Source organism: Abramis brama (genome assembly GCF_963993115.1).
Source record: "Abramis brama genome assembly, chromosome: 2".
Classification (NCBI taxonomy): domain Eukaryota; kingdom Metazoa; phylum Chordata; class Actinopteri; order Cypriniformes; family Leuciscidae; genus Abramis; species Abramis brama.
Genome location: NC_139964.1, coordinates 43,431,771 through 43,557,560, shown reverse-complemented (window position 1 = coordinate 43,557,560; position 125,790 = coordinate 43,431,771). Strand labels below are relative to the sequence as shown.

The following is a 125,790-nucleotide window of genomic DNA, read 5'->3' as shown; positions in this document are numbered from 1 at the left end:
TGCAATAATGCAAATAATAATAATAATAATTCATGTTGTGGTGGATTTAATAGTAACATAAATAGTTGTTTCGTTTTAAGTCACCAGTTTTGTGATTGCTGATATAATGGTGTATGCTATTCATAAATTATAGGCTAATAACTTACAGTCTACGCTTGCATTCAATACTATACGAGTAATACTATTGATTAAAACAAAACAACAATAAAACAATTATGCTGCAAATTATTCAAAAATTGAACTGCAAAATTGGAGCAATGGGAGCATTAATCATTTACCTGTAAATATACAAGTGATTATAGTATTAATTAATTAACCACTGTAAATAATCACTGTGCTTGTTAACTACAAAACTGGAATTTTACAGTCATATTCTAATCTAAACAGTATACATATATAGGCTAATGTAATTGTAATAATAACATCTACTTTACAAATCACTGTAAATGTATAGAAACTAGAAGACAGTAATACTGAAAATTCACATGAACATTTTTTTGTCCAAAAAACATTTGTGGTCAGGGAAATTAACAAAAGCAGAGGCAAACTTCAACACATTTGGCAGCTTTCTCTCACCAACACTTCAGGTAGCCTATGCTATTGGGACACATGGCCTATACAGTTTCTGTAACAAAATTTAAGAGAAATATAAAAATAAAAAATGGTCTTTAAATAATAAACTGCAAATTGTCTAAGTAAATGTTGAAGTGGAGGGTGACCTTTGGAAAATAACAATAATACCCCAATATCAAATCTGCTTAAAGGGTTTAAGGAATGTGGCTACAAAAGTCATTCCTGTGGTCACCAGCTACACCTCAGAAATAAACTCAAATCACATTACACCATGTCTCTTTAATTCAAGTCAATATCTTAATGTCAAATGATGGAGAACACACACGCACACAAAATGGTTACCCCGTTGTCAAGTAATTTATTTTCAATAGTCTATCAAAGAAAGAAAGAAAGAAAGAAAGAAAGAAAGAAAGAAAGAAAGAAAGAAAGAAAGAAAGAAAGAAAGAAAGAAAGAAAGAAAGAAAGAAAGAAAGAAAGAAAAGAAAGAAAGAGAAAGAAAGAAAGAAAGATCATTGTCATTATAAACCACATTAAGTGATTAACAACAACAAACTTAATGTAGGCCTACTACCATTTAAAAGTTTGGAATCACTAAAACATTGTTACAAATGGGAAAGAAGTTAATTCTTCCATATACCAATGTATAATTTATTAATCAAAAATACAATCAAATACAGTAGCATTGTGAACTATGTTGCACATATTTTCACTGTGGGGGAAACATTGAGATGGATCATAAACCATTGTACAGCAGAGCTCTAATCTTCTCCTTAAAAGGATAAAAATGACATTAAAACCTCGGTCCACAATATACATGCATTTATTCATCATTATATCTATAGTAATGCCTAACAAATGTATCGTAATGTGTGTGCAACTATGAGTTTAACAACGCTGCAGCAGTATCCAAAAAGTTTTTAGAATCCTCCCATAAACATGTTGAGTTTGAAGTAAAATTGCATAAATTGTACCCCCTAGTGGTGTTTCTTTTATTTACTTCAAAATCAAAACAACATTGCAAAATTCCGTATAACAAGTTAAGTGAACAGTTAAACTTTAAAATAAATAAATAAATAAATAAATAAATAAATAAATAAATAAATAAATAAATAACATGATTAAAAAAATTTATTGTAGGCCTGTATAATTCAGAAATACTTGGCTATTTATCACTTTTGCTTTAATGACAGAATGTTCTCTGATAAGGACTCCTCAAGTTTGTGTAAACTATAAGGAGACAAAAATAAAAAGGTATGAAACCTGCACCTGTACATATAATGGGTAGACTTAAGCCTGTAAATAAAAGACATGATCATACTTTATGTAGTATTTACAGTAGTAAATAACACTCTAAAGAGGAATACTCAAAACCACATTTATATTTAGAAAATTGTGTTATCAATATAATCTCTATACATACAGTACTTAAAAACATTGTCTATGTAAAATGTGTTTCATATGTTTGCACGTTAACTATAATAGATTAAGCGATCAGCAAGTAGGGCAAGGAACTAAAAATAAAAATGCTCATTCTCTAACAAATTAATTTTCTATAAAAAAGAAAAAAATATTTTATTTGAAATTTTTCAACAATTTTTTTAAAATATACATTTGTACTTAAATTAAGGTGTGATTATATCAATATAATATTGCAATTTATAAACAAGAGAAACTAAAGTCAAGTTCCCCTTCGAGTGGAACTCAATGCTGCGTCATGGCTTGACACTATGGGGATGCTTTGTTTGACCCGGTGTCTGAAGCATGCGTTTACTAATACTCATGCCAACCTAGGATTGGCTGAACATGATGGCGTAGTGACATAGCGTAGTGCATCAATAAAAAATCAGTGTGTCGTCAGCTTCTTTGTTTTCAGAAGTCGTATGCGTGAGCATGTGTTTGCTTTACCTGTATGTGGGGGTTGAACAAAGAGTTTGTTTCCAACATGTCAGGAAAAACATTTAGGAGGTGTGTAACGCCTTGCCTGTGATATTATGGCCGACGACACTCATGCCATGTGTGTGATTTGTATGGGTAAGGAAGGTCAGTCCTTGAGGGGGCTGACTGTGCTCATTGTGAGAAATTAACTCTCAGCAAGCTCCGATCTCTTCGAGAGTCAAGTCCCTGCACCCTGTTGTTCGGGTACCACAGTCCCTGAGGTGGCTCTGCGAACTTCAATCATGGAGTGTGCAGGTAGATTTGGCAGATAAGAAACAGGAGACAGGCGATACAGTAAGGGGGCCGGGAAGAGCGGTCAGGCACAGCCATCCCGGGGGAGAGAGGATCTCAGATCTCCTCTGAAATGGCAAAGGAAAAAAAATTGGCAATCCTGGCCCCCTGCCCCCGAGGGTCATCCCTAGGTTCTCAATGGCCATCCAGCCAGTGAGCTTTTTGGGACCTTCAACTTCATTATAGGACATAAATTGTCTGAAATGATTGAAGAGTTTCTAGCTTTGAAACACTTCCTCCCACTCCTAAAAGAAGCGATCATGTGTTAGTCCACACAGACAACACATTGGTAGTCTCTTACATAAATCACCAGGGCGGTCTGCGTTCGCATCCCCTTTTCAGGATATCCTGTTGAGGCAGGGGCTGAGGCCCGGGGAATGGCGACTCCATCCACAGGCAGTGGAGTGCATATGGCCGAGCGGAAGTGGAGGTGTTCACCTCAGAGGAGGCATGGTCCATGCTTTAAGGATCTATGTCCATCACTCAGGCCAGTGCCGTAAATCCTCTCAGCTTCTTATCTGTTTTGGTGGCCACAATAGAGGTAATGCAGTCACTAAGCAGCTTGTCCTACTCCTATGAGGCATGCAGAATGGCTTCGCCTCTAGGGGTTAGGGTCCACTCCACTAGGAGAGTCGCGTCTTCCAGAGCTCTTGGGTGCATCATGGCAAGATGTTTATGGTCCTCTCTGCACACATTCATCAGGTTCTACAGTCTCAGGTCCTTCAGGGTTAATCCAGTCATAGCCAGCACTCACAATTGTCTGTGCAGAAACATAGCCTTGTGGGCAGGCACTGTCCAGTGGTGTGTTATTCCCATAGCATCAAGCCATGACCCTGTGCTGAGTTACACTCAAAAGGGAACATCTCAGGCTACAGGCTTGTTTCACATAACCTGTCTCTGCAGCTCATAGCTTTTCCCTGCTCAAGCCCTTTTGCTTATACGTATGTACTCATGGTAACTGTACTGGTGCTAGCTGAGATAACAGACAAGGTGGGTCATATAAGTCAGTGTACGAACCAGATTGAAGAATACCAACTACCATCCGAACTATGAAATGGCTATACTGTGAAGTGCATGGCTCTTTACCCACAGAATTTTGCCAGAGTCATCAGAGACTTCTGCACTCTTCAGGCAAATCCACCTTAATAAGCCATAGAATCCATACTTACCTGGGAAAGTGTTTAGACTACCAGGTGAACATCCTTCTTTAAGTCCTTCTGAGGCTTGTAGGCCTTCTGAGTCCTCCTCAGTAAGTGCAATGGCTAGTCTAGTAAGTGCAATGTCATAAACCGCCCCGTGGTCACTGAACAAAGATTATATTAAAGTTAATTAATAAAATACGTTATTTAATGTCTTTTAAATCTTTATATTAACTGACTTTCTATTAATACAATACAGTAAATGGCATTCGTCTGTGATCTCCCAGTGCTTTACATCATGGATAGTTTAGCATTATGTGATTAATTTACAAGAAAACATAATGTCGCCTTCTCTGAAAATATTTTTTTTGTTGTCTTTGTCTGGCATTAGGCTACATAATGAAATTGGACAAGTTCAGTGCAGATTCATTTTCCGCTGCTTCTTTTTTGTGTGCAAAGGATTGTGGGCAATTGGAGGACGTGAAAGATACACTGGGGGTGCTTCTCAAGATCTTGCTTTATTTTTATTATGAATTTCTTAAATAACCAAACTACAACAACATATGGGCAGATCCTTTGAGCGCTGCTGATGATGCTGTGAAGTGACGCTCGAGTGATCAAGATAGAATATTCCAATATATCGTATTATTATACAAATAATAAATAATTGGCTCTATACAAATAAGCTTTCCTTCGATTCCTCCATCCTCACGTCTTTTCCTAGCAGCCTTCCCTCGCATCCTACAAGGGTGGAGCTGAGACACGAGGAAAGGAAGTGAGGAAAAGAAACGAGAATGCACAAATAAGAATTGAGAAGCAACCTGAGGCTGTGTTTAACTCCACTTTTAGATATAAACTCACAAACTTCCCTTAGATTCCCTAACATGCCAGCTAGTTACTGACCTCATGCAGACTAATACACACATAGCTGAAGCGGATTGATACCACCTTGGTCTGTAGCGAGGTTTACGTTAGGTAACATAAAAATCAGAGGAGCAGTCTGAAATCTGCCCCATTGGCTCTAAATTAGAGCGCGCAACCTTAATAGGACGCAGGATATTTGAGAAGTATCCTGGCTTTGGGACGGTTTCAACACTAAACACTGATCTCCAGAATCCAAGGAAAACACAGACTTCTCTGATCCTTGTGGACACTGGACTCCCAATAGGACTGTATGGATGACCTTCAACCTTCCAGAGATTGATGGACAATGTACAGTATGCTTGTGAATTCCAAATGCTGGCAAAAAGCATTAAATATTTTTTTCCTCAGTAGAAAAAAGCTGCCCAACATTACTGAACCACACTGTGGTAACTTGGTATGAAAAGAGAGAGGAATGCAGGAGGGTAGGTTTACTAATAACTGCTCTTATTTTACAGGATTACACCAGCACGACCTGGCTATCCCACAGAACCGAACATACTACAGCAACAGGTAATTCCTACACAACACAAGCATATACACCCCCTAGTGGTAAAACTGGAATTGCTCGAATGAACTCTATCTACTACATCTCTTCCCCCTTAAAGCTAACACATTCACACACGACAACTATCAATTTGTCTTTTTTTTACAGGAACTAAACTAAACTAACTAAAATCTAAATTAAATCTTCTTGAATTATTTAACAAAGTCTTTCAGATATCTTGGTTCATGTTTTTCTCTGGATGACCTCCTTATGGTCAACGACTCTGGTGGAAGAGCGTAAAACTGGTAAAACTTTGCCTGAGCTTTTCTATTGTGATTTGAGAGGTGGCTGTAATTGTTGAGTAGGCCTCCATCCACTTCGAATGTGAGTCCACGACAATCAGAAACATCTTACCTTGGAACGGACCAGCATAGTAAACATGAATTCTGGACCAGGGAGTCGCTGGCCACTCCCACGGGTGTAAAGGAGCTGCCACTGGCGCCTTTTTATATTGTTGACACACTTCACACACTTGAGCCTCTTTTTCCACATCTCTGTCCATATTTGGCCACCAGAAATAAGATCTCTCGCTAATCCTTACATTTTTGACACACCTGTGTAAGTCTGATAAAGTAAGTTTAACAATATCTCTCGCCCCTGTGTAGGAATGACAACTCTAGCTCCCCACAATACACAGCCATCCCTGACAGTTAGCTCCGTTCTCCTCTGATGATAAGGTTGAAACTCAGGTTCTAGCACTTGAGGCCAGCCACTCTGGATGTATTCACGAACTCTGGACATCATTACATCACGAGAGGTCCAACGTCTAATTAGAGGAGTGTCCACCGGTGCATCACCTAATATATCCAGCATTAACACCTTTTCAGCTTTTCTCTCCTCTGTTGCCTCTTCCTTGATGGATAGCCTGCTTAAAGCATCGGCACAGACATTAGCTTTACCAGGCCTGAAAACCATGGTATAGTCGTAGGCACTCAGGATCACGGCCCACCTCTGAACTCACGGTGAGCCCATCTGGGGAATGGGTTTTTGAAATCAATGGTTTGTGGTCCGTGCAGATAGTAAAGGACCTTATGTACAGGTATTTGTGGAACTTCTGTATTCCAAAAACTACTGCAAGCCCCTCTTTATCCAGTTGTGAGTATTTTTTTCCAGCCGCTGACAGTGTACGAGACATGAAACATATTGGTCGTTCGCTGCCATCTATCTATCCAGATCACTACCCGCCAAATAATGTATCAAAACATTTGCAGATTGCAGCAGCATCTTTGAATGCTGGAAGGCCTCTTCCTGTTCTGCCATCCACTTCCAGTGCTTTCCCTTTCTTAAAAGCTCATACAGCGGTGCCAAGCAGGTCGCTAGATTTGGGAGCAATTTTCCATAGTAGTTTAATAACCCCAGGTACACCTTTAGTTCTGACACATTGGATGAAGCTGGGGCCTCTACTATTGCCCTCACTTTCCTATCCACGGGTTGGAGACCTTGAGCGTTCACTTTATGGCCGAGGTACTCAACGTCATCCTGCAAGAAAACACACTTCTCTCTTTTGAGTCGTAGCCCAGCGTCTTCCAGCTTTTACATTACTCCATCATACAACTCTCACGCGTTCACCAGCGGTATCCCATCCTCGTTGCCAAAATATGTGGTTACTTGGTATGAAAAGACCACACAAGAGAGAGGAATGCAGGAGGGTAGGTTTACTAATAACTGCATGCTCTTATTTTACAGGATTACATCAGCACGACCTGGCTATCCCACAGAACCGAACATACTACAGCAACAGGTAATTCCCACACAACACAAGCATATACACCCCCTAGTGGTAAAACTGGAATTGCTAGAATGAACTCAATCTACTACACACACACAAAATTAATATCTGGCATTTAAATTGGGCACTGGAAAAATTACTGGTTAAAGTTTCTTGACGGGTGAGAAACTATGCAATTTAACTGGGTGGTTTGTATCCAAAGTGATCAATGCAAGGGTGACCATGGTTCTTTAACTTCAGCAATTGAACTCTGAAATCCACATGCCTGGTCTCTGACAATAATGCTGAAGTTGTCTCTTGACAAGAGTCCCGGTGGTTGAGCGACATCACCACCTCAGTGATGAGGTCAGGTGATATGTGACATCTGGAAGGTTCTGGCAGTAAATGGATACTATAAGGCCACCAGATGGGGCAAATGGGGCCTCTTTAACAGCTCACACCTGTAGAAAACTTAAAAATGCTGCCTTCGGAGGACGCAGTAAGAAGGCATCAAGGCACGTCCAAACCCAAAGTTAGCTTCACTTCCTGTCTCCTGAGATACCTTCATCTGACTGAGTTTTGAAGGCAAGCATAGATGTAGGCTATCCTTCGCTGCCTTTGATATCCCACAATCCTGTGCTTTCCATTCTGTGACAGTTGAACTAGAAAAAGATGGCATCTGAAAGTTGCGGTTGCTGGTCAGTTTGTGTGTAAATGAGTTTTTGACCAACGTTTTCCACTTCTGATGTAATTTCTAGCGAGAAATTACTAATTTAATAATTATTTTTGTCCTCACCATGGCTTGCTCTATTTTGCTGTAGATTATTAAACGCTGCCTCAGAAGTCTGTCTGAAATTCGTGAGGTATTCGAAGACTTCTTGCGCAAACGCTGCCTGCAGTCATTGCCTATAAGGCAGTGAGGCAACAATTCAGCTGCCTAAGTTTTCGGATGCAGCCAGTGTTAGATTATCTTGATTTTGCTGATTGGTTAGTTCTACAACATATGAGACTTCTGAAAAGATTGTAAGCTGCATCAAAGTGCTTGTGGGGAAAATAATGTATTTAAGATGAACTTCGAACTACTACCTCGGTGTAGCAGTCTAGGACTGGTAAAATTCCTCCAAATCTGAATTTATGTAACCTGCGTGCTGAAGTAGGTTACAAAACCTGAAACAATACACTGCCACTGAGTGATTTATGACAATAAATGCAAATGAAACTGCACCACTACAAATGTATGAGGATGAAATGCAATAATTTTAAAAGCAACGGATCCATAAGATGCAGATATTATACAGTACAATTTACTTTAAATTGACCCCATCTTTTAAGCTGCTTTTCTAGAGTTCATTCTCCAACAATTCCTGGCTACTTCACGGTGTCATTTCATAAATCCTTTGACATTTACTGAACCATGATATTGACTAAACCACATTTCAGCCGAAACATTAACCTTTGAATTCTGACCACTGAATCCAAGAATGTCCTTAAAGGTCAGGACTGACAGACCCATAATCAGAAGCTTTAATGTCTGTTATGATTACTGCACCAGACTAAGAAAACAACTATATTTAAATCTACATATAAAAATTTGCCCAAAGTGCAATGCTAAACTTTAGTAGATAATACAGATTTAGTTGAAAAGAATAAAAGCTATTGTATGAAAATAAAATGTTCAATTCAAATGTTTTCTTTAGTCTTGAGATATGTCAGATTAAACATCTCAGAGTTTTTCCTGTCACATTTGGATTGGGTTTTTGTAAGGCACATATCTTTGTAAAACTATTTTGGAAAGAATTGTCAAAAGCAATATAGAGATAAAATTGAATTAAATTAAAACAGATTATTATTATTTTTTGTATAAACATTCATACGCTGTCTGTTACAGTGCTATTCATCCACCTGGACACTTCATTATATTCTTTTCCAAAATATCTTCAGTTTCTTATTCCTGATTTCTTTAACTCAAATTATACTAAGTATCTCCATTTTCCAAGCTAATGCAGTTTATGTGTATGCCAGTACTTGAAAAAAACATGCTATGTCTTTAAATTTGGCTCTTGGCTCTTTTGATCAAACAGTGGGAAGTCCAATCATTGTTCTACTAATAGTCTGTCTCATTCTACCTCTAGCTCAGTGAAACACTGCCATCTATGGCTTGACAAGTGTGTATGGTTCAGAGTGGCCAATTTTACTTGAATTGTACACAAATAGAGTTTTACACATCATGATCATTATTTATTTGCTTTTACTGTTGGACATATTAATCCATTATTTAAGAGTAGCTACAACATCATATTGGTTAAATTAATTTTTTTTTTGATGGATTTAAGTGATGAGTGTTTAACACAGCAAATATAAAAGAGGTAGCTTTTGGGTACAGATTTTGTGTCCAGGCATTGTACATTGTATTCTATTCTCTAAAATCTGTTGCCACACATTCAAGACAATTGGATTGACTGCCTGTTAAAATTCTAGTCTGGTGGTTTACCGAACGAGTTTAGTCTTCATATTTAAAGACCATCTTAAAGTGTTAAGTTATCAAAAGTAATACATCTTACTATTTGACCACAATAGGTATTCACAGAACATTGCATGATTTGCTTTCGGGTGGACCAGTGTTTTTCTGGCAGAGTAAAAACAATTTATCTTAAGAGAAGCTAAAGTTTTTTTTTTGTTTTTTTTAAAAGTTTGAACACCACTTGATTAGACAAAATCAAACACTGTGTAGCATAATAATAAAAAAATAACATTCACATAAACAGTCTTATTAGCATAAAACATCAAAATCTCAAAAATGTATATTGTTTAAAAGGCTATGTTCTTTAAAGACATGATTTTAATGCTGGTTATGGGTATCAATACTCACTTCAATGAGTTGTTTTAAACAATATTTTACGTTGTCTTTTTATACGACCGAGAAATCATGCTGTTAAAACAAACTTTGTCCCACTCTCAGATCAACACAGACAGATATCCTCTTAATATTATTGACTTTTCAGACACCAAAGTCACAATTACAATGACACAATTTGTGTTTCGGTAAAAAAAAAACACAAAAAAAAAAACGTATTCCGATGCTTTGAGAGATTATTAGATCTCATGCTTTCACACATTTTGTAGTAGTTTTCCAAACTTTGATTAGTCAGTTCTGGACTAAATTCCAGATTGATTCTGGCCTGTCAGTGGCAGAGGTCTCTTCAAGAAGCCAATACGTCCAGGTGTACTTTAAATACACTGCCATACAACTAGCCCTTTATTGACTTGACCTAAAAAAAGGAACAGTTTACCTAAAAAAAAAAAAAATAATAATTACAATTCTGTCATCACTTACTCACCCTCATGTCATTCCAGCTTTGGAACATCAGGCCAAGTCCATTTCTGGATGAACTATACCATTAAGACTTCAGTTTATTTATAGCAAAACAGCATGTGGTTTGATAATTCATCAATATATTATAGGATTTTTGAATTATTAGAAGATATAGGTTTAAGGACAACGCCAAATGACACAAGCCCTGAGACACAATGTTTGATGATCCACCATGTTGGCCATGTCCTGTTGATCGGGCTGCAATTGCAAGTCAATTCCTAGTAGCAATACACAACAGCAGGCGCGCCACACTGCTCATTCAATAAGCAGCCAGAAAGAAAGTGCCATCATCAGCTCCTGTGAGTTGAGTACCAAAGTCGACTGTTAACTTCTTCCAACAGGTGTAGTTATGACACCAGAGTTGTGTTCTTGAGTACTTTTCAACTTGTTTCCCTTGTCCTCTTAGTCATCTTCAATTTATTTTGTTTTAGTGCTGAAGCAAAAAGTTTGTTGCGATGTTAATGTCATTATTAGATGCTCTAAGAGCTTCTTGGGCATCCATCCTTGAGAAACCCATCTCCATTAATCTTGCAACCTATAAATAAAATAGTATAAAATAAAAATTTAGTATCTGGGAAAAATTGTTGAATCTGGCAACCCATGAGGCTAAACAAATCTTCCTGATAGATGGTGTAATTAATAAGGAGTGAAACAAATAAAAAGAAAACAGTACTTGAGATCTCACCTGTTCTTCAACCACATCTGTGTTATCCGGCGGGTGCGTATAGGGGGGCTGTTGTGGCTGAGGACCCTCTTGGTGTCGGTTCTGTCCTCTGTGCCGTAAGGTGGGGAAGAATCTGTTCCAATTCAGGAGACCTGTCTGCTGTGGACAGCCATTAATGCCAGGAATTAAACATCACATTTTAAAGTCACCATGAAATCAAAATGTACTATTTTTTATGGAAAATTGCAGTGTTTATTACAAATGAATCAATAATAACTCAAATGACAGTAGGCTGCTGTCACTTTAAGACAACTTAAGACAAAATCTACTGTGTTTACAAGGATATTTTGACATAATTTTGTGTATATGTGTCCGTTCAAGACAAGACGACGCGAATGAACACTAAATTCAGTATTCACTCATTATATTAGAGGCAGCTATCTGTGTGCGCTTTAGGGGCAATTCAAGGCACGTCTTTTGTGTGCTCAAGTTCATTACTTTAAATGTAGACGCGTAGCAAGCATAATTCACATGTCATCAAATCCCCGGTTCTTGGAAATTTGGATCCAGTTCTAAAATGGAACCGGATTTCGATTCCCAACCCTAGCCATCATAGGGATGAAAATACAATTGCAATTTTTTGTTTCATGCTGACTTTAAAGAAAGTATAGTTCAGTATAGAACCTTACAAGAGGTTCAGTAATAGAGGCCGTTTTTTTTTTTTTTTTGTAACAGTAGTGATATTTTTCACTCCACATTCAAAACCTCCCATAAAAAAAGACTGAGCAACCTGTCAGCATGATCCTAACAACATTTTTATATCTACCAGTTACAGCGTAAGCAGACTCTAGGCCTAAATTCATAAGTACATATACAGTAGGACTCAAAGTGACATTAGGAAATGTCAAGAAAATGTCAGAAAATAAGAATGTTCTATGCTAATTAATTTTCTGAAAAAAACTTCTCATTTTCATAAACGACAAAATGTTCTTCTTGTATCGGGCATCTGTGATGAAAACATGTGGGTATCTGAGTTTGTTCACAGGAAACTACCAACTTCCTCTTGTTCAAAAACAAAGAGAATGAATGGAAAAAAGATAAACAAGAATTACTGCCTAATATCTTGTCTGATCTGAGTGACAGAAATATGGAAATAGAGCTTGTTCAAGAGTTTTGGTTTCTACTCCTCTGATTAGGAAAACATTACTGAGTTATGGAAAACATTAAACCCTACTAACAGCATGGTTTCTAGTCTAATAATATGTGAATATACCCTGAAGGAAATATTTTTTAAATAGAAAATTCTTCCAACTCATAAAGGCAAAATAAAATAAAATTCCATTTATACCAGTGATTTCACATTGATTGCACATGCTGCTGTTTTGAAAAAGCAGATCTTGATTAGGTTGACTGTATCAATCAGGTAAAATTATACCAAAAACACCTAAAACACTAATTATGACACAAATTCACATATCCAATCCAAAAACATAGGACATAGTACAGGGACCTGAATCAGTGAATCACTTTTGTGATTAATTCAAATCAATTTTTAGCAATTACCATTTTGTCAACCTAGCTTTTTTGTTTAGTTGTCCATTCATAATCGTGACCTCTATTTTAAAAAAAAAAAAAGTGTGTGATTCTCAACTTGTCCAGAATCATGAAGCACTACTCTAAGGTAAGGGTGTGGTTCACACTTGGCATGTTTGGTTTGATTAAAAGGAACCCTGGTGCGATTGCTCTGTCAATGCGGTTCATTTGATTAAGTGAGAACGCTGCCATCCGAACCCTGGTGCGCACCAAACAAGCGGACCGAGACCCATAACGAACTCTGGAGTAGTTCGAATGAAATATGAAAGCAACACGGACCAAAGACATGTAAACGAACCAAAAACAGGACATGATATCACAAGATGCGACCCTAAAAATGACCATGCTTTTTTCAAAAAAGTTTCGAAAAAATGAAAATTGTTTTTTTTCTTGTCATAGTTGTTGCCCATCACAAGTTCTGTACAGGCATCAGAACCAGTCTCCTTGCAGCAGATCAAAATACCATCATAGGTACAGTAGGCTATGTACATACAACGAATGCATTTAGACCAGCACACAGGATCATTTTGTAGTTTGGTAAGTTCTGTCACAAAATACACGTCATAAAAGCCGATCAGGTTGTGAAAATATCCCTATGACTTTAGATTCGATATCTTTAGATTCGGTGTTAAAAATGCCAATGTGAATGCTAAGCAGACCAGGATTAAATGTTTTTTTTTTTTTTGGTCTGGACCAAAAGAACCAAGCAAACCGAACTACAAGTGTGAACACACCCTGACCTTCATTAAAATGCTAAAAAAAAATACATAAAACTCAAGAAATCATAATTATTTTCTCCCCTCAATAATTGTTTCTGATTAAAAAAAAAGAAAGATTAAAAACAAACTACTGTTCTAAACCATGGCTGTAAGTGAGATACAAGATGCTCTTATCTCTTGTAAAAGTGAAAGAAAAAGAAGAAGAGTTATTCAGCTGACCTTAAGCTATCTCCTAGTTCCTAAGGCTAGTTCTTCTTCGTCATCTGAGGGGGTGGTGGAATAGCCGTGTGGTTAAAGCTCTGTACTGAGTCACTTAACCCCAGGAATTTCCAGAGGGACTGTCCCTGTAATAAAAGTAATGTAGAAGTACCTGAGCCTGCTGTTGCTGTGCATTTCTCCTGAGGTTTGCCAGCTGAGTCAGGAGCAGTTGCTGGTCCAGCATATCCATCCTCTGCTGTCTCTGGATGTCCAAAGTAGCACCCATCCCCAGCGGCGCCTCTGCAGTGGGCTCAGAATCTGAGAACACCGGCTCTAGGAGCACAGAACCACATCGGGCCACCCATTCTGGCACACGCAAGAACTTCTGGACAGCCAACTTATTACTGTAATAAAACATGCCTGCGATCTGGAACAGAGTGATTGTAAACGCTTAGCATACAAACTTGACAGTAACGCAACAACAACAAAAGACAATAGAACCTATTTTTATCAATGATCCCAGAGAGTAAACCGATGCCCCATTCTATTTATGACATACTCCAAGTGTTTGTGCTACTTCCGACAACAGGACTAATGGATTAGGAACAGTGTAGACAGCCTCAAGCTGTGCCACAGACATGTTGTAAGTATAATAGAGCGCAGGTGGCTAATAAACGAGGCTTCAGAAGTTAAATATAATTTTTTTTTTTAAAAGCATTACAAGTTTTTCTAGAACCTTTCAAAAAAAATCTTTCAAGCCAGAATAATTAAACCATCAAGTCAAAAGAGTTTAGTTGCTTTTAACCTATTTCTATTAGTTTTTAAGAGATCTACTGTATGGTAATGTACTTCTAAAAGTTGACACACATATTTTCCTCATCTACGCACTGCCAGCTCATTTTGCAAGCAGAGATAATGCTCAAGACAGTTCGACTTGTATTGCTATATGGCACTAGTAATAGAAGTCTCACCTGGACATGTCATTGCAAACCAGTTTGAATTTCTTTATTCAGTGGAACAGAAAAGAAGAAATTTTGAATTGTGTGTGCTTTTTTCTTGTCTATACAATTAAAGTGAATGGAGTCTAAAGTTTTTTCGGACCCCATTGACTTTCATTGTACTGGCAAAAACAAAAACATTCTTCAAAATATGAAAAATGGTACAGGGAGTTTTTCATCTTTTTAATGTATTTTTTTTGACAAGAAAACACCATCACTGTAAGCTCTAATGGTAAATCATCCTATAGTAGCTATAGGAAGGTACCTATTTATTTAATGTTACCTAGCTAATTTCCACTACCCTCCAAAAATCTCCACAACAATTTTATTTCTATGGTAACAATGACTTCTCAGACCAGTGGATCTCGCTTTATGATTGTGTGTCGTATTTAACTTCACTATGCACTTGTAATCAAACTTACTAAAGACCATTTCAGATCAAGACAAGCAAACACAGAAGTGTAATGTGATGCAAATCTACATGAGCTGTTATTCTTACCAGTCCACTACAAGCAACAATCCACATGTAGGCACTTGACGTCAGGAGCTGATGAAAAGATAAAAGAGCAGACCACAGAAGAAATTCAGAACTTTTACATCTACAAAATATCTCTGATGCCTCTCAAACCAGCAACACTAATTTACAACCAGCCCTAACTGCATCCATAAACAATTGCATGATATAAAGAAACATTTTATTTGATGCAAGAGTGGAACAAAAAAACATTAACTTAATGAAACCAAATCATCTAATATTACAAGGTTAAAATACGTTGGTTAGTTGGAAGTGGGTATGTTAAAGCCATGCTTGTGTATGCAGGACTGAAAATGGTGATGAATCTTTAAATGTTCAAATGCCATCTACTCTTGTCTGTTTTTCTACTGAGTAAATGTGCAACTTCATCTGTTATCTTTAATATCAAAAAACAGCCCCGAAACACAACCACAAATAATATGCTCTCAGGTACTGCAGGATTTCTCATGTGTCTTGCCTCTGTTATCTTACAGACATTTTATTTGTGGTTTCTGCTCTTGCAAAATGGTGTTTTAACCATTTAAACTGCATTTGAACTTCACTTGCTTGTGAAGAAAGCGTGCGACTGCCAGTAAATGCAGCTTATTATCTTGAGATCTCATGCAGCAGTGACTTTTACTTTTTCTATGTAGCTTTTGAGATAAACTAGCAAAATGGGAAATCCTAAAAAAATTAAAAAAAGGATTTGTTAATTGCAGTCTGAGCTCACCTGTGCACCCACAATGTATGTCAGAGACTTGTTTGTGATTGAGACATGGCCAAGCAGCTGAGTGACCTGAACACGTGGGATGGAGTTGTAGAAAGGCACAAAGAGAGCAAAGACTGGGCCCAGCCTGAGAAAAAAAAACAAGTTAGAAACAGGGAAAAATCACTGAAAGTCACTCCTCAACCTTGCTGATAGTAACATATGACAGTGTCTAAAGAGAAAATCTTAAAATCTAGTTTAAAACACATGTGAAGTTCTTAGAAATATAATCCTTATCTTAGTTTCATATGGTTTTGAAAAAAAGTATAAAATATATTCATATGCAAAATGTATTTTCAAGAAATGTTTAAATTTAGTGACTTGTTTTTGGGGTCAACTAGAATAGGTTTTGATGCTTGAATTAAAATAAAAAATAAAAAATAAAAAATAAAATTCACATATTTTACACTGTCGCAGAACCTCTCTTCTCAGTCTGTCAGTAATGCTCTATTTAGTTCTGGTCTCCATGAAGCCCCTCCTTCCAAAAAGCACAATGTGCTCTGATTGGCTGGCTGAACTAGTGTGTTGTGATTGGTCAACTGCTTTGAGCATGTTTAGGAAATGTCATACCCCTTACAACTCAATGAGAGACCACGTCCCCCTTTTTTTGGGAATGCCTTGGGCGGTAATTATTTAAATGGGAAATATTTTGATGTGTACGTTCCCAGAAGAAAACTCAAGACTACATTTGAGGCGTTTCAGGGAGTTTGGAATCAGTGCTTACTGATATTTTGGAGAGACTGTGCTTTGTAACTTTTTCACGTTTAAACAGCACATTACGCACTAAAGGAAGTTGAAAATGTAAAATAGCATATGTCCTCTTTTAGTTGAAATAACAGTTTCCTTCACCTTAATAATTATTTTTAAAGTAATAAAGCTTAAAAGCTTTAAAATATTGTTACTCACAATACTTCATATAATATACAAATAAAAGAGGAAACAGAGAAGTGCCGTACGTCAAATGCATACATATTTCACAGACATAAGTATAATATTTGTTAGAATTTATGTGTCCAATAGATAAGCTCTGTGGTAAGTAGTTTCCAAGTAGTTTTAAGATGGAGGAAAGCAGATGAGCCAATAAAATGAACGTCCAATTGTCAGTACAATGAAGCAACAATGATTGCAAAATTCAGAATATGGTTGCATCAACCATTTAAGAGGTGCAGAAAAGACAATGGGGTAACTGATAATGCCAACTATTAATTAAGACAGGAATATATATATATATATATATATATATATTACTTATTTTCTCATTTTAATTGTTACTTCCTTTGTATTGTTTCCTTGATAAAAAAAAAAGAAAAAAAAAAGATGATAGGACTTAACTAGCTCACTTAGTTTTAAAATGTAATTTGTATTGATGTAGGAAACTAAATGCGTTTCTCAATGGGGATTCAATACAAATCAACAGTAATGGTTGTCTGACGTACTAAAAAGTCTCAGTGAAAGCCACACGATTTTTCACTTCCCCATATAAACTCAAGCAGCCTCCCCACACTGCTAGTAAGAGAGAGAGGTAAAAGGAAAGAGATGAACAGAGTAACAGACAGTTAGAAAGTGGCAGGAAGAGATCCTAAACTCACTTTTACTTTTATACTGCTACATTTTAAAAGTGAGATTAGATATAGAGAAAGAGTAGCACAAATGTCTGACTAAAGATCTTCTCTATGCCATCTGGTGAGTATATCATTCCATTAAATTATAGATAAAAGTGTATACGTCTTGGAAAGAAAATATGTTTCAGAAAAGATCTTATATAGTTTTATGGTGACCATGTTTGCAATTATTGGTTTACACAAAAATATTAAGCAGATATTAACATTAAGCAACATATTAACTGTATTCAACATTGATAATTATAAGAAATGTTATTTGAGCAACAAATCAGCATATTAGAATGATTTATGAAGGATCATGTGACATGAAGAATAGAGTTATGGCTGCTTTGCCAGAATAGGAGTAAATTACTTTTTAAATGACATTAAAATAGAAAACAGTTATTTTAAATTGTAATAATAATTCACAATATTACTGTTTAAACTGTATTTCTGATCAAATAAAAGCAGCCTTGGGGAGTATAAGAGACTTTTTTCAAAAACATTTAAAAAAATTGTACCGACCCCAAACTTTTGAGTGCTAGTATATATGAAGTTCAGATGCAAAAGCCTCTAAGTGCCATCTGACATTTTCTTCTTGAATGATCATTTTTATCAAGCTCGTATATTTAAGTTCAGTAATTTCACTTAAATAGCAATGAAAATGACCTATTAATTGTCATTTAAGTGAAATTACTGAACTTAAATATACAAGCTTGATAAAAATGATCATTCAAGAAGAAAATTTCAGATGGCACTTAGAGGCTTTTGCATCTGAACTATTCATATATATATATATATATATATATATATATATATATATATATATATATATATATATATATATATATATAATATAATATAATATAATATAATATATATATATATATATATATAAATAAATAATACCAGTTGCCTCTCTCTTTTCAGTGAACTCTCCTGTGTATAACTATGACGAATCAAAATTTCAGCCCAAACTGCACCAACTTGTATGATCATCGTCCAGTGGCGCAAGTTCTCATACCTCTGATCTACTCCATCATATGTCCAGTGGGACTTTTTGGAAATGCCCTGGCTCTTCATGTGGTGATCTACAAAATCACCAAACTTAATTCAACCACTCTTTATTCTGCCAACCTGGCTGTGTCTGATATACTATTCTGCCTGTCGCTTCCCTTACGAGCTGTTTACTACGGCCGTGGCTTCAACTGGCCCATGGGGGAAGGACTCTGTAAAGCCACAGCACTGCTCTTCTATTTGAACTGCTATGCCGGAGTTAACTTCATGACCTGTCTGGCAGTCGATCGTTTTGTGGCACTGGTGTTTCCTCTGAGGCTGGTGAAATTGAGAAAGGCAAAAAACGCAAAGTTTGTGTGTTTTGCCATATGGCTGCTGGTGTTTGCCCAGACATTGCCTCTCCTGACCATTAAATTGACCAGAGAGGAGTCTGATGGCCGTATCACCTGTATGGAATACCCCAATTTTGAGGGAGTTTTCAAAGGGCTGCCCTACATGCTGATCACAGGAGTAGTTCTAGGCTTTGTCGCCCCGGTTGCGATAATTATCGCTTGCTATTCCATACTGACCCATAAACTATGTCAAGCAGCAAAGTCGAATCAGCTAACGGAACGTTCTGGAAGGACCAAAAAAGCAAGAGGAGTTATCGCAGGGGTGGTATTTGTATTTGTGGTGTGTTTCAGCCCATACCATCTAGACCTCCTGCAATACATGATTCGGAAACTTATCTATGAACCAGACTGCATGGAGCTTCAGTCCTTTCAGATATCCCTGCATATTACAGTGTGTCTTATGAACCTGAATTCATGCCTGGATCCCTTTGTTTACTTCTTCGCGTGTAAAGGCTATAAGCAGAAAGTGATGAGGATGATGAAGTGGCAGGTTGGCACCCACTTCTCCAGTGTTGGAAGAGCCTCGCATGAAAGTTCAGGCACAGGTGATGTGCACGGCACACGCCGCAAAAACAACAAAATACCTATGAACTCGATTAGAGAAGGTCAGTAAAACTGTTACCGACAAAAGCCGACATAAGGTGATGAAACGTCACAACAAACTTGCATGTGGGAAAAAAGAATTGAGGGTTAAAAGCCACTAACGAGGCTAACTGATACCGCAAATGGCCTAAATGGTCACTAATGGTCATAGACACCAAATGTGTCACTCCACATTTTAAACAGCACACACTTCATGAAACAGGTGGACACTAGGCAAGCACTGCCATCCAAGTTGAGAGAGGAAAAAAAATGTTCATTCAAAATGTAATTGATAATTGAAAATTCTGTCAATATTTATTAACCAGTTTCAAAATGGCATGACTTACTTTCTTCTATGGAACATAAAAGAAGACATTTTAACAAATGTCTAGCTGGTGTGGCTTGTTTTTGTCTTTTTTTGGACCATACAATGGCCACCAAAACGGTTTGGTTATTATCATTCTTCAAAATATCTTTTTTTTTTGTCCACAGAAGACAGAAAGTCAAAAGGGTTTGGGCATTTTTGGGAGAACTATCCCTTTACTGAAGAACAGATAATGGTTTTTCCATAAATACGTTTGAAAATTGCAAAATACGGCAGTTAAACTATATCATAAAGCTGTTTTTATTGTGAAAAAGTGAGTGTGGATGAATCAACCAAGATGTCACAAGTCAAGCTGAGAGATGATGCTTTGTTTTCTGAAACATGTACTTTGTGGATTTCATAAGACTAAAAAAAAAAAAAAAAAGTGTTGTTATTACAGATCACCAAGACCACTCTATGAAAGTATCTTATAAAGAATTGTCTGAGAGCTAGTAGTACAAAGGAAATGACTTAAGAGTGTATTTCACTTTCACAAGATACTGTTCCTGTTGTAGTCATAAGACCTTGTCATTTCACCATTTATTTCATATACTGGTGAAGTAAAGAATACTTTTACAACAATACAATGAGACAAGAAAGTTCATCCAAATGACAATGTCAAAAAGGGAAGTTGATGTTTGTTCCACAGCACTTTTACATAACAGACTGAATTTGAATTTGATGCCATTCTTTGATAATACATTCTGTGCTTGCAGCATACAGTAAACGCACATTGCAAAACTGTTGAAAACGCCTAATAGTTTGTAAAGAGCTAAACATGGTACAGAAAGTCATGTTACTCACAGTCCAGCTGGAAGAACATCCACCTGAAGTTCAAACATGAAGCGAAGAGCCTCTGTCAGCAGCAAGTCCACAAAAGCAGAGAGAATCCAGGCTCCAAAAAGGAAGGACTAAACATCATGGTCCAAAAATATGACAATGTTTTAGGTGTACAGTTTTCTCCAAAAGCATAATGACATTTTAACAACAACATAAAACATATAAGTTTTAAGTCATTAGCATGTGAATGGGTGAGCACATTAAAGGAAATGTTTGGTAACATGTGAAAAGTCTTTTGATTCCATTAAAAAATAAAAAATAAAAACCTGCTTAAGTTTTGTATATTTTAAATGCTTCCAAAAAATAGTCAAATGATCAAATGCTCCAAGTTTCCGTTTGACCTTTATGCACTTTATCTTGAACTAGTAGCGTGGTCAGTGCTATACTGATACTTTTGACTGCTTTAATGAAGCCTATTAGAATGCAGTTAAAATGGCACTAAAATGTATAAAATGGGGGCAAAAAAAAATCCCCGTTTGGGTTTTTGTCTAATATTTATGTACTTTCATATAGTTTAAGAAAATCACACAAGTAAGAGTGCTGTTTTCCTAAAGATCTGTATGATTGCAAATGTGATATTGATTTTATACAACAGTTAAAGACGTTAATGTTGTGTTACATTTTAGACAATATTGACACAAGAACTGTTGAGCTTCTCTAAGCCACACACTGTGGTGTTTCATTACTGAATGAATCCGCGGTTTTAACGAATCGAGTGAGCCATTAATTCAGTGACCTATTCATTAAAATGGCCATTTGCTTCATTGCTAAACGAATCAGCCGTTTGAAATGAATCGGCTGAATAAATGACTGAATGATTCACTCATTAAGACAGTGACTTGCCGCAACCTACTGGTGGTTTAGAGTATTTCATTTTGCAATCATATTAATGGCACCTCTGTATGGAAGCCCATTCCCGCATTTATGACATACTTAAATCATAATTATGACATAAAAAGTTGAAATTATGATTTACTAAATCGAAATTATGACTTTAAAATGAATAATTACGAGATAAAAAGTCAAAATTATGACATAACTAAATCGAAATTATGACTTGCTGCTCACTGATCTGACGCGACCCGACACAGGATGAATTGTGAACACATGAATGAGTAATTTTAATAATATGAGTATTTTTAAATCATAAATAATTATGATTTAAGTATGTCATAATTTTTTTTTTCTTATGTGGCAGGAATGGGCTTCCATACCTCTGAGCTGAATTCTTGTAAAAGCTGATTCTTGTAAATGTACCTAAATGCCACTTCAGATACAGCTTCTGAAAAAATATTTTGGCAACATTGTAGTTTTAAAAGTTTATGTGTAATAAATTCTATGTTGGATCTAATTATTACTTTCTAAAGTTACTTTTCGTAATGTCTATTCAATGATTTTCTCATCTAACACAATAATGACTTTAAATGATCGGTAACACTTTAGTTTATGGTCCAATTCTCACTATTAACTAGTTGCTTAGCATTAGCATACAGTATTACTAGGATATTGGCTGTTTATTAGTACCGTATATACCCGAATATAAGACGAGGTTTTTGTCCTAAAAATAGGCTGAAAAAATGGGGGGTCATCTTATATTCGCGATATAGACAAAATCACGGGGGGAAAGGGAGAAAGAACAACGGAATTAATATGAAATGAATGAAACGCGACCCATTAAGACAAATGATTTCGGCTATACTTGCATGTAAAATTAGAGAAGCAACATAATATCTGTGTTTAACTTAATTAATTTAAAACTCTGCTCCTCTCTGCCATGCGAGACGCAGAGCGAGCGAGCGAGAGAGGTGCGCGCGCGAGACGCAGAGCAAGAGAGAGAGAGAGAGAAAGGTGCGCGCACGCGCTGGAAGAGAGAGAATGAATTATCACTGCAATTTTAAAATAAAATTATTTTCTGTTAAAACCAGATTTTTTTCCACAAAAATCTCTTTTTGTCCCAAAAATAAGTCTGGAAAATGGGGGGGTCGTCTTATATTCAGGGTCGTCTTATAGTCGGGTATATACGGTACTTATAAAGCACATATTAATGCCTTATTCTGCATGATCTTATTCTACATCCCTTAATTCTACTCAACACCTAAACTTAACAACTACATTACTAAATATTAATAAGCAAGCAGTAAGAGGCAAAAGTCGCAGTTAATAGTAAGAATTGGACCTTAAACTGAAGTGTGACTTTTGGCGTGTAATTTATAAGCCAAAATTGACGTGCGATTAATTTGTAATTAATTTAAATTAATCAATCAGCACATTATGTAATTAATTAGATTAAGAAATGTAATCGCCTGACAGCTCTAATGATTATGAATTTATATATTTATATACCGTACAATTTTACGCAGGGAATATTTTAAGAAAATGGGTTCTTCGGTACAGCAAAGCAGAGGCATTTGGTGTAAATACTCCATTAACATTTATATTAACTAATACTTCACAAACAGTGTAAGGAAAAGGTCACTCCCCTAAAAGTTAAAGTAAAAAAACTAAAAAATATTTTGAGACTTTCTGAAAACCACTTTGCGCTTTCCAAAAACTTTTCTTTTTTTTTTTAGAAATAAATCTCATATTTGTACTGCATAGATTTTGCAATGTAATATAAAAAACAGAAGTAAAAAAAAAAAGTAAAAAAAAAGGTGCTAGCCACTTGTTAAGTTGCAATGTAATGAATGCTGTTTTCAGGTCCAAGCCTCAACTCGTTTCACTTGACAATACTATCTCAACAGCCGTGCTCACTGCGTCCCGGAGACCAGTATTTGAATGATTTATAAAAGATTTTAAGTAGTATTACATCACACCGTGAGTGTATATTAGCACCGTTCCTTGTTTTCTTCTGGCATCTGATAGAGTGTTTGGACCAGAAAGCAGTGACACGTGACGTCAGACTTAACGAGCGGATTATTGACACCTGAGACTTACAGCAAATTTGTGGCTGCCAAACCTCCTCTCAAATATGCGGAAATTGTAGATAAGCAAACTGCTGCAGAAAGTGTCTTTCAGGTCCAGGCAGATGAGCCGTCCACTCACCAGCCTCCAGAACTACAAGAGAGACAGGGAAAACACACACAACATTAGAAATATTTCAAAAATATTATAGACAATCACAATCCAATAAAATGTATCGATTATATGTGAAAATTGATAGCAACAAAAGGCGAAAGGAACTATGGCAAGAGAATGACTAATAACGCATCTTTTATGACCAGTATGAAACTGGATTTCGACTGAAGAAAGAAAGACATCAACATCTTGGATTGACAAGGGGGTGAGCAAATTATCAGGAAATTTAAATTCTCAAATGAACTACTCCTTTAAATATCTAATAACCAATATGCAAAACCATTTTTTTTTTTATTTCTTGCTTTTGACACAATAGCCAAATTATTTTACTACAAAAACATTTTAGAGCAATTTACAGTGTTAAATTTACCACGAAATCAAAATGGACAATTTTTATATTTTTTAATGGAATACTGGAGTATGTATTATAAATGATTTAATATGTGCACAATTTCACACACTATTTTTTTTTTTTTTTGTGTGCCCTCGTAATCTGCCATCAAAATAACTTATTGCAACAACATCTCTTCTCTGGTCAGGTGATGTGTTTTCGGCACAAGGGCGGCACAATTTGTCACTCACATAAGATCACACAGCTATTGCAAACCAAAACAATCCAATCAATTCCTGATGGACAAAATCATGTCCCGCCTAACATTTACATTGCAATAGCGAAGAAAACACTACCACACCTTCAGTTTCATGGTGACTTTAAAAGTGTACATTTTATACAGTGCACTGAATTATTCAAGTAAATTCAAGAAGATTGGTGTATTATCTCACCTGTTTGCCCTGCCTGACAGCCTGGAGGTTGTATATGAACATATCCTGGTACTGAGGCAGAAGCACAGTCAGCAGTACAGAGAGGACTGTAGGAAGCAGCAGTAAGCTCTTGGACAGGGGTGCTTTATCTGTAGGACAGCAGAGAAGTTGTATTGTTAAATCCTTGGTCATGTCAAAGGATGAAAGTTTATTTTCCAAATATAGGTCCTTTTGGTAAATATGTGAGTTCACCAAGTGCAGTCAGCATAGACGGCAGTCAGACACACTGGTTTATGTCAGTGTTATTTTAGTATCATTGAAATAGCCTACTATTAAAGTTTTTTTTAAAGTTTTTTATATGGGTCAATGACATGACATAGATATTTTATTTCCGTTGAAAAAAAATATTTTAATTTAAATAAACTCATGACATGTATCACTTTATTCTATAAAACTTACTCTTTCAGTACATTCAAATAATCAATATTCTTCTATGTTTTGGTATCTTAAACCCTCAAACTGTCTATGGCATTTTTAAAAAATGTAAACCAAATTTAAAATCGAAAGATATAATTCTTTTGTATTTCACAGAAGAAATAAAGTCACAGGCTTAAAACAGCTTAAGAAAAGGTAAGTGAATTTTCATGATTACATCAGTAATAATGTGAGGCTCTTTGGCTTTCGTTTTTCAAGAAGGTGGTGTTGGTTATGGTGATTTTAAGAAGAGTTCATTCAGTCTCTATATGTCTAGCTAGCTCTCATAGTAAAGACTTAACACAATAATATAATAACACACAAATGATAATTCTGTGTCATGTCGCATTTCCGAGAGCAGCGCCTGGTTTCACCCCCAAATTTTAAAACGACAGCAACACTTCCTGCCTTAAATCATGAGTCAAAGCAAAATCATTTGAAAGTAAGGATGATGTGTGAAGTGCGATAGTAATCGATTAAAGGTCATGACGACTGAGCTTTAATCTGAATGAATGACAGCAGGATATGATCTTCATGACATGATGATTTTGAGCTATACTTACACAATCCCCACGAACCGGTGGACGTAAACATCATGCCACTTACGCGGAATATAACTAAGAAGACTAACAAGATTACGCTTTAAAGGCACTGAATTTACAACGTAAAAACATTAGAAGCTAAATGGAAATCTAGCTATGAGAGAGGGAAAGGGGAAAGGGTATCAAGGATGGTGCCTCGCAGGAGACAAACTTCATCCGCGTCACTCCCACGAAATAAGCGTTTTCTGTTATGAGCCACTAGAGGCCGTGAGTTAGGGACTTTACCACACGGGTGAGGGTTGTTTCGACTTTTATGTCAATAATTTTGACTTATAAATATGGCTATTTATATATGTCATAATTTTAACTTTTCACATAAATAAGTCAGTACGTCGAACATTTAACAACTCTAAAAACAAATTAGACTAACGTAACAAATTTCCAAAGCATGTTTTTTTTTTTTTTTTTCTCATTTAATGTGCCAGAAATGGGCTTCCTTCCATAGTCAACTGTTTTTCATAACAAATGTATTTGTCTTACAGAAACTGATCTAAACATGAAAATGAGTGGATGTCCATGTTTTTAATCATCCATGGTTTTGTCGGATTACAATGGTTATAAATAGCACAGTTGCTTACTTAATAGCCTAACTGTTTTCAAGAGTGAAAATCCAGATTACCATTAGCCTACCTTTGTAACAACTCACTAGCATTTTAATAATCATATTTCTTTTAACAATTTTTTAAACGATCAATTGTAATAAGGTAATTTCATTCAAAAACGCACTTTAACGAGCTAAAATAAACAGAGAAACACCTCTTTTAGTGGAAAATTTAGCAATGTTTTTTAGAGTTGTTAGCCTGCCCTGTGTTTATGCATTTGTAATTTATTCTATTTTTTATTTTTGAATTACATTTTTTCTTTAGGCCTACATTTTGTTTACCTTTTTTTGGTGATGGGGGATGGCACAATTTATTTTGAACAAGTAAATTTAATTACCACAATAAATTAATTCACAAAATTAAAATTATATGTCCTTGTCCAAGCATAGGTTAACAATGAATTTAGAATTCCTGCCGGATACCTGCATTTAGCCTTTGCACTTGACATCAATGTACAATGTACACAGTTTATGGATATGAGCTTTCTTTAATTTGAAGCAGATAAATATGGGAATAATGTACCAAATAGAAACATAGCGCAAACCAACAAAAATGCAAACATTTTTTTCTTTAATTTCTGCCCAATAATTTTATTTAGGCACATCATAATAAGACAAAAAATATATTTATTTATTTGTTTGTTTGTTTATTTATCCTTAGTAGTATAGTATCATGTCATCTGTATTTATTTCCACTATATGCATATTATTTAATGAGATGTGAAATAAGCGTGATGAAACACTGGATCACTGTCCCTCTCTCGAAGAAAATAGTATGAAGTCCAACATTTTTACAGTCTATGCATTTACCTTTAAAATTCTTCATTTGGAAATTGTGTTGGGCCTACAGATTCTATTCTACTCTACTGTGGCTTGATGACCACACGGTGGCAGCGCAGACTGCCGGTTTGATTGACTAGTCATATAGTGACAATTACCAAAAACAAGATTGATTAAACCAAGGTTAAACCAAAGTTGTTGTCTATCACTTACAAAGCATTCATTTTCTGTCCGTATGCAAACTATGCAACTCTGCATATCACTCAAAAAAAATTAATTCTATTTAAATTAGCTATATTTGTCAAAGGATGAAATTAGTTTATTTAATGCCTATATACTTGCTTTGTCATTTAAAAGACTGCATTGCTTTAAAGTTATGAATCATGTTTACTAAGTTTTTAAAGTTAATTTTCCTCATGAAATGTATAGTTAAATACTTCACATTTTTAATGACATGTCTTAATGATCTTTGGAGCAATATTGACCAGATCTTTAAAATAATAATAATTATAATAATAATTTTATTACTTGATGAAATGACCCACTGTGGAAATACAGTTTCACTGTGTTCTTGATGTCTTTCCTTTTACTTTTAGGGAGAAGCCTTTCAACAGAGCCACATCAATGAATGGTAAAGACTTTTAAAATATTTAACATTGATTATCGCTGAAAGTAATCCACTTTGTTTTTGCTATTATGATATTCAGACTTTTTGATATTTCGTTTTTGGTATTTTACTATTCTGATTGTATTAAAGATGTGAACACCACATTATTTGTGTATATATTTTAATTGAAATGTTCAAAATCATGCTTGTTCAGGTAGCTTCACAATCAACGGTATACACTTTTTTATAGGAATTACACAGCACTGTTCTTCTTGGCCTTCCTGTGTGTCCTCAGTTTTTCAGAACCTGCATGGTGAGTCTCCTTGAATAATTGACAGGCTACCATTATGTAAACATTTCATCAAAATACAAACTTATTTTCACCCCTAGCATTGTTCAGTCAGTTCATCCATGTAGTATGTGGTTTGAAGATGTTTGATTGGTTTTCCTTAACCTTCATTACAACTGTGTTGTTTTGTTCAGTGATATGGGAGTTTACTTAAAGGGATAGTTCACCCAAAAATGAAAATTCAGAAAATAATAAAAAAAAAATTAAAATTATTTACTCACACTGTAAGTGCAGTAATGATCAATGATTATTAATCAAAATGCGGCACACAGATACTAGAAAATTATGCACATACTTTCTTCTCTGAGCTGAATATCTCTGTTGTGTTCTAGCAGCAACAACAAAGCGAGTTCTTGCATTCACATTTGTCAGATGTAATTTTGACTGTCATCTGACAACCAGAGACCTTAACCTCAGATCCTCGTATCTCCCAATAATAAGACCATCTGGTTTAACCAACAATGTGGCGCTGCTGCTTTGTTCATTCTAAACATTGCAGAAATAGAGAAGCTAAATGTTCACACAGAACGTCTCGGTTACGTATGTAACCCTCGTTCCCTGAGTAGGGAACGGAGACGTTACGTCGGATGACGACGAATGGGGTTTCGCTCAGAAAGCCTCTCACCTTCGAGTATACAAAACGAGCCAATGGCAAGAAAATGCCATGGGTCTGCAAAATTTGCATAGCGTAAGTCCGCCCCACATCGTAGGTATATAAGGAAGTATGCTGGCAACATGCAGATATGTTTCTTCGCTGAGGAGCCGAGACTGAACTCCGGCGTTCCAGCGTTCCAGCCGAAGTGGCAGGGAGACGTAACGTCTCCGTTCCCTACTCAGGGAACGAGGGTTACATATGTAACCGAGACGTTCCCTTTCATGGTCACTCCGAGTTACGTCGGATGACGACGAATGGGGTCCCCAGTCTAATCACGCCACCTCGGCTGTCTTCCAGTGCCCTGCGTAAGTCTGAGCTCCCTGTCGTGAGACTAGCACGGACGAAGGAGTCCTACTTAACACAGGAATACCAAGGTACACTGGGAAGCATATCTCAGTGGAAATATGCAATTATGCCCAGCCCAAAAGGGGGGGGGGGGGACTTGGAATACACATATGACCCCGAGGGGCTGCATATGGAGTATCACTGGGGTGTCCAGCCGCAGGTGGAATATTTCAACCCCAGGGGTGGCAAGGTGGCTTGCCGAGGGAAAGACACATGCTCAGAGAGGCTTACAGTGGAAATACACATGTGGGGGTTGCCCAGAGGGGGAACCATGCACATGGAGGCACCTAGCCAAGCGTGAAAGCTGCCGGTGGCATAACTCTGGCGTTGACGTCGACAGTGCTGGAGGAGACTCAGGGCTTATTAGGCTCACCTGAGGAAATATCGCACGTATCCCGTCCGTGGAGAGGAATGGCGAGCAAGCGAAGACACCTGAGCAGAATCTAGTACCGGCTAGTTGAAGCGAGTACATGAGAAGAAACTGGCTCCACTCGGAGATTATAGAATCTCGCGAATGTGTTAGGTGTCGCCCAGTCTGCAGCTCTACAAATGTCTGTTAGCGAGGCGCCATGCGCTAGAGCCCAAGAGGATGCCACACTCCGAGTGGAGTGGGCCGTCACACCAAGGGGGCACGGTCGACCTTGCTGCTGGTATGCCAAAGCAATGGCGTCCAATATCCAGTGAGACAACCTTTGCTTGGAGAGAGCCTTTCCCTTCAGCTTCCCACCATAACAGAAAAAGAGCTGGTCTGAGGTCCTGAAACACTGCGTTCTGTCTACGTAAGCATGGAGGGCGCGTACTGGACAGATACAACAACATGCCGGGAAACTCGTTCTAAGGGCACTCCGGCCCATAGAAAACTGAGGTTCGTCCACGGGGTGAAGGTCTGACGGCAGGCCGGAGTCACTGGGACTTGGAGCGTGCCGTGTTGCCATGCCTACCTTGGGACTCGATCGCGAAGCCAAAGCTGAAGCGGTCTCATATGAAGCAATCCAAGCGGCGTTACTGTTCGAGGGCTGCGGATGCCATGTGCCCCAGGAGCCTCTGAAATAGTTTCAGTGGAACCGCACTCTTGCCCTCGAATAGACGAAGGCAAGTCAGCTCAGACTGCGCGATCGAGTCGATTTCCATACCGAGAAAAGAGATCCTCTGCACGGGGCAGAGTTTGCTCTTCTCCCAGTTGACCTAGGTGAGCTAGGTGCCGGAGCACTAGGTCCCTGTGTTCGCAAACCTGGTCTCGAGAGTGAGCTAGGATCAGGCAGTCGTCGAGATAGTTCAGGATGCGAACCCCGTGTTCCCGGAGGGGAACAAGGGCTGCCTCGACGACTTTTGTGAAAACGCGAGGAGACAGGGCTAGCCCGAATGGGAGAACCGCGTACTGGTATGCCCGCCCCTCGAAAGCAAACCGAAGAAACGGTCTGTGTCGAGGTAAAATGGAGACATGGAAGTAGGTGTCCTTCAGGTCAATCGCTGCAAACCAATCCTGCATCCTGAGCATCTTGAACGGCAGCCTGTGAAGGGAGCGGTTCAAGACACGCAGGTCGAGGATTGGCCGTAACCCACCGGATTCTTTCGGTACAATGAAGTAGGGGCTGTAGAAGCCGGACTTCATTTCGGCTGGAGGGACAGTCTCGATCGCACCCTTTGCCAGTAGGGTGGCGACCTCCGCTCTCATGACAGGGGCATTGCCACCGACCATAGTGAAGCGGACTCCCCTGAAGCGGGGAGGAGACCGCGCGAACTGAATCGCGTAGCCGAGCCTGATGGTTCTCGCGACCCAGCAGGACAGCCTGGGAAGCTCTAGCCAGGCTCCCAGAACTGTACCAGCAGGGTCACACGAACCACAGATGCGGGGGCACGGTCGTTAGCCGCGTCCTGCCAGAGGAGGCCAGAGGAGGACCAGCGTCCCACGGGGACGTGCTCTTGCAGGGGTCTGGCGACAGAGGGGGATGAGAGTGGCGAGGCTCGTGAGCGGCGCGCACTGTCATCCACAGCCTCTTGGGGCTCGGAGGAAGGGGCATCAGTTCTTGAAACAAGAGATTCTCCCCCGGCCCTCCACCAGGGGAAGGAGTGGCCCTGCTACCAGCTCCTGAGACGAACTGAGCCCTAACTCCAAGCTGCCCGTCTCGTGCTGCTTAGACCGGCGTTTGGCCAGCTAAGGGGCAGAGATGGGCAGTGCCGCCCTCCTGCATCCTCCTCCTGCTCGGGGCGGTGAAGGCTCGAGGGGAGGGGCCGCAGGGAGGCGGCCTCGGCGGGAAGCAAACTAAGGAGACCGCACGGACGGATGACCGTTGGTGCAGAAGGCCTCAGTCTGCTTCTGGGGGGTCGAAGACTGTAGGGTACAGTCCTCAACCACACCGCCGAGGAGCCCAGCCTGGGACATGGGGGAGCTGAGAAAATGAATTCTCAGACCCCCTCACATCAACCTGGCTGAGCCCATTGCTGGACCACACCTGTGGACATCACCTGGCCCGGGAACACGCAGGTACCGATGTCGCCCGCAGAGCGAGGTCAGTAGCGTGCGTGGCGGATTGACCAGCCCGGACATGGGAGGCATAGCGTCCCTGCGTGGGGGCGTGGTCGAGTTTCCACGTTCTGTCAGTGTTGGCCAGGGAAGGACCAGCATTCCACGGTGGCCTGGTCTGACAGAACTCCCGAGTCAGCACTGCCTCGAAGGCGAAGGCGACACACAGCACTGCATGCCTGTGCCACGATAGTGACAGAGAACATACAGCCCATGATCGCCACGCGATCGAGTGCAGCGAAGGCGGAGGACGCCCGCAGGCCCCGATAAGTCACGGGGACCCTCGCGAGCCGGAGGCGTCTTGATGCACGTCCAGGAGAAAGGCACTGGGAGCGAGTGCTGTAGAGCAACACGCGCCCAGGAACCAATCGTAAGCCTACAGCGCTCGGGGGGAGGGCGGCGCCACTCCAACCGATGCTTTCAGCTGCCCGGGAAAGCATGGCCATCAGCTCTGGATCTGACTCGACTAACGCTGACACTCCCGAGGGAGGCAACGCAGTCGAATCCTCATTTCCAGAGGAATCAAGCCCGCCTTGTGATGCTGTGAGTGACATGACACCATCTGCTGGAGCCCCGAATGAAAACACTGGGTCCCCGAGAGGAACCAGGCACACACGGAAGCTCCACGGTTTGCGATGTGGAGGGGGGCGTGGCCCGAGGAAAGCTCGTTGGAATTATGCCACACCAACACTCAGATCACCCTGGCCACCAGCCAAAGTATCCCCTCTCGAGGAAGAGATAGATTGGGGTGTGGCAGAGGGGACTCTCACACAAGGATCATTGAGTCTCGATCTATAAACATCGCGATGGTCATGTTCCCGCAATGAAAACATGACTCATCCACGAGCGCTGCCGAGCATGATTAAGCCCAACACGCGAAACAGCGCTCGTGACCGTTAGGCAGATGAATCACGCGCCCACATCCAGTAAATACACGGGCGAGCCGTCTTGAAAAAGACGTGCTGCGTGCAGCTCTTTTAGAGAGAGGAAAAAGCTCAGCAGAGGGCTGAGGCGCCCAGGGAGAAACACACACACTGTCGGCAGATCACTGCACAGATCACACCAACACACATTTCGGTACAGATCATGTACCGCTCCCGTCACACCAACACACTGAAGAGCCGCTCGTCTCGTAGAGTGAAGATGATTCAGAATGGCTTGTAGTGAATGCTTGGCTTGTGGCTTGTAGTGGCTCCGAAGCGAAAACATATCTGCATGTTGCCAGCGTACTTCCTTATATACCCACAACGTGGGGCGGACTTACACTATGCAAATTCCGCAGACCCATGGCATTTTCTTGCCATTGGCTCGTTTTGTATACTCGAAGGTAAGAGGCTTTCTAAGCGAAACCCCATTCGTCGTCATCCGACGTAACTCGGAGTGACCACGAAAGGGAACGCATTTTCTGCACTGCTTTTCCATCGTTTTCTAGGTAAACATGAAAGTCCAACTGAAATCACAATTGACCCTATTTACTTTGTTAGGGCATATTACTAGTCTTGTGGTGAAAAATTAATCCGTGCAAGTTAAAACATAGAAAAAAATTGTTTGCCGTTGTAATCTTTAATCAAAGTTACTTCCGGTCTGGAATGGCGTTCCTTCTCTGATGATTTAGGTTTGACGGCTTGGGTTGGGAAACGCTTAACCACTCCCCTCAAACCAGTCTGCTATGAGCGAGAGATGGAGAGGAGGAATGCTAGAGTAAAACCCTGCCCTCTGTTCAATATTCCTTTTCACTGGGAAATACGTCACAACCCTGGAGAAAAATCGTTTGCAACTTCCGGTTCACGCGGACTTGAACTAGACTAGTGGTTCTCAACGGGGGCGTTGGAAGCAAGATTTTTGAAAGGGGGGCGTTGAGGTGTTAATGGGGGGCGTTCACGAGTTTAAATATATAACGCAAATTTTTGTTCATTTTACTTTTATTCATTTTAAGCATTTAGTAATTTATTTGTAATAAACAATTTAAGTGGGCTATTTAAAAAGTGTTAGGACTACGTATATGTTCAATTATGTTGTAAAACATATGTGCAGAGTGTGATGTCATATTGTGTGTGCACGCGCGTCTATTGTGCGCGTGAAAGAAAATAGGCTTGTTCGACTTCATGCAGCTCTGCGCAGACCGATCGGCGGCTGACTTGAAGCAGTGCATGCCGGTTAGAAATTTTGTCCGACTTGATACAGCGCCGACGCCACGTGACTGTGACGTGTGCCATCAAAGTACCGCGAGAGCGATTCGAGAGTAGCCAGAGAACTCAGCCAGTGCAGCTTCTCAAGAGCAGCTGCACTGGGCTGCACGAGGGCTGATGACGACACAGCTGTTCCACCGTTGGCCGAATTCACCGCATGACAACGATCACGTGTGTTTCGTGTTTAATCATACACCTTTAGTTCCTCTAAAGTTCATCAGTTTTTTATAACAGTAAACACTCTTTTCATGTCTTTGTGATGTTATATTGTGTCATGTTTATCAAATTAAATCTGATTAAAAACGTAGACTCCACTTCATTGATAGTAGGCTAGCTATGTTGAACTTTATTCTTGTTCAAACAGACGCTGTGTGAAGCAGTAGCCTACATAAAGTATTGAATGAAAATGTCTCTGAAACATCTGTGTATTATTAGGCAAATATTGCATTTATTTCACTTCAGCTGTGGTAAAGTATGCAAACACCACGTGAGTGGTCACTACGGGAACCAGAAAGTGTCCGACTTAACGTCTCCGTTTGCAGCTCCTCCCTATGGAAGGCCAAAAGGGCCAAAACGTGTGAAACTGTTGTGTAAACACGTAGTTACGCGTTAACGCGCAATTAACGTGTGGACAATGAATTAAAAATGGACAATGAACATAAATAAATAGCATACATAATTATTTTATAATTTTTTGAACTGCTTTTTCCAAGCTTAATCTAATTAGGTTCTGTGTGTTTGAGCAAGAGCACCAAACCAGTAGGTGGTGCTAATGTCCAGTATTTACGTGTTAAATGCCGCAGCCGCTCTACTGACCGCAAGTCCACCGTCAGTGTTGTTGTAGGTAGGCACTAGGCACTAGGCAGGTTTTTTGTTCATTTCTATTGCGTTACAATTGAAAGCAGTATCAATAATGTCAAAAATATGATGTGCAGTCAAGTTCGTGTGTGTGTATGCTGTTTAAACGAGTGTTCTCATCTCACCGATACGCTTGTTGTGATTCGCAGAGCTTTGACGAGTTGTATTTTGATGACTTGATATTATTTCTTATTCAAAAGTTTAGAATGCCTAACATTCTAAAATCTTCCAGTTTAATGCGACATGTAGGCTAGCCTAGCCTAAGCTATGTATCGTTACTTTTGCAACGATTCTTATTATTTTTCCAGTCATAGACCAGCGTTCAAGCACTGACTAGAATCCAGCGCTGACAAGAATCACTCAGCAGAGGAATGGAAAGTTGACAAGCCAAAAAGTATTGACACTTATAAACACTTATATTTTTTCAAATATTTTCAATAAATCATGTTACCATTCACTCCGGCAACAAATTTTAAAAACAAAATTCTATTTATAAGGTAAAACTTTTACATTTTTAGGTAATTCCAATCCCTAATGCCAAAATGTTTTCTTTGTTCACCAAGTAATTTACTGGTCAGGCATTATTGTTAACTTGCCCCCGAACCCCCCTAGAAGGCCCGAAGTCCACCGACCACATATTTACCAAAAATCCTGTGAGAAACACTGGTATATGCCAGTGCAGTTTATAGCTTGTTTTTTGGATTAATCACTGTGGAGTATAGTTCAATTGTATTAATAAATGACAATTTTGCACTTATTTCATCTGTTAACTCTCACTCGTTCCTGCTCGCTCGTTAGTTTTAGGGTGGGGGGCGTTCAAGGACCTGGATATTGGATAAGGGGCACTGGCCCAAAAAAGGTTGAGAACCACTGAACTAGACGGACATCTTTGATCGTTGCACTCATGTCTCGCACAAGAGAGCCGCATGTTTAGAAAGATGTAAAGTTAAAAATTCTCTGCAGCTCATGTCTTTATCCGCAAAAAGTACGGCACTTCAAGTCTTTGTATTAAACTATGCTGCCTACTATACCTGATGCATTTTATTCATAATTGGTTATGCACGAAATTATATTTGATTCATAAACGTTTGTTTTTAAACTTTGTGCACTTTTTTTTTTTTTTTTTTTTACAGATGGTCATGTTATTTCATTGCTTTGAATAATGCAGTGCATAAAATAAAAAAAAAAATTCTGTCATGAAAAATAATACTTCTCTCTAAATAAATTTTAAGTAAGCAAATCCATAAGTATTTCTCCAGTGTACAGAATACTTTTTATTCTCCCTGTGGATGCATAAGATTTCCTGACAGAAGTTAAGAAATTAAGGTCAAAGATTTTTTTCATAATAATGTCATACTTTAATACTAATGATTTATTTGAAAATGAAAATTATTTATTTTGCTCAACCAAAATGGATGGATGTTGTTTGGATTGTGATTAGGGATATTGAGCTATATAAACAAAATTGGCTTAATGTTAAGCAAGAGGTGTTACTTTCCTGCTGTCTGCCATTTTTGGCAAATAAAAAAAAAATGTTTTTATGAAAACATTTTTTTTTAAGGTTTGTATTTTGTGTGTCCTGTGTGGAACATTAAAGTTACAATATGAAAGATTTTTTAAATAAAATATTAAAAAAACACTTGCACAGTGTGATATATTTCATGCAGTTGTGCACTTACATTAAGTTCACCAAAAGTTCCCAAGGATTTGTAAATCCAGAGAAATTCCAGTTTTAAATAATGGCTTATCCCTTGTCTGTTACAATCACGCCAGACTCCACCCTCACTCAATCACGGCGCACCTCCTCTCCCGAATACTGATCACACACACCTGCACATCATCAGTTCATCATTCACCTCCAGCACTTAAACCCCGCTCTCACTCTCACTCATTGTCCGGTATCGTTTGCATCTAGACGCTACTCTGTATGCTTACCTCCAGGACTCCTCATACTGCTTACCTGTTCCGTGGCTTCCTCTCCCAGTCTCCCAGTCTTCCTCGTGGGTCTTCGTCTCCTGTGTTCTCCAGTGTCTCCTCCGGTTCCGGTAATCTCTCTCCGCTCTCCATCTGCAAGAAAGGCTAACTGAATCATTCAAGTCATCATCATTGGGACTATATTCTGATCTACTCACCTTCATCTGCACTCCGATCACTCATCTGGTTGTTATCAATAAACTCTCATTACCTTATCCATGTGTCTGCCCCTTCTGTGTTGTAACAGAATACCGGACCAAAACAACGCACACCAGCATGAGCACTTCGGATCCTTTTGATGACATCGTGGATGATCTTCGTCAAGCACTTCCCCCGATTCCACCAGCACCTCCACTTGCATCCACTTCCGCAAACATTGTCACTTCTTCACCACCGGTAATTGCCAGTCCCATGGCCCGACCAGCGCCCTTCTCAGGATCGGCGGAGGATTGCAACGGATTCATCTTGCAATGTTCGCTAGTCTGGGAGATGCAACCGCATTTATATCCAACTGACATCTCAAAAGTTTGTAATTTCACAGATGAATGGTAAAGCGCTCCGTTGGGCTGAATCACTCTGGTCACAGAAGAGTGACATTGTTCAGTCGATTTCCAGTTTCTTCACTCACTTCAGAGAGGTTTTCGGAACGCCCACCTGGGATTCATCGATTGGTGAACGACTGTATCAGTTGAAGCAGAATACTATGTCTGTGAGTGACTATGCCTTACAATTTCATACATTAGCTGCTGCTAGCGGGTGGAATGAACAAGCCCTGATCACCACATATCGTCAAGGGTTAAATCCTCGAGTGCGGTTGCATCTCGCTGCATACGAGGATTCCATCGGGCTTGAACGCTTCATCCAACTCTCCACACGCTTCGCCACTCGTATGCAGTCGTGTCTCGAGGAGCACCCAGACCAGCCATTCGCTCTTCCATTCCTCCGTCGACCTGAGTCCATCAGCCCTCCAGAACCAGTCCACGAGCCTATGCAGCTGGATAGTGCACGGTTATCACGCACTGAACGTCTGAGACGAATGACACAGCATCTATGCCTATACTGTGGTTCCTCTGAACATTACATCTCAAAATGTCCAACTCGTCCTCCTCGTCCCGTGGTAAGTGCTATAGTCCCTTCTATCGAAAAGATGAAGCCTCTCACTACTTTAGTAGAACTAATTACTGCTGATTTTGACATTCCAGTCCGCGCTCTACTCGACTCAGGCTCTGCAGGCAATTTCATCTCCGGCGCCCTCTGCCGTCAGCTCAAGCTCAAATCCACAGCCACGAAATCCGTTTACCAGGTCAACTCGGTAACTGGCAAACCTCTCAGTCGGAAACGGGTGAGTTTCAGTGCTGGACCCGTACAACTTCAAGTGGGAGCTTTACATGTGGAACAACAACATCTACTGGTTCTGGAGGAATCCACCGCTGATGTGATTCTAGGGCATCCTTGGTTAGAACAGCACAACCCCATCATCTCCTGGAGGACAGGAGAGATCCTGAAGTGGGGCAGCTGCTGTTTCCCGAGCTGTTTTCCTGCACTTCCGATTCCACGTTCCAAGAGGTTACCCCTTTGCTCTACTTCCATCGAAAGCCCCGTGGAGAAACGTTCCGTGGATATCCCTCCTTGTTATGCCCACTTCAGTGATGTCTTCTGTCCCCAGCGAGCCTCCAAGCTGCCTCCACATAGGCCATGGGACTGTGCCATCGATCTGCTTCAGGGTGAGCCAGTGCCCGAGGTAAGATTTACCCTCTGTCACTGCCGGAGGAGAAGGCCATGGAGGAATACATCAAGGAGGCACTGGAGCAAGGTTACATCCGTCCGTCTACGTCCCCTGCTGCTTCCAGTTTCTTTTTTGTGGCAAAGAAGGATGGAGGCTTGCGGCCCTGTATTGATTACCGCGCACTCAACCGTATCACCGTCAAGTTCCACTATCCCCTTCCTCTCGTCCCCGCTGCACTGGAACATCTCCGAGGTGTCACTGTTTTCTCCAAGTTGGACCTCCGCAGCGCATACAACCTCATCCGGATACGTGAGGGGGGCCAATGGAAGACGGCCTTTGTGACCCCTACTGGACACTATGAGTATCTCGTCATGCCTTATGGATTGGCCAACGCCCCCTCCGTGTTCCAGGACTTCATCCATGAAGTACTCCGGGAGTTCCTCCACAAGTCAGTTCTGGTCTACATCGATGATATCCTGATTTACTCCCGGAGTATGGCTGAACATCGCCACCACGTTGCGGAGGTCCTGAAACGCCTGAGGGATTTCCAGCTGTTCTTGAAGGCCGAGAAGTGTTCCTTCCACCAACCCTCAGTGCAGTTCCTTGGATATAACATCGATAACAGTGGCATTCAGATGGACGAGGGGAAGGTGGAGGCCATTCGCAGTTGGCTCATACCTACCACCATCAAAGAACTTCAACGATTCCTCGGATTCTCCAATTTCTACCGCCGTTTCATCCAGAACTACAGTACCATCTCCAGTCCACTAACTCACCTCCTACGCAACAAGCCCAAGTCTCTGTCCTGGACACCTACTGCCACCCACGCCTTTGAGTCCCTCAAGAAAGCCTTCACTTCCGCTCCTCTCTTGATCCATACAGATCCAGAAAAGCCCTTCATCGTGGAAGTCGATGCTTCAACCACAGGAGTGGGAGCGATTCTATCGCAGCAGCAGGGGACTCCAAGTAGACTTCATCCATGCGCCTTCTTCTCCCGCAAACTCAACTCGGAGGTCAATTACGACATCGGCAACAGAGAGCTGTTAGCCGTCAAGCTGGCTCTTGAGGAGTGGAGACATTGGTTGGAGGGTGCACAACATCCATTCGTGGTGTTGACGGATCATAAGAATCTACAGTATCTCAGAGACGCCAAGAGATTAAATCCACGACAAGCAAGATGGGCACTGTTCTTTACCCGGTTCAACTTTACCATCTCCTACGTCCCTGGTTCCAAGAATGTCAAGGCGGACGCCTTATCCCGTCTCCATAGTCCAGAAGAGATTACGGAAGAGTCTGAACCTATCCTGCCTGAAAGACTGTTTGTAAGTCCCATCACCTGGTCTGAGGAAACCTTGCCCTCCTCCAATGTCTCCGCCAACACTCCGCCGGGTTGCCCACCAGGATTGACCTATATTTCCCGGACTCGGCGCATCCCTCTCATCCACACTTCTCACACGTCACTGGGCACTGGCCACCCGGGGGTCAATGAGACCCTCTCGCTGCTGAAAGAACGCTTCTGGTGGCCTAACATGGCAGCGGACGTCACAAGGTACGTGAGAGGTTGCAAGGATTGCGCCATCTCGAAGAGCCCTCGCCATCTTCCATCTGGCAAACTACATCCTCTGCCCGTTCCCAACTGACCCTGGTCACACCTAGGAGTTGATTTCATAACGGACTTACCTGCTTCTGATAACTGTATCTGCATCCTAGTAATCATCGACAGATTCTCCAAATCATGTCGTCTACTTCCCCTGAAAGGACTCCCCACTGCCATTCAGATTGCCGAGCTGATGTTTAACCACATCTTCAGAGTTTATGGAATTCCAGAAGACATTGTGTCTGATAGGGGACCTCAGTTCATCTCCAGGGTATGGAAGGCGTTCTTCTCACTCCTAGGTGTGACCGTTAGCCTCTCCTTTGGTTACCATCCGCAGTCGAACGGGCAGACAGAACGGAAGATTCAAGAGATCGGACGTTTCCTCCGTACCTTCTGTCATGGCCACCAGGACTCTTGGAACCAGTTCCTGGGTTGGGCCGAGTACGCACAGAATTCTTTACGGCAACCTACCACTGGACTCACTCCCTTCCAGTGCGTGCTCGGCTACCAACCTCCATTGTTCCCCTGGACTGGGGAACAATCGGATGTTCCTGCAGTTGACTACTGGTTCCGAGAGAGCGAGAGGGTTTGGGACTCAGCGCACCACCACCTGCAACGGGCATTGCGCAGACGTAGGATGACAGCCGACCTTCGTCGCTCTGACACCCCTTCGTATCAACCAGGTCAGAAGGTTTGGCTGTCCACCAGGGACATCAGGTTACGTCTGCCTTGCCGAAAGCTGAGTCCCAGGTTCATTGGCCCCTTCACCATCGTGAAGCAGATCAACCCTGTCACGTATCAACTCCAATTACCACCACAGTACAGGATTCATCCTACCTTCCATGTCTCCTTGTTGAAACCTCACCATCCCTCTGTTTCTGTTCCCTCAGAGTCTGGCGCAGCGGCGGAACCTCCCCTTCCACTCATCCTAGAAGACGGTGCTACCTACCAGGTTCATGAGATCTTGGACTCCCGGCGTTGTGGTGGTCTTCTAGAGTACCTCGTGGATTGGGAGGGCTACGGTCCCGAGGAACGTTCATGGGTACCCAGAAACGATATACTTGATCCCAACCTACTCGATCAGTTCCATGCCACTCATCCGGAAAGACCCGCACCCCGGGGAAGAGGCCGACCGCCACGACGTCGGGGTCCTCGGCCCTCAGGAGCGGGCCGTGGGGGGGGGGGGGTAATGTTACAATCACGCCAGACTCCACCCTCACTCAATCACGGCGCACCTCCTCTCCCGAATACTGATCACACACACCTGCACATCATCAGTTCATCATTCACCTCCAGCACTTAAACCCCGCTCTCACTCTCACTCATTGTCCGGTATCGTTAGCGTCTAGACGCTACTCTGTATGCTTACCTCCAGGACTCCTCATACTGCTTACCTGTTCCGTGGCTTCCTCTCCCAGTCTCCCAGTCTTTCTCGTGGGTCTTCGTCTCCTGTGTTCTCCAGTGTCTCCTCCGGTTCCGGTAATCTCTCTCCGCTCTCCATCTGCAAGAAAGGCTAACTGAATCATTCAAGTCATCATCATTGGGACTATATTCTGATCTACTCACCTTCATCTGCACTCCGATCACTCATCTGGTCATTACCTTATCCGTGTGTCTGCCCCTTCTGTGTTGTAACATTGTCATTAAATAGTCCCCTCACATATTGTACTATCCGCACTATCCTCGGTTTTCCGCTTGTAGAAACCATAGATATATATACTTAGATACTTCATTAGGTATCTCACTATACGACTATATAACGTATAATACGTAAGCCGCTGATGAGATATGTATATCTATGATACAATATCTCGCACACCGCTGTTGTGTCGTTCAGTCATCATGGTTCACGTTTATTGATTGCGAGTACAGATAATCCAAAAAGACATAAACATAGATCAACTGAGGCAAGCTGGCTTTGGGACAAACGGAGAAATAAAACAAGGATCAATATCGGCGTGGCGTTTACGAGATGGAGAGCTTCGCGACAAACTTGGACTTGATCTGTCCACAGAGTCTCCGCTCTCACATGTGTTTTAATAGACAGGTAAGCAAATATATATTATTTATTGTACACATACATTTATATTGCATTTGTTTGCACTTCAGTAACACTTTGGTGACACTTTATTTCGATAGTCCACTTTAGACGTTCTACTAACTATAAGTAACTTTGCAGCTACATGTCAACTAACGGTAATTAGAGGATTAGTTGACTGTCTGCTTTATATTTGCTAACACTTTATTTTGTTGGTCCCCTAACAGACATTCTACTGACTATAAGTAGCTTGGCAACTGCAAGTCACTTATTCTCCTAACCCGAACCCTAACACCTAACCCTAACCTAACAGTCTACTTACAGTCTATTACAGCCTACTAATACTCTAATGAGAGTTAGTTGACATGTAGTTGAAAAGTTCCCTTTCAGTTCGGTCACGTTCGACGTAGTCGGACGTACCATACTGATTGGGATCACGCTTGGGGAGCCTGTCATCTTCGAGTATTGAAAAAACGGTTGAGAGTATCATTTCCTGAAAGAGCAACACGGGTGTGTCTGCATCTTTTTCAAGATGCCATTCTGGTTACTGGTTACTAGGTCGTGGACGGCACCTTCCTCCCTGCATGCCATTGCGTTGCTGCAGGTCCACCAGGCCAAAGCACTCATGGACATGCACAAGGGTAGTCCAGACCATGAGCTCATTGGTGAGCTCCGCACCGCAACCGACCTCGCCTTCCGGGGCACTGGGCCTTGCGGGGGAGCAGGATGCTTTCGCTAGGCACTGGAAGGTGGCACCACTAGGTGGCGTGTTATTTGGGATCCCAATCAGTACAGTACGTCTGACTACAGCAAACGTGACCGAACTGAAAGGGAACAAGTGGTGTGTGCATCCGCTTCCGTATTATACCCACGCTGTGGGGCGGAGCGCGAGATGCAAATCTCGCACGCCAATGTTCATTGGCTCGTTTTTTCAATACTCGAAGATGACAGGCTCCCTAAGCGTGATCCCAATCAGTGCGGTATGTCCAACTACATCTCCATTCCCTCCTTCAGGGAACAAGGGTTACATACGTAACCGAGACGTACTTATAGTTAGTAGAATGTCTAAAGTGGACTATCGAAATAAAGTGTTATGATTCGTGAATTCCACACATCTCTGGATGATGAAAACGACATCTCCCTTCATTCCACTCTCCTTCATAGCGTCATCAAGTTTCGTCTTTGTTATTGTTTTGAAAATGCGACCTCTGGCAGGGAAAAAATTACAGATTGTACCTTTAAAGGTCCCATGACATGAAAATTTCACTTTATGAGATTTTTTACCATTAATATGAGTTCCCCTAGCCTGCCTATGGTCCCCCAGTGGCTAGACATTTTGATAGGTGTAAACCAAGCCCTGGGTATTTTTGAGAAAATGAAAGCTCAGACGGGCGAATCTAGAATCTTCCCTTTATGTCGTCATAAGGGGAATGGTTACCTCCCCTTTCTCTTCTTTGCCCGCAAAGAGAATTTGGCCCGCCCATGAGAAAATGAGCTGCGTGAGCACGATATTGGTTTTTCCTCGAGATACATCATGGCTTGCAAACGAGCGAAGCATGGCAGTTGCTCAGTGTTTGGATGTACAAATGAACACAAAAGTATTTTTTTAGTTCCTTCATCCGAGCCTCTGAAGAACCAGTGGGTTATGTGAATTTCTGATGTGTAATTGTTCAAGTTCAGACAGATAATCTTTCTCTCAAAATCGTTCAATACTGTTTATGCATCAGTAAATCAAGCCAGTGACTAAAATGTCAACTTCACATCGTTTCTCTTGGTAGGATGAAAATAATCTTATTTAAACTGTGATACAAAATATATACAGAAAGCGATCAAAGAACAATCCCTTTCCAATCACCCAAGCTGTCAATCACACAGCGAGAGTTTATCTGGACACTTGCCAAAACTCGTTATGAAATCAGTGACGCTGGTACGCTGCACAACGAAGCTCTTACTGTACTTACCTCATGTTTGCATTGGTGAAATCATTAGTGAGAGTGCAGAAACTGCGTTGCAATGATAAGATCTTCATTCACGCGATCAACAGGCTGTCATCTGCTCAATGCTCATCACTGCAACCTTTTTATGTGATGGGAATAGATCTAAATACTTAAAAAACTTCTCACGATTCGTTAATCTCGATAGCTGTAATAGTAAAAACGTATCATAGCTGTAAAAGTATTCGAGAGAGTTCCACATGTAATGCTAGCTATTTCATATGCAAGCATGTCAGCCAATCACAGCAGTGGGCGTTTACACTGAAGTCTCACAGCAGACACGCCCATTCAAACAGAGTGTTCAAATCAGAGGCTAAAATCAGGCTAGGAAATATGCCTTTTATTTCTAAATTATTACAACTTTTGATCTTAAAAACATACTAACATTATAAGGGCACCCCAGGAAACATTCTAAAATAATAAAATAATCCATGTCATGGGACCTTTAATGTTTTTTGTCAGTCACATGCCTGTTTATGTGATGAACTGTACTACTTGTGGTTGTTTAGATTGTAAGATAAACGTTATACTTGTGCTACAATTGTGTGGCATGTGCTATAAAACTTTCAACCTGTATAGCACCAGTGCTACAATATGTGCAAAAAAAGTTATAGTACAGCCCTGGTTATATGTAAAAATAAAAAATACAAAATAAAAATACAAAATAGACTAACAAATATTGAGTTATTTATACTAGTGCAACTCTGTGTACTTTTTTAAAGTTCTATTAATCATTCCCAGTTATTAAGATTTATACAAAATGCTTAAGTTTATTAAGTTTATTAGTTTTTTTTAACTCATTTTAAATTCTTAATTCATAATATGAATAATGTTTTAGGATTACTTATTTAAATATATTCATATTCATATTTAATATATTAATATTATTATCATTAATTTTTTTGATTGTACAAATAGCCAAATTGATTGTGATTATATAAACATATAAAATGAATTGGGAAGAATTAAGTTACATATTGCTACCATATACACAATAAATGAAGACAATATGGCTTTAACCAGTTTCCAATGATGAAACGGGCCGTTTGGCTTTTGATAAATGATCAGTGCTATCGTCTGAGTTCAATTTCACAAACAAGAGCTTTCTCTGCTGGAGAATTAATGAAAACAAGACATCTTTCATTTGAACCGGTTTGAAAGCTCAGCTGCAAGTCAACGTCAAGCTGCTACATTAAGTAAAATACTTTTGTTTGTTCCCCACTGCTGGCTTTGAGATAAATTAGCCTGTTTGTGTAATGACCATCTGTTGGGTGTTTTAGACGTGTTGCGCAGGCTGGCGGTGGCGATGCTTAGGGGGAGTTACTTGTTTTCATAAGATAGTCATGAAATAGGACACAGTAGTCATGACTAATGGAGTTAAAGAAAGACATCAGCTTCTGTGTCCCAACTATCGCCAACTAATGGAGGTTCCTGGGGTGCTTGGGTTGTCTGAAAAGTGTAAGAGAGTGAGAAATAGCTCATCTGGGTCAAGGTACCCTTGTTACATTGTAATTATACAAATAAGTCTGACTAATATCAATTAACAATATGTACTTACCATATCAAGAGGTTTTTTTGTAATTATGCATAATTTACTGTTATTATAAGTAGCCTACATGTAAAATGTGTTACATGGGACACTGTAAAATAAAGTGTTACCCTAATCTGTGTTAGTCTAAAATGAAATGTATGGACCACAATGGAATAAGTACTCTAACTGGGAATGTTCTCGGAACTGTGGCAAACGTTCTGGCAAGGTTCTCTCAAATTTATGAAACCAGTACCTATTAACAGAATGTTCGTTCAAACTTATTTTTCATTAAAAACGTTACCACAAAAGCATTATTTATACATTGCTCATGGAAATTTTTTTCTGAAAGATTGTTTGGCGTGCGTCTAACTTTTTTTTTAAACGTTACTAACTAGGCTAATTTCAGAGGTTTCGAAAATATTCAGAAGTAACTCCCATAATGTTTGCAAAATTATAAAATGGAATGTTCCCTTAATTTTTCTCTAAGGTTCACATGGCCAAGAAAATGGGAACGCCTCTGCGTGATTGCGTCGTGAAGCATGTGTGAAATCAGTCAAATGGCATGACGTAACGTCATAGGTGTCATGAACAGGAAGCTAAACAATGTTAGCTTCTGTGCCTTTGTGAAATTGTCTCTCTACTTATTATTGTTTGTCACAAGCACATATATATGTGTACAGGCAAATGCACTATCGGGAGTTTTTGCTCAACTCCTGTGGACTTTCTTCTCGAGGGAAGAAAGTCTTATGCAATAAAGAATCTAGTGGCTCAGATCTCGCGTTTGCCAAGCCAACACTTAGATTACAACACTTATGGGTCCACCAAAATATATATATAATGCAGAGGGAACTGAGCCGACGGAAGAATCCCTTTCTCTCGTGTTCCTATGATCTCGTGCAAACTAATTTTGTGTGTTTGCAAGCTATGATTTTATGATTCTTTGAATATTGAATATTGAGCCTATTCTAATATGAATCTTCAGCCTGTCATTCAGACTTTTGTAACCTGTCGTACTCGACCCCCTCAGAGCTGGATTCAATTCTAGGTCTGCACGCTGAGGCACAATGTGACACAAATCAGATCCAAGGACTGGTTTGTCACGATAGATCTTAAGGATGCATACTTCCATATATCCATCCTTCCTCAACTCAGGAAGTCCCTCAGGTTTGCTTTTGGGGGCAAGGCTTACTGGTATGTGATGGTCCGACGGTAGCTGCTCGCATCACAGTCTGCCTGACAGACATTTCTGGCTGGATGAAGGACCACCACCTTCAACTAAACCTTGCGAAGACAGAACTGCTTGTGGTCCCAGCCAACCCAACACTACACCACAACTTCTCCATTCAGCTTGGTTCATCATCCATAACTCCTTCAAGGTCAGCCAGGAACCTTGGAGTTGTGATTGAAGATCAATTGAACTTTACAGACCACATTACTAGAACTGCCCGGTCCTGCAGATTTGCTTTGTACAACATTAGGAGGATCAGGCCCTTCCTATCAGAGCATGCTACACAACTCCTTGTCCACGCGCTTGTTCTATCCAGACTGGGCTATTGTAATGCTCTCCTGGCAGGTCTTCCAGCTTGCACTGTCAAACCTCTGCAACTGATCCAGAATGCCGCAGCTAGAGTGGTCTTTAACGAGCCGAAGAGGGCACACGTCACTCCTCTCCTCACAAAACTGCACTGGTTGCCAGTCACTGACTTTTGCCTACACAACAACCACTGGCTCTGCTCCCTTTTACGTAAACTCATTATTTCACACTTACATGCCATCCAGAAACTTGCGCTCTGCAAGTGAACGCCGTCTTGTGGTGCCATCTCAAAGAGGCACAAAATCTCTTTCTCTGACCTTTTCCTGGTCTGTTCCCTGCTGGTGGCATGATCTGCCTAACTCAACCCGAGCTGCTGATTTTCAAGAAACGGCTGAAGACGCATCTTTTTTGGCAACACCTGATCCATTAATACTAACACTTTATCTTCTATTCTGTATCTATTATCTTAAAAAAAAGTATGTGTGCTGCGTTATAGCTGGGTCATAGCACTTGAATATTGTTGTCCTATTGTTAGTTTCACTGCTTCTATTGTTCTCATTTGTAAGTCGCTTTGGATAAAAGCGTCTGCTAAATGAATAAATGCCTAATGTAAATGTATTGGGTTCTTTCTTCCGGCCTAGCCTTGTCACGGAGTACTTGTCACGTTTGGTCGATTTTGGCTCAATTGGAGCAGATGGCAGAGATGTCGTCCTGGGTTAAGGCTGAATGCAAAGAAAACTGTGCTTTCTCCATTACAGAGAACCACTTTTCTAGGCATGATTTGGGATTTGATGACAATGCAGGCACATCTTTCTTTTGCCCGTATTGATTCGATCCTCACAGCCGTGAACAAGATAAAGCTAAGCCAGTCATTCACCGTCAAAAAGTTTCAGGACTGTTAGGTCTGATGGCAGCTGCATCATCAGATGTTTGTGATGTGGCAGACTGGTTCACTCTGTACACACCGAGGTCCCAGGTGCTGATGTCTTAGTTGTGCTCACTATGATTTCACACTAGACAGGCACTTGTCAGTACGGAGTATAGCTTCCTGGTCATGACGTCACCCACCTATGACGTTCCATCACCCCATTGGACTGATTTTATACGTGCTTCACAACGCAATCACGCAGAGGCATTTCCTTAGCATCGCTACATTGATGCAGCCTCTCATTCCCTTCTCAGGGAGCAATGGTTACAGTCATAACCTGAGACATTTTTTTACACTTTTTTTTTTTTCAACTGCATGCTCAGAGATCATTTAGAAATAATGTATTCATAACTTAATGGGAATGTTAGCAAAACATTTCAAAGATTTTTTTGTTGTTGTTGTGGGTAACAGGCAACAAATAAAACCTTTACATCCACAGCATACAGTCTTTTCCTGTCACTGCATTATCATCATTTTAATCATGTCATTAACCAAATGACAGGACTGTATTATTTTGACAGGATATATAACCCATAATGAGATGATGGGAAACCAATCGCAGATGCCTATAGATAAAGTACATAAGTCTAATTATTTTTCTATGACCAAGCTGAATTGCATGGGTCTATCATGCAAGGACTTTGTAGTACAAGTACAAACTGCTCTTTGAACGTAATCTCAGAGCAGTCAAATCTCACATGCACGTGGAAGAGATGGAAAATAGATTTCGTGGATTTATCAGCCTACACCTTGTTTTACTCATGTCTCATTTTAGTTTTATTGAAATGTGTGCTAATAGGAAGCTAAACAGGCATATAGAATTAATTCTTAACCACTTGTTTTTCTTTCCTACCTCTCCTATCTAATTTCTCACTGATGTTTAGCTAATGCTAAATAAAACCATTTTGACTTTTCTTGAAGCTGTAATTAATATGATATTTAAAAAGGAAGTAAGGCCTTCACAGACAGCGGTGATAGAACCAACAGATAAGTGAAGGGAAATGCCTGGTGTTAGTCATTAAGACGGGAAACCACATAATTTTGTGACAGTTATGTTTATTCACTGGAAGTAGCTAATTGTACATAACATAACATCCAATGTCAAATTCAAACTGAACCAAGATAGTCAATATTTTTCTGATGTACATCATGATTTTTTATTATTTTTTTCTGCTTATATATAACATGCATTTTTCAAAAATGGAAGCTAAATAGAAACCAACCTGAAAGCCAGACAGAAATGACCAAATCACACTTGTTTATTTGAAAAAAAAGAACAGAAGAATGGAGAGTTAAAGACATCAATAGAAGAAAAAGTATTTATGTTTCTGTCTTTGTCAACCTCAACAAATTAGAGTGTGTATTCTTGTAATAAAGAAAATCCAGATTTGTCGGCAGCACTGTCTCCTGCTGTTTGCTTTGTCCATTAAAAGGAAATGAGCAGATGGCAGTTGGCCTCCTCTCATCCTTTTTTTCTCTTCTCCCTCTCTCGATGTCTCTCCCTTTCTGCCATCCTCATTGTCCATTAATCTCTCTCTTCACAATCTGCCTGAGTATAGAGCTGACAGCGAAGCCCCCAGGGAGAGGGAGGGAAAACAAGCCAATCCAGCTGTCAGAAGTCCAGCAAAGGGACATAAGTCCTCTCAAGCACCCAGTGCCCCTGTCAAGCAGCTTGAGTGAGAGCATGCACACACTCACACATATATGTGACAAGGAAATGGCAAAAAACAGACAAAACAAACAAACAATATATTCTCATTATACAGAAATCTTTACAGCAAAGGGTAGACGGTCTTACAGTGAGTTGTTGTCCAGGTGCAATTGTAAATTAAAGGGATAGATCGACCAAAACTCACTCACCCTCATGTCATTCCAAACCTGTATGACTTTCTTTCTTCTGTGTAATGAAAACCACTGTTACTAAGATATTTAGAAACTCATCTGTAACTTGACTGATAAATATCAAAATGATCTTCCTGCAGTATTTTAATTGCAAGATGCAATGTCCAAAATACAAGAAATTGTCACAGATATAAGAAATAAAGTAGCATATGTGAGAAATGAAGTCACACTTACAAAAATGAACAAGTGTTTAACACATTTAAACAATCATGTACTACGTCAAAGCTGTTATAATGATTTCAGATGCCACTATTAATGCTGAGGAGGTTCCTGGACTGGGATAAATAACATCTCTCATTTCCTTATTTATTTCACATTGTGCCAACAGTAACTGGAACACATTCAAGCACTGTTCAATATCAATTTGACTTTGGCAGTGCCTTGTTTTGTGTTTTAGATGAATACAGGCCTTTAAGCTCAAGGCCCTGGGCCTCTGACTATTTTAATGATGACTACTTTTAAAATGCATCAAACTTTTGAGCGTCAGGGTAACCCCTACACTGTATATGTTTTGATTGTCCACATTAACATTCAAAGGCCTATTCCAACAACAACATTCCCAATCTTTTTACTTCTGAATGTACTTGACTTTTCAGTTTTTCATGAATACTGGAGTAAGGATAACGATTTTTACATTTTAGCAATTTATAACTGCTAAAATATTTTACAGCAACAAAATTGTATTTTCATTATAAAAATGTCCATTAATTTATTGATTTACATGACCTTTCCAGGTCTAGAAATCACACACTTAAAATTAGGCTTCCTCATATAACCAGGTTTTCCAAGACAGAGGGAACTCTGTTTTTTTAAAATCACGACAACTGTTGAGGGGGTGAATTAAAATAAGAAATATCTTGATTTAGCTGATTTTAATCATTGTTTTGTCTTATTTTATATAATTAGTTATCTCAAGGCCCCCTTGAAAGTTTGCTGAACGCCCTAATAGGCCCTGCCCCTCAAGTTGAGAACGTCTCGAGTTACTCGCGTAACCCATGTTCTCTGAATAGCAAACAAGGTGCTGCGTAGCGATGACGCAATGGGAACGCCCTCAGGGCGGTGCCGATTGTCTGAATCCTTATAGAATCACACCAATTCATTGGCCTGATGGCGCAGGCGCCTCCTCAGCGGTGCTACGTCACTCGCCCTTTATATAGTGAACACGCCCTCGGCGGCCAAAACTGGCGTGGACAAAACTTTGGGGACAAACTCCACACATAAACGAGGAGACCAGACAGTGTCTACCTAAGGGGACCTTGTCTGACTTCCGATAGACGGCGATAGCCGCGACATAAACTCTCAAGCAGCTACTCCAGCCACAAACTTATCCTGCAGGAATTCTAGCACAGAACTGACCGGGCAGCTGACTGGGTCCACTGCATGAGCCGAACACCAAGACTCAAAAACCTTAGAGAAATACAGCCGTCTAGTAGAAGGCGCACAAGCGTTATCAATCGTCTCCCAAACATCAGCAGGAAGACCAGACGCCACTGTCGCTAACGATTGCCCCTTATCGGCCACACCCACAGCATCCATATCTTGGGACGAGGATGCCAAATCCTGCCCTGGAGCTGAGACAGCAGATCTCTCCTGATAGGAATCTGCAAAGAGGACCCCTCTCCCAGGGAGCTCAGTTCCGAGAACCACATCTGGGATGGCGGGAATGGGGATACCAGAAGGAGGTGGATTCCACACTCCCTCACTCTGCAAATGACTGCAGGGATTAACAACATCCACTCCCCCGACTTGAGCTTCTGTCTTGACAGAAAGCCTGCTGTGACATTCAGGTCTCCTGGAACGTGAACTGCTCTCAGCGAAAGAAACCTGTCTTGAGCCCAAAGGAGGAGGCGGCGCGCAAGTCTGTCGAGGGTGCGCGACCGCGAGCCTCCCTGGCGATTTACATGGGACACCACTGCCATGTTGTCCGTCCTGACAATGACATGACAGCCCATCAGGCCCAGGAGAAAATGATCCAGAGCCAGAGAGACGGCTCTCAACTCGAGGCAATTTATGTGCCACGAGCGAAGCTCGCCCGTCCAAACACAACACCGCACACTCTTTCCGGTGTGCGAAGCGGTCTCTAGGCGCTGGGGAAGGAGTAGGAGGATCACGGGCCCTCCTAGGCATAAACTGCTTAAGGGCAGCCGACTACGTCCTAGCAGTTCGAAATTTGTCAACCACTGAATTAACCGCCTGTCCAAACAAGCCTGACTGGGAGATAGGGGCGTCCAGTAGGAAGACCTTCTCTTTCTCATGAATCTCAGTGAGATTCAGCCATAGGTGGCGCTCGACAGCCACCAAACCCGCCATGGTGCGTCCAACCGCATGTGCAGTGTTGCTTAGTAGCACGCAGCACGAGGTCGGTAGCTCTGCGGAGCTCTTTGACCGCTTCCGGCATGAGGCCCCCGTCCTCGTCCATTTCCTTAAGGACTTCCGCTTGGTAGGCCTGGAGAATCGCCATTGTATGGAGTGCCATACCTGCCTGGCCAGCCGCACTGTAAGATTTTCCCATGAGGGCGGACAAGTGTCAGCAGAGTAACCACGGGTGGAGTTCTTCACATTAACACTGACATTTCACAGCAAGAAAGTGTCCAAATTTATGTCTTCATTTTGAACAATGTATCTTTTGAAAATAATACACTTGTTTTTGTGAAGTGATTGTACTGTATTTCTTGTTTGATAATTTGATAATGGAAAGTCATTCATTAAGTTTTAAGTGTGACTTAAGTGTCCACATGCTTTTTGGGGCTTCTGCATCGCTGTTAACTTCCTTTTTTTCTCTGTCCTTAAATTCCTTTTTTCTCTGTCATGAAAAACTGAACTAAATAAACAGTCCCCTCTTTTGTCAGGATCACTAAATTCACCATCATTTCCTCAGAGGGCAGTTTAAAATCAAAAGTTGATCTCCTCTCCCTTTCCTCTTCTCGAGAATGAGTCAATTTCACGGCACATTATCCCTGCACCATTCTCCCTTTCCCCCGACTCTCTCTCTCATTAGGAGCGAGAAGGAGCAACATGAATTAGTAATGACAGTGAAATGTTTGAAAAGCTGAGCGCTACTCTCTTGCCCTTTCATTACCCGTCCACGGCCTGACTATCATCTTGCTCTAACACTCATTTGGATAACTTGTCCTGCACCTCTACCACTGTCTGTGCTAATGTATAATAGGCATTCTCTGATTAGATTATACATTTGTGCTACTCTGTCGTGGCTGGATGTCTTATAGACTGTGATGAACCATTCAACAGTCTTGTTAGAGTCATTTTGGTTCATAATGGACCCATAGATAAAAATTATCACTGATGGGGAAAATATCTACCACCCAGTGTTGACTGTGTATGACTGCAATTTAAGTATGTTTATTCCAGCTTGCCACAATCAGGGTTAAGGATCACCACAATAAGTATAATTGGACTTGCATAATAAATAATAATTTTACCAATCCTCTCAGATGGATTTGATAATGCAACTTTGGTCTAGTTTAGTCCATTTTTAAATAGGCTATAGTGTACAGCAGACACATTATTAACTATACAGTAACTCTGAGTGCACCAACTTGATACACTAGCTAGGCGATGAAAAATGCCTCTCCCTTTCAAGGTTGATTGAAACTTTAACCTCATATTCAATATGCCAGAGAGACCTGGAAAGTGCCAGAGACTGGGCTTTTTTCCACAATAGGGGCCTGAATAATGCAACAATCAGTCAATTATTCATCTCTCCTGGCTTCTTATTATGTTCAGAGAGAGAGAAAGAGAGAGCATACCGCTAAACAGTACAGCTTGAGTGATTGGCTAAATGCTGCGTCAACACATTTAGTGCATGTGCTCTTGAGAAAAGTGAAAGTGTCTATCTCTATGACTATCTGTCTTGGAAGTAAAAAACAAAAACATCAAAAAAAAAACATAGCAAACTTTTACCAGTGGTAAACAAGAGTATATTTATGTCTTAAAAGTAAAATAAATAAATAAAAATTCAAGTAAAAAAAAAAAAAATTTGAATCAAATAAGAACAAGTGTGTCTTTGGGCCCTATTTTAACGATCTGAAACGCAAGTGTCAAAGCGCAAAGCGCAAGTAACTTTGTGGGCGGGTCTTGGCGCTGTTGCTATTTTCCCAGCGGGATAAATGACTCTTGCGCCAGGCGCAAATCTAAAATGGGTTGGTCTGAAGTAGCTTCATTATTCATAGGTGTGGTTTGGGCGTAACGTGAAATAAACCAATCAGAGCGTCATCTCACATTCCCTTTAAGAGCAGACGCGCTTTGTTCTAAAGCGGATTCCTATTATAACGGCGGATTTGCCAGACGCGCGCCAGGAGCGGTTCACAGCCAAGGAGAGCAACGCTCTCGTCAGGGACGTTGGGGATGGAGAAACCCACCCAAATTAACTTCGGTTAAAAAGGCGTATGATAATTTGGGTAAATGTGTAAGCTAGATGTATGCTTTTATAATAAATTGTCTATCTATCTATCTATCTATCTATCTATCTATCTATCTATCTATCTATCTATCTATCTATCTATCTATCATAATAATGTATGATTTGCAAAAATGAAAACTGCTGCTTCTGTGTAGATGAGAGAATCAAAGTGTATGCGCGTTGTGCACACGCTACATTGATTATGGCCAAGCATGCGCCCTTAAAATAGCATATGAATAACATGCGCAACGCGCCACTGACTTTAAACTATTTTTTCCTGGTTAGTGGCGCAATTGTTTTCTAAACCTGCAAAATAGCATGAAGGAACGTTTGCGCCGGAACACGCCTCCTTTTTTGCGCTGAACCGCCCAGGGAGCGCAAGTTCATTCCCTAGTTTAGCGACGTGCTTCTGTGGAGGGAAAAGCGCGCTTTGCGCGGGTGCAAAATAGGAATGATACATGCGTCAGTGTACAAAGTCAATTGCGCTGGGTGCAAGATAGGGCCCTTTATGTCTTGGAAGTAAAATAAAATAAATCAAGAGTAAAATAAAAGATTTTTTAAAAACAATTTAAATAAATAATAAACAAAACAATGATGCATTGCATGCTTTACCAGTGGTAAACAAAAACAAAAGTGGTAGGGTATACTTCAATCTAGTTGCATTTGACTACTTTGATTTTGTGTTGCTGTAGTCACAAAACAAGTATCAGTCAGTCAGTGTTTTGAAACGTCTCCCTTGTAAAGCATGTGGGAAAAATCTTTATTGTATTCCAGATGGACAGGACAGAAGTAACGACATGCCAGCATGCTCTCCATGTCGGGTAGGATAATAAACAGCAACTGAACAAAAAATAACTCTACAGCGTACAATGCACAGTAGCATGTCTACACTTTTATGTACATATTTGATGATTTGAGACATTTCTGCTATGATTCCATGTACAACAATGACAAAAAAATCTGGACATCTATACCTTCTTTTTGAAATAACAGACAGATACACAGTACGCATTTAAATGCAGTGTTTATATTTGATAAATAACTAAATAAATTGAAATCTCTCTTCGGACACCTCCCTTGAGGAAAGGATCCTTTGAAGTTGACTTAAAATGTGAAATGATAGAAGGGCATTAAATGGCAAAGTTTGATTTGAATATTTAATCTGTCAATGTAGTCAAGCAGATTTAAATGCTTTATAAAATGTTTTTAATTTCTCAGTGTTGCGAAAAGTCCCTTAGAAACATGGTTATCCAAGGTCCATGGAAATTCTTCTCTGCCATCTGATGATGATAGTTTGGCTCACGCTTCATTCTACTGAATGCTGACTTTCAATGGCCATAATAATCTTGTCAAGTCCTTGTGCTGCAAAACACTGACAACAGCCTATAACATTGCCTCATTGTCTTCCATCAGTCCTCCAGCAGAATTGCAGACGTTATTTACCAGGCAATTGACTACAGTCTCTTCTATACAGTATGAATGCATTTACTCCTTGTCTTCATTCTTCAGTACATCATTGTGGACTTTAGAAAGAGCCTTCCATCTGTTAAAAAAAAAAACTGGTGTGAATGAAGCTTGGCTGATGTTGCAAGCAGCATATAATGAACAGACTAATCCATAATGTTCTAACGTGCGGACTGAGAGGGAGATGAAAGGATTGTTAAAGGAGAAGATGCAGTATTTGAATAAATGTCAAAGAAAACAAAAAAAGAGCCCTTCCCTTCCTTTCCTCTTAACCTAGACAAAAAGAGAAAGCAAACCCTTTGAAAGATTAATTACGACACGTAGATTATGTAAATTATGCCCATGCAAATATTTCATGAGGACAATTAAGGGACCATTAATTACTGCTCCTCTTTTTGTCTTTATTCTTTCTTTCCTTTTTTTTTCTTTTTGCGTCAGTGGCATTTAATTTCATTTCACTGTCAATATTTTAAATGTTTAATATTCTAACAAAGGCTTGTGATGCATCGTTGTTCTGTCTACATACTATATATATATATATATATATATATATATATATATATATACACACACAGTATATGTATAAAAGGAGACATTGTGTTCTGTTTCTTTCAAGACTGAACATTACAGGAGAAAGAGACATTTAAATACAGATCCATAAAGAAACAATGCAACAGAACATGGACAGATTAAATGTCCATTCAGAAATCTGTACCTTGTATTGTTCTGTCAGTGTCTGTTTTGCTGCTGTTATGGTTTGTTTCCATTTCATGTTGAGGAGGGTCTGTTAACATAAAAACAGTTATCAATGCTGCTACAAATTATTTGCCACAATAAAACACATTTTAAAGTTTACAATACTGCTGGCATAGCAGCAATTGTACTTGACATGGTGATGTAGCAGATAGGGCAGACCTGCCCTATAACTGTAACTATAATTATATTATAATTCCCTTACAATTGATGCAGTGGTGCAACAAAAATCACAGTTAATTGTATTTTTGAACACAGACATCAACATTCAGCATGCAAAACACAACAAGGGTAAATTAAATTAATTTGAATAAGACTCTGACCGTTACAAAACAATTTGCTGTCTTTGTTGTGCTACTACTGACACAAGACAAATAAAATTGGCAAATAAAGCCAAAAGTAGTAAAAACTTGAAATTTAGTTGTCGAAAATAGTAATTCTGAGTAGCTATAAAGAACTACACTAAGAATTTGTCAGTACAACGTACTATTGCTATTTCACTTAACTTAGTTTTTTTTAAGCAATCTGCATGTTTTTTTTTTTTTAAGGCTAACTAATTAGGCTTTACAGTGTATTCGTTTCAGTCTTGGTTGTGTGGTCATGCCTTTTTAAGTGGCAGTGACACCATAAGGATTTCATTTCAACATGCAGACAATTGTCAGTACAAAATTGATTTAAGCATTAGCATTTTGGCAGATGAGCATTCTAACCGTTTTGAATAGGTGATCTCTCACTGGAGGCCGTCCTCTGCAGCGTCTGCTCGGCCTGGTCTCTTCTCTTAGACTCGACCTCCAGAGCCTCCTGCAATTTTCTCTTGGTCTTCTTCTCTTTCTTCAGTCGCTTCTGGATCAGTGCTAAGAAAAGCACAGGGAAAATTAGTTCCTGATAGGAATGCACTACTGTTAAAAAGTTTGGGATCGGTAACATCTTTAAATGTTTTTTAAAGAAGCCTTTATGCTCAGCAAAAATGCAGTAAACAAAGTAATACTGTGAAATATTAGTGAAATTTAAAATAAATACAAAGTTCTGTCATGAAACTCTAGATGGTGCAGGCTGATAGGTTCTTAACTCAACCTGCTTGGCACAGCTGATTGGTTCCTGCTGTATAGCAGCCAATGAGCACGCTGCTCAACCTGACTTGGTCAGCGCAGAGTCCTGCACGGGTCCAGTTTGGTAAACCCGCACCCGCAATACTTAACAGAACACCCGGCCCATTATCCGACAGCAGCACTACTTTAATTTCGTACCCGACCCCACCTATTTGACATAAAGACCACGACCCGAACTGCCCCCGCATTAAATCTGAATCAGGGAGACAAAAAATATTGATTTTCTCATGTAACACAAGCAATCAAACCAACATTAGGCATCCTGAGTTCATACATTTAAGAAAAATATACACACAACCCTACATTGTGATGATTAAAAGAAAAAAAAGATGTGCATCCATCATGTAAACAATAGAAAACTTTTGCCTACATCATGTGAGAAGCTTGTCCATACAGGATATTTTGAACAAAAGTGCATACAGTACATCACACCAATGTCAGGATTCCATCACCATCTCCTTCCACTCATTCCCTCACTCCGCCCACTCAGTCATTCACACGCTCATTGTCACCTGATTACTAATCACCGTCACCTGGACCTCATCATCAGTTCACCCATATATACCTGCTACAAACATTCAGTCATTGTCTGATCTCGTCTACACATGACACAGACTCTCTGCCATACTTACCTGTATACCTACCTTCGATCCCGATCTTCTCAGCCAGTCACCATTCCGTCTTCTAAGGAGCTCCTTCGTCATCATCTGCAAGAGAAAGAGAGAGAGAGACTTGGTTACACTTCAGTTAAGCTATCATCTGAAATTCAACTTACTGTTTACTCACCTGTTTCGCTGTACCGATCCATTCTGCAAATTAAAGCATTTAACTTACCATTCTGTCTGCTTCGTCTATGCCAAAGCTGACATAAGATCAGACCACCATGCAGAATCCTTCGGAATCCACAGCGAATTCACCTGTCAATCCGATCGCCATTCATCAACACACCTCTTCAGCTTCACTTCCTCAAGCGCCCGTTGCTTCGTTCACTGCCTCAGCGTGTCCCATGGCCCGACCAGCGACATTCTCCGGTGAGGCGGAGGACTGCAGTGGGTTTCTACTTCAGGTATCTTTGTATTTCTCCATGCAAGAACATCAATTCATTAACGATTCAGCTCGTGTTGCTTTCATCATTTCACTTCTGTCTGGGCAAGCACTTCAGTGGGCACAGTCTCTGTGGAATTCGGATTTGGAAGTCGTCAAATCCCTCTCCAGTTTCATACAACACTTCAAAGAAGTTTTCGGTCAAACAGCTGCCGATCTATCAGTACATGATCAACTCTACAATCTTCGTCAAGGCCAATCTTCCGTGAGTACTTTCTCCTTACGATTCTGCACTTTAGCGGCATCCAGTGGTTGGAATGAGGCAGCATTGATCACAGCTTTTCGTCATGGTTTGAACCCTAACATTCGTCAGTTGATGGTGGTTTACGACGACAGTCTGGGAATTGAGAAATTAATTCAAAAATCCATTCGAGATTCGCAAAGACTATCAGCCTGTGATTCTCCGACTCCCACTGTATGTCCTCCGCCCACGGTTCCATCAGTCACTCCTCCAGCACCAGAGCCTATGGATCTCGGCTCCGCCCATCTTCCAGCTTCAGAGCGTCAACGACGAATTCTTCATAAACTCTGTCTCTATTGTGCATCTGATAATCATCTTCTCAGCTCTTGCCGTGTTCGACCTCCATGCCCAGCGGTAAGCACAATTCAAGTCTCACCTAAAATTGAAGCTTTAAATCGCACCACAGTGCATTCTCCAAAAATTGAACATCCGCAAACATCGCAATTCTCAAGACCTCCATATACAAACCATCCAGGGAAAACCGCTGGGTCGAGGTCGACTTCGTCACTGTTCACCTACTCTGACGCTGCGCGTTGGTTGTCTTCATTAAGAGGAGATTTATTTTATGGTGCTGGAGGAGTCCACCGCTGAGCTCATCCTGGGACGCCCCTGGTTAGTTCAACATCAGCCGACGCTCCACTGGAAATCTGGTGAAGTATTGCGTTGGGGTGAGTCCTGCCATTTGTCCTGTCTATCATCCATCAAGAAAATCCCTTCTTCATCATCGACGTCTCAGAAGAGGTCCAAAGTTCCTGTTTGCTCCACCTCGGTTGAGAGCCCTGAAGTAGAGCATCAAGTAGAGATTCCAGTGGAGTACCAGGCGTACCAGGATGTGTTCAGCAAGAAACTGGCTACTAAACTACCACCTCATCGGCCATGGGACTGCGCAATCGACTTGCTACCTGGAGCCACTCTACCTAAAGGTCGTATCTATCCACTGTCCATCCCGGAGCAGAAGGCCATGGAGGAGTATGTGGAGGAGGCTTTACAACAACAGTTCATCCGCACATCGACCTCCCCTGCCGCTTCAAGTTTCTTCTTTGTGGGTAAGAAGGACGGAGGCTTGAGGCCCTGGATCGATTATCGTCATCTCAACTCTCAAACCGTCAAATACAGTTATCCACTTCCTCTGGTCCCAGCTGCCTTGGAGCAGGTGTGTGGGGCTCGCATATTTTCGAAACTAGACCTTCGGAGTGCATACAACTTGATCCGTATACGGCATGGAGATGAGTGGAAGACAGCGTTCGTCACCCCATCTGGCCATTATGAATATCAGGTTATGCCCTTCGGGCTGTCCAACGCTCCAGCGGTCTTCCAAGGGTACATGAACGAAGTGTTCCGTGAGTACCTCAACCGCTTTGTGATTGTCTACATTGACGATATCCTCATCTATTCATCTTCAATTGCTGAACACCATCGTCATGTCATTCAAGTACTAGAGAAACTGAGTGAACACAAGCTTTACCTGAAATTGGAGAAGTGTGAGTTCCATATCACCTCTGTTCATTTCCTGGGTTACATCATAGATCAGCATGGTATCCAGATGGACCAGAGGAAGGTGGAAACAATCCAAGACTGGCCATTACCCACATCTGTCAAAGAACTTCAAAGATTCCTCGGTTTTGCAAACTTCTACAGAAGATTCATCAAGAACTACAGTCTCATCAGTGCTCCTCTCACATCTTCATTAAAGAATCGACCCAAGTCTCTGTCCTTGAATCCCACAGCTATCCAAGCCTTCCATCGCCTCAAAGAAGTCTTCACGACAGCACCAATCCTCATCCATCCCAATCCTGAACTTCCTTTCATCGTTGAGGTCGATGCATCTTCCACTGGGGTTGGAGTGGTGGCCGTCCATCTCCGAAGATGTCTCCAGGTTTGTCCGAGGCTGCTCAGTCTGCGCCATCACCAACACTCCCAGGAAACTACCTGAGGGTAAACTTGTGCCACTACCTATACCCAGACGCTCTTGGTCACACATCGGAGTGGACTTCATGACTGACCTTCCTAGATCCGGTGGATTTACCTGTGTGCTCGTCGTTGTGGATAGATTTTCCAAAGGCTGCAAGCTGATGCCTTTACCTGGTTTACCCACGGCTTTAGAAACAGCTGAAGCATTGTTTCATGTATTCAGAAATTTCGGCATTCCAGAAGATATCGTTTCGGACAGGGGACCCCAATTCATCTCCCGGGTGTGGCACGCCTTCTTCAAGCTCCTCGGGGTCACTGTCAACCTCTCTTCAGGATATCATCCGCAGACCAACGGCCAGACTGAGCGGAAGATTCAGGAGATAGGACGTTATCTGCAAACTTATTGCCACCAGTACCAAGGATCAACAGTCAGGATTCCATCACCATCTCCTTCCACTCATTCCCTCACTCCGCCCACTCAGTCATTCACACGCTCATTGTCACCTGATTACTAATCACCGTCACCTGGACCTCATCATCAGTTCACCCATATATACCTGCTACAAACATTCAGTCATTGTCTGATCTCGTCTACACATGACACAGATTCTCTGCCATACTTACCTGTATACCTACCTTCGATCCCGATCTTCTCAGCCAGTCACCATTCCGTCTTCTAAGGAACTCCTTCATCATCTGCAAGAGAAAGAGAGAGAGAGACTTGGTTACACTTCAGTTAAGCTATCATCTGAAATTCAACTTACTGTTTACTCACCTGTTTCGCTGTACCGATCCATTCTGCAAATTAAAGCATTTAACTTACCATTCTGTCTGCTTCGTCTATGCCAAACCTGACAACCAAAGGCTATACAGACACTTAGAGGTCTCCATAAATTAAAAGAACATATAGCCAAATATGAGCCTTTACTGTCATTATAATATCGGGAATATTTTAGTGGATTCACTCTGCATTTAAATGCGGCTGTCTCTCCTAAAACTCTGCAGTGTAAACTACATGGCCGTTGGTCCTCTTAGCAGCATGAAAAAAAAAACATTCAAAATGTGAATAGATTATATACAGAAAGAGAGCAAAGAGCGCTCCCTTTATAGTGACTAAAGCTGTCAATCACTTCAGTTGCAGCACGATTGGCTACAATGCTCAACACTGCAAACCGCATTGTAATTAGAAAACTTTGACGTTCTTCAGACTACAGAGCTTGAACACAAATAAGCACGGGATCGTTTGAAAGCAGCTGTATATCAGTGGGTACCGAACTGAGTCAAAATAGTCTTGCCTATTGGACCCGCAGTCCGCCCGTGCCTTTTGATTCTCGACCCGTACATGCAATGCAAATGACAAAGTAAATATTATTCCAATCATTACATCAAATATTAGTGGTTCACCCGTTGGGTCCCTGTCTGCATGCAAGACTCTAGGTTAGCGTTTGCTTTAGCAATTTGCAGCACGCTTTCAGAAACCCTCCCCAGCTCCACCTAGATCTTCTGGGGGTAATTCATGTATGCTATACTGTACAGCAGCAGCATGTCTTTCTTGCTCACAGCAGCATGTCATGTATATATTGGAAATAGCAAGTCCCGTACTTGCTCTGCAGCAGCAGCAGCATCATAGCAGATCTATTCCGCCAAGACCAAATATATTCCCATTGTCATATCCATTACCGTGCTAAACAAAACACTCAGAGAGTTGTCATGACAGAACTGTTTTTTTTTTATTTGTGATATGTGATAACAAAGCTGAATTTTCAACTTAATAATTATTTGAAGAATAGAAAGTTCAAAAGAACAGCATTCATTTGAAATATAATTTTTTGTGAAAAAAAAAAAATATAATAATTATCTTGGGGTAATGTGTTTCATAGTATATATCCGATATCTTATGTACCTGCTGTAAAACATTAAACTTTGAAAAATGACTTTGGAAAAACTTTATGCCACTGGATAATAGAAAAATTATTACATCAAATCCCACATCACAGCTAACAGTAATTATAGCAAACCATGAAAAGCTGTTCCACATGCCCTCATTCAGCCTTAAATACTGTGTCTAATATAATGCACATCTAATGTGAAACTAGGCTGGAGCCCAGTGGAACATGTTAATTTTCCAGTTTGCAGTAAGAGCTTAATTCAGACGGCACAGTCAGCAGAAAAAAAGAAAAGAAAGAAAGAACGAAAAAAAAAACTGCTTTCTGTCCGATTTCCTCTTTGAGTGATCTAGGACCAACCTTCTTCTTCTTAATCTTTCCTCTGACCACTGGGTATAAAACACAGAAACTGACTCTAAGTCAGTTGGCTGGAGTATAAAGACATCTCTCACTAATGGAAGAACCGGCTGATTTGATGAATTATGCAGGAGATTCATTATCCTCATCAAATGTGATGCGGCGAATATTAACACAGCAATTCTGTTTACGCTGATAATAAATCATTCACACTAATATCATAATATGTACTTGTAATTACAAAGGGTAATTCTCTGTGTCTGTATATGTGTGTGTTTGTTGGTGTGTGTGTGTGTGTGGCAGAAGGAAAGTGCTGAATTTGCAGTAACATGACTAGCTGGAGCACAATGCGGGCGACAGGAGAATACGAGATGAGGGGCTCTCTAATTAAACAACATTCATTAATGGTGCATGTTGCCCTGTCACCTTCTTTAATGATTCCACCGTTTATGACGGCTGCCTCGGAGGTTTCTGATTTATGTAGACAACGACTGTACGTATATTCTGGAGAACAGAAGATTAAGAGATTAAATTGAGAGTAAATTTATTTGTTACGTGAAAGATCAAATGCCGGACAGTTAAATGTGAGAACCTGTTTTACTTGTTTTTGTGATGTGGACAGAAAACATTACATGCAACTGAAGATAAGCTCTTTTTATAATACACATACGATTTCAACTGTGAAAGCACAAAGCTCTTTTTCCTATTAAATCCTTATTTTGAGTGGAATCACTTCAACTTCACAAGAGCTTGTCTTGCAGATGTCTTGTCAATCATCAGTCATGCATGAGTACATGCAAACTTGCTGAATGCACATGTATGAGTCCATGATAAAGAAAAGGACAAAACATGTGCCAAGTTTTTTTTTTTTTTTTAATGCACTCTCTGTATTCGTGTTTCATATGGTTTGGAATTATATGGTTTGAATTATGGACATTTGGAGTTACCATCAAGTAAAAAGTTATAACATATTTCCTTACACCCTGAATAGATGCTAGACTAGAATGCTAACAACAATTTTTATTTACATTTTAAATATATGCATTATTAATTCATAAATATTACATTTTTGGGGAGTCACACCAAACTGGATGGTACTATCAAAACTTACTTTGCTTTGTCATGAAAGGTTATCTGTTATTACTCCATTATTAATTTGATAATCTGTTAAATGATCTATTTTAGGAAATATATCAACCTTGAAACAGTCATGCTCCTCTCTGTGATATATTTCCCATTTTTGTTTTTTTCAGTTTTACACAAACTTTGTCATTGTATGTTTAATTGCATTTATATGTTTTTCTTAAATAAATAGATCTGAAAAAAAAACTAGATTGATCATTGATGTTTTTAGCTTTAATGCAAAATTTAGCAAAATTGTCCCACTGTACATTAAGTGTCTTTAACTACTATGTAATAACATTTAAATTAACCATTTAATACAATGCACTTAATGTGTACATGTTTTTAATTTCTGTAATTACAACTATAATTACACTGTTGACGTTTCCCTTACCCCTTAACCCACCCTTAAACCAAACCATAACACCAAACCTGTGCCTAACCTTACCCGTATCCCACCTCAATAGCAGTGTTTTGCAATACAACATAACAACAAGTACATTGTACCAAAGTGAATAGTAGTTAAAGACACCTAATATAAAGTGTGACCAAAGAAATCTGCAACATGTCATCGACCTATATTCCAAACCTTAAAAAAACAAAAGTGAATCATTGTTTGTTCAATCCAAACCTATATGCTGTTGTACATGGCTCTCGCAGACAGTTCAACAACAGTTCATAGTGACCATGACTGTCAAAATGACATAATAAACTATGTATAAGCTATTTTGGTGAACTATATCCCCTGAATCCCCTGTCTTCCTGTCCTGTCTACCCCCTTGTCATATTGTATGTATGTTTGTATGGACAGGTTGATGGCTAATTTCGCTGGTACTTGTGACTAAGTGACAATAAAGGCTACTAATACTAGCCTACTACTATTATTTTACTATAAGGTTCATTAGTTAACGTTAATGTATTAACTAACATGAACTAACAATGAGCAATACATTTGTTACAGTGTTTATTAATCTTTATTAATGTTATTTAATAAAAATCCAGCTGTTCATTGTTTGTTCGTGTTAGTTCACGGTGCATTAACTTATGTTAACAAATACAACCTTTGATTTTAATAATGTATTAGTAAATGTTGAAATTAATATTAACTAATTAATTAAAGCTGTAGAAGTATCGTTGATTCTTAGTTCATGTTAACTAAGGTAGTTAACTAATGTTAACTAATGAACCAGTGTTACCACTATTCCTTTAAACATAAAGGATGCAGCTGTCAAATGTCCATCTAACACCTGCAATTAGACATTTAGCATTGTATGGTAGATGGGCAAAGGTTTTAAAAAGGTGACAGACCTGTCCTGACCAGGATTCGACACAAAAACCCACTTCTTAAACAGAGCATTTTCTGCAGACTGGTCTCAGATCAGCTATTCACCTCTGTTTTTCTGCTCGACGCAGAGCTGCCTCTCCAGCGTCTCACGTAGTTCTCTCTCCCTGTACAGCTCCATCTTCAGCTCTGTGCGCTCCATCTGCACCTGCTTCTCCTGCGTCCGCGCATTATCAATAGCCACCTTTAACAGACCCTGGAAAAGAGGAAATAGGCTTGACATTTGAGCTATACACTTATCAGGGTGAATTTTTACTCTAATTTTGTTCAAACTATACTGAAATATATACTTTTTTAATAGCTTTATATACCTGTATGTTGGTGAGGAGGGTTTCTATGGAGGACAGGCCCTCAGGAAAGAGCAGCGGAGCAGGGAATCCTGGGGGTAATGTTGGCCCGGAATGAGACACTCTCTCATAGCTGTCTCGGGACGTGGGGGTGCAGAGGACATTCTCTTCTATAACAAGAGAACACGGCACATTAATAACCTTTTTTTTTTTAGCAATACAACTTTTCAAAACTTTTTATTACAAAGAAAGTAAAATAAAACTTTAAATACATTTGTATTACTTACACCACTGTTCAAGTTTGGGGCCAGTAAGATATTTGTTAATTAATATTTTTACTCAGCAAGGATGAACTGACATAAAAGTGACAGTAAAGACATTTAATGATGATTTAAATTTGTTTTTTTTTTTGTTTTTTTACTTTCTACTTATCAAAGAATCAGTTTCCACAAACATATTTAGCAGCACAGCTGTTTTCGACATTGATAATAAGAAATGTTTCTTGAGCATCAAATTTCTGAAGGCTCATGTGACACTGAAGACTGGAGTAATGATGCTGGGGAAAAAAAGCTTGCCATCACAGGAATACATTACATTTTAAAATAAATTAAAATAGAAAACAGTTATTTTAAACTGTAATAATATTTCACAATATTAGTGTTTAACTGAGCCCATAAAGGACGTGGTGATGGAAAAAAAATTGAGATGGGAGGAAAAATTCTCTCTGCTTTCGCTCACAAAACTTTTGCGTTCTCTGCGAGCAATTGCAAACGTTTTACAAGGTATTGCAAATGAATGCAAAGTTTCTTGGGGAAACGCAAAGCTTTTGCGAGAAAACACAAAAGCATTGAAATATACTGTTCCCTTTCAAGGGAACTCGCGCTGCGTCAAGCGCTGCGGGAACGCCCTGCGTGATTGCGTCGTGAAGCACATGTGTAATCAGTCCAATGGAAAGACGAGACGTCATAGGCGGGTGACATCATCCACCAGGAAACTATAAAGCACCCCTGGAAACAGACCGTGACAGCTTCTGTGCCTTCAGCAAGCGATCTGTGTATTCTGTCCTTGTCATATTTATTGTTGTCTGTCAAAGTTGCAATATATATATATATTATGGCAAAAGAGAGCAAGCAAGCGTTATGTTGTTCCCTGCCCACGTTATATCATGGGTGGGGACACACACTTCAGCTTTGTGTTGCTTGTTTGGGAGTGGAGCATGCCAACAGTCAGTTCTCAAGGGGGCTGACTGTAAGCATTGCGAGAAGCTGTCCGTGAGGACGATCCGCTTCCGCCGGCCGTTCTTCGAGGAGGACGGTTAGGTGCGCGCTCCCCGAGGCGCGGGTCCCGCTGCTGCCGAGGCACGGCGTCGACGCGCATCTTGGGGATCGCAAATGGTTCTAACAGCGGGGTTTGAGACGGACCCAGCCCTATCTCTGCCTCCACCTGTTAGATCCAGTGCTTTATCTCGGGGAGAATCACGCTCTGCGGTTTCTCCTCCCCGGGATGAGGCACTCATGCTGTGATTTCCAGTTCCGAGGAATTGGTATTAGTGTTTGTTGTTTAAAAATAAATAAGGCAGATGTTTGAGTTTTCAATAAATAAATAAATAAGTCAGCTCATAACTCTGTTGAATGAAGAGGAGCTTATAAAAGGAGGTTTTATCTAGTGCTGTTGCTAAATTAAATATTACTGGCCAGCCGAACATATGAGAGTGAAAATATAAGGAAAATTCTATATCTCAGCCTCCTCGTCGGGGAGTGCCGTGTTTTTCCTATCGCCACACTGAGGTGTCGATCGTGGAATAAACCGGTTTTCTATTTATGTGTTCTATCCCTAAACTTCTACTATAGTAATGTTATGGGTATTAAGTATCATAGTATGACAGTGCCTCGGGTTAAAGAGATGCTTACGAGCTATCTCTCTCCTGGGTCGGCGTCATCATAACCCCGACGTTACCCACCAGCCATCATAAATAATATAGATAAATATTATTAGGCAGCACTGGTAGGTAAAGTATATAAGGACATGGATGAATGTGAGGATATAACAGCACTGACGCTATTCGAGAATTGCGTCGCGCAACAGATAAACTATACCGGGGAGGGACGGTTTCGAGAAATCGTTTCTCCTCGGTGTCCTCTGGGTGGCGACTCTCTGAGGAGGGTCGCAGTGCTGCCAGTTCGGTTGTTTCCTGCTGGTGGCCACGGAGTGATATATATTTATATATATATATATATATATATATGTATATATATAGTTTTTCTGATGTAAAGAAAAATTAAGATAAAATATGTCTGTTCTTCTGGACGCTCCGCTTTCAAAAAACCGAGAAAAAAAAAAAAAAAAAAAAAAAACTCGTCAGCGGCGTTCCAGAGGTTTCTTCCTCACCGATCTAATGTTCCTGAGACTGCTGGGCGGGAGCAGTCTCAGCCTACTAAAGCTCCTCGCAGCATAAATAAAATGCAGCAAAACAGAGCGTCGCCATTTGGGCTCATCCACAATCGAAGGGGACCTGGGTGGCGGTCGCAGTCTAGCCAGTTAGAGATATGAGGACTGTTTTTCTCTAAAATAGCTGGAAGAAGAAGCCCTGACGCTGAGGCTGCAGGCTTCTGAGGGCGGTCCCCTCCGGGGTAGGGACAGTTTTGAGAAATCGTTTCTCCTCGGCGCCCTCTGGGGGGCGACTCTCTGAGGAGGGTCGCAACGCTGCCAGTTCGGTTTTCCTGCCAGTTCGCCGTTTCAGGACACCGAGGTGTCAGCGTCCCCAAACGATCCTCCGAGGAGGGTCGTAGAGCAGTCAGTTCGGTTTCTCTGCCGGTTCGCCGTTTCAGGGCACTGAGGTGCCTGCTTTTCCCAACTATCCTCTGAGGAGGGTCGTAGGAACAAAGCTATTTAGAGTTGTTATCTCTAATAAAACTTAGACAAGAAGTCGTGACGCTGAGGCTATCAGGCTTCTGAAGGTTCCAGGGACGGTTTTGAGAAATCGTTTCTCCTCGGCACCCTCTGGGGTGCGACTCTCTGAGGAGGGTCGCAGCGCTGCCAGTTTGGTTGTTCCCTGCCGGTTCGCCGTTTCAGGGCACCAAAGTAACTGCTCAACCAAATCCAGAGGCCAGTCTCGAGAGACTGGTTCCCCTAGTAGAATTTCTGGCAGCGTGGAAACTACTGCCACATATTTCTCAGTGGGTCCTGCACACTATAGAAAAGGGTTTCAGAATTCAGTTCGGTTCTCATCCTCCCAGATTTCTAGGGGTCCTCCCCACAGTGGTGGACCCCGAGCAGGCTCTGATTATGGAGCAGGAAGTACTGACACTTCTGCAAAAGGAGCTATAGAAGGGGTTCCTCCTCCCAGCAGACAGCCAGGGTTTTACAGCTGTTACTTCATTGTTCCGAAAGAGGATGAGGGGTTGCATCCTATTCTAGACCTGCGTCAATTAAACAAAAGGTTTCAGAATCTCAAGTTCAAAGTATGCTTACGCTAATATGTCACAGATTCAGTCCGAGGACTGGTTTGTCACAATAGACTTGAAGGAGCGTGTACTTCCATGTATCTATCCATCCTCATCACAGGAAGTTCCTGAGGTTTGCTTTCGGGGGCGAAGCATACCAGTATCGGGTTCTTCCCTTCAGCCTAGGTTTATCACCCCGCACCTTTACAAAATGCGTGGATGCAGCTCTGGCTCCTCTGAGACTTCATTCGCATTCGCGTATTAAATTATCTCGATGATTGGTTGATTTTAGCTCAGTCCGAGCAAATGGCAGTTCGCCATTGTTACGGTTTGTGTTTTCCTCTCCTTGTGATGACGTCATGACTCTGTTTTTTTCTGTGTCTGAGTTTGTTATTAGGTCCGCACCTGTGTATCATTATACACCTGCGTCTCGTTGGAGTCGTTTCTGATTCACTATAAGGACGCTGAAGCGGAGCATGGCAGGAGAGAGGAGAACCAGCAAACAAGCTTTCCTTTTTTTTCCTTTTTATTTAGTTGAATTACTTTGCTGTTCGTCTTATTAATAGTTGTTACCTTCTTATTATTTGAAGTTTGTTATGTTTCTTTGTTTGTGATACGTGTTCCGTGAGTTTTTACATGTTTTGTGAGTATAATAAATGTTAACGCGCACTCGTGTTTCACGTGTCCTTCTTTATGTTGTGAAACCCTTACGTAGCCACTTTTAACAAAAGGGTTCGTAACATAAATTGGGGGCTCGTCGAGATATTGGACTACTTTAATTTTGTTTAATGAGCAGATAAAGGTTAGTGGTGCTGGGCGATCTCCGGGTAGGTAGAGTAAACCAGGGGGGCCGTGCTTAGCGCCGGTTCTCACTACGGTTTACTATTTATTGTTTTCTTTATTATTTTAGTTTGTTGTTTTTGGAGGTATTCCGGGGGAGAGGCTCGCCTCTTAACTGGTACCCTCTGAAGACTAGAGAGGTCTTAGTAAGGTCTCGGTTAGGTAGGTAGGTCCGGAGTCGTTCGTAGCCTGCTAATTTATTATGTTTGTTTTTTGCTCATCAATGTATTATGGCGACGTTTGATTTAAATGAGTTTGTAAGTCAACCTAGCATTGCAGTGTTGGAAACATGTAGAAAGGACGATTTGTTCCTTATTGCTCGACATTTTGAAATACCTGTTTCTAAAACATTGCTTAAGAAAGACTTGAAAGCTTGTTTGTTAACTGGTTTAATTAATGATGGGGTGTTGTCTTTATTGGAGGATGTTCCTGAGTCAGTGGAATCTGTTGCAGCTGTTATGGATGAGGAACAACCCCCATTGCATTCTTCTACCTCATTGCGTTCTCTCGCTGGCAATCCAGTTACGCCGGGTGCCGGTGGTGGGGCGAAGGTAGGACCACCCCCTCTTTCTTTGCCTAAGTTTGAACCTTTATCCCTCTCTACCGAAGAATCACCTGTACATCAGGGTGGTTTGCGTTTAAAAGTACGTTTAGCTCGTTTACAGCTTGAGACGCAAGACAGAGCTCAAGCACGGAAGGATGAGTTGCAGCATCAGCTGGAATTGTACCGTATTGAAGCGGAGATGAAAATTAAAATGCGCCAGTTGGAGTTAGAGTCTGGTCGAGATGATCCAAAAAGATCTAAAAAATTTGCTTTTAAAGATAGACCTAGTTCTGAGGTTGAAGCTGCTGCATTAGTGCCAAATATTCCTGTGGTACCTATAGTTAACTCTTTACCTGTGTTAACGGATTCTCTTGATCATTCGACTTCGTTTAATGTAGCGAAAAATATTGTAATTGTTCCACCTTTTCGTGAGAAAGAGGTTGAAGCTTATTTTCAGGCATTTGAGAGAATAGCATCTGCTTTGAGGTGGCCAACAGAGGTCTGGTCATTAATGTTACAATGTAAGTTAACGGGGAAAGCGCAAGAAGTTTGTGCATCTCTTCCATTAGAGGAAAGTGTTCAATATGAGACAGTAAAAAATGCGATTCTCCGTGCCTATGAGTTGGTACCTGAACATTACCGACAACGTTTTCGCTCAACGAAAAAAGCTGCTTCTCAGACATATGTCGAATTTGCCCGTGAGAAGGGTATTCTTTTTGATCGATGGATAAAGGCGTGTAAAGTCGCGGATTATCAATCTTTGTGTGAACTTTTGCTCATTGAAGAGTTCAAGAATTGTGTTCCTGAGCGTACTGCTTTATATTTAAACGAACAAAAGGTTACTACTGTGCAGCAAGCAGCTGTTTTAGCAGACGAGTATGCACTCATTCATAAACCTGTGTTTGTAAAGCGTGCGAGTGATTTAGGATACACTTCACAAAGAGAGAATGAAGTTACTACTTCTGACTTTAAAGTCAGGCCTAGTCCATCTAGCCCGAGAATGCGTAAAGAGTGTGGCTATTGTCACAAGGTTGGACACATTATTGCTGAGTGTCGAATTTTAAAACGAAAGCATGAACGTCAGGATTTTTCAGCTCAACCTCGCGGTTCAGTTTTAGTAAAAATTGTGTCTCCACAGACCATGTTTTCAGTAGCTCCTGATGAGTGTTTTCAGCCTTTCGTGTTTGACGGTTATGTATCATTGACTGGTTGTGTTGAGGATCAGAAAGCTGTGAAGATTTTACGTGATACGGGAGGATCTCAGTCTTTTATACTGTCTGACATTTTGCCTTTTTGTGCAAGCTCTGAATGTGATACTAGCACCATCGTGCAGGGTATAGAAATGGGTTTTATCACTGTCCCTCTTCATCGCGTCTGGGTGACGTCTGAGTTAGTTTCTGGATGTTTTAATGTGGCGGCTCGTTCTTCCCTACCTGTGAAAGGTATTGATTTTATCATGGGAAATGATCTGGCTGGAGGAAAAGTGATGCCAGTTGTGCATGTCACCAAAATCCCAGTTACTGACCAGCAACCAGATGCGCTCGCACAACATTTCCCAAATGTTTTTGCTTCTAGTGCAGTTACGACACGCGCTCAGGGGAAAAGTTTCGGTAAGGAGAATGAAGTGAATTTAGGTGAGTCTATCTTTGCAGATATTTTTGAGAAAAATGCTGTGACAGAGCATGTGGATGTTAAGTCGATCCAAAAATCTGTTTGTCCCGATCCTGACGTATTTTTGCCTATTTCGTGCGATGTTCTTACTGCAGCACAGAGAAGTGATCATACGTTAGAGAAATGTCGTTTAAGTGCTGACACTAAAAAATCACCTTCGTATAACCATCAGTTCTATTGGAACAACACTGTGTTAATGCGTAGTTGGAATGCTCGTTTACCGAATGATGAAAATGCGGATGATTGGAACGTGGTCCATCAGATTGTGGTACCCTCGAAATTTCGACAGCATATTTTGAGCTTGGCACATGATCATCCTTGGTCTGGGCACCTTGGAATAAATAAAACTTACCATCGGGTGCTCCAGCATTTCTTTTGGCCTGGGTTGAAGGCTGAGGTGTCTCGATATTGTAAGTCGTGTCATGTATGTCAAGTAGTAGGAAAGCCCAATCAGATTGTGCCACCTGCTCCACTTCGACCTATTCCGGCTGTAGGTGAACCGTTTGAACGCGTCTTGGTAGATTGCGTCGGCCCGCTGCCGCGAACTAAATCCGGTTCTCAGTATATTTTAACAATTATGTGCGCTGTCACACGGTTTCCAGAAGCAATTCCGTTACGGAATATAACTGCCAAAAGCGTCACTAAAGCTCTAATAAAATTTTTCACCACATTCGGATTGCCGAGAACTGTTCAAACAGACCAAGGAAGTAATTTCTTGTCAAAGATATTCCGAAATGTGTTGAAAGGCTTGAGCGTGGCGCATGTCACATCCAGTGCCTACCATCCTGAATCGCAGGGGGCACTTGAGAGGTGGCACCAGACGCTGAAGTCCGGTTTGCGAAAATATTGCCTGGAGGCAGGGAATGAGTGGGATGAGGGAGTCCCTTTGGTTTTATTTGCACTGCGTGAAGCGCGACAAGAGTCACTTGGTTTTAGTCCGTCGGAATTGGTCTTTGGACATAATGTACGGGGTCCTTTAAAAGTACTGAAAGATGAATTTTTCTCTACTGGTGTGACTGAGAAACATAATGTGCTTGATTTCGTTTCTCGTACCCGTGAACGATTGCGAAATGCTTGCGCTGTCGCGAAAGAAGCTCTTTCTCGTTCACAGAAGAAAATGAAGTGTCATTTTGACAAGATCGCGGTTGTGCGTAATTTTACGCCTGGAGAAAAAGTACTAGTGTTGCTTCCTTTGCCTGGTTCTGCTTTAGCTGCGCGATTTGCAGGTCCTTATGTAATTAAGAGCAAGCTGAGTGACACTGATTATATAGTCCATACCCCAGAACGACGACGGAAGACACGTTTGTGTCATGTAAATATGCTGAAACAATATGTAGCACGAACTGAGAAGACTGATGAGCGGACTGACGTGTCCCAGAGTGAGGTACAGCCGGTGTCAAATGTGGAACGAGTATCTTTGCTGTCCAGTACCATGGGTGCTGAAGATGTACATGATGGGTTGAAAATGTCAACGGAGATGTTCAGTGGTGGTCCTCTAAAGAATTCAGAGATTTTAAGAGTTTTACCATCTCATTTGTCTTATTTATCTAGCGACCAGTGTCAGGATGTGATTGACTTAATAGAAGATTATCCTAACTTGTTTAGTGATGTTCCGTCTGGTACCTCTGTCATCCAACATGATATTGAGGTGGGTAACGCACTTCCCATAAAACAGCATGCGTATCGTTCTCCAGTAGGTAAACGGGAGATCATGAAATGTGAAGTGAACTATCTGGTTACAAATGGTTTCGCCAAAGAGAGTAATAGCCCGTGGAGTTCACCGTGCATTTTAGTACCTAAAGCGGACGGTTCATTCCGTTTCTGTACCGATTTTCGCAAGGTGAATTCTGTTACTGTGCCGGATGCATTTCCGTTGCCTCGAATAGAGGATTGTATTGACAACCTTGGTACTGCTCGGTACATTACGAAATTAGATCTTTTAAAAGGCTATTGGCAGGTGCCATTGACTGAACGTGCTTCTGAGATCTCCGCATTTGTGACTCCCGATTCTTTCTTTCAATATACGCGTATGGCGTTCGGTCTTCGGAACGCGCCTGCTACCTTTCAAAGGTTAATGTCTACAGTGTTGAGTGATGTTCCAAACTGTAATATTTATCTTGATGATGTTGTTATTTATTCTTCTACGTGGACTGAGCACATCTCTACTTTGCACGATGTTTTTAGCCGATTAACAGCCGCCTCTTTAACTTTAAATTTGACTAAATGCGATTTTGCGAAAGCCTCCGTTACATACTTGGGGAAACAGGTCGGAAACGGTCAAGTACGTCCGGTCGACGCAAAAGTGACCGCTATTCTTGCATACCCTGTGCCCACTACGAGGAGAGAGTTGCGACGATTTTTAGGCATGGCTGGCTATTACAGGTGTTTTTGTAAAAATTTCTCGACTGTGGTCGCTCCCTTAACGAAGATGTGCAGCTCTAAAGTTGTTTTTAATTGGACTGATGAATGTCAAAGTGCCTTTCTGTGTGCAAAGTCTCTTCTTTGCAGTGCTCCGGTGTTGTCTGCCCCTGACCTGGCTCGTCCGTTCAAGCTTGAGGTAGACGCCAGCGCGACCGGAGTTGGAGCTGTCCTACTTCAGAGTGGTGCTGATGGAATATCCCATCCAGTATCTTATTTCTCAGCTAAATTCAACCGTCACCAGTTGAATTATTCTACTATCGAAAAAGAGACTCTAGCTATGTTGCTTGCTGTGCAGCACTTTGACGTGTACGTTGGATACAGCTCTACTCCCGTCATCGTCTACACGGACCATAATCCGTTGGTTTTTTTAAATAAAATGTACAATCATAACCAACGTTTGATGCGCTGGGCGCTAATGGCTCAATGTTATAATCTTGAGATTCACCACAAGAAAGGAACTGATAACATCGTGGCAGATGCCCTTTCTCGGGGCTAGGTAAAAGTATAATTTAATTTTATATGTAGGTGTATAAGTTGTATTATTGTAACTATGTTCTTGGTTGCTTTTATTGTCCGCTTCATCCAGAACCTGTCTAAAAAAGAAGACTGGTTCTTTCTTTAAGTGGGGGAGTGTTACGGTTTGTGTTTTCCTCTCCTTGTGATGACGTCATGACTCTGTTTTTTTCTGTGTCTGAGTTTGTTATTAGGTCCGCACCTGTGTATCATTATACACCTGCGTCTCGTTGGAGTCGTTTCTGATTCACTATAAGGACGCTGAAGCGGAGCATGGCAGGAGAGAGGAGAACCAGCAAACAAGCTTTCCTTTTTTTTCCTTTTTATTTAGTTGAATTACTTTGCTGTTCGTCTTATTAATAGTTGTTACCTTCTTATTATTTGAAGTTTGTTATGTTTCTTTGTTTGTGATACGTGTTCCGTGAGTTTTTACATGTTTTGTGAGTATAATAAATGTTAACGCGCACTCGTGTTTCACGTGTCCTTCTTTATGTTGTGAAACCCTTACGTAGCCACTTTTAACAAAAGGGTTCGTAACACCATCTAGATGTCGTTCTGTCTCACAGAGGTTGGGGTTGTGGCTCAACGCCAAGAAAAGTGTGCTCCTCCCAGCTCAGAGGACCACTTTTCTGGGTGTTTTATGGGATTCGACATTAATACAAGCACGTCTGTCGCCTGCACGTATTTCTGCGATTCTCACAGCCGTAAAGGGGATAAAACTAGGCCAGTCACTCACTGTGAAACAGTTTCAAAGACTGTTGGGGCTCATGGCAGCTGCGTCCAACGTAATCACTTTTGGTCTTCTGTATATGAGACCTCTGCAGTGGTGGCTCAGGACCAAGGGGTTTCTCTGAGGAGAAATCCATTTCACACGATCAAGGTCACGCGGCGATGCCTTCGTGCCTTGGTCATGTGGAAGAAACCTTGGTTCCTCGCCCAGGGCCCAGTGCTGGGGGCTTCTTGTCGACGCGTAATGCTTTCGACGGATGCCGCCCTCACAGGATGGGGGGCGGTCATGAGTGGTCGCTTGGTAAAAGGTCTTTGGCAGGACCATCAACGTTCTTGGTACATAAATCGGCTGGAAATGATGGTGGTATTTCAAGCTCTCAAATACTTCCTGCCAGACCTGAGAGGCCACCATGTGCTTGTCCTCCGGACAACACACTGATGGTCTCGTATATCAGAGCAGATATCTTGTTGAGGCAGGGGCTGAGGCCCGGGGAATGGAGACTTCACCCCGAGGTGGTGGAGCTCCTTTGGGAGAAATTCGGTCAAGACTCAAGTCTACCTTTCACATCGTTTTATACAACGTATTGCCCTATGTGGTTCTCCCTGACGCATCCAGCTTTGCTTGAACTAGATGCAACGTATTAGGTGTGATTGAGGCGTTACCTGGGAGTTACTCTCATCCGGAGTTATGGATACTGTGGGCTTGGCCTCTGAGGGGGCCCAGCTCATAGGTTCAGGTCTCTCGACTGAGGTCGTGGAGACCATACTCCAGTCTAGAGCTCCCTCCACTAGAAGACTGAATATGCATTGGAATGGAAACTGTTCTCTGCCTGGTGCGGAGAACGCCTTCTGAATCTTGCTATCTGCCCTATGGTACAGTACTTGATTTCTGCAATGAATGTTTCTTTGCTGGGTTATCTCTGAGGAGAGATCCTTATTTCGTCTTCTCCGTGGTACGTGAGGCTGAGGCCTGCACATACTTGGATTTGCACCTGGTATGGTGATAGTCTTTCTTCACCCCTTGCCGGGTTGTATTCCTAGGTCCCTACTAAATTTGCGGGTCATTTGTGCTGCAGGCCTTCTGTCCTCCAACTCAGATCAGGAAAAACTTAATCTGTTATGCCCCTTTTTGGGCTTTCGATGCTTATGTCCACAAAGCTGCCCTGTATATTATATGTATATATATATATATATATATAAAAAAACTATTATTTGTCTGCTTCGGGTTACCTAAGTTAGGTTGCCCTGCATCTAAACAGATAGTGAGCAAGTGAGTAGTTGAGGCTATCTCACTTGCTTATTAAGCGGCTGGACAGCCTTCACCTTTGGCTGTCCCGGCCCATTCTACCAGGAGTATGGCTGCCTTTAAGGCTTTATTATCAGGAGTTTCACTCTGACATCTGTAATGCGGCAGGCTGGTCCTCACCGCATACATTTGTTAGATCTTATGACTTGGACCTAGGCTCCACTCCAGGGTCTAGGGTGCTTGTTCCTAGTGTGCGCATGGTCTTCATACAGAACAGGCATTTGTCATATGGCGTCGTGGGTATAGGGTTCCCGCAGCACTTGACGCAGCACGAGTTCCCTTGAAAGGGAACGTCTCAGGTTACGTATGTAACCATGGTTCCCTGAGAGGGAACGAGACGCTGCGTCACCTTGCCATACTCCCTGCATCCCTGGGATCGACTTGCTTCGGCTTTTCAGAAGCTGTCACGGTCTGTTTCCAGGGGTGCTTTATAGTTTCCTGGTCGATGATGTCACCCGCCTATGACGTCTCGTCTTTCCATTGGACTGATTACACATGTGCTTCACGACGCAATCACGCAGGGCGTTCCCGCAGCGCTTGACGCAGCGTCTCGTTCCCTCTCAGGGAACCATGGTTACATACGTAACCTGAGACGTTTCCTTCCATTTAATATTTTTTGCATCACCATGTCCCTTCATGTTTATATTTCATTTTTTATCAAATAAATGCAGCCTTGATGAGCATAAAGACTTTTTCAAAACACATTGAATCAAAAAAATCTCACCGCCCACAAAGTTTTAAACAGTAGTAATTGCCTTTCAGAGCCTTTTTTGCTAACAATTGCTATAGGCTATTTATTCAATGTGTAATGTCTTAGTATATTTATTATTAAATAAGTGTTCAATAAAATCTGACAACAGTGACTATAAATTTTAGTTCTTCAGCTAAAAGCATGCTAATAAACTGTTTTTTCTTTATAGGTTAAAAAATGTTCAAAGAAATGTCTTTTAACTGTAAGTTGAGACGGTCATTAAACTGCCATATCAAGCTGTGTTATGATTTCTCCCATTCATATTTCTACAAGGGGACCTTCTCCTCCTCCTACATTGTTTCTGATATCGCCGCTGTCAGGCGGAATCCTTGTATCTCCAAAAATGAAATGGAAAAAACACTGCATTTTTAAATAATTAAACAGTGTTGTCAAAGTTGATATTGTGGCTTTATGTATAGTCAGACACTTGCATGTGTGATTATATTATTAACATTTTACCAAAATCAAGCTCAAATGGAGTTACAAGGTCTTTGACCAGAGAATGTTAGATATATATGTTTTGTCCGTCATTAGTGCAGGCAGTAAGTGCATCGTATTACAATTTCATCAACTAACAGGTTATAAAGTTTACTGTAGCTATGTGGGCTAAACAAGGTTTAGTCACAAGCTCTTTTTAATAGAGGCTGCTCACTGCAGATCCAATGAGCGGAGCTTGACATCCAGCTCCCCCTTGCTAGATGTAATGGGTGGAGCTAGACGGTCCAATCACACCCTATCCCTACCATAACACTATCGCTAAACAGAACTCCACCCAGTAGGTCAAGGTCTAGGTCAAGTTCCACCCATTACATCCAGAGAGGGGGAGCTGGACATCATTTGGCTCTGCAGTGAGCTCCACTTGATTTTTAATACTTTTCATTGGTTAGATATTTGCAAAACCCACTGACAGACATGAAGGATGACCAATAGTAATGATTTATGAAAAAAAAAAAGAAGCACAATATGGACCTGACCGCAGCAATATTTGGGAACTAATATTCTTTCAAACATCTTTACAAAGAGTCCTCCATATTCTAGCCATGCTTTCTTCTTTTGCAGAAATCACACTGTGAAATAGCCCACATCTTCATATCCAGTGCTCAGTGTTAAAGCCATGAGTCTTGAGAACAAAATGCTAGTGTCATAATGACTCAAGGTCAGTACACATCAGCGCTACTTTGTTTATAATGCACTGCAAATGTCAGCCCAAACATTTGCTGAGAAAAAGCAATGTCTTTTCAGTTAAATCTACTTAGTTTCAGTAAGACACAACACACTGTTCTGGTTCAGTTTTTTGGTCTAAGGGGAAGTAAATCTCAGTTAACTTGTGCCACAGCAGATACTCCCGCATTCTAACGGTTCTACATCTGCTCTCAGGTTTTAGTCACAGCTGTATTATGGCATTCATAAGGCAGATCCTAGGACTGCTGAGATATAAAGGACTATCATATGATGTATTATTATGTATTTAGTATACAAACTTTTGTATGTATCCCTTGTGACAATACTGTAAAACTCCTCAATGGGTCCTTACCTAACAATCCCATGTCATGAGAAGGCTTAGAATGAAGAAAAACCTGAGAGCACTTAAAGCACAGGAAGAGGCTTTAAGATCCAGAGCACCAATAAATGTTGTTTTTGATCAGGGCCGAAGCCTTGATCTTGTCATTGTCACTCACTTCAAAGAGTTTGCTAATGTATTAGGCCTCCTGCTATCCAGAACTAACAGAAACACCAGTGTCTCGATCAGACAATTTCATCTTACTCCTCCTCTCATCTCTGCCACTTTACCAATATGATCCTAATCTTTAATGTGCCTTAGTCTAATCTTTATGAATAACACACCATTTAATATTATAATTTTAGATTTTTATCTTAATTTGGTGGAAAATTACTGTACTACATCATTTACATGAACTTTGCTGTATTAATAGTTGGCTATTTACACTGTGCAAACAGCCAACCTTGCGTATTTTCACTACATCTGCACATCATTGCTTTAAATAAAGAACATTTATAGAGTATTTAACCCTAAATATTATGGAAAAAAGAATAGTGGTAAAATTAAAACTGTGGCATTACCCGTATTTTACTGTAAACTGGCTGTACAGTTCACACACTGTAACCTGCAACTGTTACATTAAAGAGCTATTTTTACTTGATTTAATCCATTAAAAATGAGTTTTGTTGGTATAAATTAATGTATTTAGGTTGATTCAGTGATGTTAAATAATATTTTTTACTTGAATAAAACCAGTTACTTAAGATGCCATTTTAAGGTAATATTTGTTTTTTAGTGCAACGATAGTTACCAATGTATTATACTGTATATATAAGCCTGTCAAGATTTTTACATTTTCATATCTACAGCTATGCAGGTTTTCTCCAGTAAAACTATTAGACTATTTCTTCAGCCTAGGGCACTATTGTACATATCAAAGCTGTTTTAATACATTTGCACAGTGAGACCAGATGGGCTCTGTTCGTTTTGTAGGGCTGTATTAAAGCATGGGGTTTATGCAGGTATCCATAGTTCTGTAGTGGTAATCTGTGTATGCTAATAAAAAATGTCAGCAGGGAAGCCAGAGAAAGGTGACTTTCTGTTCTAACACAGCTGATCTATTAGCATAATACTGACCTGCCATATGGCGTTGGCATTACAATTATATACTGTAAGGTAGGGCATGGAAGTTCAAAATGATTGTACTACTGTAACAATTGTCTTATAATCAGCAAGACTGCATCAAAAGAAAAACTTAAAATCACTAGGGCTGCCTCACTACAGATTGACAACATAGTCAGCTGGATATTCTACACTGTAATGCTAAACGGGTTTGTTTAATAAATTTGTTGTGGTGTGTTGTAAGTGTTAATGCTCAGGTTGAAAGGTTGCTGGTATGATCCCACCAAAGGGCAAGACACGTGCAATCGCCATTGTTCCCTTGACCAAAGCACTTAACTGCAGGTTTCTCCAGAGGGATAGTCCCTTTAATTATTCACTGCACCATTCTATAGCATGACCATGTGAACTGACTATTGGCCTGGGGTGCGTTTCCCGAAAGCATCGTTGGCCAACTATGGTCGCAAGTTCATCGCAATGTCCATTGAACTCTATTGGTAACGACGGAACTTGCGACCATAGTTGGCCAACGATGCTTTCGGGAAACGCACCCCTGGATGTGAGAGTCAATAACAATTAATTTTTTTTTTTTTTCTCCAAACAGGTTATGAGTTGCAAATCGGGGTCCCAATTTTGACTGAATAACAAATGAAATGTTCATCTGTTCCTTATACAAAGCTATGGTATAGATTCAAAAGGTTCAATGGATTAAAATTTGGGGTCTGAAAGAAGTCTGTTATGCTCACCAAGGCTGCATTTATTTAATAAAAAATGCAGTAAAAATAAGAAATATCGTGAAATATGATTGAAATTTATAAAGACTATTTTCTATTTATATTTCGCAAAGAAATGTATTCCTGTAATGGGAAAGCTAATTTTATACAGCCAATCAATGTTGTGCTGCTTAATATTTTTGTAAAAACTATGATTTTTTTTTTCCAGGATTTTTTTGTTGAATAGAAAGTATTAGAATTAATAGAATAATTTATTTGAAATATATATATATATATATATATATATATATATATATATATATATTTTTTTTTTTTGTAAAAGTCACTTTTGATTAATTTAACATATCTTAAATTTCTTGAATCGTTTTAATGTCATTAAACATGAAACAATTACATTTTTTGGGTCTGATTCGACTAAGCCGGTGTCGTGAGGTCATTCACAGCCACGCTTTAGATGATGTCACAGATATATTAAGCAGACATATTGAAGTTTATGAGCTCAACCTCGTCGTTCGGTCCATTCTTCTGTCTGTATCTATTTCTTTTTGTATGCTCCATTTTCATAATTTAACCCCAAAAAGCATCTCTTCTTTTTTTGTTTTTGAATGACCTTCGCTTTGAAAAACGCATTAAAAAGCTCTGCACAGCTCTTTGCCCATACTGTATTTAAAGTATATATAACTCAGGATCCATTTAAACAAGTAGGTGCTCAAAATCTCACCTTCCCCTGCGCCTGATAAGGTCTGATTAGATTTACTCACCCCTCCCTTATCTCTGCGGATTCACTTAGCTGACCAAAGCATCTTAATCTCACACTATCTGATCTTCACATCTTGGCAGAAAGAGAGATGCCTGTGTCACATTCAAGGTGTTTCAAAGAGGAAAAACAATCGGTCTCCATTGGACATGAGGACGAGGACAATCGGACATGAGCTCTCGCTCACTGTCAGCTCCCCTCACTGCCGATCTACCTCTCTTTGCCAGTCTTCCTCCCTCCCTCTCCTCTCCTCTAGGGTTCCTAAAAGCACGGTGTCTGCTGGAATGTGATTAGTGTCGGCCGCTGGAGCACTCAGCGGGAGGAAGCTTGGTCCGTGCCGCTGAACTACGGTGCCCCGGAGGGACAATCAGTGCTGAGTTAGCACTACTCTCTTTTCTCTTCTCCATCTCTCCCTGTGCCTTCCAATCTGATTGATCCTCCATTGAATTATTATGGTTTGTGCACTTGCTTTCCAGCAAAAAAATAATAAAAAATCCTGGCAGCCTCTTAGATCATAAATGCATCTCCTCAACCAAGGTCACTTTTTTCCCCCTCTTGTTGTGGATTCCCTGGGCTAATGAACCCCTACGTCCACTGCAAAAGTCCTCTACAGTCAGCATAAGAGAGCGAGCGGAGAGTGAATGAAGGTTGAAAAGCTCTGAGATGGATAAAGGAATCGTCTTTGAACTCTTCTGTCTTTGACAAGCCATAAAGAAGAGATACAACTTCTGATCTTCCCACTTTTCAGCTCTGCCCCTAAAGATTAATTTCAGGAACATGAAGGTGGAAGTTATCCTTCAGTCTAGTGACTGGTAAAGGTGTCCTGACAGTGACTGGGAGTCTAGAATGAAGTTCTACAAAGGAGAGCCATTCATTTTTGAAGTTTTAAAAAATAAGCATGCATAAAAAGAGCTCAGCAGGACTGGAAATGTGCCATTTGGCTAACTTCAAAATCAAAACTAGTTAAAGGACAGGTTTTTTTTTTTTTTTTTTAATGAAAGTCAGCTTCACTGTTCAAATTTATGCAGCCTTCTGTGAAATTTATTTTTAAACACAAATGAAGAATATCAGTTAAAAGTACATTTCAAGAAGCATTTGACCCAACTTAAAATGACACACTTCATTCTTTTGTGACAGATCGCATTAATTCCATGCTCGTATTTGATGCCATGATACCATTTTGATGCAGTCCATTCTCTTAATAACAATACCAAATTATCATTATGCTTTCAGACAAAAAAATGGTATGGTAAAGAGTTCATGATTTGGCTACATGGTGAGCATAACTCCCTTGTACCTTGATGCTTGATGCCATAACTGCACAATCTGGTTCCAAAAAGCATCTTTCCGCACTGACAGACATTCTAAAATAGCTGTGAATTCAGAGTAAACTCATTTTTTGTCAAGTCCTGTGCCAGTCATACAACTGTCATTGACATATTGACATGCATGGCAATTCAAATGGTTAGTGTTGATTACACTGTTTTTTGCTTTCGTCATAGTCTTTTGATGAAAATATATTTTAAATGTAGCCATTATTTACTTTTAAAAAATGTAAATGCAATTTGCTTTTTGATGCCTCAGTATCACATGATCCTTCACAATCACTCTAAAATGCTGTTTTGGTGCTTGTGCTGCTTAAAGGGTTAGTTCACCCTAAAATTACATTTCTGTAATTGATTACTCACTCTCATGTCGCTCCAAACCTGTAAGGCATTCGTTCATCTCCGGAACACAAATGAAGATATTTTTAATGAAATCCGAGAGCTTTCTGACCCCCCTATAGACTGCAACATCATAACCAATTTCAAGGCCCAGAAAGGTAGTAAAGACATCATTAAAATAGTCCATGTGACTCCAGTGGTTCAACCTTAATGTTATGAAGCGACGAGAATACGTCAGAACTCACACAGAAGAGAAGAAATTGTTGAATAAAGTCATTATTTTTGTTTTAGCGCACAAAAAGTATTCTCGTCACTTCATAACATTAAGGTTGAACCACTGTAGTGACATGGACTATTTTATCTTCACTACCTTTCTGGTAATGACGTTCCTGTCTATAGGGGGGACAGAAAGCTCTCGAATTTCTTTAAAAATATCTTCATTTGTGTTCCAAAGATGAACGAAGGTCTTACGGGTTTGGAACGACATGAGTAATTAATGACAGAAATTAAATTTTTGGGTGAACTAACCCTTTAATATTTTTGTAGAAACCATAATATTCTTTGGTGAATAGAATGTTAAAAAAAAAGCATTTATTTTAAATTGAATAGTCCTATCTCTATAGTCTTTACTATCACTTTTGATCAATGCATTCTTGCTGAATAAAAGTATTAATTTATGTCACACACACACACACACACACACACACACACACACCAACAACAAAAAAATCGTATTGACCCCAAAGTTTTGAACGGTAGTGTATATAATCCTCTCTAGTCATCATCAATGTCACCATGTTTGATGTAGTGGTATCAGTGGTAAAAATCCTTTGAAATTTGAGGTTTTAACACCTGTGTGAACTCCACGATTTCATCAGATCCCGACAGGCTGTATTCAGTCACACTAAAGCCCCCTTTTCCGATTTCGGGTGCACTGTCTTTTTCTCCTCGGCACAATGAGGAAATTGTGCTGACTACTCGTCCTTGCAAAGTCCTCATTAGCCTAATGAAAGCCTTCAAACGCAGAAACCAAACAAGGGTTCTGGGAGGTTATTAGGAAAATTACACCTCCAGGAGGGCCAGGGTAAGGGAGTTGGTAGAAAGGAGGCGAGGGGGGGGGGGTCTTGCTCATTACTTCACGGTCTGCAAATCGCTAACTAATTCAGCCCCACTATCGTGTCATTTCTACCTCTACGGATAATTTTCACAGAATTGTAAATGAGAGTATTCATTGATTTCTCAGAATACGCACATCAAGACTCATGTATGAACAGAAAGGAAATATGCTGAGTATTAAGTGACACATCAGCGGGATCAGCAATCATTTCCTGCAGTCAATCTAAACCATTGCTGATAAATGATCTGCTAAGCTGAAGGAAAAATATTTCAAATGTTTAGGAAAAATGCTTGCGTTTTCCATGACCTTTTTTTTATGTAATTCAAAACGTGTTTTTTATAGCATTAGAAGAATGGTAAAAGTGCAGTCATTGCTAAACTTTTTGACCTTGTTGAACTGCACAGTAATGAATTTGTTTTTGCATCTGAGATAAGCACTTTTTTTTACTGATTAAACAATGTGATAATCTAAGTTGTTCACCAGTATTAGGCATAATGCACCTAAGTTATTATTTCCTAATGCATAAATATGGATGAATCATTTATTTTTAAAATAAAGAGCTTATACATGCCACATTAACTATGTTTTTTTATATATAATGGCAAAAGATAATGTTTGAAAACATGGAAACTACGTAGGCTAAGTGTTACGTCTTGATATTATTTAATTTAAGTGTATTTTAGATACAGTATCTTGTAGAATGGCTTTCCCTTGCAAATGCTATTCAACACAGAATACACTATTAGCATCTAACCTTTTTCTGTAGAAGGCCTCTTTGTTTCATGGCCTGTGTCATGGGTTGCCAGATCCCCCTCTTTTGGTCCTGGTGGTGCACTTGGAGACAGGCCTAACAAGGCATGGCCAAGAGAAAAACCATTCTGATGTAAATCTAAAGGGAAAGGAGGGGCATATAAACAGATTTTTACAAACAAAGGACATAAATACAAAGACTGATCCTTAAAGCCCAATGTTCTTATACAGTAGGTATAAAATATACAATTTAGTTCATTTTTTTAAAGAAAGAAATTAATACTTTTATTCAGCAAGGTCACATTACATTGATCAACAGTGACAGTTAAGACATTTCAATGTTCAAAATATTAAACTTTTTTCCAAAATGTATAATAAGAAATGTTTCCTGAGCACCAAATCAGCATATCTGAAGGATTTCTGAAGGATTATGTGACACTGAAGACTGGAGTAATGATTGACATCACAGGAATAACTTCTTTTTCTAAAATATATTAAACAGTTTTCACTGTATATTTGGTCAAATAAATGCAGCCTTAGTCAGCATCAGCATACAACTTCTTTCAAAAACATTAAAATATCTTACCAACCCCAAATATAGTGTATATGATGTTTTAATTCAATAATGAAAGGTTCACTTATATCCAAGATGTGAACATTAAGTATATCTTGTCCTGAACAAGCTTTAAAAACTCGTAACAAGAAGGCAACTAAATAATAGTATAGAAGCAATTTCAAAAGCGTAAAAATGATTACAAGAGTTGAACCTCAGTTTTTTTCAAAAATAGGATTTAAAACACATATTCTGTCCCAAATTATATCATATCACTGATATCTGATATCTTGGGTAAGATTTTTAATGCGTCTGATGATAGACTGAAAAAAGTAGAGAGCATTATCTGTAATTGCATAGTTTTAGTTCCGGTTAAAGCAATGCACATGAACAGCTCTGATGGCGTTGCTTTTAGTAGATTCTGTGATATCACCTTATTCTTAATTCTAAAAGCACATTTGTAAGGTTATATGTGCAGTTTCACATTATGGTAAGAGCATAGTGCTAAGTGCTCAGGGACCAAACTCAGTGGTGCTAAATTAGTATGTTTGGTTTTAGCCATACGACAGAATACAGAGAGAAATAAAAACGTAAAAGTATACGTAATATTACAGCAAACATGACACCGATGACAACTAAAATCTTGAGTTTATATGCAATGCAGACTTTAGAAAAAGACACTGAGGAATAAAACAACAAAAGAAAAGAAATGACTTTTATGTGGTGGGGCAGACGTACGTGGCCGGTCAGAAGAGCTCTCTGTGTGGGCAGGAGAGCTGGAGACGCTGCTGCTCTGTCTGGAGGATAAGTGGCTAACTGACCTGCGGCCATCGTCCAAAGAGGGGACGGGTGACGGGCTGTCTGGAACTCGCTCCTGATCGTGAACACACACATTAGTCCCCATAATCTGTAATATTTTATAAAACCATAATAAATGCTAAATCATTGCAGAAGAATTTTCTCAGTTGTGACATTAAAAGTTACAGTCTAAGGGCTAAAAAAATAATAATAATAATAATTTTTAGGAGAGCTTCACATTGATCTTTTTCATATCATTTTTACATATGAGCTCCAGAACGGCCACAAAAGTAGTTTATACAACTTCACGACACAGTTGTTGTACAAAAAATATTTGAAAAAACTGTTCCATAGAAAAAATTCATTCGCATGGTTTGTTCTTGTGTTTCGTGCAAGCACGTTTGAATTTCCGCAAGAACCAGTGAGGTTAGTCGTCAAGCACGTATGGTTTAGGTGTTGTTTATCATATTTGATGTGCTCTATATATTGTATGTGTATATTTGTGAATCAAATACATTTGTTCATCATATAAAGCAACAATGAAGGGACAGAATCTCTCAGCTTTCATGAAAAATATCCTTCATTTGTCTATCGAAGATAAACAAAAATCGTATGGGTTTGGAATGACATGAGCATGAGTAGTTTTCATTTTTGGGCGAACTATCCCTTTAAATCATCTTAGGAACCATATGTATAATTTGTGTCCTTGTACCTTTATAACTGACGTCATCATTCTGGACGGGACACACTTGACCTGAGCAGCAGCTGCCATATTGGCAATAGTGTTGAGATGGTTCATCTGGTTCATCGCCATGGTGACCGAGGCAGGAGGCAGACTGACTGGAATCAAGGGATGTGGCATCATCATGAATGGCAGTTCCAAACCTGTACAGAAAAGCATTGAAACACACACAAAATCATTCTATCTGGAAAGAAACATAACAATAAATGCTCATTAATCACCCAAAGCAGTACATATTTCTGCATAAACGCTCTATTGCAATGCATTAAAACTTAAAAAAGCACTGCATTCAAAAAAGCAAGCTCATTAAAATAACATGCTGTACTAACAATTTGAGAATATTAAGAAACACTCATCACATTGAATGGGAAAAGATGTAAATAGTTTCAAATTATGATGCTTGACGTTATGAAATCAGTTTCTGCTTTGTTTGAGCTCTTTTTAAAGACATGCCATTATGGCACAGCATGTCTGCAAGTATAACTAGAGCTGCTGGAGTCTGCACCTCAAACCAATTAGCTGCTTCTCAGACTGCTGCAAACGTCTTCATACATAACAACCCCATGATAAATTAGACCACACACTCTATCTGTAGCACGACAAGCTACGTGACAGCAAGACTTCAGCACATACGCCTGCTGTGTGACCGGTGTTTTGCTTGTTTTAGTGTGCTGATCCAATCCCTCGCAGCACTCTAACAGTGTTATGCTTTATAGGAATGTGAGCAGATATTCTCCAGAGAGGAATAACAGCAGAAAAAGGAAATGGATCCTCTCGCAACTGAACAGGTCAGGGCATAAGGTTACAGTCAGCCACTCTACGGCCGCCTGTACTCCACCGCCACTTTGAAAGTTAAGGATGAAAGAGAGAGAGAGAGAGGACATTTCGGCAGTTTCTCTCAAAGACTTTTTCATTTCCCATCAGTCGCCTTAAGAGACGCTCCTGAACTGTGTTGGCCTCGTGGTAATGGATTCACTTGGGTTGATACCCGCGGTAGTAGCGGAGCCGTGGCCGGGAGATGATGAAAAGGAAGGCCAGGAGATGATGAGCCCTTTGGAGGTGATAGTTTTCAAGACCCTCTGCTTTTCAGCCAAATACCAGGCAGCTCCAGGGGGTCAGAGGTCGCCTCTCAGCCACAGAGACTTACAAATGAAAGTTCCACCCGAGTCCCCCTCCCTGTCGTCATGACATTTTTAGTCAGAAACGGAGAGAGAGGGAACAGGACGGATAAAAAAACAGATGACACGCAGATCAGTCACATCGATCGGGCGACAGAAAGTAAGTGAAAGGGTGATCAAAGAAAGCAATTGAGTGTTGAAGGGATTGATGTATGGATGGAAGGGGGGATCTGAGCCAAGCGCAAGCACATGCCAAGAACATGCAAGCTGCTCCGTTTTTCTCAGTAGGCCATCACTAATATTCTTAAAGATAAAACGACAGTGCCATCCGCACATTCGCCTTTTCAAGTGGAATTTAAACTGCCATATTATGCTAGAAAATGCTGATAGGAGCAATATCTGGCCTTCTAAGCACATTCGGGAAAGGGCCAAAGTGGCAAGGAAACACTAAACCCCCTCCCCATCCAAAAAGACACTTTTGAATGAGACTGGAACTCAGCCAAATGCATCAACATCCGTCACCCTTCATGCGTATCTCAAGGGGCCGACGTCTCAGCTTCTGTTGCAAAAAGAATAACAATGCGATCCGCTAGCGTCTGCTAACACCACAGTGCCACTGAGGCCCGTTTCTGAAACACATGGTGGCCGATATCACTCACGAAGAGCTTTCCATCTTTATTTACCTAAAACAAAAGATCCCAGGGCTAAAAGAAATTGGAGACGCGCCATTTTAAAATATCCCCCCGCAGCAGTTGCCATTGTGCGCTTGAGCCCGAGCTATTGTGGGAGTGTCAGTGATTTTGACAGGAAGCTGCAAATTGTATAAATATTTAGCGTTTAATAAAAAAGGAGAAACAAAACAAGCTGAACGCTGAGGAAAGGAAACAAAAGAAGTCTAATGACAGGGCTGGGAAGGAGCCAAGTACTCTGCTGGATAAATCCAAACACAACAGGGATCTTGGTACAAATTTGGGCACAAAACTGTTGCGTAAAATTGTCATGGAGAGCAACAAAACAACACAACACCTGGAAAGGATTCAAATGAGAAACAGCAACAAAATATATACAATGTAGCCTGCTGCTAGAATGAAGTGTGAAGATTTTTACATGCTGATTATCACATGATATTGTTTGAGCTGAATAAGGAATCTGCTTAAACAATGGCTTTACATGTTTATGATAATGGCACAGTCCATGAATATAGTACACCCTGGTGCCTTGTTACTTTTGACTTGGTACTTAAAATACCATGCTTTTTTATGGGTTGTGAGACCGAACAGAAACAGTGTGTTAAATAAACTATACAATCAACCTTACATGAAAAGCAGGGAATTAAATGATTAGTAATTCTGGCCTGTCCTACATCAGAAGTGAGTATTGAACTCAAGTCTTGGACTTGGAGTCCGTCTCAAGTCAAGACCCAATTTTCAGGAGCATTTGGACTCTGCCTGGATTTGGACTCAATTTAGCTGGTCTCGGCTAGTAACAGAAAATATGGTCTTGGTCTCAGACTTGAGGCAGACATGAGTCTGAGTCTGGTCTTGTCCAGAATCGTGTAACAATGTCATCATTTTGAACTTGTAGTAAGAGTATCTTTTAAATATAAAAAAAAAATAGCAAAAACTTAATATTTAACTGCATCCCACACTTTGCATGCAACCCTGTTACTGTATGATTTTCGCCCAATACAAATACAAATTTTACATTCCTAATTGTGACACCCATAAAACATTTTGGGTTGGCATTATGGCACAAACATAATAATCTCAATTTTCTTATTTTTTATCTTAATTATGTTTTGAACTGAATTTATCAGTCTTAAACATTTAGCTCATTGACCCAAGTTAAAGAAACATTATCAAACTTTTTCTTTATTTATGGCAAATATACGTTTATTAATAACTATGAACTAACATATTGGTACTAGATAACCCCTTTTGAATTCATAGTAATTCAGGATGAATTTGCAACCCTCTTTTGGTCATATATTTTTTAACAAAGAAAACAATTATTTTTAAAATGTAAAAGGTTTTGGCCTTATTTTGTACACTTTACTTAGAAAGTGGCAAATTATGCTAAGGCATTTTTATATTCCAGTACAATTACTTTACAATCCTCTCCTTTTCCGAAACAGCAACTATTGTTTAAATATTTTTTTGTGCTTTTGCTTATGCAAAATACTAATAAAAACAACTTTTAAAAGTTAAATGAACTACACAGAAACGATGCTTCCGATTTTCCCAGTGCTACTGGAACCCCCTTCCTCTTTATTGCTACTTTAATGTCAGTCATAAATGTTTCTGCTCATGGCATGTTCTGTAACCCCCTGCAGGTAACACAGCAGTTCCCTTTTCCTCAGGCCAACCTCCCCTGAGACAGAGACCACCGGCAGGTGTGTGTGAGAGGAAGAGACGCCAACTTCTGAGAAGCATTTGTTGGCCTGATAGCATCAATCCCAGTGCACACTTCTTTTTCTCACACACTACAACATCTCCAATGAATTATTAATCTAAGATAAGACTATTTGTTTTCTCTCTTTCCCCAATAAAGGCATTAAACGTGTTCTAGCCTGACAGTCGGATATACAACAGTAGCGATAGGCAAGCTTTATATTTCCCAGACGAAGGTGCGGCTGCCAGTAAGCAGCTGTGGTCTAGGTGTTTAGTCTGTGCGTTTAGCTCTGGTCTTTGTAGTGGTTAGACACCGTGGAGTAATTTCCACATTCCCGTCAGCAGGGGTTGGGGGAGGGGATTATGGAAAACCGGAAGTCTCGTTTCTCCTTAAGATGAAATTAATGATGCCTCCATGTGCTTACTGTTGAGTTACTTCCCTTATGGAAATAATCACAAAACAAGCAATGGTGAGGCCCTTGAAGGGTTTTGGGGCCTGTCTCGGGAAAAGTTAATGAAGGTGCAGATATTTTGATGCGCAGATGAAAAAATCTAGGAGGATTTTATTATTTGGCTGCAAAAACAGAGATGATCTTTTTTTTCTATTGCTGAGACAAAAATAAATCTGAGCTCAAAATTAATTCTTAATAAAGAATTATTAGATTTGCTTGGAACAAAACTGGCAGTTTGTTGAACTATACATTCTCCAACACTTCCATCTTCCGTAGCTTCCAGTGCTCTAGAGAACATCACTCACACACACACACACACGCACACACGCACACGCACACGCACACACACACACACACACACACAGCCATGTTTATGTGATTTGTGAGGACATTCCATAGGCGTAATGGTTTTTATACTGTACAAACTGTACATTCTATCCCCCTACACTGCCCCTATCCCTAAACCTACCCATCACAGGAAACATTCTGCATTTTTACATTTAAAAAAAAACACTGCTTAGTATGTTTTTAAAGCCATTTGAAAAATGAGGACCCCCAAAATGTCCTCATAAATCACGTATTTTCCCGAGTGTCCTCATTTGCAGGTGTGTTATCATAAAAATGTCCTCAGTTGTCATGAAAACAAACTCACACACACACACCCACACACACACACACACACACACACACACACTTTTGCCACCCACAGCCACACAGAGATTCAGAGAAGCAGTCGTTCTGACCAGCTGCTTGTGATTACTTGTGTTTACAATGAGCATTGGGCATCTGCTGCATGTAATCCAAAACATACACACCTAGAGTCTGTGAAAAAACCTAACGACACATGTGCACCAAAACAAATACACACAGACTATTAAAATTAAAAAAGAAAAAAAAAAGAAAAAAAAAACACTGCTAAAGCATACATATTATGTAGACATGTCAATGTTAATATGGACAATGACTTTTTCTTTTCCTTTTTTTAAAACAGATTAATACTTTTATTCAGCAAGGATGCATTACATTGATTCAAAGTGACAGTAAATACTTTTACACACACACACACACACGCACGCACGCACGCACACACACACACACACACACACACACACACACACACACATTGTATGTGTGGGAATATTGCCAAAAAAAAGAAGAAAAAGAAATATGAAGTATATGATATAACAGAAACAGAAAAAGACCATTATGTTATTGACCCATCTGCCAGCAGGGGCTAACAGGGCCATGTCAAGTCAAGCAGTGATCTCTTGGTCACGAACCTAACAACATAAGCTCAACCAATGGCCTAAGTGTGTAGCAGGACTCACTAGCTCTGATTCTGTACAGAAATTACACACACCTTTAAATTTGTGCAGGACCATACATTCTGTACTTTAGCAAACCTTTCAAATGTTTTCTTTCTTCAAGGTGGCCCAAACAACTCAATTCAACTCAACAAACTCTATGAAAAGGCTCTCTCTTTTGCTCCCACACCAATGTCTATGGCTCTAATTATAAAAAGTGCTCACTCAGAGTAGCAGAGTCTTCTCACACTGTGTTTGTCTCATGCTGTACTCCTTTTTTCAAAAGGTCACTATATTCCATATGACAGCTTGATTTGAAAAGCAACCCTAATCTCATCCCCAAGTGCCCTAAAACAAGTTTTATTAGAGGTGAAAATACATCCCCGATCACTCTTGAGTCAAGACTATGGTAAATACTACATCATGCATTTTGCAGTAATGGATAAAACATTTTTGTGACACATGAACCTATGGGCCTGTAAAGTGCACCATTCTTTTATCCCTACAGCTCAGTTGGAAATGGGGCATGGCTTTGGTCCTGATCTCATAGAGCACATCAGAGTTTAAGTTCATTATGCACTTCATGCAATCATTTGATCGCTTTTGGTTATTTTCTATAATACTGCTGTAATTATAGATACAATGCTACATTTGTTACGGACTTCCTCTGACTTCTGGTTGTCTCAGTTCGACCAGTCATCTTTTTCTAGTGTCATCCATTTTGGCTCAACATAAAAATGACTTCATATCAGTGGAGAGTTTTAGAGGAAAGTTCACACTACTCCAGTGATGTCATCTTTTGTTCAGTGACTCCTTTGAGAATTTTCTTTATTCATATTTCATTTCTATGCTGATTCTAAAATTATGTTATAGGAATTAAAAGGAAAAATGAGAAAATGTTCCACTTCATTAACTGCTCTTCTTTTATCATCCAATTTTTTCCTGATTATGCTCTGCAGGAATCCCATTTCTTTTCTATTACAATTTTTTGGGAAGTTCGGCTTATCTGTCAGCTCTATCCCATGAGAAGGAGAGACAGGCTGTAATGGACATGTGGATGTGCTTGTGGAATTGCAGCCCTGGAGACCATGACATACTCGTTCTCTTTTCAACCTCTTCTCTTCTCTTCTCTTCTCTTCTCTTCTCTTCTCTTCTCTTCTCTTCTCTTCTCTTCTCTTCTCTTCTCTTCTCTTCTCTTCTCTTCTCTTCTCTTCTCTTAAGGTTAAGGACAGTACATAACTGGACACTTTCTTGATAATGTCAAAGGCCATGTGCCCAATCAGCTGTCACATTGTAGAAGGTGGCCAAATTAGGCAGATGCTAAAGACAGGTTGCGTGACATTTCCTTGTTTTTCTTCTTCTTCAAAAATAAAACAAAAATATGGCCAAGAATGCATCAAATTATATGATCATTATGTGTTTTGCATGTTGAATTATTGGCTAATGAAAGTGAAAAAATAACTAAAATCAAAACTCAAGAGACCAAATACTCAAGTTATGAAGACAGTCATCTTGAGTTTTTATGGTAATGTTAATAAATTACCATTAATAAAATGAATATGAATAAATATTGGTATTTTAAATATATTATACATTTCAGTGTTGTCTTTAAGGACATCTTTGCTTTTAAATAATTTTGGTAGTGTATTATGAAGGTAAAAGTGTAGCAAAACTCGAGAGCACGTAGATGTGATTTTGAGAACTTGTACAATAAATTTTCGTACTTGTACGTGAACATTTACACTCACAGCTCCAATGTGAAACCTGTAAAATTAAAATCTGAAGCTGTTTATGTGATGTGAGGTTATGATTGTGTACACGTCTAACTAGCTGCATGTTATCTTTCACCAGTTTAATGTCAACAAGACACATCCTCTCCAAATTCCTCCTTGACAGGACGGTGTGACTATATCCAGAGCCCTCCACTTCCTGCTCGGGGGCACAGCTGTTATAAGAACCTCTATTTAACCAGAGATGAGCTCATATCCTGGTAATCAGGGCAGAGGGGGAGCTGCTAAAAACAGTGCCCCAATCACCAACTGGATCAGTGCCACTGGAGTTCCGCTCTAACACTGCCGTATCTGTCTGGCCAGACTCATACATGCCACACATCCCTTCAGATCTCGTCAATCCTCAGGGTTTAAATGTATCACATTTCTCAGACTGAGAGAACTATTCTGGGAACAGATTGTGTTTGTCAAATGTAAATAATTATATGATCAGTGGATGAGGGTTCAGGTTCAAAACATGAGAAACTGATATTTTCAGATATGTTCCCCAGATAAGGCTGTCTTTGTGTCAGTATTACAATTACAGGCCATGAAACCTGGTGGATGGAAAGAGACAGAACTTTCGAAGATGGTTAGAATGTTAAAGGAAAGAGAGTTGAAAAGAGAGAGTGGTTCTGCACCACTCAGCTCTCTTCAGCTATATTAATATTCCACACCAAGAGTCCACACTCAAGGTTATTCTCACTCTAAATTGCTGAAGATAAAAAAAGCCCTTCCTTATTAGCATCTGTGGGTAAAACCTGGCTAATCTTATTCACACTTATCCCTCTCGCTGTGACATCCTGGCCTCTGTTTTCACTTTTTTTCCCCACAGAAAGGTCACAACCTCATTTTCATGGTATTTTCTTGCTTAAATCTGCTTACAATGCACAGTTTCTGAAAAATAAGCACTGCATCATAGAATAATGGCAAGTACTCTATTTTATTAAAGCTTCTGTATATATATATATATATATATATTATTATTATTATATATATATTTTTTTAAATACTTTTAAATACTTCCAATCCAAGTTTAATGTGCAGATCTAGCTATTTGTAAGCATTGTGTTCTACTAAGTTGGTTTTAAAAATGTAAATACTGTGGTCCTGAGCTTCTTTCACGTAGATCTGTATGTTTGAGTTGCCCAACATAGCGCCACTGGCTCAACCAATGACAATGAGTTTGGGACGGGACTACTTGTTGGTCCAACCAATGACAGAAAGGGGAGTGTTTGGAAAACCGGCCTGAAAACAATCATTACTGAGACAGTTTGCTGTTCTGGTGCAGAAATTACACATAAATTATCTCCTTTAAACTATATGAAATAACAAATGTTGCATGAAAAGTGCTCCGATATACTTAGCAAAATCAGTGAACGACTAATGAGCCATTATTTCGAACAAAATCTTTTTGAAAGTTTGAAATTGCAACTTTTTGAAAAAAAAACCCCATTTGTGCTGGTAAATGAACTTTGCTGAAAAAGTTTGCCACAAGTATATTAGGGCCGTTATACTTAACACACAGACTAAATTCACACAGACCTCTAATACTTATCATCACTTTCTCAGCCACATGACATTCCAAACCTGTATTTTCTTCTGTGAAACACAAAACGAGAAAATTATTAATAATGTACTGGTCATTCTTTTCCATTTACTTCAATGAGCAGGGGAGTGGAGATTTCAAGCTTGAAAAAAAGAAAATGGGAAGAAACATAAATGTAGCATAGAACTAATCCATTTGTGCTATATTCCAAGCCTGCTGAAGCTGTGGTCTGATAATCTTTCCTTCGAGTGGGTTGTTAACCTTTGCGATTGGATCATTGAGCGAGTAGCTTAAACTTGAGATCAAGGTATCGTGTCTAGTTTTGGTTTTATTTCTATAAATAAAAGCGGATGAGGAGCTTGGCCCTCCACTACTCCACAGACCTGGCCTGCCATTGCTTCATAGTCCAGGTCCGCCACTGCTCCACTATCCAGGCCATGATCCAGATCTTCTCCCCGTTCACGGGCCTGGACAGTAGAGTAGTGGTGGACCTGCATATTGGAGTCATGGTGGCATTTAACTTCATTTTGGTGGCATTTTTTCCCCAAGCCCCAGTTAATTTCCAACCCTGATTTACACTTGTGTTCATTTAGCAGACACATTTATCTAAAGCGACTTACAAATGAGGAATACAACAAGCAATTCAACCTAAGTAGGCAACAACATAAGCACTAGCAATACAAAATTTCAGACAGTGTTACTTTAAGATTGAATAATAAAACTGATACAAATCATTTTTTTCCGCATTTAGTACTGGGCCAGACTTTGTAGGGTCTGAACATTTGGAATGGCTTGACATGTGAGCATCTCATTAAGAAGGGAACTGACACTTACCCATGCTGGAGGTGATGTCACCATTCTCAGAATCTGCCCTGTGATTATTGCCATGGTAACTATTCATCACCTCCAATTTGATCTTCTTCTTCATGGCTTCAGCAAGTGTGGCAGCTGTTAGGCCTGTCAGAGTATTAATGAGAAAGAAAAAGAGTGTTAATTCATAATCATTCCGTTTTCTTAGCCTTTTCCAAAAAAAAAAATTATATCGCTTCAGTTCCCTAAATCTTGTGAGAATATGTGAATATGAATAATTGTTAACAGATTCACTTCACTGCTTTTCCATAAACGTGCTTCATTCAAATGCATTTGTGAAAGCAATTATGAATATTTCACATCCTATAATTGAATTTAACAGAAGAATACACTGGCACTGTAACATTAGATGATAACAACAGGTCTATTATTACCAACAGCGTCATCCCAAAGCTACAATCACACCCACATCACTGTTCTACAGTCAGTCAAACTACGTATCTCTGTCTAACTAACATCAGACACCAGCTTTGGGCAGCAGGTCCTGGATCTGTTCAAGTGGAGATCTGCTTCCCCTGTCATGCGCTGATAATTCAAGCTGCCTGGCACCTGCCCATTGTCACAAGTCTCCAATACCCCTTGTTAACTGTGTGTGTATGTGTGTGTGTAACTTTGCCCCCAGTGCACACATGTTATAATTCAATTAAAATGAGAAGATTAGCTTCCCTTCATTGCACAGAGAGCTGCTTTTATGCAACTCAGACTGCTACTCATCTCTTCCCTCTTCCACTAGCTTTAAAAAGATCTCAGTAAGTCAAACTTTTTTTTTTAGATTGAGATCACTTCAATATAGCCCCCCACAGTTATGCTTAGTTTTGGTTTCGTTTTCTATCAGTCTGTTTAATCACCTGTTTGCATACTTTCTTGTGTTCTCCTTTTTTCCCGCCATAAGCAGTTACCTGTTCATTTAATCATCACAGCTGTTAATTATTTTGTTAATCACCATGTGTTTTAAAGTTCCTCACCTGTCCACACTAATACATTTTTGTTTGCCGTTCGTTTACTTTGATGGCATACGTCACAGTCACGTGGCATCGGCGCTGTCTCAAGTCGGACAAACTTTCTAAGTCGGCCGCCGATCGGTCTGCGCAGAGCTGCATGAAGTCGAACAAGCCTAATAGATATTCATGTTTATAATGGTATTGTGCCAGTTATGTGCTATTCACTTTCACACTGTTGCTAAAATATGTTACTTTGCATAGCCTACTCTTCATATCACAGTCCTGCAAAGATGACCGAAAATGTACACACATTTGCTGTCCTACATGAGAACAGTCGCGTTTTAGACCAAACATATGTTGACTGAGTGCGACCTGGACGATCAGTGAATGGTGAGATATTTTGCTAAATAAAATGATCCAGTCAGAAGAATTGCGCGATAACTTTATTATTTATTTTTCCGTCTGTATTTTTCCATCTGTGAGCTTTTTTGAGGTTTTACGCATGCGCAGCAAGGTGTAATTAGTGGTTTCAGGCGTTTTCCAAAAGTTTCTCATCCACTGAAACGTCGGAAAACGCCTAAAAACGCTAGTGTGGACGGAGAGCGTTTTTAAACGAAAACGCCGTTTTCAAATGTATCCGGATTAATGTAAACGTAGCCGGTCCGGTATTGTTTCGAGTAGTTGGTTTATGTTTAATAAAAACTGTCATTATTTGTACCTTCTTCCTCATCCTTGGACTTGTGAAACTGGAGACCAGACCAAAAAAAAAAAAAAAAAAATTCAATTTTGGAGGATCCATTAATTGACAGAGATATAAGTTGTGCCGTCTACATTTTTTTTTTAAAGATCTAGATCACTGTTTGGTATCAGAAATGCTACCTCTAGTTTTGTGGTTTGAGCACAACCCAAATGTGCTGTTTTTGGTTAATTAACACGTGTCTTAGCTCGGTTACACTTTATTTTACAGTACGTGTACTTACAGTGTACTTACCCAAAGAAAGTACTAGTAATATAAAGTAACTACATGGGTTGAGGTTAGGTTCAGGGTTAGTATCAAATTATTACCCAGTTATAGTAATTGCTATAATAAGTATGCACATGCGGAACAGGACTGTAAAATAAAGTGCTCCCCCATAGCCTGATTCATTTATTAAATAACGTTGCAACACCGTTGGCTTGACTTATTCATACAAACAGTATTGTACGTTGTTGGTGCACTACGCTGTTGTATGAACACAATTTGGAAGCTACACTTTCTAGCTGAAACACTGACTTTGTAAAAGTATCCATTCAGTTCTGACACGTTTAAAATCCATCCTTTTAAAATCAGCGCTCTAGTCTGGGCAAACCGCTCCGAAATGTAACTTTGGCTTAGCTGGCATTTGGCTGCAATGCACAACAGTTATGTGCAAATATGAGGCAAGCTCTGGCAGTGAGCTTTAGGAGTGGGGTGTTTTTTTTCTCACTCTCTCAGTTGCTCTCCAAATGCTTTCACTAAATGTCAAGATCAGAGCATGAAAGCCAAGGTCCCTATTCAGCCTGTGAAGAGGACGATATCAAAGCATTCCCCACTCTCGGTCTGCAATTCACTCAAAGAGGGAAAAAACTGTCCTCTCTCTCTCTCTCTTTCTCTCTATCTCCCTAGTGGCCTTTGAGTTTCCATCTCTGTGGCTGACATTGATAGTGTGACCTCTGCCGAAGATAAAAGAGGCCTGTGCTGTTGAGCATTTTCTTTCTCTCTCCATCACCTGCTCTTTCTAAACGAGTACAAATGTGCGGCCCTTCCTGGGGTACTCTTTGAGAAGTCGTAATGAGCAGACTGAGTACGCGCACATACTCAAAGAGAAGGGCAGCTTAGAAGTCGGGCAGCAATTGTTCATTTAGCTTCACATGCAGAATGGACAGAATTTGTGACGCTTTAAACGACACTCTCATGAACAAGAGGAGAGCTGACACCACAGAGGCAGAGGTGAACATATCTCCAGGCTAAATCTAATAGGTTTTTATCATAATATCACAACACAATAAAGGGCAAATTAGAGTTGGCAAGATGAGGTTACATACTACCTCGGGCAAACCTGCATTGTGAGTGTGGAAACAATAGCTGTGTTTTGTTGGCTTTGGGCTTTTCCAAAGCACAGCTTGAGTCAGATTGTTTATTTGCGTCACTTCAGAAAAGTGCTGTTTAAAGTGAATGACACAGAAGCATAACAGGCTGCAACTGGTTTGTAACAATAAACATAATATCAAGCAACTGAATTAAAAAGGCAAATAAAAGAAAGGGCTGAGGACTAAAGTTAGCTTTATTTTAAAATACTTGTATGTTTAACACGCTGAGAAAACAGTATGCCAATTGTAGATTGATTCTCTAGCTAAACATAAATCTCTGTATTTCCTATTTCAGCCTCTCTAAAGAAAGCCTCTCTGTAACAGACACAAAAGCCGTGGCCAAACTACATGCGAATTGACGACGCAATATGCGATAAAATGTATATTTTCCTTGTTAATCAGAGTTTTTGTCCTAACCAGCAATGGCAGCAGTACACGACTGGTGTAATTTTTTTTTGAGAGGTCATGGTTGACAATTCAGTGATTATCTCAATTACTTGTATGTTTTGTACAATACTAAAATTGTTTAATTAAACTATTATGGATATTAAAGTCCAACATGACTTAGACATATTGAAAGAGACAATGAATAATTAACCTCAGATTTTGAAGATGACTTAAAGGAAACAATAAAGTTAAAACTGAGAACTTTTTGCGAACAAACAAGTGCATTCTATGAAAAGGATTGTATCAATCACTAAGTTTGTATTTTGAATAATGTTAACGTGGCTCATTTTTTAAATTAATTTGATTCTTTTGTTGCAAGTAGGAGACAGCAGTGTGCTTATGGGAAGAGAGCCCGCCCACACGCTCTTCTGATTGGCTGTGATTTGTGATTGATTTTGTTGCGTCTTGTAGCCTTTTCGCATCTGTTGTAAACAGACAAATTGCTTGCCGCCGGAATTTGACTGTGTTGCATCTGGTTAGGACACGTCTTCATCTAAACAATTAACTGACTTCTTCATTTTGCTATTCTCCTTTCACTTTTAATTATGAATCCTGCTTTTCTCATTTTTGAAGGAATGATATTTATTTGTTCTGGCAGTAACAGTGAGGTATAGGAGCATTTCCTCATTTTCTTACCAGTGTGAGACATCATTCCTGAGGACATGAGTCCAGAGACAGAGTGGGGCAGGACGTGAGGGCTGTCGGGCGATGTCACGCTCTGGGTCCGTTTGGGAGGTCTGCCAGGTCTGGAGCTGAAAGATGAACACATAATGTCAGACAAGCATTTTATTTTGGTTACATGTAACAGCCCATCTAGAAGCCAATGCACTGTTTGCACATTACAAGTTGCAGTGTAGACAGTTTTGATGATTATAATGGGAATGCTGTATTTTTACTGCATCATGTCACTCACTTGAAGAGTAGACATGGTAAAGAATGATTAGAAACTACCAAGTAGGTCTGAGGATAGTTGCTAGTTGTCCTGTTTAGATTCTGCTGAAAAGCTGATAATAGGTTGTTCCACTCCATACAGAGCATGCTGTCACAAATGTCAACTTCTATTCAATTAACTATATTTTTACTGTATGTTTATAAATACACAAATTGGCCTGCTCTGAATGGTTACTGAAAAAGTGACAACTAGCTATTTAAATAACTATTTCTTTAAAAAAAAAAAAAAGGTATGATTAGCACACACTCACACATCTGTTTCTGTTCAGAGCTGAACTAATCTACTATGCATACTAGCATGCGTCAGTAAATACTCTCAAGGACAGTCTTTTTTCTGCCATCTCTTGTACCCCCTCCCTTCTCTTTTTCTCTCTCTTTCTCTCTAATTAGATCACACAGTAGACTCATCTCCCTTTTCCATAATCAGCCGATTTTTTGCTCATGTATAATGCATGCTGCACACCTTGTTACCTGCTCTTGTGCATTCATGTGCAATTTAAATTTGTTGAGTTTACAGTACATGTGCCAAAATCAGCCACGGCTCTCTAGCACACACAAATAACATCTGATTTTACTTGTGGTGTTTATACAGACAACCAGGTTTACCTAATTGAGTCTAAATGGGAAGTAGGTTATGGACGAATTTCACTAGTTTGACTCAACACGGTGCACTTTTGATTGCTCTGACCCTCTCTATCTTTACCGACTGAAGCGGGAGTCTGATTTTAGGGAAACCTTTAATGGAAAGACTGTAAAAAAAAAAAACTGTATCATTTATCTGAGCATTCTAGGGAAAAAAATCCTCTATTTCACACAGAGCCTCCGCTCACACCTCCCCCAGTGCTTGTGAGCGCCAATCATCCTTCATAAAATATTAAAGTCCCCACCGCTTGCCCTTTTAAAATCTCCCACTCTCAATTCCCTAATTGTAGTGTTTCTTTATCTGTCCACTGCAGAGAGTAAATAAATGAACAAAATAGCTATTTTATCACAGCGCCTGACCTTTGAAATGGGAGAGGATTATCACAGGTTTATTTCTCACCCCGTTCTCTCACTCTACACACACACACCCATGCACACACACATGCACACACACACACAGAGAGATGATGACTGCTGTTGTACACACGGATGAAAATGGGCCAGACATGATGCTCATTTTTGTCTGGATCTATTAATTTATTTTAAAATAGGTTAAATTAAATTCACACATATAATAACTTGATTACACCTCATCTATAATGAAATGTTTTGCATTTCTGAAATAAAATTGCTTTTAAAAAGCTTTAGGGGACTTTAAGTAAAAAATGCCAGGGTTAAAAAATGCCCTGTGACAGGGAACATTCTCAGAAATGTGGCTAATGTTCTGGCAAGGTTTTCACAAAGTTATGGACAAACATTCATTCAGTAATGTTAATAGAATGTTATTGTTAATGGAATGTTTTTTTTTCTCAAACGTTTAAGTTGGATGTTAAAAATGTTTAAATGTTACTATTTGTTTCATTCCCATAGTAACATTCCCATAATGTTTTCAAAATACTAAAATGGAATGTTTTCCTAATACTCACATAACCATTTTTAAAACATGAAGAAGAAAAAATGGAGAGAAACATTCAGAAATTATGTTTTCATAACTTAATATCAACATTAGCAAAAAATTATTAGAACATATTTTTGTTTGCTGGGATACTGTCCTAATAGAACAACAAATAAAAGCCTTATTAAAAGAATACAATTCTTGAAAAAAATAAATAATCTTAAGTAGAGATTGGCATTTTACAATAATAATAAAAATATATATTTTGAAAAAAAAATTTTTTTTAATAAACTGCTACACTGAGACTGATATCACAGAGAGGACCTGCAGACTGTGTGACAAGGTCAGTAAGGTTTTTTCAGATTGTAAAATGTGATACAACTCTACAAAATCTTAATGATATTTAAGTATTCATTTAAAAAAAATAACTTTTTGTATTGGTTATACCAACTGACATTTTTTGTCATTAACTTTTTTTAAATGGCATAAAAGTTTTTTTTTTAAACCATATGAAATAACATGAAAGTTACTTCAAAGAATTGCAGGGAGAATTACTAAGAGTATTTCAAAGAATTTGGCAAGATTTTTCCTTTTCTTTATCATGGGCACTATTATTTGCCTTGACCCAAATGACAACAACGTGACATGAACAGCATATTATTTCAGCTCATCCTATTGCACTTCTTTCTCTCATGAACTTTCACACACTTACATACAAACACATCCCATCTATGATTCCAGATATGAGATCCAGGTGGATTTTCATTCTGGTCTTTTCCTTCTGTGGTCTTAGTTTTCCTCTTTACAAACAACCAGTTGAAACCCACACGGTTTCATGTTTTATGCAAACTCGACCAAAAAACACACGCACTTATCTGCGCAAACACAATCATCTTCTGATTCCGTTTACAATAACAGCAAACTCTGAGAGACGTGCTAGAACGTTAGTGCTAATGACGCAGTTCTGGTGAAGGACTGTCTTCTCTCTTCCAACAGCCATGCTGAATGCCTAACAGGCTGACATTTTTAATAATTCCTAATGGGGCGATATTTTAATTAAACTGATACTGATGGAATCAGATTAAATGCGGTTAAGCCGTGCAGCGGAAATGACTCAAGAAATTCAAAGAGAGATCAGGAGATAAGGCACCATTTTAACTCTCTCTCTCCCTGTATGGTTCATTAACTACGACCCCCTTCCGTTCGCAAAATGAAGAGTTTTTTTTTTATCACTGCAATTTTTCTGGATACTTCATTTGAGAGGACAGATGTGCACAGGAAACAAGACTTAAGATTAACACGGTAGTCTATGAAAGAGTGAGTCAGAGAGAGAGAGAGAGAGAGAGAGAGAACAAAAATGCAACGTACAACTCAGGGTGCCTTTGAGGACATTTAATTAAAATCTAATCCTGCATTCATTAAGGCTCACATAAATTAAGCTGTCATTCATAAGATTTATGGATTCTCATTTGCATACCACATACAATTCATCAATTACTGGGGTGTGAAAGGGGCACAACCCCCTCTGGGCTGCCCATTGCCACACAAACAAAAGAAGGGGGGGGGGGGGGGGGTTGCAGAGGAAAAGGGGTCTAATTCTCCTGTTTTCCACTGACAAACATTCAGATGTACTTTTCAATTATGTCCAATTGAAGCTGTAAATAGGGACTGATCTGTGTCCACAACGCAGATAAGAGATAAGAGAGGGCGGTCAAAGCAGGAGGTACAGTATTTCAGAGAGGAAACAAATTACTTTAGATTACAGAAAAACTGAAAAAAAGGAACTAAAAGAGACATATACCTTAGTCCATTCTCTCTATAATAACTACCCGTTTCACTATAAAGCTGTCGCTCTGGATATGCTGGAGAAAACAAACAAATCAAAAAAGAATGAGAACCATATTAATATCCAGGGTTAATGAAGCAAAGAAAAAGACTGTGTGTGTGTGTGTGTCCACCCATTAGCAGAGACGGTCTCTTTCTGACAAGTGAATTTTATCAGGTGGAGATTTATAAATAATGGATTTGTCAAATAAGTTTAAATGATCTCCTGTTTTAGTATTAAAAACCTAATCAAGAGTTTAAGACAAGAGTTTAAATCAAGAGTTTAAGACACTCCTTTTGCATTATGGAGGGTGTTTAGCTAGTTTTATAAGTGTCGCCTTGTGCTTGCTCAGGTGGGGTTTAAAAGGCAATTTATAATCAGTAATATTAATAACTTGACTGCACTGACTCTATCAGATGAGAACAAATCTTTAACTGTATTCAAGTTAATGACACTGGATAATGACACTATTGTCTGACTTTGAAAGTTTACAACATTGAAATATTTATTAAACTGAACTGAATCAACACTGAACTAAATTGAGCCAAATAAAGACACTATTGTATTCTGTAGAGATGTCTTTGAAGTCATCTCACAATTGATATAACTTTGCAAGATTGACAGTTATTGAACTGAACTGAATCAACATTGAGCTGACTCAAAGTGAATAATAACTGTTGTCTTCTGTAGAGGTGCTTTACGGCTGAAGCTGAATTTGCTTCATAATTGATGCTATTTTTCGTTGTATTACTGTGAAGCTGCTTTGAAACAATCTGCATTATATAAATGTGACACAAATTACACTTAACATATGAGCTAATATGAATTGAAGACAACTTGAAACAAATGAGAAAACATTTAGATGGAAATGCTCTTTGATGAAAAAAGCCTAACGGAAAGGATAAGAGCAAACATCCTTTATTCTGGGCTCAAACAGGAAGTTCCTTCATGATGGGGCGTAATCGGAGCTCTTATCGCAGAGAAAGACTGAACCCAAATAGTCCACTGTTTGTGTTTCAATCTGCGGCTCTCTGTGATGAATGAAATATAAATAAGTGTTGTGGCCCCTGCAGGGGGACGAAGAAAGAAGGGGAGAGAAAAAGACAGACAGAGACCTTACATCTGTCCCACACACACACACACACACACACACACACACACACACACAGACAGACACTTCAACATTCTTGTTCCCAAAGCATACGTGCACACACAAATATCCACATGCACAGGAAATAACAGGAATGGAAAAAAGCAGTACTGTAAACATTTTACAAACAGACTGCTTCCTCAAACAGACATACACATTCACACACAAACAACCACACCAACATACTTCAAGAAGATCAGTCAGCGAGTCAGTTAAGATCGTGTGTGTTACAGTAATATTCTCTTTGATATATCAACAAGCCTGTTTACATTATAAATAAAAACTCATACTCATAACAGATTATACTCACAATTACAACAAAAAATTATTGATGAAATTACATTTAATTTACAAAGCTCCAGAGCTTGAGAGTTTGTCAGTTTATATTAAACACTCATCAGAGGATCATGTAAACACACTTTAATGTGTTGATGAGAAAGTCTGTGAAAAATGTATATTCTGAAAAACCTAATAAACGTAATGAAAGGACCTTAATGGAAACGTGGGATTGTGTAGCCAGACACACATGAGACGGAAACTAATGGTGAGCAAAGGATGATTGTAATGGACTCATTTTGTTGACTTGTATGTTAGTAAATATGTACCCTATGAAGTGAACCATTACACCAACGTGTCTTGCTTTTGTGTAAGACATTTCATAAGGTCATTTAAAAACATGTCAGACTAAGCTGAAGTTCAACTAGTTTTGAGAGAATTCCCAATGAATACCGTGACGTTCTCCACAAATAATGTACAAAATAGGGCCTGAAACGGTAAAAAAGGTTCAAGTTTGGGAACGGTAAGACCTATAAAATGTTTTTAAAAGAAGTCTGTTCTGCTCACCAAGGCAGCATTTATTTGATCCAAAAAAGTAAAAACAGTAAATATACAGTAAACGGTAATATCGTGAAATAGTATTACAATTTAAAACAACTGTTTTCTATTTGTACGGCCCTGCCTGCAGCAATAGCAATAGCAAACCACAATGATCCAACGATCCAATCAATTCCCGATGGACAAATCAAGTCCACCTAATCCTTTAGAAATTATTCGAATGCTGATTATCAATGTTGAAAACTGTTTTTTTCAGGATTCTTTGATGAATAGAAAGTTCAAAAGAACAGCATTTATCTGAAATAGAAAGCTTTTGTAACTTTATACACTACCGTTCAAAAGTTTGGGGTCACTAAGAATTACTTTTTGGTTTTGTTTTTAGAAAGAAATTGACACTTTTATTCAGCAAGGATTCATCAAAATAATTGATCAAATGTGACAGTAAGGAAATGTATAATGTTACAAAAGCTTTCTGTTCTGTTCTATTCTATTCTATTCTATTCTATTCTATTCTATTCTATTCTATTCTATTCTATTCTATTCTATATGGCAAGTAACAAAACCGAGCCTACAAAGAAAGAGAATGCATTTTTTTATTAACAAAACAATGAAGCGTTTAGCTTATGAACAAACTGAATAAATTAAACTTGTTCTCTATTTGACAAAAATTCTCAGTTCAGTTAAGTAAGTTCACAGGTCAATTTGATCATATTGTAACCAGGGAACATTTCAATCTCATATCAGGCAGATGTTAAAAGGTTAATTGTAAAAGTCTATTTCGCCTGTTCAGGTTCTTGCTCCTCTTTAATTTGCTGTTATTATTGTCTCTCATTACAGAAGAATCCAATAGGGACCTGACAGGTGACATCCTATCATCAGAGGGAGGGTTATAAAGCTGCTCATCTGGATTATAGAGGAATTTTAAGACCTATATAAGCCAGTATTTCCTTCGTGTTAATGCTTTAAGAACTTTAGGATTTACCAAGCAGAGATAAAAAGGCATATTCCCCCCCAAAAAAAGCAGAGAGGGCAGTGAATCTCAGTGAAGAAACAACCACACCTCGTCCTGTCTCTCTCAAGAATCGCTGAGAGAGAATTGCACCAAAAATTAGTATTTGTTGTCTAAAAAGCAATGTTTTTAAAAGTCACCATAAAATCAAAATTGACAATTCTAATTTTTTATGGAATACTGCAGTGTTCAATATAAATGATTTATCCGTGCACACCATTATTATTATTTTTAAATAATGTGCCTCAATAATCTTTAATCAAAATAACTTCCCCTCCCACTTGCAATCACATGTCTTCTGTTCTCTGGTGATGTGTTCACCGGCACAAGGGCTGGACAACCTGCAATCAGGCCCGTACGCAGGGTTTTATCATTTTTAAGCCCAAAACTGAGCTTGCTAAGGGGGATCGAATACAAATAAATATTGCTCAACTGAGTTAGTTAATGTTATTTTTAGTCCAGTGATCCAGTATCGCTCTCTCCTCCTCATCTCACTAACACGCCAGTGAGCGAGGCCAAAGTTGCAGTGATGAAGTGGCCGTTGACTTTCTTCTGCAGAACCGGTCTTTAACCTATCTAATACATAGGCACATTCCACAACGAGTCTTTCTCTGATGACCTCTTATGTCAAAAGCTCAAGGAAAAGTTGACTTCTCAATTTATAACCCCTTTAACGGAAGCCTTGCGCTGGGATTCGCACTCAGCAGGTTCTGTGAACATAAAGCCTGCCTACTTTGATTTGAATGTCCATCTCAAACATTTTGACATTGACGAGCGTTGTTAGACCGCTGAGGCAGCTCTTGGTTATCTTGTTGTTGTGTAATATCCTTGCAGCACCAAAGTAGAGTTAATATTAGGCAATTATTTCACAACCTTTATTATATACACCGCAAAAAAATACTAGGGACCTCAACAGTAGGTACGGCCCTGCCTGCAGCAATAGCAATAGCAAACCACAAAGATCCAACGATCCAATCAGTTCCCAATCGACAAATCAATCCACCTTACTTTTCTTCTTGTTTGAGATGCCGTTTCACATGGATATACACATCACAATAGGCAAGAAAAGACAATCGCAACCTTTAACAAATTTTAAACCATGAACACGAAATCCCAGAAAACAAAAATTGCAATTTCAGTAAGGTAGATACTTGTATTTATTCATATTTAGGTCAAACTAGCATATAAAGAACCATTGCATTAGATTAGAATGCAAGAGGTTTATTGGAGTTCTGAATGGAGTGTGTTTCCATTGCAGAACAACATTATGGTAAGAGCATCAGGAGCAATCAAAGCCAATAACATCAGCCATTTGACAATATCTTAGCTATACTCACCTCTATATAGGACATAATTGAAGCTGTGTCTTGTGCATATGTAGGTCATTTAACATCCCACTGCCTCTCCTCTCATCCTTTTGTCCTTCATACAATAAAAGTCCACAACAAAAATAGTAATTTTCACACACTGGCATATAAATCACTCGCTTTTCTCCCTCTCAGTAGCTTTTGGCAGATATGGGCCGGGTGTGTGTGTGTGTGTTAACTTTACCTTCTCACGGGGACTGTTTGAAAGTACTGCCACTTTCTTTAGACCCTCAGTTGTGTAAAAACATGAGGTGAAATCGACACAACCATTACACAGGTTAATCTTTTCCTCGTTCGTATCCATTCTGTCTCTTTTTTTTTAGCACTGTGATCTCTCCATCTCTATTTCCGTCTGTTCTCTATATTTTCGGGAGATGCAAAATTTCCTTCCTCTGTCCTCTCTGCACTAATCAGGTCACAGGCGTAAAGGAAGCTTTAGGCAAAACCTTTATATGTTACTGCTACATGATCCTGTTCTACTTAAAGAAGCATCACCTTTAAGAGGATAGAAAAAGACCCAGAAAGAGAATGAAAAAAGTAAGCGAAGTTTACAACAACATAGCATTCCCATGCACTTTGTTTATACATAGCTTTTTTTTTAACTGAGTTTTCCCACAAATGGATACACCCCTTCACCAGCACAGACTATTCTGGGTTCAATACAAGCTAAGCTCATTTGTCAGCATTTGTGGCATTATGTTGCATTTGCCACAAAAACTCTTTAAATAACAAGCTTAAAATAAATGTGAAGCTTATAATTTCATAAAAGCCCTTACAATTTTTTCTCGTAATTTTTACAATCTTTGTAGGTTTTCATACATTAAATTGTCTCGGCCATGATGTTGCAATTTTATTTAGTAACATTGAGATACAAATATTTTTTTTTAAAATATATTGTCCATTTTCAATTTCATTTTAGTGACAATTTTAGTACTTTAGTTGACATTTTTATTAGTTTCTGTTTTCTTCCAAGTATGTATATACAGTGATTAACTATAATAACCCTGCAAAGTTGTTAATATTTTGATAATTTACACAGCAAGTGTTTTACTCTAAAATTATGTATATGGCTTACATCTTGTGGCTATACTTTTGAAACAGTATTTAAACGTTTACAGATTGGCCCCATTAACTTCCTCACAGTGATCCAGATTTTTGTATTTTGTTTTTAAAGAAAAGGAGGGATAAGTCAAAATAATTTTTTGTATTAATTAACATTATGCAACATATGCTGACTTATTGAGCTTAACTTGTACTGAAGGAATATTCCTTTAAGCCATGCGTTTTCCCTCTTTTTTCTCTCTCCGACTTGAGTCTCCGGTCGTCCCCACACTTTCCTGGCCCCCTAACCCACTGTAGTTTAATGAGCATACAACTATTTGCCTCCTACCCACCAAGGCACTTCACAAACAGCTGCATTCTACATGCCACGTTTCCTAGAAACATCACAAACAAACACCGGCACAGACTAAGAATGTGTTGGTTGCATAGACTGTAAAAAATAGTTGGTTGTTGATTTTTGACTTGTTCTAAACGGAGCAGTGATTGGCGAATCTAGATACAGCCGTAGCTGTGCCACGTTCTCTCCATGGTCTGGAGTCTGGACATCTCAATTAGTTTTTGACATTTTTGACTGAAGAATCTCATTAGAGTCAAAGCCAGAGGTGTGAAACTGCCTAATCATGAAGCTTTGTAACACTTTGCAGACTCACCAAGAGTAGCTGTATGGAAAAGAATGACAATTTCTCTGATAACATTGAGATTTAACCATGGACATGTCATTTAGGGCCAGATTTACTAAACAGGGCAAGCGTGAGAGCGCAATCCTAAAAAGCGCAGATGGGACTGGAAAGTTCTGCACATGATCTACTGATGACACGCAAACAAAAGAACACAGCCGGATCATTTCCATAATGACCAACACAATCTACCAAGAGCAGGGCAATTAATGTCTGGTTTAAGACATGCTTTTTGGGGCATTAAATAATGACCAGTAAATTGACTACATGTCTTCAGTAAATCCTTGTATTTTTAGTAAATATGTTTTTTACCACCAAAAGAGGGTTTGAGCTGGCGCAAGCTGTTAGTAAATCTGGCCCATAATGTTTTTTCAAATATTTTATGATTTATTAGGTGAGCCTGACGCTCATAAGAAAGAGGAAAGCAGTTACAGCTTCTAATTACAAATCAGCCAGCTGTGGACATGTCTAAAGAGGTTTTTTTTTTTTGTTCTGTGCTCAAAGGGATATTTCCCCCAAAAGTGAAAATTCTGTCATCATTTACTCACCCTCATGTTCTTCCAAACCCATGTTTGGAACAAAAGTGAAGATATTTTTATTATTCTCACATCATCCTTGTCCATCCATTGAAAATCCAAAACTTTCAAGCATCAGAAAGTATATATATTTTTTAAAGTAACCCACATGAATCACTTATAATCATATATAATACTGTAATCCAATGAGGTTTGTTCCCGCCTAAATTGAATCTGTGTATCAAATGTCCATGTCTCTTCAGAAGACTTGGATTAAACCGTTTAAATCATAAATTAATTTTACAATGTTTTACGCGCAAAACTTTTGGTTTCGTGGACTTTTAATTAATGGACAAAAACTATGAGAATATTAAAAATGCCTTAATTTGTGTTCCAAAGATGAACTTGATGGTCTCATGGGTTTAAGTCATGGCATATGGCATATGGGTTTAAGTCATGGCACATGGCATCATGTTATAAACAGTGCGCAAAGATTAATCGTCTTCTGACTAAAAATCATGGTAGTCTCTGATGTCACTCCCGTTGCTTCAAAATCCACATGCGAGTCTCATATGGAGTATAAAAGTTTGGCTAGTGTTTCCAGATGATGAATTTATACAACATACATGGGATTTTTAATACTAATTGTACAACAATTAGAACAACTTAGTACAACTGTTAATACTTTAACTAGGGTTAGTAATTAATTCTGGGTGTAACCGTGAGATTTCATACTGTACATTTGAAATCCCAGGGTTAATGTTCTCATTTGCATATTTACACGATTAATAACATTGATGAAGAAATACAGCATGTATCTTGTTTCAATACTTGCTTGTCCACTGTGGAAAGGTCACTGCGTAATTCTGATCTGATTTCATCAAATCTTCTGAAATATACTAATAATAATAATATCTCTTCATTACTTTAGATAACCTGTTTAACCCTCACATGCTGAAACTGAAGTTTCTGAGACTGTACAAAGCGCATTCATTTTTAATAAGGTAACCAGTTTATGATTGGCTGTCTGTTGCGGAGCAACTCCATGTGACCATTCTGGCTTTTCCTTTTTTTCCCTGCTGCACACTCACTTGCTGAACTGATGACAGAAGCCACACTCAATGTTCGTTATAGCACAATTTGGACCCAACCAGATCTTGTGAGAAAATATATATATTTTACAAAGTTGCAATTTCATACCAATTCTCGATGAAGTTGCATCCCAAAATCTAAACCTCAATGGTGCATGAGCAGGTCATATGACAACATATCAATGAGATAATACAAATTTGTCACCAATTTGCCAAAATGTAAAAGTTACAAAATTATGTTTTATTAACAAAGTTCGGGAGGAGCACGTTCAGATAATTAACCAAACTAACACGGGAGGAGCATATTCAGTTAATCAACTCAATTAGCATCAGGAGTAATATATACATGCACTGTAAAAAAAATTCCGTTACATTTACTGTAAAAAACTGGCAGCTGTGGTTACCAGAAATTTACCGTAAAAAATATGGTAGCAACATTTTAGGCTTTACAGACTTAACTTAAAATTTACAGTAATAAACCGTATTTCATTATCTGATATAATGTTAATTTACCAACCTATTGAAGTATTAATATCTGTTTTGTACCATTGTAATACACTGTCAACCAACAATCACAGCAGTGATGAGAGTCACATAATCAATCAAAGCTCATCACAAGCAGTTCTTCCACAAAAAAGTTAATACTAATATATATAGAAGCTGAACATTAAACACCATCATGGTAACACACATGACATTTTAAAAATACAATAAACATTAATTTAACAACATTAAATGTAACATAAAACCCTAATGTACATAACTGATTAGAAAAAAAACGAAGAAAACTATGACGAAACATAGTTATTTCAACAAAAATACATCAAATGTGAAGTGTCACGCAGGGAATTGTGGGAATATCAATTTACGTTTTTTCACTGTAAATTATACAATGACTTGTTCGTTTTCACTTCCAAAAACTGTAAATTTAACGGTATTTTACAGTAAAACTACATTAAATGTACCATTAGATCTATCACAGTTATTTACCGTATATAGTAAGGAAACTTTCTGTTAACCAATTAACAGTTTTTCACTGTAGCATTTTTACAGTCTTTTACTGTTAAAATCACGATCGTTTTTTACAGTTCAACCTAGTCACCATCCTCTTCACAACATTTCCCATCACTCTCCTTGGTTCCCACCTGCACGTCATCTCTAATCACACACACCTGCACCTCATCATCACCCTCATCACTGCCACTATATGCACTCACCTCACCCCAGCTCTTCGTCCGACCTCGTTTGTTGTATGTGGACTCTTCCCCTGTCTCCAGCGATCTCCCTGTCTCTGCCAAGATCACACTTTGGACTCCACTATCCTGCTCACCTCATCCCTGCACCTTTGTTATCAATAAATCACTATTCACCATCCATCTTCCTCTTCTGTGTCTACATATCTATAACAACAGCAGACTTCCCTCTGTTCTGTGACAGTTTTCCAGCATCCCTCCACCACCGCAAGGTCACGAGACGCGTCTTTTAAAAGTTTAACTTATTTTAATTAGAGCGCCGCCTTTTTAGAACATCATTTTGACGGACAGTGTCATAAAAATGCAGGGTCATAAAAATCATCATCTATTATTACCCGTCAATTTCATTTTCATATTTTAATGATAAGACATTTAATAGCTTTTGTTTTCGTTCACATATTTATTTTTAATTATGAATTTACAGGACGATCATATGGGCTAGATTATGCATTTATTTATTCATGAAGAGAACAGATGAACAGAGACTGTGCTGCACTTTTCATGTTCAACAGCACACAAAGCATTCCCCCGCAGTGACAGCAAAGCCCACTAAAGCACGACCTTTGTGCCTGAACAGGCAAATATAACAACACAAAGGACTAGGTAAAAATACGCGAAATTCAAACAATAAATACAGTTTTAGCTGTAAATGTGGTGTGACAGATCACTGTAGAGCCTCAGATCAAGCAAAGCGACAGCGTAAAGCGCATGTTAACGGACCATCTCTTCCACTTTACTAGTTGCAGCATAAAATAAACATGAACAAACATCAGAAGAAAGTTGAAACATACAGTACAACTTACTGAAATCAGTATCATGTCTCATGTAATCGCTCAATCAGTGTTTCAACCGTGGAAAGACATCAATAAATAAGCTTGTAAACAATAATATTACATTTACCTCAGAAAAGCCATTCAGTGACCATAAACTCGATAGTCAGCTAGAAAAAGAACAGCATTTTGCAAAACATATGCACCATATTACACATTCATTGGCCTATATTTTTTTTAATATTTGTTCTTCAATATTTAATACATCTTTGATTAAATCAAGTCAAGTTTTTTATGACGGCCACAATTAAAAAAATTAAATAAAATTGGAATGGAAACATAATTATGAAATTATAAAGTTTGTATTAGGCTATAACTTTATTATTGTAACATGGACTTAAACTGGGTGCTCGCCTGTGCATAATCAAACGCATCAAGCGATACTGATGCAGAGGCAATTGTTATTACATTCCGTGTCTTTGCCTAGGACAGATGACTTCTCGTGGCAGTTTTAATTTTGTTCTGGAGGCTGAACTGCTAAAAAAATCCAGTCAATGACAGAGATTTTTTGGTAAGCGCGACCTCTGACCTACACTAAACCCTACCGACAGTGTAGAAGAAAATAAACGTGAGATAAAATCGTATATTTGGTGAGGCAGTTGCGTTATTTTAGCTCGCTTGCTTCTGCAAGTCTCTTTTATAACGAGTGGTGTTTCATGGGACTTGTGCAATGCTGTATCAGGTGAGCTCCCAAGCAAGTTTAGTCAGAAAAGCCATAGGCCTACATATGGTGCTGGTTATGTGATGCTCATGTCAAAATATAATCATGCATTATGGTCATAGTGTTTTGAGGTCATAATATAGTATTGTGCAAGGAATATTGCATTCAAATTAGTATTCATTAATCAATCATCTGCAACTGTAATCACAATTTGTGTAAAAAAAAAGAAATAAAAAAGATGTTTTTTTTACTGCCTCTAATGTTAATTTGTATAGGCATGTTTTTGGAGTTTTGTAAAACTGTAGGTAGCATGTTATTCCAATAAACCTATGTTCAATAATATGGAAAAATAGAACCGCAGCTTTCTAATGAATACACTGAAGCTCATACTATTTCTTTCACTTCCAGTTATTCTGTGTGCAGGTGTTTTTCAGAATTAAATTATCGTAAAACTCCTGTAATTCAATGTTTAAAATGTCCCATTATGAAGCAATCACAGGAAACTAACGAACCATTTCTGTTCTGTCCATCATCCTCTCTCCTCAACAAGATCCTCGGCAATGTGTGTCTGTGTGAGAGTCTTCATGATCAAACAGCCAGAACAGTGTGTTAATAATCAGACCGAGTCAAAACATCATGGTGGCCACGTACAAACAGAAAAAAAAAACACACACACACACTTTAGATTTCCATGTGCTTCAGAGGGAGCCGGAACAGAGAGACTCCCTGAGGTGGAATTAATGAAAAACCCTTTCATGGAAAACTCATCAAGCTGAGAGAGAGAGAGAGAGAGGAGGAGGAGACCGCTAGCGTGTGTATGAGAGAGAAATGAACAGAGAAAGTAAGAAAGAGATAGCATGTCCTTGTGTGTGTAGCGAGTGGAGGGGGGGTCAGAGCGCGTGACCTCTCATTTCATACTTTAATTAAAATCTCCCCCTGACGTCCTCCTCTCTTCCATGCTGGCTCGCCTTCCCACAGAGGCCATCAGTGCCAGCGCACACACACACACATACACACACACATACACATTCTTTACTCGGCCCTCCGCACACACCGGCACCCGCGTACACAAACACACACTCCATTTGAAAAGACATGTTTACTCTATCTCTAATGTCCTCCTGTGTTTCATTAGCTCTGTAACATTCTGTAAACACCAGGGGAACTTTCAGAGCATTGCTTACACCACCATTACATTGAATACACAAGAGAACCATCAGATGCTAAAACACATCATATGCATACAGCTAATGGATCCAAAAAATGTCTTTTTGAGCACCCGAATGAGAATTTTGTCAATTAAGGATAAAGCCCTTGGTACAATTTGTGTACAAACGGCTTTACTTACGATTTACAAAGAGATCCGTTCTGCTAGTGTTTTATGAATAAGGCCCCTTGAGTCCAAAGCATCATATTTAACTTGTGCACAACATTGCAAGAACATCTGTTATCAGAGTAATCCATCATTTGTTTTACAGTGTGTTTTACCTGCTCTGCAAAAATCAAAAAGAAAACAAGAACTAAGCACCGTTATGTTCTAAAGACCAACATGAGTGAGTGTGCACCTATGAAGATGTGTGTGTGCACTAGTAACACTGAGAGCAAGTGGCAACACTATACATTTATCTCTCTCTCTCTCTCTCTCTCTCTCTCTCTCTCTCTGTGTGTGTGTGTGTGTGTGTGTGTGTGTGTGTGTGTGTGTGTGTGTGTGTGTGTGTGTGTGTGTGTGTGTGTGTGTGATAAACAGCAGCTGGAGTTTCCCACAGATCAAACAGAGAATGAACAATAATGAACAAAGTGCTGAAACCCCATGATGAACTTTATGCCCAATAAATAGGTGCTTTAATGCTGATATGAAAGTAACTCATCCATCCAATACCAGACCACAACAACTTAAATATAAACTTTAAACCTTGGTTTACCATAAAAGAGATACCTTCTCAAGCCCTGCAGACTGTTACATTAAATCATCTCCCCTTTAGATCTCAGATATATATATCACATGTGAGATCATTGTCTATGGTTGATATAACATGATCTAAAAGCATCTAGATTCATTTATTCAAAAAAACATCATTCTAATTCATACAGTGACTTGCACCTCACAAATTTTCTATGATGAGAATTTTAATTGTACTTTCTATTCACATTGACATTTTTTATTCAGTTTAAAGTTTTCTTTAAGATGCATATTAACTAAAGTTTGCCCAACTAGATTTGTAAAATATGTTTTGTTGTTCTTTATCATGGACCCTATTACATGTTCATCTCTCTTATATATTTTTTTTTTACATTTACAATTATGTTCTTGGTAAATATTAGTGGTTTACAAGAAAGCAATTATTCACTTTGTGACATTCTTAGAAATGATACATCTCGTTAAACATTCTACTTCCTACGTTCTGTTTGACTGCATCTAAACAAACACCACACACAAAGAAACCCACACAGTGTGCATGCGTAAGGTGATATTGTCCAAACTCTCATCAATACAACTCATCGTCAAGTACACACAGTCTTACGCTTACACAACAGCAGATGGACACACAAACACAATAGCACCATAAAGACATCAACAGTATTTTAAGCCCTTGTTCGCTAACACATTTCTTTTATGATACGCAGCATGCCACAACAAAGCTATCAGCTGTCTGAGCAGCTGCATCTGCAGTTTCCAATAGAGCCACTAAAGCTTTGAGATCTGAACACACACAGACACACACACACACACAAAGGGTATCTATTTCAACCACACATGTACAACAGCAGACCATAAACTCCACAGCCATATGTAATGATTGATATTAGAGGATTAAAAATATACTGCAGGCTTGAAAGTGTGGCAATCGAAACCTTTTGTGATAATACGAGTGCAGAAAAACAGTCTGGATGGATTACAGATCTGGTTCTGTGTCACACATTCACACACTCGTCTTTTTTCTGTCCACTAATCCCTCGCTCCGCACTAATACACTGTGGAAGGGCCGAATCAAACCTTGCTGACTGATATAGGCTTGTGTTACTGCTGAATAGGACCTGAAGGTCAAGGGAAGAGAGAGACGTGCCGAGACGTCTGTTTGAGGTTATTGTGTATGCGTGCATGTACATAAGAAAGAGAGAAAAAACAGCGGGTGAGTGCAAGATAACGGGAATTTTGAAATGAAAGCAATCACACTGGCATCAATTAATTGTCTGCGGATAATTTGCTGTCTAGGGTGCCAGTGCCGCTTGTTCGAGTATTTGTTTTGACTGTAATCCGTGGCCTTTAAAATGTCTCCTATTTGAAGATCAGAGAAAGAGAACACACACTGACACACTCCTCTCACACTGCGCATTCACACGACTTGAACACTGTGACAAGAAAATCTTCAAAGACACAAATACCCATTTTTGCAAAGTATTCGCAGAAGGTTTGCGCTAAGCTATGTCTGTCATCTTACTTTCTTGCTTGGTCTTCAACAAATGCACACTATACGCACACACCAGGCCTGCGTAAACTCCACTTCACAGAGTTTCTGAGAGGAAGGTCACAATGCAAAGCCAATGAGTCGTGAGACATCACGTCCATTTAAGACTTTCTGGAAGTGCATGTGATTCTACGAAAATAAATAATTCAGTAAATAAAGGCAGACTAAGCGCAGGCTAACTGTAAAAGAAGACAAGCATTTGTTTCACTGTTACGAGCAAAACAAAAACACAGCAAGCCAAATGCCTTTTATGGACATTTAGAACTTTCATGTTAGTGAATCAGCCTTTAAACAATGGAAAACGTTGTGTTTGTGCGCAACATAATCTGATTGCTGTTTGTTGAGCACTGTGAAGGGCTGCAGTAAATCAACTATTAGTTTTTATGCTGATCCAAGATGCATTTTAGTTTTTTGCTTCCAAACAATTACAGGTAGAATTTAGTCATAAAAGGAAATGCTAGGAGTGATGAATGACTCTGTAAAGCAGACAGACCAAGTCAGCACCTATAGGGCTTTTTTTTCTGTCTGCCAGAAAAAGCTCATGGATTAGATGACAGTCAGAGAAGACATCTTTTCAACACAGAGAAGCACAGAGGAAGTAATCAGATTTGATGAATTAACAGCAGCATAGCTCCAAAAAAGACATTTTAGTTGACAGTTATTTGAGTCTCACAATATTGGGTGGAGGTGTGGTTTTGTTGTTTAGTTTCTTCTTTCATTTACTCGTGTTGCATTAACAACCTTAAGGAAATGATAACGTACCAGATTCTCTCTCAGATTCCCTTTATCCGGTCATGATGAGTCAAAGTGCCTAACTTTGACTCAGCATGAGTCATTTCTGAATGACCCAAAAACCCACCCTTTGCAACCTATCCAACCCAATCTCATAAGAAAACTATTTTACGAGGTGGCAATTTCATATGACTTTGAACGATTTAATACAAAAAGAATACAACTTTAAAAAAAAAAATGTAAGCATGAAGGTCCTCCCCTTAACTTAACCATCAGTGAGAAGTAAAAACATACAAATGAAAATAATTCATACAAATTAGCCACCAATTCACAAAAATGTAAAATAGTTACTAATTTCCACTAGTGTGTTGGCCTATCTCTCAATTCAAACTTCTCAGTTAGGTGTTTAGAGAATTCAAGGGACAGAGGTCCAAGAGTTTAGCCCACACTGTCTGCCCTTGCCTTGCTATCTGATCTCCATTCAGCTCTGCCAAAATTAAAACATTAGGAGGCCAGACATCGATTAAATAGAGTCATTATACAAAGATAGAAACGTTTAAAATGACCAAATACCTTCTCATGTCCTAGCTAAAAGAGAAAAATCAGAAGGCAGGACAATGGGCTAATTTGTGCATGTGTCGTGATACAAACCATTTTCAAAAAACATTCGAAAATTTGTAGATTAATCCTGAGGCAAAAGGTATTAATACGATTAGAATATAATTCAAAGTGGAGATCAAATGGGAGGGGGAACTGTTAGAGAGCGCCCTTTTAAAACTGCCGCTCTAGGCAATATGAAAAATTAATTAATTTCTGCGGAGAATCAATTTCTATATAGACACCGGCGGAGAGCGAGCGCGCGGGCAGGAATCAGAGATTTCCATCTCGTTCCAGTAACTTGTGTCACAAGCGCTTAACATCTCCTCGCCAGTGCCGATGGGTGCCTAAATGCGCTCTTTAATAATCAAACAGCTATGAGCTGGTCATAAATTTGCTCGTAGACACCGAGGTTTAGATAAGCAAACCCTTGTTCTTTCAAACAAGGCTCGCGTGGCTCTCGAGCGCACTCGCGCGCAAACAGATCAGTAGCCTATGCTTGCCATCACTCTAAAGGTCAGACGTCGTAATTTGCTATTAATACTAGGCTACTAAAGGGTTGGTGTTTTTTCAAAGCGCGCGAACTTTGATGGCAACGGTTGCAAAGTAGGCTATATATGACAGTTAAACAGCTTTTTATGACAGTCGTCTGAACTGATAATGACATGGGCTAATAAATTCAGGCCACGTTGTGAGTCACTGAAAATTCATTGGTTTTCACATTTCACTTTTCACTTTTCAAAGCGAAAGACAGTAAACTACGAGTCCGACCTTTAGTGGACCTGACACCACGGGACAACTGGCGATTGACCCGTAAGTTTTTCAGTTTAACTTGTAACAAAACCAGGCTAGTCCCATTAAATATTCATATCATAGAGTGATACGATCTCTCTCCCTCTCTCTTTTCCATTTCAGTCTCCAAAAGTGTTTGTTTACACATGATACTTTTTTATAAAGAGACAAAGAGTTACATTCAATGCTATTCTGACTGCCTAATTGTTTGTGAAAGACACCTGTCCTGCCTAAAGGTGTCCCAGTTCTGGATAGGTGTGTGTCTGTGGTGTGCTGCATGTTCAATGTGATGCATTTCAGTACAAGTAACCTGATATGTGCATGATTATCAAAGGCCAAACTGTTCAAACTGGATCATAAGCAGATAAATATATGCTGTGCTCAGCAAAAGAAAAAAAAGAGTTTGTGAAAGTAACGTCTGCGCAAGATACTGTACTGATATGAGCTCAATAAAGGCTCATAGTACAAGGTGCGATTTTTTAATTATTTTTAGTTTAAGTGTTACTTTTAGAACTTTTCCTTTGTGTATCGTACTCTAAAAAACAACTCTTCTTTATTGGCATGATGGCTTTCATAGAAGAAAAAGGTTCTTCTATGGCACTGCTGCGAAAAACCCTGTTTGGAACTTTTATTTTTAAGAGTGCAGGACATAACACTGTGAGAAGGCTAAGTTTACCTTGCATTGGTGCAGTCGTTATACAGGACCTCTAAGTCTTTCCTCGATATAAGTTTGCAGCGATTGACTCCAGGCTGAATCGCGCCCAGTCCACGGAGGATGCGAACCTGCTCCACGTTGCACACCACAGGAGTTATCTCTAGACGTTTGAGTTTCGTGTACACAGTGTGCAGTCCACCGACCAGGTGCTTGAGAAAGAGGTCAAATGCCTGCGGGAGGCAGATGAGTTCGTTGCCGTTGACTGTGAAGGACGCGAGCTTTGCGCCTCGGACCTCGACCATTTTGCACTCGTTGTTTTGAGGAGTGTTTTCCACTGGAGAAGGAGTGGAATACACGGGTTTGTGCGGGAGACTACCGATGGTGATACCCGGGCTCGCGGAGGAGAGAAGTTCCGATCTGAAGATGCTCTGTCCGGCTGGGGTGATGGACGGTGAGGACGAGAGGGTCGCCGGGCTCGAGGAGTTGACAGCCGCGGCGATCGACATTGGAGGCGCGTGGGACATCGGTGTCGCGGGCAGAAGCGCAGCCGGGGTGGCCATGTTCAACACTAAATAATGTCTTCAAAGTATTTTGGGAAAAGTAATGTCTCACGGAAGAATTAGTAAAACAACAATAAAAACAATTCCGTTCTGATTGAAAAGTAAAATGAGCCTGGCAACGGGGGGGGAAACGAGATATTGTCTGTGCGTCACGACATCGATCAAAGCGTGATAGTGACAGTGGGAAAAAAGTGAAGAGCTGCGCTAGTGGTGCTCGGACGAGTTGAATCTGTCACACTGTGGTCCGGAGGAGGAGCCAAGAAACAAAGAGTTTTGGAAGAGACACAGCGCGCACGTGTGTTCCTTTCTTTCAGAGCAGGTAGATCTGAACACAAGGAACTTAAAAAGAACTCTTGTTTTGTTGAGCATGGTTTACAAGGCATCCTTTATCTATTCACAATAAAGATAAACAAAAAGAACAGCAGACTACACTGAGCGTTTTTTTTTTTTTGTTTTTTTTTGCAGTCATTGACAGCTATGCCTCAGTTATGTTATGTAACAAGTGCGGGAATGCTAGTTGTCGCAGCAGTTTATTGATAGTCACAGTTTATTATGAAAGGACAGACGTAGGCTATTGCATTATATCATGCAATGAATAATAACAGCACTCCAATAGTTAATGGCGCTTTGTACATGCACACGGGCAAGAGATTAATTCGCCGCGTGAGAAATTCTGATGAAACAATATTGAAAGCAATTTAAATAAAGCTCATTTAAATGTCAATTCTCATGGTTGGGGCTTTACTATAATTGGCTATTTAATTAAAACAATTTCCACGGTCATTAATACAGCCTGAGCGTTGTAGTGCACTGACATATTTTAATTACATGGTATTAACAAAACTGATATGACTTAGAAAGCACGTTGAAAATCTGAATAAGAAATTATTTAAGCAATAATACATCATCCCCATATGGACATTATGAGTATCAGCATATGACTGGTCAGCATTGAGAGAGAATAAAACAACTCCAGTTGCAACACTCTTTTAAAGTAAGAGTGGAGAAAACTTATTGGCAACACTTTATTTTACAGTGTCCTTGTTACATATGTTACATGTACTTAACATAGTAATAATAGTAAATTATGCATAATTACATGCAACTAACCCTAAGCCAAACCCTAATCCTACCCTAACCCCTATGTAGTTAATTTATATTATATAATTACACTGTAACATAAAATAAAGTGTGACTGAATAATTTCCCAATTATTTGGTACATCGTGAGGTCAAGCATCCACAGAGGCAGGATATAAAGCTTATACTGCCATCTATTGTGAAGGATTTAGGAAGTGAAAAGAATTAAACTGAAATGTCAATGACTATATGTTATTTTCAAAAGCATAAAGTGTTCATTACAGACCGTAGATCCTATGGTTTGTAATGGTTCTCAACATTTACAACCGCTAATCTCAGAACAAACACTTATGGTGTCTCTTGAGTCACAACGACATTAATCTTAGTTATCATAATACACTCCTCATATGCATCATGATATCCCTATACAGCTGGAAGTCACTTATCACTTTAAATGACACTTACAGTCTGGCACTGGGTTTTGTGACATTTCACAGTGTAGAACACAGTTCTCCAGTCGAGCAATGGAATAAGACAGTAATGCACAATGTTATCTGCCAATATTTTTACAATTATTTTACAATAACGTTTTATTGCTACAATAAGATGGGCACTAAACAATTTTATATGTCTATCATTTAAGAGTTCACTTCTGCTTTCTGCTTTCATATCCACTGCAATCTGTCAGACCATCATGAGCTGTTCTGTTTTCTAGTGTTATAACCTTGCATACCAACATTAACTCTAACCATGGCTTTTAAATGAATGGTCACCTCAAGTTTATGCATTTCAGAAGGAATTTAACACTGATGTTTTCTAGTTACTTTAAAGTAATTGGCAGAAACTGCCTGCATCCCTCAGTTCCACATTCCTTTATTCAATTCACTACAGTGATTACAGCAGTTCCTCATTGACTTCTCTATTAGAGCTGCGGCCAGAGTCCATTCCCTGACCTTCTCTTCATCGATCGGGCACATTTGTCGCTTCTCTTTTATAATGCAAAGAGAACATTTGTTATAATGTACATCCGATGCTTCTGCGCAATTGCGATCAATACGTTCAACTACAGACAGTACTTAGCGAGATACAACCATGTGTATATCATTTAAAATAGGAGAATACACATGCTTATCGATTCCTCTGAGACGTGTTTAAGTGATGCTGTTCTCTCAATCAATACACCTGCTACATTGATATGCAATGAGAACGTCATCATATGCTCATAAGCCCTCGTGGACATTCACTTGAATCAAATCTCCCTCTCACATTTGCGTACCTATCCATTCGAATTCATGTTTTACTTCCTCTTATCTCCCATGTCAACCGTAACACCTCTGTACAGGACACAGAGTGGGAGGGAGTCAATGCCTCAATTCACACACCACCAGCCTATTAAGAGCAGCGACATCCATCAGCTAAAGCTGCCACACTTTCAAATGCACTGTGCTGGGATGGTCTCTCCAACAAGCCCTGTAATTTAATTCCCCCTGCCATGCATATACCCTGCATAGCCACGTCCCCTGATGGATTAATCATGCCATTTCCACAAAGGTCCTTCAGAAGAGAGTGGAGTTTGATGCAGCCACTGACGCTTGGTGCCATAACTCAAGCTCTGCCAAAATGCCAGTGTCCTGTTTTCCTGAAGATGGATGTGGTTTTTGGGGAGCCGCTTTGAATGTGTCCTTCGTTAGATTAGAATGTATGGATTTGTTCTCAGCTTCAAGGATAAAGGGGAAAATCTGACTGTGTAAATTTACCACACCGTAAATTCTTCACCTTCAAATGAAATATTTAAACTGCCTTAAAGCATAATTCACAACAAATAACAAGTAAAGATCTTTTTTTTTTCATATATGTCCAATAACAATAAATGACCAGTATTACAGTTCTATAGGCTATCATTTTGTCTAAATGAATTAAAAGTAAAACACTAAAAACTTAAATCAGTTATTTTAAATGCTACAAGTAAATTTAGACATTGCGTCATTATAATATAGTAAGGAAAATGGATGTATTTTTCTTTTTTCTTTTTTCTTTTTTTGTAACAGTTTTATTCAAATTTTAGTGTTAACAAGTAATCTACAATAAGTGATGATTCTCAACCAGGGGGCCTCAGCTAACATCAAGGAGGCCGCAGGATGACTTAAAAGTAATTAATACATTATTATTAATATTAAAATATTAGAATAATCTAACTCTAATCTAAATTAAAATGCTAAAAACAAAACAAACAAAAAAAACATAAAATCAAAATGTGAACTGAAATTATATTTCTTTTTATGTTCCCATAACTATTGTTTTCTGGAATACAGGACATCAATTTACAAAATTAATCATGGATAATTAATTTAATATATTAAAATAATAAGTAGTCATTTTTGTGTGTGTGTGTGTGAAAACAATAAAAATGGAAATTTCAATAAATCTTTTGAAAACTAGCAGCCTGGTCACAGCAGACATAACAGAGA

The 125,790-nt window shown here is 39.6% G+C and overlaps 3 protein-coding genes across 5 annotated transcripts; 1 reads left to right on the top strand and 2 right to left on the bottom strand.

Moving 5' to 3' along the window:
- Positions 1-9,330: 9,330 nt before the first annotated feature.
- ubac2 (UBA domain containing 2) lies at positions 9,331-25,845 on the bottom strand. Of its 2 annotated transcripts, none has more exons than XM_084105809.1 (9): positions 25,610-25,845; positions 24,594-24,721; positions 23,670-23,789; positions 20,700-20,806; positions 15,904-16,027; positions 15,159-15,206; positions 13,834-14,088; positions 11,173-11,310; positions 9,331-11,022 (listed from the first exon to the last, which is right to left on the bottom strand). In XM_084105809.1, exons 1-9 carry the CDS (start codon positions 25,641-25,643, stop codon positions 10,915-10,917), a joined length of 1,062 nt encoding a protein of 353 aa, XP_083961935.1. In that variant the 5' UTR covers positions 25,644-25,845; the 3' UTR covers positions 9,331-10,914. The 2 variants fall into 2 exon arrangements, with proteins under 2 accessions (XP_083961935.1, XP_083961936.1); XM_084105810.1 differs by having other exon boundaries at positions 11,173-11,307.
- Positions 17,448-21,004, top strand: gpr183b (G protein-coupled receptor 183b). Its single transcript, XM_084105808.1, has 2 exons — positions 17,448-17,622; positions 18,471-21,004. Exon 2 carries the CDS (start codon positions 18,492-18,494, stop codon positions 19,560-19,562), a length of 1,071 nt encoding a protein of 356 aa, XP_083961934.1. The 5' UTR covers positions 17,448-17,622; positions 18,471-18,491; the 3' UTR covers positions 19,563-21,004.
- Positions 25,846-54,923: 29,078 nt separating the features above from the next.
- Positions 54,924-122,635, bottom strand: dachc (dachshund c). 2 transcript variants are annotated; one of them, XM_084099440.1, is made up of 11 exons: positions 121,705-122,635; positions 101,315-101,430; positions 97,146-97,268; positions 87,700-87,872; positions 86,928-87,096; positions 85,641-85,775; positions 65,801-65,946; positions 65,538-65,685; positions 57,128-57,271; positions 56,380-56,448; positions 54,924-55,743 (listed from the first exon to the last, which is right to left on the bottom strand). In XM_084099440.1, the coding sequence occupies exons 1-11, from the start codon at positions 122,241-122,243 to the stop codon at positions 55,706-55,708; spliced, it is 1,800 nt and encodes a 599-aa protein (XP_083955566.1). In that variant the 5' UTR covers positions 122,244-122,635; the 3' UTR covers positions 54,924-55,705. The 2 variants fall into 2 exon arrangements, with proteins under 2 accessions (XP_083955566.1, XP_083955567.1); XM_084099441.1 differs by having other exon boundaries at positions 86,928-87,063.
- Between the last annotated feature and the right edge of the window lie 3,155 nt (positions 122,636-125,790).

What these genes read in the sequence shown, in the direction of transcription:
- gpr183b (XM_084105808.1), top strand. Translation starts at nt 18,492, where the DNA reads ATGACGAATCAAAATTTCAGCCCAAACTGCACCAACTTGTATGATCAT.
- dachc (XM_084099440.1), bottom strand. Translation starts at nt 122,243, where the DNA reads ATGGCCACCCCGGCTGCGCTTCTGCCCGCGACACCGATGTCCCACGCG. An exon ending in AGGAATGATGTCTCACACTG is followed by an intron (nt 97,269 to 101,314) that starts GTAAGAAAATGA and finishes ATACTCTGACAG; the next exon opens with GCCTAACAGCTGCCACACTT. An exon ending in TGATGACGTCAGTTATAAAG is followed by an intron (nt 87,097 to 87,699) that starts GTACAAGGACAC and finishes AAAATATTACAG; the next exon opens with ATTATGGGGACTAATGTGTG.
- ubac2 (XM_084105809.1), bottom strand. Translation starts at nt 25,643, where the DNA reads ATGATGTTTACGTCCACCGGTTCGTGGGGATTGT. An exon ending in CACCGGTTCGTGGGGATTGT is followed by an intron (nt 24,722 to 25,609) that starts GTAAGTATAGCT and finishes GCTGTCCTACAG; the next exon opens with ATAAAGCACCCCTGTCCAAG. An exon ending in CAGATGTGGTTGAAGAACAG is followed by an intron (nt 11,023 to 11,172) that starts GTGAGATCTCAA and finishes TTTTATTTATAG; the next exon opens with GTTGCAAGATTAATGGAGAT.